Source organism: Balaenoptera borealis (genome assembly GCF_965194805.1).
Source record: "Balaenoptera borealis genome assembly, chromosome: 20".
Classification (NCBI taxonomy): Eukaryota; Metazoa; Chordata; class Mammalia; order Artiodactyla; family Balaenopteridae; genus Balaenoptera; species Balaenoptera borealis.
Window position 1 is genome coordinate 24,895,478 of NC_138879.1, and position 143,132 is coordinate 25,038,609.

General features: G+C 45.4%; 4 protein-coding genes and 1 long non-coding RNA gene across 11 annotated transcripts; 2 read left to right on the plus strand and 3 right to left on the minus strand.

The window, feature by feature from the left end:
• Positions 1–5,205: 5,205 nt before the first annotated feature.
• On the minus strand, positions 5,206–12,120 carry LOC309618852. The gene is made up of 2 exons (XR_014238645.1): positions 11,209–12,120; positions 5,206–5,513 (listed from the first exon to the last, which is right to left on the minus strand). It is a non-coding gene; the product is annotated as an uncharacterized lncRNA (long non-coding RNA).
• On the plus strand, positions 10,711–17,578 carry PHOSPHO1 (phosphoethanolamine/phosphocholine phosphatase 1). Of its 3 annotated transcripts, XM_082373217.1 has the most exons (4): positions 10,711–11,068; positions 12,146–12,244; positions 14,043–14,152; positions 15,934–17,578. In XM_082373217.1, exons 3-4 carry the CDS (start codon positions 14,108–14,110, stop codon positions 16,690–16,692), a joined length of 804 nt encoding a protein of 267 aa, XP_082229343.1. In that variant the 5' UTR covers positions 10,711–11,068; positions 12,146–12,244; positions 14,043–14,107; the 3' UTR covers positions 16,693–17,578. The 3 variants fall into 3 exon arrangements, with proteins under 3 accessions (XP_082229343.1, XP_082229342.1, XP_082229344.1); XM_082373216.1 differs by lacking the exons at positions 10,711–11,068; positions 12,146–12,244 and having other exon boundaries at positions 15,816–17,578; XM_082373218.1 differs by lacking the exons at positions 10,711–11,068; positions 12,146–12,244 and having other exon boundaries at positions 15,939–17,578.
• Positions 17,579–17,924: 346 nt separating this feature from the next.
• ABI3 (ABI family member 3) lies at positions 17,925–28,030 on the minus strand. 3 transcript variants are annotated; one of them, XM_082373177.1, is made up of 8 exons: positions 27,607–28,030; positions 22,683–22,850; positions 21,484–21,660; positions 19,936–20,021; positions 19,654–19,749; positions 19,348–19,481; positions 18,670–18,807; positions 17,925–18,360 (listed from the first exon to the last, which is right to left on the minus strand). In XM_082373177.1, exons 1-8 carry the CDS (start codon positions 27,721–27,723, stop codon positions 18,197–18,199), a joined length of 1,080 nt encoding a protein of 359 aa, XP_082229303.1. In that variant the 5' UTR covers positions 27,724–28,030; the 3' UTR covers positions 17,925–18,196. The 3 variants fall into 3 exon arrangements, with proteins under 3 accessions (XP_082229303.1, XP_082229302.1, XP_082229301.1); XM_082373176.1 differs by having other exon boundaries at positions 19,936–20,045; XM_082373175.1 differs by having other exon boundaries at positions 19,348–19,478; positions 27,607–27,764.
• Positions 28,031–28,170: 140 nt separating this feature from the next.
• GNGT2 (G protein subunit gamma transducin 2) lies at positions 28,171–34,431 on the plus strand. 3 transcript variants are annotated; one of them, XR_014238636.1, is made up of 4 exons: positions 28,171–29,563; positions 30,215–30,320; positions 30,770–31,816; positions 32,128–34,431. XR_014238636.1 is itself a non-coding variant. In XM_082373242.1 (3 exons), exons 2-3 carry the CDS (start codon positions 30,237–30,239, stop codon positions 30,893–30,895), a joined length of 210 nt encoding a protein of 69 aa, XP_082229368.1. In that variant the 5' UTR covers positions 28,171–29,563; positions 30,215–30,236; the 3' UTR covers positions 30,896–34,431. The 3 variants fall into 3 exon arrangements, 2 of the variants coding, with proteins under 2 accessions (XP_082229368.1, XP_082229369.1); XM_082373242.1 differs by having other exon boundaries at positions 30,770–34,431; XM_082373243.1 differs by having other exon boundaries at positions 28,171–30,320; positions 30,770–34,431.
• Positions 34,432–53,473: 19,042 nt separating this feature from the next.
• On the minus strand, positions 53,474–113,844 carry B4GALNT2 (beta-1,4-N-acetyl-galactosaminyltransferase 2 (SID blood group)). Its single transcript, XM_082373165.1, is given in 13 exon segments — positions 53,474–54,664; positions 55,283–55,502; positions 57,143–57,283; positions 58,017–58,120; positions 58,123–58,203; positions 70,330–70,416; positions 71,451–71,630; positions 74,005–74,043; positions 75,600–75,706; positions 84,162–84,299; positions 85,243–85,443; positions 112,507–112,589; positions 113,443–113,844. Coding segments are annotated over 12 exon segments (1,518 nt in total). The 5' UTR covers positions 112,521–112,589; positions 113,443–113,844; the 3' UTR covers positions 53,474–54,458.
• Between the last annotated feature and the right edge of the window lie 29,288 nt (positions 113,845–143,132).

Sequence of the window (143,132 nt, forward strand, 5' to 3'; positions counted from 1 at the left end):
CAGGCTACCAGTGCTTCCTTGGTAGGATGCCCCACCGCTCCCTCCGGGTCCCTCTATTCTGGAAGCTGTAATTTAGACGGCCTTCCCCGCCCCAATTGCTATCTGTGGCAGAAGTCACCCTTCCCTCAGGCCCTGCCCACCCCCACTAGGCTGCCTTTTCATAAACAGCTCCTAGGCTGCCCTGTTATCTTAGGCGCCGTGGCTCTGGGGAGGAGGCCCTGCCACCCTGGAGATACAAATGACCCCTCAGTCCCAGGGGAAGCCAGACCAAGGCAGGCAAAGGAAGGATGGAACCCTCACCCACCAGAGCCCAATATAGCAGCCCTCAGAACCTGACCCTGCAGTCTGCCAGGGCGGGTGGGGTGCAGAAAAGAGGAGAGCCTGTCATTATGCCCCCAACACCCTAGGGACTGGGTCAGCTTAGGCTGTGGTCTCCCCCGCGGCCCCTGCCTCAGCTCGGCATGCTCAGCCACAGGGCCATGGGGTGGGGTGGGGGGCATGGGGGGGCGTGTGGCAGTCAATAACAGCAGCAAAAGTGATGTTTCTAAAATGCAAATGTGACTGTGTCAATCCCTAGCTCCACACCTTCAGCGGCTCCCCATGGCCCTTAGGGATGAGCCTCATAACACCCTCTGCCCTCTGCCCTTTCTACCACCTCTCTCACTTTCGGACCTTGGCACAAGCTCTTCGCCTGCCTAGACACAGTTCTTCTCTTCATCTAGCTCCTACTCATACTGCAGGTCTTAGCTTAGGAGTCACTTCTCATGGACCCTTCCCCTGACATCACCACCCATCACACTCCTCCCAGGTCCTCCCTTAGACTGGAATGAGTGTCCATCCCACGTTCACCTGAAGCACCAGGCCCTTGCCTATACACTTGTCTGTCTCCCTTGCTGGCTGTAAGTGCTCCCAGGGCAGGAACTCTGTCTGGCTCAGATTGTTTCTAACACCTAGCCCAGTCCTGGTATACAGTAGGTGTTCAAGAAAAGTTTGTTGAAAGGGAATTTCCTGGCGGTCCTGTGCTTAGAACTCTGCGCTTCCATTGCAGGGGGCCCGGGTTCAATCCCTGCTCAGGGAACTAGGATCCCACAAGCTGCACAGCACGGCCAAAAAAAAAAAAAGTTTGTTGAAAGAACTCATTGATGAATAAAGGGATGGCTCCTCTGCCCTCCAGGATGAGTGGGTCTCTTGGGGGCAAGGGTATTTGCTGCTTTGGGCCCTTCATTTTCCCAGAAAGCCCCATCTTCAGTGTTCTGTCCCTTTGTCCTCTAAGTATAACTTCAGGCTTGCTGCACTGTCTGTCCGTTCTGATCTGGAATATACAGTTGCTATCGTCATGGGCCTGCCACTGGGGAGCCCTGAGGGGCTCTGAGGACGCGCTGTAGGACAAGGCAGACATCCCTGTGTTGAGAGGGAGGAAGGCACAGAAAGAGGGAGTCCCCAGGCCATGGGTCACTTACAAGCAACAATTCTGTTACTAGGAGGCAGATGCGGGTTCTTATTTCGGCACTTTTTGCTGTGATACTCCCGTATCACACACTTTGTATTCTGCTTGCTCCAAAGACAGACATTGCAAAGAAGAACCTACAACCACAGCAATGAAGCTGGAGTTAGATTGTTCTACCTGTTATCCCCCTAAATTATTGGAGGATCTCTGAAATTTGACCTCTGCATCCAAATTGCATTTCCTCCATCGTTTGTCTCATCCTGAAGTTTCACTTGAGCTTCTCCCAGACCGCCTGCCTGGGAGACCGGGAAAATATGGGCACTGCAGCTGCTTCTACCTCCCGAGAGCCTGAGACCCACTCCCAGGAATACAGCACACCACCTCCCTGCTCCTGGAGGCTGCCTGATGATGTGGCCAAAACCAGGCCCGGTGAGGACAATCAATCTAGCGGCAAAATATATTACAAAGTGAGAGCTCTGGTAGGTCCCATAATCCAGACATGCTCCCACCTCAGGGCCTTTGCACTTGCTGTTCCCTCTGCCTGATGCTCTTCCCCTCAGGTTTCTCTAGGGCTCACACACATGGGTCTTTGTTTAACTGACACTTTCGCAGTCAGACCTTCCCTGGTCGCCCTATTTAAATGGAACCTCCCTCACTCCCACCCCATTTCCCTGCTTTATTTTTCTCCATAGCACTTACTGCTTATCTAACATATAGGGTTCCTTTTCTCCCTCCCTCCCTCCATCCTTTCCTTCCTTCCACTGTCTCCTTTCTACAGAATGTAAGAAACATGTGTACAGATGTATCACTCGTTTAGTTCTCTATGGCTGTGTAACAGATGACCCTAAATTTTTAGCAGCTTAAAACTAGCATTTATTATCTCCCACAGTTTTTGAGAGCCAGGAATCCTGGAATCCACAGTTTTTGAGAGCCAGAGGTGAAGTTGCAGTCACCTCAAGGCCTGACCCAGGCTGAGGGTCTGCATCCACACTGACTTGTGTGGTTGCTGACAGGCCTCAGGTCTGCGCTGGCTGCTGGCCGGAGGCTTCAGTTCCTTTCCTTGTGGGCCTCCCTATAAGACTATTCATGACATGGCACCTTGCTGCCATGAGAGCAAGTAATCCAAAAAGAGGAAGAGCAAGAGAGTGAGAGAGCCCCCAGGAGGGAAGCCACAGTCTTATAACCTATATTGGAAGAGACGTCCCTTTGTTTTTGCCCAATGCCACAGGTCAGACTAACCCTGGGTGTGGCCACCAGGAGGCAGGCATCACTGAGGCCATCTTGGAAGCTGGCTACCAATCTCCAACACATCTTCCACACAGAGAAGATGCTCAAGAAACAGTTGTAGAATGAAAGAAGGAAGGTAGGAATGATTTCAGCAGTAATCAGTTCTCATGGGGAGCTAATAGCTGTGACCACTGCCCCATCCCTGAAGGATCTGGACCACATTCAGCTTCCCTCACCCTCCCCCCCACCTCTGTCCCTGCGATGCTGCCTTATAATTCAACTCCACCTCTTCCTAGCCATGTGACCTCGGACAAGCTGCTAAACTCACGGGCCTGTTGTGGGGATGAAAAGAGATGAGGGTGTAAACATCATAGTGTCTGACTCACACAGCCCTCAAGAAATGTAGCCATCATGGGCCGTACTGTGTGTTACTAATACCAGAGGGAAAAACCAAAGTATCTCCCTGGCGTCAGGAGCAGTTTTAGAGCTGCGTGTGGCGTGTGTGTGTTTCTACATGTTGACTCCTCCAGGAGAAGTGGCTGAGAGGAGCTGTCCAGGGTCTCAGTGCCGAGGGCGGGTCATGTGGGCCAGAGATGGTCACGTGCTGGGGCCTTAGTCACCCAAACAAGCAGGACAGACTGTTGAGCACGTGGGCCGCTGTCCATTTACAATAAGTAGCATGTGTTACCCCAGTGGTGCTTAACCTTTTTGCAGGAAGGGGAGAGGAGGGCAGGTGGTGTCACAAAACTTTTTGAAAGTTTCCATAAAAAATGCACATTGGTACATAAACACACAAAAATGTATGTAATAAACTCAGGCCATTCCCAGATGGACCACAGATTCAAAATGCTAGCACCGGACTGTGACCTTCTTGAAGGCAATGAGGAGCTTGTGTCTCTTGAACAAATGAATGCATGAATGAATAAAAAAAGAACAAAAGAGTCAACTGCCAAAAAGGCCAGAATCTTGGAATCTTTGCTGGTTAGCAGCACATCATCTCCCCTGGTATAATCACCTCTGGAAAACTGGCTGGCTTCATAAGACCTGGGTTCAAGTTTTGCCTTATCCACCCTACTGACTGTATGACCTTAGACTTGTCACCTAACCTCTCTCAGCCTCATTTTCCTCATCAGGAAAATAATGTGAATTACAGAGAGTGTTTTTTTTTTGTTTTAAGGTTTTTTTTTTTGGCCACGCAGCGCGGCTTGTGGGATCTTAGTTCCCCAACCAGGGATCGAACCCGTGCCCCCTTCAGTGGAAACGTGAGTCCTAACCACTGGAGCACCAGGGAAGTCCCCAGAGTGTTTTGTAAGCTCCAAAGTCTACTGAAAACATGAGGGACTCTTATTTTTGGTGCACCTGGACCTAGGCAAAAGGAACCCAAAAAAATGTTCCTATCAACCTGCCCTCAAGGCTTCCAGCTCCCATCAGCACAGGCCTGCCTTAGGATAGGGAGATTCCTGGGTGGGGCAGCTTGCTCAGAGGAAGGTGTAAAGACATGCTGAGCTGCCAACCCCATCTATTTTAGCATATCCACAGTCAGATGGCCAGGTTGCAACACAACTGAGGCTGGGACAGCTTGCTTTGGTCTCATTCCAGGCCTAAGGCCACACCCTACAGCAGTAGATGAGGTAGAGACTCCTGCAATCCTTCAGGCAACAAGTATTTATTGTGCGGCTGGCTGCTCTAGATCAAGGCCTGTGCAGGTGCTGCGGATATCCTGGGAGCAAACACACTATGGCCCTATCCTCCTGGAGGTGACAGTCTGATGGGAGGCAGACATTAATCAATCACCCAGGACAAGTACAGGGTGCTGTGGAGATGTGGAATGGGAAGTCCTGACATCAAGGTGGGAGGAGGGGTTGTGGGCATAACAAATTTCCTTTTAGAAGTGACATACGAGCTGAGCCCTGAACTCAGTGAGAGGCCATGGATGGTGTGGGAAGAGGCTACAGCATGTGCAAAGGGCCTGTGGTAGCACATGTGAAAGTCTGAAATAAGGCTGGTATGTTTAGGGCACACAATACGAGGAGGAGAGGGATGCAAGAAGTAACCATGGACACGAGGCAGGCAGAGACTAAATCGCCCTGTTCTCTCTAACGTGACATTTGCAAAAATGAAGAGACTAGAGTGGCAGATTTCAAGCCTCTGAAAGCTGTTTCACAGAAGGAGGGTGCTTAGAAGCCAAATGAGACGAACTACCCCAGCAAGTGGGATCTGAGTCAAACAGCACAGACTTCTTGGCCCAGAGGAGACCCTAGGGGATTACTTTGTCTACTTCATCTGTAGTGGGGGTCTGCCAGGTAGCAGAAAGGGTGTTTGCTCATTCATTTCTCTATCCTGTTCCCCCTGCCACATTACTCCCCAATCTTATTGTTTAGTGGCAGAGGACAGCAGACAGCTCAGTCAGGGTGAGCCCGTTGTATGGAGAAGGGGCCAGGGCTGGGGAAGGCAGGGAGGGAAATGTTACCCGAAAAGCTGGGTTTGCCTCTTGGTGGTGTCCAGCCAAAAGACACAACCAAACCAAAGAGTGGGAGAAGGAAGGATTAATTACCTGCAACAAGTAAGGAAAACACAAGGGATCTTCCCCAAAGCAGCAAAATTGAAGTTTTAAGCTAAGGGTACATGCATACTCTTGAAGGGAATTGGGCAGTGTACGCATATTCATGAAGTGGCTTGAGCAGAGGAGAGTCAGCATAGAATTGGGGCAAAGGTGGACAGAGTTTAAGCTTTAGTTGATTGAAGTCAGAAAAGGTCAGCATCATCACTCCTTTTGTTCCGATCAGTCTGGGGTCTCAGCTGTAGTTCCCATCCTCCACCTGGGTGGGGGCCTTAATTCCTGCAGAATTCAAAGATATGCATCGGATTGTTATGTATATCCCTTGAGGGTTAGTGTTAGGGTTAGGGTTAGGAACTAGGACTCTGTTTAATCGCTGAGCTATTGTTTCTTGATTGCCGTTCCTTTGTTCCTGCCCGTAAAATAATTAATAACTGAGACCTGTTTAAGGGCATACTTTGTAGCCAGGCTTAGATCACAAAATGGCTTAGGTCAAAAATGGCCTCACTTATGTCAAGAAAGCCAGGCCTGGTTCTCTCTCTCTGGGGACCCCCTACCCTATCTGCTTACAGAAAGATGCAGGGGTGGAGAGGTGTTTGGGGTGTTTCCAGGCTGCTCAGAGAAGGTGGAAAAGAGAGGGAAGGGGACAGCCAGCAGCAGCCAAGAAGGAGAATGGTCAGGGTGGGGCATCTCTAGGGGACCCTACCCCTGGATTATGAGTCTCTTCTTTTTCCTGGAGGCACCTCAGGTCCCAGCTGCCTTACCTGCTGAAGGACAAGACAGAAGGGCCCTGATGGTCACAGGTATAACAGAGCTGCCAGTTCTCTGAAACTCCCCCCCACCCCGCACCAACCAGGGATCGAACCCGTGCCCCCTTCAGTGGAAGTATGGAGTCGTAACCACTGGACTGCCAGGGAATTCCCTCTGACACTCTTTTGGGAAGAACTATTTGCTTGTCCCGGTCTTCTCTCTAAATTATAACTCCTGGATGGCAGGGTCTATGTCTTGCTCAATGTCATATCTCCCAGTGCCTGATGCAGATAATATCTGTTGAATGAATGAAAGGACAAACCCATAAATACTGTACAGTAGTGGTGATTTAGAGAGCAGGAGACTGGCGCTCACAGCTACTGATGCGACCCAGCTCTGAAGATCTGAGCCTTGATCTATGTTATTGCCAGATTCTTCCAAGGATGGGGGTGGGGGTGGGGCACCCTATTCCAATCTATAGGAAGGCAACTCAAAACTCAGAAACTTTTAAGGCAGGCCATGTGATGATTAAGAATAGAGCTCTGTGGCTGACTGCCTGGGTTCAAGTCCTGTTTCTGCCTCTTCCTAGCTCTGTGACCTTGGACAAATTACATACCACTCTCTTTGCCTCATTTTTCTCATCTGTAAAATGGGGGAACTAGTAGATCATAGGCTTGATGTGAGAATGAAGAAAGCTGAGGCTTTTGGAACACTGCTTGGCATACATTAAGTGCTCCATCAATGTCAGTAATTGTTGTCTAGGAAGGAGATGAGATACCTGGAAAGGGATTTATCCAGCCCTCATCCCTAAGCCCCAGCACAATGCCTTAGACCCAGAGCACCTAAAACAGATCTTGCAGAACTGCCTGAGCGGGATCACTCCCAGTGGCCTCTTCCACTAAGCCCACCTGCATCAGTTACCAGATCCCCAAGGGAACCTCTGCCTTCTGCAGACAGAGAAGTGCTGAACTGAACATTGGGACTGACCACCACTTGCTACACAGCGTCTTTGGGCAAGGTGCTTTCTTAATGTCCCCAAGCTTCTGCTTTCTTATTTGTAAAATGGAAATACTAAAACCCATCTGCCAGGGTTGATGTGGGGATTATGTTCTTGGCACCCAATCGGTGCCCGGTGCCCGGTGCCCGAATGCAATTGTCCTGGCAGCGATCTGCTCTTCCCTCTGGCCCGTGCCCCTCTCACCACCAGGCAGATTGGAGAGTCAGAGGCCACATTCCTGGCCTCCCGGCCTCCCAGGCCTTACAACCAAAACCTCGGGGGCACGAGTTACATCCTCTTTGTGAAGACCAGCTGGAGAGCTCTATTCCTGGCCACCTGAGTCAGGGTTCACCAGGGACTCCTGTCCCTGTCACCTCAGATGACTCCCATCCCCACAAGCTCTCTGCCAGATGGACTGAGCTGAGTTCTAAGGTGAACCCCATGGGAGGGGAGGAAGTTCTGCAGCCAGAGCACTGGGCAGAGGCCTCAACCTGCTGGGGGCGGGGATGGGGTGTGGGGGCGGGGATGGGGTGTGGTAGCAGGTGGGAATTCCCATTCCTTCTGTCCCCATCTTTAGACACATGGCTGATCATCCAACTTGCTTACTCATTGGCACAATGAGAGGGGAAAGTTTAAAGAGAGATAGGGTGTGTCCTGAAAATTTTAGTGCAGGGAGAATTAGGAGTTTCTACATTTATTCCATAAAGGCGCTTTGCATGAAGCCCCTGTTGAACTTTGGTATTCCTGTGGCTGGAAGGCGAAATCAGGCAGTGAGAACTCACTATAGAGGGCTACAGGAAGTTCTCTGCCCACCTCTCCTTCAGCCCGAGGGGTGAATCTGGAAACAAGGTTAAAAGGGCTAATTGCATCAAAGGGATTAGAATCTAGTGCCTCCTGAGAGCATGTGACCCTGGACAAGTCATTTGATCTCAATTTCCCTGTTGTAAACGGGAATAAATCCGAAGTGACTGTTGGTGTGAAGATTTAACAGGGAACGCAAGTGGAGCACTAATGTTGAGGAGACTAATGTTGAGGTGAACACAGCAGGGGACTTATTTCATCCAACAACAAATATCTAAGGCCTACTATGTGCCAGGGTCTATATACTAGGGACTAAGGGGACACTAATAAATAAGACAAGCGTGGTCTCCGCCCTCATGTTGCCTACAGGAGAAGCAGCGAGGCAGACACTGAATGAGAGGGTGTGGCGTGATGATTAAGGCAGCCAGGTTGGAAGCCCAGCTCTACCATTCACCAGCTGAGTGACCCTGGTCCAGCTCAACTCTTTGTGCCTTGATTTCCCAACAGTAAAACGAGCCATGCACCCACTTCATAGGGTGGTGAGGATTTCATGAACTGACATATGGAAAAATATTTATGTTACCTGAAAACTAGGTTCGCCTCTTGGTGGGTGTTGAGCCAAAAGACACAACCAAACCAAAGACCAGGAGAAGGAAGAATTTATTATTTAAAGCACACTTTCACTGCTGTGGCCCGGGTTCAACCCCTGGTCAGGGAACTAAGATCCTGCAAGCCAGGCAGCACAGCAAAAAAAAAAAAAAAAAAAAAAAAAAAAGTCAATAAGGAGAACACCAGGCATCTTTCCCAAAGGAGATTCAGCATAGGACTGGGGCAAAGGTCAACAAAGTTCAAGCTTTACTTGATTAAAGTCAGGAGGGTCAACATCTTCATTCCATCCTCCACCTGGGCAGGGGCCTTAGTTCCTACAGAACTCAAAGATATGTATCAGATTGTTATGCAGATCCCTTGAGGAGGAACTAGGACTCTGTTTTATCGCTGAGCTATTGTTTCTTGACTGCTTTTCCTTTTTTCCTGCATTCCCTCACTTTCCTTAGACTCATGAATTACTGAGACCTGTTAACGATAAGCACCGTGGCCAGGATCAGATCACAAAATGGCTTAGGTCAAAAATGGCCTCTCGGGCTTCCCTGGTGGTGCAGTGGTTAAGAATCTGCCTGCCAATGCAGGGGACACGGGTTCGAGCCCTGGTCTGGGAAGATCCCACATGCCGCGGAGCAACTAAGCCCGTGAGCCACAACTACTGAGCCTGCGCGTCTGGAGCCTGTGCTCCGCAACGGGAGAGGCAGCGACAGTGAGAGGCCCGCACACCACGATGAGGAGTGGCCCCCGCTCTCCACAGCTGGAGAAAGCCCTCGCACAGAAACGAAGACCCAACACAGCCAAAAATAAATATAAATAAATAAATAAATAAATAAAATTTTAAAAAAAGAACCTGGTGCTTAATCACTGTATAAGATTGCCTTTAAAAAAAAAAAAAAGGCCTCTCTCATGTCAAGAAAGCCATGCCTGATCTCTTTCTCCAGGGACCCCGTACCCTATCTGCTTACATTTACAGCACCTACTATGCGCTCTGTTAGCACACACGTGATCAGTATAATAAAAGGAGCTGCAGGATGTATAACAGGGCAAGAGCTGATGTCCAGGCTGAGCTTGCTCAGCAAATGGGGTGGGCGTGGTCCTGAGGAGGAAAGGGCCCCCTGCAGGGGAGCAGCAGGAAAGGGTGAGGCGTGAAGACAGGGGTGTGAGATGAAGTGGAGCAGCAAACCAGTTGAAGGAGCTGGGGCACTGGGAGTTACTGGCAAGGGTTTTAAGGGTCAGGTTTGCAGATTTAAAGCCTTGCTTCCCCTTTGTATATATGGAAACATGGCACACATTTGTCCTATTCATCAATGTACCCCTAGCCCCTGGCACAGAGATTAGGGTACTCCCTGGCTGACCCTCGCTCCCTCTCTGGTTTCCAGCCCCACTGGCCTCCAGATCACTCAGGGCCTTTGCATTTGCGCCCTCTCTTCTCCTGGGAGTGGAGCCAGGGAGACCAGGGAGGACTGAAGTTAGACCCAGGCCTGGGGCTGCCCACCTTCTCCCCACTCACACAGCCCCTTTGTGACCTCCATGAGTTAGGTGTGCCTGGGTTTGAACTCAATTTCTCCTGCTGTCAACATTCAACCATAAGTGCTGCGATCTAGTACGATACCCGGTTCATAGTATGTTCTCAGTAAATAAGTTTCTTTCCTCTCTAAACATAATCTTCTCTCCTCCTCACTACCAGGGTGGGAGGGCATAAGGGTGGGGCGGGTGTGGCTAGGAAAGGACTCACGGAGCGAGGAGAAAGTGGGTTTTTTATTTACCACACTACTTGCAAAGGGGCAGAGAGTTTGGTCCCCAACTTAGTGTTTACAGGGTAGGGGAGTGGGAAAGTCGGCAACCCCCTGTGACCTGTAACGGGGGCAAGGGTCCCAAGAAGCGGGGCGCAGTGACTCCGCCTGGAGGGCAGAGGGCACCTAGCTATGCGCACGTGGTAGAGGAACTGCTTTTCCTCGGCGGGGTCAACCGATCCCTACTCTCGGGCTTAGGAGAGCAGAACGGAATAAGGGTTGGAGATGGGGGTGCATTTCTGCAAATCTCCGGGATCAGAGCTCTGGAGGCGGCGGTGGAGAAAGTCCACAGCCCGGGCACCTCCAGGTGTGTGCTCGGGACTTACGTAGAGGCCCGCAGCCGCTCTGAGGGTGCCCCCCACCCACGCCCCTCTGAAGGGACGCGCTCCACCTCCACCCTCCTACCCTTCCCCGCAGCTCCCAATCCCACCTTCGCTCGCGCTCCGGGAGCCTCCGGAGCAGCCGGGAGGCGTGGCCTGCCGGCGGCCCGCCCCCTTAATGTTCTCCGGCACCACTGTGATTGGACAGCCGCTTGTGACGTGCGGGGACTGCGGTGGGCCCGGGTGCTGCGGCAGCCGCAGCGCCAACCGCGGCTCGGGCTCCGGCTCAGGCTCCCGGGTATTTAAAGGGGACGCGGCGGCGGCCCGGCGGGGGGATGGGGGACAAGTGGAGAGAGCGGCCCAGATGCACATCATCCACGGCCCCTCGGGAGTGGAGGGACTCGTGAGAGCCAGAACCCAGAAATCCGGGGGCGGATAAGACACCGCGTCCCCTCCAATTCCCGTAAGCACCCCTTGCTCCATCCTGCGCCCAAATACCTCAGCTAGCCCCTCTCCCCACTCTTTACACTCCAAACTCAGCCGGGACAGACCTCCGCAGCCACCGCTCCCCACGTGAGTCCTGGGTTTCCCGAAGTGGGGAGGGCTGGGGTCCCAGTGTGGGGTGGCGGCTGCGCTGAGTCTGAGAGCGCTCTTTCACGCGCGTGTCATTGGGGGAGTCTCCGGGGCGGAGGAATGAGTCCCCTTTTTCCTACCTCAGGAATGGGCTGTCCGCGTATCGGTCCGTCCCCGACTGGACAAGGCTTAGGAATCCGTGCTCCCTTGCTCCCTGCCACCCACGAGTCCCCTCGACTCCCGAGCTGCCCGCCCGCCGCCCCTCACTGGAGCGAAGCACCCGCCAGCTGGGGGTGTGCCAGAGTGCCTGCTTTCCAGCCACCTCTAAAAATATCTCTCCCCCCAGTTCCACCGGCAGCTGCCACCTCCTTGCCTATTGAGGATCCCCTACTAGCTTGTCCACCCAGGCAGGGCGAGACCAGAGGTGACTCCTGGTCTCAGCTTCCTCACTGGCACGAGAGCTCCAGGACTTGAACCCAGCTAGTCAGGACTGCAAGCTCACAACCCAGGGGGGCAATAGGGAAAGTTCTGGCTGCAGTTTTCCCAAGAAGCAGTAGAGACCCCTGAGTTCTAATCTTGATTCTGATGCTGTGTGACCCAGGATGTTATCTTGACCTCTCTGGGCCTTTCCCATTCACTGCTGGTGGTGGTGAGCAAGGAATAGACCATGACAAAGTTGGGAGTGCTGTCTGAGGGAGGGAGAGAATTCCAGCCTAGTGGTGGAATCTGATTTCTAGTGGTTGATACTAAGAGGACGCGTTACTATAGTATCTCTGGGGTCCTTGCCCCCACCACATCCTTATCCTGCACGTTTCTCGTAGAAAACCGTTAAAACTGCTAAAACTCCATCCATCCATTAAGAGGGGCATTTCAAACTTAGGGCCTATGCTTGTTTCCCTCCCCCATCCCCAGGTGTCCTCCCACCCTATTCCCATAGATGCAATGTAGCTGCACTTGTGTAAAAAGGTGCATGGGGTGGGGGGGGGGGGAGGGGAGGGGAGAGAAGCACTGCTTTTAGGTAGGACTAGAACGTGGACTCCCTGCCAGCCTGATGAAACCCTTCTCTCTCTACTCTAGCCCGCAGGAGAAGCTCAGAGGTCCTGTCCCCCTTTCCTCTGAGGGACTCTTTTTGGTGACCACAAAAGGATTTGATCACGCAGGACAAAGCTAGCAGAGGTGAGTACCTTTTTGAATGTCATAGGAGCCAGATCCGAGCAGGGCCTGGGGTCCCTCTGACTACTCTGGGGTAGGAATGGGTATCACAGCGTGGCCTTCTCAGTTTCGAGGGGAGAAACCCAGGATGCCTGGCTTTCTGCTCTGGGGACTAAAACAAGGGCAACTCACCAAATAAATGTTTAACTGATTTCCCTAAATACTAGTATTAGATGAAAAAAAATGTAACTATTTCTTTTGCTATGAGAAGTTTTGGACGTGATTAAAAACCAGTAGACTATTCCACCAAATTTAAAAAAGGAAAGAAAAGAAAAAGAACCAAGGGCAATGAAAGTTGGCTTCTGGGTGGCTCCTGGAGACCCTTTTTTATCTTTGTATCTGCCCGGCACATGTCTGTCCATGTTTGCTTTTACAAGGGGAGTGGCATCCCTTGACCTTTTCTCTTTGGATTTGCCTGGCCCCTGGGGGACATGTGATATCAGGCAGGATTCTGGAAGGCTGAAACTCCCTCTAGATGGGGCCTGGGGACAGCCCTCCCACCTCTAACCCCCCAAACGTGCCCTTCCTTCACCTCACATGCCTCCCTCCCCTTCTCTCCCATCTTCTTGAACTGTGTCTCTTCTCCCAACCCCCTCCCTTTTTTTGCCCACTGCCCCATTCAGCTTTGGCCACCACTCTCAATTCCTAGATTACAAGTTCTTAGGGAAAAGGCTGAAACCCACATCCCATCCCTAGCGAAAGTGTTTAATGCATGCGTGGTCAGGGAGTGGGGAGGGATGGGGTACCTCAAGATGGAGAGCGAGAGAGCCCCTCCCTCCTGGGATATCCCAGTCTCTGTCTTGAGGGCTACAGCTTCTCCTTGCTGTCCTGGGATGGTCTGGGGAGAGTCAACTTGACAAAGTCAGAGGGGTACCCAGTGTCACCCACTCTCACCACCAGAGGGCAGCAGCCAGCCAGACCTTTGCTCCTTTGCTCCTTAGCCTGTCTAGTCTCCTGGCTCACAGTAGCTTTCCAGACCTGTCCCAGCTGCATCTAGTCTCTCATTTAACCCCAGGATGGAGGGGAGGCACTGGGAGTTGTGGGTTTGTAGCTGCGCTGGTGAAGCCCCCACGAAGCCAAACCCTGTCCCCAAAGTTACATAGCAAAGTCCGGCAGAAATTTCAACCCGACTCCTGCTGACTGCCAGCCTCTAGAAGCACCAGGGAGGAAGACAGTCCCAGATCACCTGTGGTGCCCAGGGGTCCTGGCCCTCCAGCTGTGGTGCAGTGAGCCTGGTCATCTGCCCCTTCCCCTTTGAGGGCAGAGGGCAGGCAAGGCTGTGGCCAGGTGTTCATGAACCAGGCTCTGTGCCACGGAACCATCATAGCCTTGGGCAAGTTATTAAATCTCTGAGCCCTTCTCATCTGCTGAATTCATGGGATTGTGATGAGCAGGGAGAGAATATGAGTGAAGATGATTTGTAAACTATGATGTACCATACACAAGAATGGGGCAATGACCTTACAGAGAAAAAAGCACTGGTCTCAGACTCTGAGATCTGGTTTTGAGATCTCTCTCTGCCACATACAGTGGGTGATGTCTGCACAAGTCGATTAACCTTTCTAGGTCTCCAATTGTATCTGTAACCTTTCCAGCATCGTGGGGGATTGTTAAGAGGGTGCCTAGCAAGGGCTTTGTGGTCCTTAGCCTATCTGAGGGGCTGTTTTTACTGAGTGGTTCCTGGGGCTCAGGAGAGGGGTTAGGACAAGGAAACAAAGCCACCTGACTGGGCACCCTCAAACGGAACTTGTATGGTTGTCAGGAGCTCTGGACGACAGCTGGAGGCCAACAGTCCCTACAGGTGGTGCCCAGGGTGATGTACTGACAATGAGCGGGTGTTTTCCAGTTGCTGGCCTCCGATGCCTGTCTAGGGTAAGTGGGTCCCTCCAGGGGTCTCTTAGGATGAGGCCTCAGCTCCCATGTTCCCACCATGGGGAGGGAGGAGCCCTATCCAGCCCCTTTTAAGCCTGCCCTCACCTCTACTGCACCTCCACTAATCCCTGGAAGCTTCCATCCCAGGGGTGGGGCCCTGATGCTTTACATCCTCAACTCCAGGGATCGTGGGCCACTGAAACTCACAGACAGATGTTGGTGAGACCAGAGAGTGACTCTAGGGATGAAGTCAAAGGGACAATTTTCTTAGGGAGGCAGATAGCAGGTTCAAATCCCAGTTGGGAAATTAGGAGCTTGGCCTTCTGTTTACAGGATGTGCCAGGCCATAAACATCACAGGAATATTGGAAAGGGAGGTAGGAAGAAACCAGAAAGAGGAGTGGTTCTGTCTCAACTAACTGGGGTGGGGGGTTGAGAGGCAGAAGAAAGCCAGCATGGTGGATATTCTGAAGCTGTGCATAATCTGCTCGCTGCCCTTCTGTCACATAAAGCTGCTGGCAGGCAAAGAGGCAGGGACAGGCTGCAGAGGGCTTCTGCTCTCCATTTGCTTGCCTTCATGCCCTCACACTTGCCCTGTTGCCTCCCATCCTCTCCCTTGTGTTTCCCACCCGCCGCCCCCCCCCATCAACATGATTAACCCAAGGTCTTGACTTCCTGTCCCTTCTTCCCCGTGCCCCCTGGCATGACTTCCTCCTAGCCCTCTTCTTCCCCACTCCTGCCTCATCCCCCCCACCCATGTCCCCACTACCTGCTCCCTCCTCTGCCTTTTCAGCCACTGCTGCTCTCTTTCCTCTCCCTTACCTGTCTCCCAGGTATGTCGTGGCCTGGTGTGGGAGGCTCTGACTTCCCCAAGCCCCACTGCTTCTCCTGCTGCCCGCTTGCTTCGGACTCTGGCAGAAACCCCACCTGCTGACAAGTTCCTCCCAGGGAATTGGCAAGTGACTAGTGATGAGCTGTCAGCACAGGGCCCTAAAACTCCCCAGAGAAGTTGTGTCCCATCCTTGGACCCCTGCCCAGTGCCACTGGCTGGAAGCAGATCACAGAGAGCCTGCCTGGATTTGGGATAGTCAATCCACCTACCTGGTTCTTCCAAGAGCTAAAATCCAATTCTCTGGCCAGTGCAGAAGCCCAGGCATCTAACTCTCCAGGCCTGGCACTGATTGCCCACATGCCTTGGGTGGTGCCAACAAGTCTTCCCTGGCTCCTCCGGTCCACCACAGTCCCACAAGCCCTCGGCTGTGCATGGCCACAAAGGGGAACGAGGAGGCTGCTGGAGTTGGATGAATGGGTGGTTTCCCTTGACTATGTTAGGGGAGAGGGAGTAGAGAGTCCCTCCCACCCTCCCTGTATCCAACGGACAGCTGGGGTCACTGGAATTCTCCAGAATAGTCTAGTCCAGAAACCTCCCCAAAGGAGTGCCCCCTTGGAAGCTGCTCTTCCACTCTTTTAAGCTGACCCTGGTTAAGCCCCCATAGCCCCGCATGAGAGAAGAAGCAGGTGCCAAAGAAGCCCTTCTGGGTTCTCGAGGAGGATGGTCCCCTGAGGATAAACCCCAGCGCAGTTAACCGAGAGGTGCAAGGGGGTGGGCAGGGAAGGCTGGGGGTGGGGTCGGCGTTGCTTAACCAGTCTTGGGTCCTCCTCAGGTCTTGGATGTGCCAGCGCCTCTGGCCGTGGCCCGCTAACCAGCCTCTCCCCGGCCGGCTCCCGCCGCGCCCCCCCTCGCTTGCTCCCTCCTCCTGCTCCTCTCTCCCCTGCTCCCAGGACAGCGGGATGGCTGCGCAGGGCGCACCGCGCTTCCTCCTGACCTTCGACTTTGACGAGACTATCGTGGATGAAAACAGCGACGACTCCATCGTGCGCGCCGCGCCGGGCCAGCGGCTGCCTGAGAGCCTGCGTGCCACCTACCGCGAGGGCTTCTACAACGAGTACATGCAGCGCGTCTTCCAGTACCTGGGCGAGCAGGGCGTGCGGCCGCGGGACCTGCGCGCCATCTACGAGGCCATCCCCCTGTCGCCCGGCATGGGCGAGCTGCTGCAGTTTGTGGCCAAGCAGGGCGCCTGCTTTGAGGTTATTCTTATCTCAGACGCCAACACCTTTGGCGTGGAGAGTGCGCTGCGCGCCGCCGGCCACCACGGCCTGTTCCGCCGCATCTTCAGCAACCCGTCGGGGCCAGACGCTCGGGGGCTGCTGGCGCTGCGGCCCTTCCACGCGCACAGCTGCGCTCGCTGCCCCGCCAACATGTGCAAGCACAAGGTGCTCAGCGACTACCTGCGCGAGCGGGCCCACGACGGCGTGCACTTCGAGCGCCTTTTCTACGTGGGCGACGGCGCCAACGACTTCTGCCCCATGGGGGTGCTGGCAGAAGGCGACGTGGCCTTCCCGCGCCGCGGCTACCCCATGCACCGCCTTATCCAGGAGGCGCAGAAGGCCGAGCCCAGCTCCTTCCGCGCCAGGGTGGTGCCCTGGGAAACCGCCACCGAAGTGCGCCTCCATCTGCAACAGGTGCTGAAGACGTGCTGAGGACGTGGCCTGCAGGGGGCACCCGGGCGGGGAGGGGGTGAGGGGGTGGGGGTCGGGAAAGACAAACCTAGCTTTATTACCCCCTTTCCCTTTCGCTTTGGTATGACCCTCCGGGAATTTCCGGAATCCTAGGTTCGTCCATGTGGGGACTGGAGGAGGGAGTTCGGAGCTGTCCCCGTCTATGCAGTTAACCCAGCTCTGCTGCCTCCCCCAGTTCCACTGCAAGCAAATTCCGGAGTCTGCCCCACCCGGGTGGTGCGCATACCTGAGCAGGCAGCAGTGTTTCCGGAAACCTGGTCCTCCCAGCTGGGAGGAAGGCGTTCCCTGGCAGGGTAGAGAAGGAACATCTCCCGCTGCGTTGGGTTAACTGTTGCCTTGGGCTGCATGACCTCCCTCCCCCAGCCTTCTGTCAAGGGGACCCAGGTCCTGCACTCTCCACCACCCCTCCCCCGCACCGGACTCCCCGCGGAGAGAGGTGGCGCTCTCTGCCGACGGTCCCAGGCCTAGATCTTGCTTTACCTACTGTGACCCTACACTGCTCTCCTTGCCTCCCTCCCCCCCACCCACCCTGTCAGCATCCCAACAGGAAAAAAAGCCAGAGGGCACAGACACCTCCTGGTGGTGGAATGAGGTAGCACACTGTCCGGGTCTCGGGTCTGGCCAGCCAGGGACCTCACAGACCCCGAAGATATCTCCTCGCACCCCAGCCTCGTCTATGCAGCAAGAAACCAGGGACTTAACCAAAGTTGCCCCGCCGACTGGGCCCTCTGAGTCCCCCTTCTCCCGTATGGAACAGAAAGCCATGATGTTTTAAAGCAGAGCCAGTGGAAACCCAAGGCCCTCCTCCCTCTTTTGGTGTTTCAGAGCTATAAAGAAGGTGAAGGGGCAGAGGTGGCTGAGATCTCTTGCGCCGCAGTCTGAGGGATGAGGGTGAGGTGATCTCTGCTCTCAGAGAGCCCCACTTAAGTGAGGGAGCTGGTCCCCACTCTTGGGAGGAGTGCCCAGCTTGGGGAACCAAGACTAAATACATAACAAAGCAAGCAACAGGCAAAAGAGCAGGGTGCAGCCCATCTTTGCAGAGGGGCACAGGGGTCTAGTGCAGAGGGCTCAATGAGCACCGAGGAGATGGGGGATACTGCTGCTTAGGGCAGGCAGAGGGGGCTCAATTAGCGGGAGCCTTACAAATGGGTTGCCTTTCAGTCCCTCGGTTCCCCAGCCCTACAGGGCAATCATCAGGTCATCAGAGTTTTATTCAAAGTTGGCACTTGCAGCTGGAGACCCTGTCTTGCATGGTGTAAGGGTCCCCTGTGGATAAGGTCACCAAACTCCTTGGTTTCCAGTTCTTTCCTGTCTCCAGCAGGCCTCTGGAGAAGTAACAGACAGCTTACAGCCCAGGAGATGTGCAGGCCTGGTCCAGTCTCGACTGTGGAGCTGGCTTTGGTGTGGGACTCAAGAGGCTCACTCAAGGCGGTGCTTGGGTCAGCATCCCAGCGAGCCCAGACTGTCAGCAGCTGGGCTCCACATAGTTCCCAGGGAAGAATCCAGACCCCTCTGAGCAGACGCCCTCACACCAGCCATCGGAGTAGCGGCGGGTGATGCAGATAACGGTGCCCTCAGAGAAGGAGAGTTCGTTGTCCTTCTGGCGGATGTATGGGTACAGTGTCACCACTGCAGGGCGGGAGGAGAAGGTGCCATGAGATGTGCCTCTTGCCCTGCCACAGGGATGCTGGTGCCCGCATACTGGACTCTAGGGAGCAACGTGGGGAGTGGGGCAGGAGATGCCTTCTCCAAAGCCCCGGGACTCCTCCCCAGCTGAGATAATATTCAATATCAGGCCGGCTGCTTCTCTTCTCTATGGGGGTGTGGGGAAAAACTGCCTCACCCCTTTGCAGCTGGAGGGGAGAATGGCTCTGGGCTAGAAGAGGGGGGAATCCTGACCCCAGGATCTGGTGCCTTTCAGTCCCAGGAGTCAAGTACCTTTCTCCAAGTATGCATCAGGGACCCAGCTGGGTTCTTCAGGCCCAAAGCCTGGTGGTGGCGGAGGTGGCAGCCCCAAATCATCTACATCCAAGGGTGGAGGAGGGGGCAGGTCCAGGGGCATGGGCAGCTCTGGGGCTGAGAGGGAAAGCAGAAAGGCTGCAAGTGTCACACAGGCAACCCCCTCCATGCCAAGAAACTTCAGTGTTGGAGAGCAGGGCCCCAGGATCTACCCATTTTTTGCAATCTGCTTTCAGCCCCCGTTCATCCTAGTCCTCCCACAATGCCTCTAGCAGGTAGTAGGTGCTCAGTAAATACAGTAGCATTGAACAGTTGTAGGGCTGTCAGACTCTGCCACTTGGCTGAGTGAGCCGAGGGACTTAGTTTAACCTCTCAGGCTCAGCTTCATCTATTAACTGGGAGTGTGAAGATCCTAGGAGGTTAAGTAAAAGTGAGAAAATGGATGAGAAGCTTTGACCCTGGGGTCTGGTATAAAGCAGGGGCTAAATTATGTTAGTTCACTCCCTCCACCGCCTTTCTTCCCGTTACTCCTGCCTTGGACAAAGTGATCACTGACATAGACCCAGTTGGATCCAACAAGGGTGAGGGTGGGGAGAAGTATTGGGAGGTGAGAACGACCCCAAAGTTGAGCTAGGAGGAGAGGGCAGAGCTCCTTACCCGGCGGGGGCAGGCACAGTTCCCCCAGCGGAGGGGGCGGCAGGAAACCGTCGGAGGCAGCAGGTGGAGGGGGTGGAGGTGGGAGTACTGCCTGCTCCTGAGTCGTGGAGACCCCACCGACACCTTCGGCGCTGCTGAAGACCAGAGAAAGCGGGCGCTCGGCTAGATTGGGGGCGGGGGGACACCTTCCTAACTCAGCACCCAACTGGCCCCGCCCCTTCCGTCATAAGCCCCGCCCCGTGACCCTGAGTACTCTTAACCCCCCACCCTTCACGACCACCCCCAACCTGGACCTGTGCGGCTCACCCGGCCGAGGCCAGGGAGGAGGCAGAGGAGGCGGCGGAGAGTTTGCCGTCCGGCACCACGGGGAGCTGCACAGGCTCGGGGATCCGGGGCGCTCTCCTGGGGGTGGGCAGAGAGAAGGGGTGCCGTCAAGGCGAAGGCATCAGGCGAGCAGGCGGTCGGTGCGGGGGGGAGGTGGCAACTGGCGGAGGAGGAAGTTTGGCGCCCGGCTTGAAGGGGGCTGTGGGGGAGTAGGGTTTCTGGATGGGGCGGCGCCGGTGAGAATTGCGGGGAGGCCTCACTCACCCCAGGGTGGCGGAGCCGGTTGTGGCAGGCGCCTTGATGCTCTTTCGAGACAGGGTCCCGGTCCGCGACAGCTGTGTGCTCAGATCCTGCGGGAGGAGCAGGGGCCGGGGCTGACACCCGGGGGGACCTGCAATAGCCCCCTCATCCCGGAGAGGAAATGGGGGAGGGGCAGACGAGAACTGGGAGGGAGAGCGCGGACACAGCAAGTTCCCGGTTCCACTTCCCAGCCCATTCTCCCACCCCACCCCACCCACTCTTGCTCGTTGCCTGGATCCCAGGCCTCAAGTCTGCCTAGGCTCAGACAGGCACGGTCAGAAGGCCACTTCCTCTGCATGGCCTCAGCGGCTGGGCCCCACCCGCTCGCAAAGCATCCCAGCGCTCAGCTTGGTGGTCCCTAACTCTGAGAAACCCCAACTCCAGTGCGCGGCTGAGGAGGTAGAGGTTGACTTAGAAATGTCCCACCTGTCATTTTCGCAGGCCTGGGGAACTGGCTTTGGGGAGTTTGGGGCAGAGAGGAGCAGAACATTTAGAGTGTACCGGTGACAAGGTGCAAGCCCACATGCAAGAGAGCACCTCTGTTAGTGACAGGGTTTCCCCGAGAGTGGGTGCATGGGGAGTGATGTCCTCTGCTACGCTTCACAAGGGACTCGAGCTCAAGCATAAAGAATTTAAGTTGGACAGAGGAAGAACTTTCTGGTGAGGAGGCCTGGTGACTGAAGGAGGGAGTGTGCTTTCTCTTTCTGGGGGGAGATGGCGTGTTAAGGATATCAAGGGGCCATTTAGATACAGGGGAATGTCCCATCTAATCTGGAATGTTGGAGTGTGGGGACAAGTAATCAACAAAATGGGATGGGGGGTGTCCTCTCCCACCTCTCAGAAGGACATGGGCTGTGAAGAAAATGCCAGAGTCATTCACAGTGTCCTCCTTTGAGTGGCTGCGTCCCGGCCCCTTCCCACCCAACAGCAGCTCTGGGGTGACTGTTCAGTGCAGTGACCTCAAACCTCCAGACAGAGGAAGTTGCCGATCTCATGTGGCTGGGCCGCCATTCTCATGCACACCCTGACATTCTCCCTCCCCCCTCTTCCCTTTCACACACACCCGCCACCCACAAGGATGGGGGGGGTGCCCAGATGTCACTCGCAGCAGATTGTGTGATACAGGGTAAAGGTCAGTTATGAAGAAAGGGGTCATGAAGAATTTTTAAGGAGGAAGCGGGGGGAGGGGACTTCTCTAAGGAGGCCTTGTGGAGTAGGGGAGCCACTTAGGGTGATGGCTTCAGGGAGTGAGGACGGAAAGGGACTGCAGCTTGGGACAGGAACATGCTTGAGGAAGAAAACTGAAGGTCTAGAGAGAAGAGAGTCATGAGGCAGAAGAAGGTGGGGGGACTTCCCTGGTGGTCCAGTGGTTAAGACTCTGCACTTCCACTGCAAGGGGCACAGGTTCGATCCCTGGTCAGGGAACTAAGATCCCGCATGCTGTGTGGCACAGCCAAAAAAAAAAAAAAGAAGAGGGTGAGTTGTGGAGAAAGAGGAGGAGCCCCTCTCTACCTTGACCCCATGACCGATGTCATCCAGGCAACCGAAGTTGAGGGGTCTCCTGTAGTACGGCGTGAGGGGAGGCAGGCTCTCAGGGGCGATGATTTTCTGGCTGGGGGGCAGCCGCTGGACGGTGGCTAAGGTGCCGATCTCCCTTCGGGCCACCTTCTCCATATGCATGTTCACCATCTGCAAGACAGGGTTGGAGATGACAGTGGGGCAGCCTCTGCACAGCGCCCTTCCCCTTAAGACTTTGGGGTGGGAGGAGGGACCATCGGAGACAGTGAAGTCCAGAGAAAGAGTGAGCTTTGTCCCCAAGGGCACACAGCATTTGGGGAAAGGGTTGCCAGTTGAGGATGGAGCCACTTTGGAGCAACTTCCTGGTGGAAGAGAACAAGGGTTATTATTAGCTGAGCAGGAACCGAGGAAGAGAAAACACAACATCCCTGGGGATGCTGGGAAGAGACTGGGTTGGCTTGGGAGCAGAGGGGGATAAAGTGGAGGTGGCTGAGAATTGTGGCTGGATCAGCTCTTCCTTTGGGGGGACAATAATATAAGTGAATTAACTTCCTCTTGGAATGTACTGTGGAGAAACCTACAGCACTGAGAGGGTGGGAACGCCAATCTGCTGGGGTGAGAGGAAAAGACACACCCACACTGAACATGTGAGTGATGCACAGGCCAGACCAATGTGTAGCTGGATCTGTGCGTGTGGTTTATGGGGCAATTCCTCGGCCAAGGATCCAGGAAGGAAGGAGGAGGGTGCGTATGCTAGATGGGCGGGGGGTGCTGTGTGGTGGTGGCAGTGCTTCCAGGGCTGAGGATGACCTTGCCAAGCAAGCACTCTGAGTCTGGGATATTTATAAAATCACCGCCTGTGTTTATATGGAAACAGGGTCCATTTGCCTCTTTCCTGTCCTATGCAGCCACTGTGATAGGGAGAGCCTGCTTTCTACCATGTAGGATAGAATTCAGAGAAAGATAAAGTTCTGCCATCAGGGAGTTCCTGGTCCGATGGGGCAGCAAGGCCCACCCCTGAGACACAGCCACAAAGACAAGAAGGCTCGAAAAGTTTGGGGAGTGCCAGCCTTCTGTGACAGAGGTGGGCGTTTGGACATGGAAGGAGGCAAGAAAGAACTTTTGCTGCAGAAGATGTCCAGGTGGGGCTGAAGAGTTGGGTCTGAGGTGAGCAGCATTCCCACAGCCCTTACCTGGCCCAGCGTGCTCACACGGGCTTCCACCTGCCGCAGGGCAGACGCCTGAAGGTCCAACATACGCAGAGTGTGTCCAGCCAGGTTGCCCACCTGGTAGGCCACGCTGGCCAGGGCCTGGGTGGTGAAGGCCATGGTCTCCTCCAGCGCCTTCCGTTTGTCTGTGGCCTGAAATACACACAGCCCTGGCCTGAGGCCAGCATGTTCCACTGGGGCCGTGGCTGGGTGCGCTGGGATGGGATAGGGTGTAGGGAAGGTGGGGGCTGAGTTGGGAGAAAGTGGCAACCCTCAGATGTTTGAGGAGGTTTCTGTAAGAATGACGTAGTAAGGGCTTCCCTGGGGTGCAGTGGTTAAGAATCCTCCTGCCAATGCAGGGGACATGGGTTCGAGCCTTGATCTGGGAGGATACCACATGCCGCGGAGCAGCTAGACCTGTGAGCCACAGCTGCTGAGCCTGCACTCTGGAGCCCGCGTGCCACAACTGCTGAGCCCGTGCGCCACAACTGCTGAGGCCCGCACGCCTAGAGCCCATGCTCTGCAACAAGAGAAGCCACCTCAATGAGAAGCCCGCACGCCGCGACAAAGCCCGCACATAGCAACGAAGACCTGACACAGCCAATAAATAAGTAAAATAAATTTAATTAAAAAAAAAAAAAAAAAAGAATGACGTACTAAGAAGGACTCAGGGGACATCAGGAAAGTGAATCTGCAGCCTTGAGGACTGGGTGCAAGGGAAGGAAAAGGCACCCTTCTCAAATAGTCACACAGGATTGGCCCCACCATCCTCCTGAAGAGATTTTGGTGGGGGGGTAAAGGGTGAATGGTAGAAAGGAAAGAGGACATCAGTACTGGCTGGAAGAGATATTCTCAGACTTGAAAACCAAACAACCAACCTCAGGCCCCCATCCCAGACCTTCTAACCAGAATCCCCTGGGCGTGAGGCCAATGAATCTGTACCTCTAAAAGTTCCTCAGGTGACTCCTGTGCTCCTGGTTTATCTCCAGTCTTCAAGTTGGTGTTTGGGAAGCAATAATCTGATCCATTTTATAGATAAGGAACTGAGGCCCAGGAAGAGTGACTTCAATCATTCATTCCCTCCAACAGCTTCCCAACACACTGAGAATAAAGCAACTTCTAACCGTGGCCTATGTAGGGCCTCACGAGGCTGGCTCCTGCTTTCTTCCTCACCCTCATTGCCTTCCGCTCTCCCTCACTCACGCCCCTCCAGCCACATTGGCCACTGGGTCTTTCTTCCTGATCAAGCTAAGATTGTTTCTACCTCAGGACTTTTTTTTTTTTTGTCTGCGTTGGATCTTTGTTGCTGTGTGCAGGCTTTCTCTATTTGCAGCGAGCAGGGGCTACTCTTCATTGCGGTGCACGGGCTTCTCATTGCGGTGGCTTCTCTTGTTGCAGAGCACGGGCTCGAGGTGTGCAGGCTTCAGTAGTTGTGGCACGCGGCCTCAGTAGTCATGGCACGTGGGCTCTAGAGCACAGGTTCAGTAGTTGTGGCGCACGGGCTTAGCTGCTCCGTGGCATATGGGATCCTCCCGGATCAGGGATCGAACATATCTCCCCTGCATTGGCAGGCGGGCTCTTAACCACTGTGCCACCAAGGAAGTTCCTCTACCTCAGGACTTTGCACTTGCTGTATTTCTTTCTAGAATCCTTATTGAATCTCAGCGCTTCAGAGACACCTTCTCTCACCACCCTAAGATCTCCTCCAGCCCACTTCTGTATTGACTCACTATCAGATTTACTCTGTTCTCTTTTCTTCATAGCACTGAGCACTATCAGAAATTATTTATCTATGTACTTTATTATCTATACACACACACACACACACACACAAATGTAAGCATTGTGAGGGCAGGGAGCGCATCTGTTATATTCTGTATCCTATCCTGGAATAGTGCCCAACACACAGACGATACTTAATGAATATGTGTCTGTGAGTTACTCAGCGGATGGAATGCAAACCCAGACACTTGCTGGGCATCTTCCTGCTGCGTGCCAGGCACTGTGCCAGGTGCTGGCCAGGGCCACACTTCCAGTCAGTGGTGGTGGGGTGGGCAGGGAGTGGCTGAAGACAGAAGAGGGGTTTTTTTCCGTCCCAGATCGGACTGTGCGGGCTGGGACAAAGCTTCTCCAGTCATTTGGTTCCCCAGACAGCTTCCTCATCTCAGGTCAGGGACATGGAGGGCAGGGGGCCAATCCATGGCAAGTCTGGGGAGAGGCCAGCGGAGTGACCAGCAAGGCTGCACACTGGGGTCTCCTTGCTAAGGGCTCTCAGGTACTCCTCAGGGCCTGCAGTGGAGAACAGACCTAGAACCTGTCCGAGCAGGGTGCTGAGAGAGACCTGAGTGCCTCCAGTGTAGCCCAAGCCAGGCTCGAGCCAAAGGGCAGGCCCAGAACCTTCTGGACAGCACACACACACACACACACACACACACACACACACACACCCCGCCCCACCCCCACCCCCCACGCTTTTCCCCTCAGGTGCTCCTCCCTGCCTTTCTGTTCCAACTGAGGGAAAGAGCTGCTCGTTTGCATCCAATTTACATCTCATCAACATATGTAACCAAGTGCCTTGAAAAGGCAAAGAAATCAAACCAGAAAGCATAGCAGGTCTTATTCTAGTTCAAGACCTTCCTTTAGTAGGCAAGGAAATGAACAAAGGCCCAGAATGGAGCAGTGACTACTTCTCTGGTCTTAGCTGGCCTCTCCTGTACTGTCCCCTCCCTGGACTGGCATATGGAATTCATCACTGGATTTTTCCTGTCAGTCCAAACAGGAAAAATGTCTGCTTGGGCCCAGCTCTGGGAGGCTAGAGCCTGGATGCCTACTGACCCCTGGCTTTGCTCTTAATCGAAAGTGAGGTCTGGAGGGACAAAGGTCTGGGATCCATCTTCATGGCTGACTGCTTATTCATCATGCAAATCACCCTGTCTACAAATTCAATGGACCCTGACAGAGAACTCTGCAGTTCACCCCAGCCTGCCCTCCCCCATTCCCCATGGGTTTCCTGACACCTGGTTGGGGTGGAGGGAGGGGTGAGGGAGGGAGGGAGGTCGTGGGAACGAGGCTTTGTTTAAGACCAGTTCTGAGAAGTCATCCAAACACTTCCCAAGCATTTGCTCCCCCAGACAAAGATCGTCAGAGAAGTCTGGAAAGGTAACTGGTTGTGTGGTCTAGTAGTTAGTGTTCTGCATGAAGGAAGCATAAATCTACAGATTCTGACCTGGGTCAGGGCTTCCGATGCCCTGAGTGTTTTTGCAAGGGCTGCTTCACCTCACTAGAATTGACTTTTAATATCTATATGTGTCTTCCATCCTTCTGATGAAAGATGATGATGATGGTGATAATGATAACAGCTGCCATTTATCCTGCACTTCTTAAGGAGGAGGCGCTGGGCTAAATGCTTTAATACATTATTACATTTAACCCATATGACCACTGTGAAGGAAGATATAAGAATCAGAGGGGAAACTTGTCCCAGGTCCAGGAGTTGGAAATTGGACTCAGCTCTTTGCGACCTCAAATTCTGTGTGCACACTGTGTGCAAACGAGAACCCATCTGGAAGTGCTCTGAGATGCGCAGAAGTTACTGAAGGAATGGGAAGGCCAGCCTCCATCCTAGTCCATAGAAGGAGCATGCCTTCCAGTGCTTGGAGAATAGAGCTGGTTTACAAGCCACATTCCAGCTCATCTGCAGTAGCTACAATCAGTCACTCAATATCTACACGTGGGGTAGCATTTTCAACCAGAGGTTTGGGGGTGCTGCTCTGGAGTCAGAGTTGCCGGTTCGAATCCAGGTTCTACCACTAGCTTGGAGACCTTGGGAAAGTGAGTTAACTTCTCCGAAGCTCAGCCTCCTGGTTGTGAAGTGGGAGTGGTCCTCACCTCACAGACTGGGGTGAGGACTGAAGGAGGCGATGAGGGCAGTTTGGGTGCAGAGCAAAGTGCCTTAACTGTTGCTATCATTGACTCTCTTTAATCTGCCATTTTCCCATAAGCACTTGCTCCTTTTATTATTATTTTTTTCCACACTCCTACTGAGCCGGGAGGTCCCAGTGCAAATAACTATCTTAAAATCATACAGCATGTCAGGGAGGGGAAGGCAGGGAGGAAAGGGCTCATCTTCAGAAGTCAGGAGTCCTGGGCTGATGCCCGCTCTACCATTGCCAAGCTGTATGACTTGGACAAGTCACCTCACCTCCCTGAACTGTTGTTTCTTCATCTATGAAATTGGAATAATGATACTGTCTCACAAGGCGGTTATGAGGGTTAATGAAATAACAGAGGTGCTCGATCGTTGTTAAGTTTCCCGTGCTCCAGACTTGCGGTCCTGGGACAACCCCACAATTTAGAAAACTATTCTAAAATGCCACTATCCTTATCTTTTGCCAGTAGCCTGTTCCCGGCAGTCGTATTGTCCATCTCCCTGCCTCTGAGTCAGAACCCATCTCTTTAACCTAGCGTAACCATCTCTCGGCTCTCCCTCAGATATCAGGAACAGAACTTTCCCTCGTCCATCTCAAGTTCATGACAATGGGAAGAAGTTCTTCTGAAGTCTCACCTAGAGCCAGCTTGAACATGGAATGATGGCACCAACAGGTGTGTGAGGACAAGTCTTTTGGGCCTCTGGATCTGAGTGCAAGGCTAGGAGGGAGATGAGCCTAGGATGAGGCCTGTAGCAGGACAGGGTAGTGCTGCCTGCCGGGCATCTCTGAGGCTCTGGGAGAGAGAAGGGGCACAGTGGGGGCTTGGGGAGCATGAGTCAGCGTTAGAGTTTGCGGGACTGGGATGAAGCCGACCTGGAGTGGGAGGCTAGATCAGCCAAGGCCCAGGCCGAGCACCTGTCAGGATGGGGTCCGGGCCCCTGGAGGGGCTGGGCCGCCGGGGCCGCGCCTGCTCTGCTTACCTGCACGTAGTTGTCCTCGCAGTAGTCTGCGACTCGCAGCAGGGAGCTGTAGTTGCCCTGCAGGGCCTCCCGGCCCGTGGGGATCTCAAACTCCTGCAGCTGCTGCAGCTCCGCCATGGCCCCCCGCCTCTGCCTGGCTCCCCGGGGAGCCCGCTGGCTTTGCGCCTCACCCCGCCCTTGATTGGTCGCTCCGCCTTCCCTCCCTCTCACTGCTTTTGGTTTCCTCTGCTTGAGAGACCCAAACCCACTTGCAAAGGGCAGACATGCTCATTCCGGCACAAGAGGAAGTTAGTCCCCGCTCCCTGGGCCTGTGCTTCTCTGTCCCCTGCCCAGGCGAAGGGGGAAGCTGGGGGTCCCTTGCGGGGGCCCAGCCCCCCAATCCCTCCCAGCAGAGGAAGCCAAGGTCGGGGCGGCTGTGATTGCTCCCTGGGCCTGGAGAGGAAACTGCAACGGGGGCTGGGATGGGAGACAGGAGGAAGGGGGCTGGCCTGCTCTGGGGGTGGAGATGGATTTTCCACTCATGGAAGGGGAGGAAAGGGCAGAGGGTGGGGGCTTCCTTGGGAAGCTCGGGGATGAGTCACCAAGAGACAGGGGACTGGAGGGTGGAGAGGATATGGAGACCGGTTGTGCTCGGGGCCACATGTGGGGCGGTGGTGCCGCAACAATGGAAAACAGTCGAAGCAGCAGCCGGGGAAACCAGGCTGGACACTGGGAAGATACAGCCAGAGGTCCCCTGAGAATCATCATCAAGTCTCTGAAGGGTCACCTGCAATGAAGATCTGGTGTACATACATGCTCTGTGCCTGATAGCGGCAGGACAAGATGAAATTGACCAAGCGTAGAATCAGGGACTCGGATGGGACAACAGGAAGGACTTGGCTTTGAGAAGCACTAGGTTTAAATTCCAGATTAACAGGTCAGTCTTAGGAGGCAGCGGTGGCCGGAGCCCTGAGCCCGCCTCAGGAGGTCTGTGCTCCATCTCCTGCATTCACAGGAGACTCAGACTGGATGACGTCCGGGGTCCTGTCCTGATCTCAATTTCTTAGTGCTCAGAGCTGTGAGTGGGACTTGGATCCTGGAGCAGGGGAAGTTAGGACGGACTCCGGGGCTCCTCCCCGCCCCTCCCACTGGGGATTCTGTCATTCATTCTAGAGTCAGGAGAAAAAAGAGGATCCCTCACTGACCACATCGGTCCCTTAACATCTGCTCCTTGAGAGGGTTCCCTGTCATTGGACGGGCGTCAGCCTGAGCAGGAGCTCAGTGACTGTTAAATGGCATAGCCCTTGGGTGGTCCTGGGAGGAGACCAAGAGAGAGATCAGGACGTTGGCCCTGAGCTCAGGGACTGCTGAGGGAGACCCACACATGGGGCTCAAGAGAAGGCATGGAGGCAAAGAAGTGTGGACACAGGTATTAGAGGTAGCCATGGGCCCAAGTGCTGACAGGCACAGCGTCCTGAGTACATTTTTACTGAATGAGTGAATGAAGATTGAGCTGGGAGAATCTTGTAAGGTGAAATGGTGGGGCTCGAAATGGGGACACAAGGCTTCTCGGGTGAGGGAAGTTAGGAGCTGGTCTAGGAATTGCCTCACTGGGAAGAATAGCCTCAGAGCAGGCTCAGAGGTAGGGGAGGAGAGGGCTTGGGAGAGAAGGCTGGGGAAGGGGAGCAATCAGGGCTGGAGGGTGAGAACAGGGAAGTGGGCTCTAAGCCAGAGGGGTCATTACAGGAGGGGGACCGATGCAGGGGGCAGGGTGCCTGCAGTGGTGGCAGTCTTGGAGGCTCAGGCTGTTGGGTGGGCTTAGAACCTTGAGCCTATGATCAGCTTAGGCATCAGAGATTTGGGCTTCCAAACCATCTGCTTTATCCAAAGACTTTCAGCTGATGAGGAGCTAGGAGGCTCAAACTCCATCTTGTCTGGATCGGGGACAAGACTTGAAGTGCACGTTCTTTCTTGGCAGGTAAGAGGGGCTAAGGTTGCACTGGGCTGATGATAAATGTATTGTGTTCATTAAGTGCCAGGCAGTGTGTTAAAATATTTTACATGCATTATTTTCTTAGTACTCACAATAATCATATAAGGTAGGTACCATTATTATACCCATTTTGCAGATGGGGAAACTAAGGCTCCAGGAGGATGAGCAACTTGCCTAAGTCCACACAGCTTGGAAGCAGCAGAGTCACGATCAGAGTTGGAGTCTGGCAGATTCCAGAGTCTTTCTCTTAGTCACTAAACTACTCTCTCTTCTGACAGGACCTGGAGTTTCCTGAAAACTTCTACCTGTGTCATTAGGTGGAACAATGACTTTGCTTCCCAAATCTGCCTCACTGAAAAAAACCCTTCTCCACGCTCTGATTCCCTTTCCTTCCATAGACAGGTCTTATCTAAAGGGCAAAGATTGTGTGTGCCTCCCCCATGAGGCTGGGAGCATCCTCTCCTCCGGAGGCTAGACTCATAATGGGGTGGGGGCGGGGGTGCAGTGAATCTACGGTGAGTGATGAGAATATACGGTGAGCAGGGAAGAGGGTAGAAGTTGAGGTGTGGGGAGTACAGAGGAGGGAGCTGGGGGAGCCCAGGGGATTTGCAATCCCAGCTGTGGAATCCTTTCCAGGACCTGGTCTCTCCAGGGCAGGATGGCCCAGGAGCTCAGCGAGAAGGAGCTCTTAAAGATGGAGGTGGAGCAGCTGAAGAAGGAAGTGAAGAACCCAAGAGCTCCGGTGAGCCTCCTATTCCCTTCCCTGCTCCCTCTTCTCCATCCCTTTCTGGTCCTCATGGAGCCGGGACACAAAGGAGGAAGTGATGGACAGCCCGGTGGTGGTCCTTCTCCAGGGCAGTAGAAAGAGCAGGAGGTGCCTCTGGAATGGGCTGGGAAGTGGAAGGAGGCCAGGGTTTGATCCCACAAAGGTGTGTAAGAGATAACCTCAGAGCCTGGAGGGCTCAACGTGTCCGGCCCTGTCCCTGGGCCAGGCCTGGCCAAAAAGTCCCTCACAGTAAGAGTCAGGCTTTGCGGTTCTGGTCGAGGAACTCACACCTGCCTGTGCCTCTCATCTTTCTCCTCTCTGGCCTCTATCCCCACCCTGCCCAGAAGCCTGCTTTCTTGGGACTGAACAAATCATGAATCCTGAGCAACAGACAAGGGCTAGAACCACACTTTACTTTCTTGCAGATTTCGAAGACAGGAAAGGAAATCAAGGATTACGTGGAGGCCGAAGCAGGAAATGACCCTCTTCTCAAAGGCATCCCTGAGGACAAGAATCCCTTCAAGGAAAAAGGCAGTTGTATGATAAGCTGATGGCACTGGAGCCCCTCACCCTGAATGCCTGCCCCTCCTCAGCCCCCTCCGTATCCAGAACCAAGTATCCTGGGACGCCCAGGGAACCAGTGGATGTTCACCTTCTCTTAGTCACAGAATGAGTAAAGATGTCTGGCTGCATGCATCATGAATCCATTCCCCAGTCCTGCTTTGAACTCTTCTCTCCCATTACCACCTGCTAGGTCACTGCTGACCCCACTTGGAAACACTCCCAGGAAAGCTTCCCTGGCTCAGCAGTTGACACCTAAACTCGTGGGGTCTGAAAAGACTGCAGTTCCCTGAGACCCGGGACAGTCCTTGGGAAACAGTTACTCCTCCCATTTCCCCCCTCCACTGTCTGCCTAGGAACCAGAATTTCCATTCAGAGCTTTTGGGTTGAGGACTGGAGTTGGGGGGTCCTTTTCCCCCACGTCATGTCCGGTCCTGTGGAACTCCTCCTAGTCATTTGGATCACCCCAGATGGCCTGGTGACAAAAAGAGCTTGTAAAGTCATGATGTCATGATTTATTGAATATTATTGAGTGCCTGTTCCATGCTGGGCTAGGTTAGAAAAGTGAGCTAAATTCAAATGGCTCTTATTTTCATGGAATTTAGCATAGAAGGCATGAAACAGGGATACAGTTTAATCAGTAAGTGCTGCCGTGAAGAAAGGAAAGTCAAGGGTGGTGCAGGAACACACAGCAGGTGGGCAGTCAGGGCAATGTGAACTGTCAAAGTGAACTGTTGCAGGCAAGTGGGGGGTGCAGGGTGAGGACAAACCTGGGAGGGGTAAAACATGGGGCTGGAGAAGAAGATGAGGTCAAGTCTAAAGGACCTTGCTGTGAGCTCAGGTAAGAACTTTCTTTTTGACCCTCATTGCAATAGGAAGCTGCTGAGGGTATTTAAGCCGCAGAAGGCCAGGTTTTTTTTTTTTGTTTTTTTTTTTTTTATTTATTTATAGCTGTGTTGGGTCTTCGTTTCTGTGCGAGGGCTTTTCTCTAGTTGCGGCAAGTGGGGGCCACTCTTCATCGCGGTGCGCGAGCCTCTCACTATCGCGTCCTCTCTTGTTGCGGAGCACAGGCTCCAGACGCGCAGGCTCAGTAATTGTGGCTCACGGGCCTAGTCGCTCCGCGGCATGTGGGATCTTCCCAGATCAGGGCTCGAACCCGTGTCCCCTGCCTTGGCAGGCAGATTCTCAACCACTGCGCCACCAGGGAAGCCCAGAAGGCCAGGTTTTGATTAGCATAAGGGAGGCTGGATCCTGCTAAGGTCTGGAAGACTAATTCCTAGGCCTTGTTAGCAAGAAGATTACTGTCTAAAGGAGCCACAGACAGACATTCATGATACAACGCATTCAGTGCAATGTCAGAGAGGTCTGCGTGGAGTATGAGGGGGACACATAGAAGGGCTATCAAATCCAGCTGAGTGGCTGCGTTGCACCCTGGGAGGGAGGACAGGAAAGGCCTCGAAAAGTAGGTGATATTTGGAGCTGAGTCCTAAGGGGTTAAGTTGTAAAGGGTGGATGGGTGGCAAATCTGGTTGAAGGGGCAGTATGAACAGAGGAATCGATGAAAGAAGAAGAAAAAAAGAACATGGGTTTGAATGCAAACACTCATCAGATCAGTTGCTGGAATGTCAAGAGAAAGGCCTAGATTTTTAGGATCTGCTGCTAGAGAGGTGGGGTTGGAGACCATCAGAGGGTCTTGTTTGCAATACTAAACCACTGAATCTGCTGGGAGTGGGTTGGTAATGTTTGCGTTTAGAAGGGAATAGCTTTTGACAAGATGGAAAGGAGAAAGAGTGGAAGCAGAGAGGGAGTTAAGGAGATGATTGTGAGCTCAGGGAAGAGGTGGGTTAGGGCAGTGGCTATAAGTCTAGAGGGGGAGCTCTTTGCGAAATAAAGTTTTCAGATCTTGACATCTCATTGAGAGATAGGCGAGGGACAGGTAGTGGTCAAGGATGCTGAAGAGTTTCTGGCTTGGGGGGTGAGAGAGAGAATTGAAAGCAAGTATCTGAAAACAAACCTAACATAATACATTGAGCTGAAAACAAACCTAACATAATACATTGATCTGAAAACAAACCTAACATAATACATTGAGCTGAAAACAAACCTAACATAATACATTGAGCTGCAAACTCCCTCAACCCCTCCCCAGTGGGCCACAGCCCCACGGTGTGTCCTGCTCCTACAGGTGAGGTCATGGGCCACTGGTCAGAATCCAGGATCTCCCGGGAACCGTCCACTCCTTTCCCAATTCCATAGTAACCACACTACCCCATTCTGTGACCTCAATAATAAGTTCAGCCACCCCAATATACTCTGCTTAAGAGCAGGAAAAGAAGAGGAAACATTTAAATATAATACTTTTTTTTTTTTAATGGGGAAATGTTAATATTCCATATGGCTCCATCAGTGAGAAAGGAAAAACAGATGGGGGCTACAGTCATATGGGTGTAGGTCATGGGCTATGGCTTCCTTCTTGGTTGGAGTTCTTGGTCCAGGGGCTGACTCCCACCTTCATTCCTCAGGACTCTGAACCCTTATCAGGGCTCCAGGTAGAGCAGTGGTTTCTTCTGCTCACCTTTGTTACCTGAAAAACCCAGTCTGCCTCCTGGTGGGTGTCAAGCTAAAAGACACAACCAAGCCAAAGAGTGGGAGAAGGATTTATTACTTACAGCAAGTAAGGAGAACACCAGGGATCTTTCCCAAAGCAGTAAAATTGGGGAAGTTTTAAGCTAAGGATACATGCATATTCATGAAGGGTCCACAGGAGTCCAAGCTTGAGTTGATTGAAGTCATGAGGGTCAAAAAAGGTCCACATCATTATCCCTTAGGTTCCAGCTGATCTGGTGGTTGAGCGCTTTAGGCTAATCTTTACCAGTGAAGCAGAACTGGGAGTCTTTACAACTGGTATATTATCTTTGATATAGTACAATAACTTCTCTCACCTGATAACAGTTGTTTGTTTCTGCATTCTTTTGTTCCCTTAAGATCTTTAATTACTGAGACCTGTTCAAGGGCAAGCATTGTGGCCAGGCTTAGATCATCAAATGGCTTAGGCCAAAAATGGCCTCTCTTATGTCAAGAAAGCCATGCCTGGTTCTCTTTCTCCAGGGGCCCCTTACCTTATCTACTTACACCTTTACTCAGGGCACAGTGCCCCAGAGGTTCTCTTGGCTCCACCTGTACCCTCCTAGTCCCCCTAAGATGTGGTGACCATCATAGGACCTCAAGATCAGTGGTGGGCCCAACAGCCTGACTCCCTTTTCTGTCTGTTTTCCTAGTGCCAGGGGAGATTCCAGTGGCCAAAGGCAATCTCAGCTTCCACTTCAAAGGAATTAGTATTTTGTGCCCTGGTGACAGCATTCCTTCCTTCACATGAGCAAGTTCAGAGGGCAAGAATGATGTTCTGAGGGTGGGTCACTGAAGTAATCCGAGCCACCCTTCTCCACCTCCACCCCACAGATCCCTGAGCCTTTTGCCATGAAAGGAAAGCACCAGATGGATGTTGTTACTGGTTCAGGTCAGAGCACGTCCAGCAGGCTCTTCACAGCACCTCATCTTTGGAACATGGTATCTCCTCGCTGGCACCAAACTGGGGCTTCACCAGGCCAGCGCTCACTCTGTAAGGCCACCAACGTCCAGATGATGGACCAGATTGACAAACCCCTAGGGACTTTTGCTTTACTGGGATGGAGGAAGAGGGCTGTGAAAAGACCAAGCAGAGAGGGTCAGAGGTGTGGGGACACCAAGCAGAGACACGATCATTGAAATTCTGATGATCCTGAGCAGTAAAATGATGCCAAGCCAGGAAAAGGGAGGAAGGCGGGTGGGATGCTCTTGAACTTCTGATTTCCTGGTCAACTAACATCCAGCTGAATAATTCCCAAGTGTCAAATTCTCTAGCACCTTCCTTCCACACTGCACGTTCGCCGGAGACTCCCAGGATGAAATTCCCAGGCATCAGAAGGAGGAGAGGGGAAGAGGAGACAGCTGACTCGTTAATTCCAGGCTCAGCTCCTAGGGCTGGCTGCAGCTTGAAATCCTGCCTAGTGGATCAGGCAGCTCCCCCTCCACCCCTGCAGCCCTAGGGAGTGGAGTGGGGGCCGGGGTCTTATCTGCTCAGCATGTTGGTACCTCAGGCAGAGGGCAGTTACCCAACCCTGACCTCAGGGTCTCTGGGAAAGTTAGTCAGAGCCCCCAGCCACCTCCCACTAGTTCCCCAGCTGAGCTTGAGGCCTGGGGACTTTGTGGGTGTATTCCACCTGTGCTGTCACACGGGGCCCCCTGCTTAGAAGGGCCCTGTGCTTCATTTAACACTCTGTTGCTTCCATCTTGAAATTCTCAATTTTTGAACAAGGGTCCCACACTTTCATTTTGTCCTGGGCCAACATGTGTCTGGTCCTGTGTAGGGAGACAGAGGCCCTGGCCTGCTGGAGAAGGCAGGATGCTTATCCAGGGGCAGGGTTTAAAGTGGGGCTCAAAATAGCATCGAAATGCTCGTACTCCCTGCCCCCCTCCACCATTTCTGAGGGTTAGAAGCTGGGGTTGGTGGGGGGGTGACTCTGCAGTAGTGTCTCCATGTCCCCCTGGCCCCTCTGACTTTTCTCTACCAGACCACGGAAATGGGTGAAGGGGGTGACATCACCTGCAGCATCGGAGCTGAGGAAACAGACCAGTGGGGCCAGGAGAGGAGAAAAAGGCCAAGAAGAGACGAGGACTCTGCCCACTCCCCCATGCCGTCTGATCAGATGCAAATTCCTCAAGACTCTACCTTCTACCCTGGTCACACACTCATCTGTCTATCCCTTTGTTCCAACAGCCTCCCACTGAGCTCCCCTCATCTGGCCCCTCTACTCCCACCCCCAATGCCTTGGCTGCAGTGTCTTTCTGTGGCTCCCTTGCTTACTTCCTGTAAGACTTGTGGGTTTAGCACCAAGGCCCTTCCCACACCATGGGTAAGGGTCCTGCTTACGCCTGCTTACCCCTGAGGCCTCAGCTCTCCCCACTGCTCACCCCACCTGCCCCCAGGGCTCCATCAGTGGAGCTTTTCTTAATTCCTCCACCAGCTCATGCTGGGCTTGAGACGCCTTCTGTATCCAGCTAATTCATGTAGAGTCACAACTAGGTTTAAGCATCCCTTCTAGGAAAGCTTTTCCAGATTCTCTCCTTTATGACTGAATGAATAGGTCATTCAAAATTAGGTAGTTCAGAATTTAAGAAAGAAGTGTAAAATGGCATACCATGAACAGTCCCTCCCTCCTCTTCTCCTATATTCCTCCCTAGAGAAACCAATGTTACCTGTTTCTCACATGAGCTCTCAGAGATGTTTTATGCAGATACAAGTCAACACATATAAACATTCTCCCTCTTTTTACACAAATGGTGGCGCTTCATGCTGTTCTGAGCTTTGGTCTGTATTTCTTTTTTTTAACCTTACCTAGCTGGACTTCACTTACCTTTGGTGTCTACATGTACTCCTAAGCCTATAACCTTTCATTTTAAACTCTCCTTTAGTCTTCCATTTATTAGTCAAGTTTCAAGCTCCTTGAGGACGGGGGTCAAATCTTTGATTTTTGTATTTCCAGCACCTAGAACATAGTAGGTGCTCAACAAATGGGTGTGGAATGACTGAGTGATTCCACTTTATAGGCTTACTATGCGCCAGGCATTGTGTATTGAATATACACTATGTCATGTACAAATGAATAAATCAAAGACGATAATGAATGGACAGCCCTGGGAATCTAGCATAAGGGAGGGGCCAGGCTAGGCACAGACCCGGCTTCCCTGGAGGTCCTGGTGTTCTGCCCTCTGCTGGTCACTCCAGGCAAGGACAACATCCTGCAGGCGCTACCTTCCCGACAACGCTGTCCCTGGGGGGCCCTTCCGTGAAATAAACCTATGGTAGGGGCTCCTCAGACTGTTGGCAAGGAGGAGAGAGAGGTTCTCCCCTCAGCTACTGCGGATGGAAAAGGAAGGAAAGGTGGAGGGGGGTCTCAGAGAGAGAAGTCCCAGAGAAGCTGAGCTAGGAGGGGAAGGAAGAGGGGATGGTGGTGGGTTCAGAACCATTAGTGAGTAGTTGTGAAATCACTTTAGTAGTTGTGACCAGATTTATTTTTTTTTTTAGTATTTATTTCTTTATTTATTATTTATTTATATTTATTTTGGCTGCGCCAGGCCTTAGTTGCAGCACACGGGATCTTCGTCGCGGCTCACGGGATCTTTAGTTGCGGCAGGCAGGATCTTTAGTTGCAGCGCGCAAACTCTTAGTTGCGGCATGCATGCAGGATCTAGTTCCCGACCAGGGATCAAACCTGGGCCCCCTGCATTGGGAGCGTGGAGTCTTACCCACTGGACCACCAGGGAAGTCTCGAGACCAGCTTTAAAAGAATAAAAACAGAAAATATCAGAGTGCAATTTACATGGAATAAAGGTGAATATTGTTTCTCAAACTTTTATTTCAGTTTTGTGTATGTGTGAACTGGTTTGTGATGTAAAACAGATATATTATTGAGGATCTTTGTACAAACAAACAAACAAAAAATGGTGAAAGCCACTGGAGACATGATGAGAAAGATCCTGGGGAGTAAGTCCTGAGTGGGTGTGAGGATTCCCAGCAGAATCAAAGCTCAGAGAAAAGCATAATTCAAAAAGACACATGCACCCCAATGTTCATTGCAGCACTATTTACAATAGCCAGGACATGGAAGCAACCTAAATGCCCATTGACAGACGAATAGATAAAGAAGATGTGGTACATATATACAATGCAATATTACTCAGCCATAAAAAGGAACAAAATTGAGTAATTTGTAGAGACGTGGATGGATCTAGGGACTGTCATACAGAGTGAAGTAAGTCAGAAAGAGAAAAACAAATATCGTATATTAACACATATATGTGGAACCTAGAAAAATGGTACAGATGAACCGGTTTGCAGGGCAGAAATTGAGACACATGTAGAGAACAAACGTATGGACACCAAGGGGGGAAAGTGGCCGGGGGTGGGGGTGGGGGTGTGGTGGTGGGTGGTGGTGTGATGAATTGGGAGATTGGGATTGACATGTATACACTGATGTGTATAAAACTGATGACTAATAAGGACCTGCTGTATAAAAAAATAAATAAAATTAAATTTAAAAATTTAAAAATATAAAAGAAAAGAATCAAAGCTCAGGGCAGAAGGCAGGGCAACTTTTGTGGAGCTCAACCTCTATCTCAGTGCAAAAATCTTCCTACACCCCATGTGACAAAGACTTTTGAGCTCCCTGACTCCAGACTTCCAGGCACCAGAAGCTCAAAATTTCTCAAGCCTGTGCCATTGATGGACAGCTCAGACTGTTAGAAAGTTCTTCCCATTTGCCCCTCTAACTTCCACCCTCGAGTCCTCATTCTCTGCCTCTGTTGCAACCAAGACTAGGAACAACTAGGCAAATAAACTGACAACTAACAAGTGCTCTATAAGTTTTATTTTCCTTCCCATATAAGCATTTGTTTTTTTCGCAAGAATCTGACTTTCCATAGTCTTTATTATTCTGGTTATCTTTCTAGCAGTTAACATTATTGAGCCTCTCATGGATGGGACACAGAGAAAAGGACTTTTTGCTTACTATTTTACCAAGTCTTACAGCACTGCTATGCAAAAGTCACCGTTATTGTCATTTTACAGATGAGGCGCAGAATTTTTTTTTCCCAGCTTTACTGAGATGTAATTGACATATAACATTGTATAAGTTTTAGGTGTACAACATAATGATTTGATATACACGTATACATTGCCAAATGATTACCACAGTAAGCTTAGTTAACACATCCATCACCTCACAGAGTTACAATTTCAGAACATTTAAATTGCTTACCCAAATGCACCCACCCAGTTAGTGGCAGGATGAAATTTATCAGTCTTTGTGTGATCCCTAGAATTGAACCTGATCCTCTGAATGTGGTTCGGCTGGCTCAGAATAGAGAGAGGATCTGTATCCTGACTCCCTCTCTGTGGACAACTTTTGATCTCAGATTTCTCATATGTGATCATGGCAGAAACATGTCTCTAGGCAGGTACTTTTTGACTTTTGTTTGTTTGTTTGTTTTGTTTTTTAACTTATTGAAGTATAGTTGATTTACAATGTTGTGTTAATTTCTGCTGTATAGCAAAGCGATTCAGTTACACATATATATACATTCTTTTTCATATTCTTTTCCATTATGGTTTATCACAGGATATTAAATATAGTTCCCAGTGCTATACAGTAGGACCTTGTTGTTTATCACTTTTTTTTTTTTTTTTAATGGCTGTGTTGGGTCTTTGTTTCTGTGCGAGGGCTTTCTCTAGTTGCGGCAAGTGGGGGCCACTCCTCATCGCGGTGCGCAGGCCTCTCATTATCACGGCCTCTCCTGTTGCGGAGCACAGGAGCACAGGCTCCAGACGCACTGGCTCAGCAATTGTGGCTCACGGGCCCAGTTGCTCCGCGGCATGTGGGATCTTCCCAGACCAGGGTTCGAACCCGTGTCCCCTGCATTGGCAGGCAGACTCTCAACCACTGCGCCACCAGGGAAGCCCCTATCACTTTTTGAGTTTTTAAATTGACATTCAGAATAGTGCACACAACATAGTGCGCATTTTAACAAAATTTTGTAAAGTGAACAATCTATGTAACCTACACCTAAGGACAAGAAATACAATAGTACCAGTACCCCTGGAAGACTGTTGCTGGCCCCCTTCCAATCATGGCCCTCTCTCTTCCCCAAAGTATTCCATATCCTCACTTATATGTGAATTACTCCTTTGCTTTGCTGGATAATCTTACCATCTAAGTTTGCAGCTCTAGACAATATACAGTAGTTAGTTTTGCCTGTTTAGGAACTTTATTTTTTATTTTTTAAACTTTATTTATGTATTTATTTATTTTTGGCTGCATTGGGTCTTCATTGCTAAGTGCGGGCTTTCTCTAGTTGCAGCGAGGGGGGCCTACTCTTTGTTGCGGTGAGCAGGCTTCTCATTGTGGTGGTTTCTCTTGTTGCGGAGAATGGGCTCTAGGTGCGTGGGCTTCAGCAGTTGTGGCTCACGGGCTCTAGAGTGCAGGCTCAGTAGTTGTGGTGCTCTGCGGCATGTGGGATGTGGGATCTTCCTGGACCAGGGCTCAAAGCTGTGACCCCTGCATTGGCAGGCAGATTCTTAACCACTGCGCCACCAGGGAAGTCCCAAGAAACTTTATACAAATGGAATAATTTATCATTTATCCTTTTGTAGCTACCTTCTTCTGTTCAATACTTTAAAAAAATATATTCACCCATTTCCTTGCATGTAGCTTTCCATTTGTTGTGTTGCTGTGTAATATTCCATTGTGTGGCCTTACTGCAAATTATTTATCCATTCTACTGTAGGTGGACATTTGAGTTCCAATTTTTGGCTATTATGTTGCCCCAAACTCTTACACATGTCTCTAAGTGCACAAAAGCACACATTTCTGTGGGTATATGTACAAGAGTGAAATTGCTAGATCATAGGGTATGATATCTTCAACTTCAGTAGATATCAAACTGCTTTCCACCAATTTACGCTCCTTTGAGAATTCACATTATTCCATATTCTCGATAACATTCAGCATTGTCATTCTGGTGAGTGGCATCTCAATGGCATCTCATTGAGCTTTTAATTTGCATTTTCCTGATGACTGATGTGTTGCATCTTTTCATGTGTACCAGTTATTTTGCATTTCCTTTTTTTTTATGAAGTGCCAGTCCAAGTCTTTTGTTATTTTCCATTAGGTTGTTTGTCTTTTTTCTTACTGAATTTTAGGAGCTTTTAATATACTCTGGATACAAGTTGTCAGTTATGCATTACAAGTATCTTTTCCTATTCTATGGCTTACTTTTCACTTCCTTATTGGGGTCTTTTGATAAGAAAAACATAGAATATCATATTAATATGGTGACATATATCAAACTTTTAGAACCTTTTGTGTCTTGCTTAAGAAGACTTTCCCTACCGTGAGGTCATGAAGATATTCTCCTATGTTGTCTTCCAAAGCTTTATTGTTCTTTTTTTCACATAAAGGTCTATAATTCACATGCAATGTATTGCTGTGTTAGTGTAAACTGGGAGGAATTTGATTTCATATTTTTCCATATGGACTCTCAATTGTCCCAGAATAATTTATTGAAAAAAAGGTCCTTTTCCCCACTGCTCTGTTGTGCTATATGTGTCATAAATCACTGGTCCAAGTATGTGTGCAGCTGTACCTGGGCTCTCTATTCTGTTCCATTGGTATGTTTGTCTTTCTTTTCACCAGTACCACACTGTCTTAATTCCTATAGTTCATAGTTGATAATAAGCTTTAATATCTGTTAGTGCAAGTCCTCCCACATCTCATGTTTAGGTATTTTTGAAGCTGGGATCGCTCATACACACAAATTCATTCAAATGTTTAAGGAGTGTGTGGGGTGCGGTGGGGAGGAAGGGTGCTCAGGAGAGAGATGGGGAGAGCAGAGCGAGGATTCTGTTTCCATGGCATCCTCCCAAGGCGCGGGGCCGTATAACCACAGCGCCAGTCACCCTGTAGGGGGATCACAAATGCGTGAGCGGGCTCCCTCGTCACTTGTCCCCGAGAGACAGCTCTCAAAACCCGGATACCAATCCAAAGAAGACAACACTCCGTGTACGTCTCTTCCCCGCTACCCCAGAGGTACAGCCTTTCCTGCAAATCACGTGCGCTTGGTCAGCACTCAAATCACCGACCCTGGACAAATTCGCCAAAAGAGATTCGCTCAGACCTGCGGGTGAACCCCATAGAGATGCCTATCGTCTGCTCGGGAGAAACAGCCGATCGATACGGCGAGAAACCGCCGCCAGAGATACCCTGACCGGCTGAAACGGATTGAAGAGTGGATTCCTTGACTAAGGGATTTTTTTTTTCCCCGACTGAAAGACAACCTCGCAGCCTACTGCCCGAGTAGCGGACAACCCAGACAGACACACTTCAGTATCTGGCCGACTTCCGGGAGGACGGACCCCCAAACACACGCCCTCCTCCGCAGTCGGTTATTCCCTCCCGCTCCCCTCGGCTCCGTTGGGCCATTTCGTTCGCGGTTTCCAGAGCAGAAGTGTTTGGCACTTCTGCATGTTAGCCAATGGGGAGAAGCATTCCCGGCAGCTTGCGGGGCGGGGGTGGGGGTGGAGGTGGCGGTGGCGTGTCCTAGACCAGAAGGCTGCCACTGTTCCCCGCCCGAAGCGGGATCCTCGGGATCCCTCGGGCGCCTTCGGCCGTCCCCGGCAAGCTAAAGTCACGCTCCAGCTCCCACAGACACTTACTTTTCCGTCCCGAGTCTCGCGCATGCGCACCGCGACCTTCAGGCAAGTTCTGAAATGAAAGCATCTTGAGAAAGAGGGAGGGACCCTAAATCGCGGTCAGGTAGGTCACGGGGGGGCGCCGGCATAGCCTGAGATGGCCACTGCCTCCAGGGACCTCCAAAACAGGAATTGTACAACCAAAAGGTTCCGAGAGGTCCCACCGAGATTTGAACTCGGATCGCTGGATTCAAAGTCCAGAGTGCTAACCATTACACCATGGGACCCGCTGGCTGCTTTAGGCGGCCGGGAGCCTCCTCAAGCCACAGACCGGGCGCGCCGGGCTGCCTTTCGAAAACGGCAGCGGATGCCGGGTTTACCGGCTCTGGATCCTGGGCTCTGGTCCCCAAGCCGAACTGGCGGGCAGGAACGGAGCAACGAGCGCTTCAGCGTCCCCGGCGTCCTATACGATCCCGGTCCCAGGGTGTCATTTCTTGCTGCCTCTCTCCCTGCTCTCCTCCAGGGGTCCTCACCGCGTTTGGGGAAGCCCGGGGGGCGGCAGGCTGGCGGGGTCGGCCTTAGCGGGGCTAGGCCCGCGATGACCGGAGAAGGCCGGCTCCGACCCATAGACCCCGAACAGGAGTCTCGGCGCTCGCATCCTGGGCTTCGTATTGTTTATTTATTTATTTACACTGCGAGTACCCCGGATAGGTTATCTTGGCCGAGTGGGGAGGGAAGCTGACTGGCACGTCTAGGGACAGCCGTTCAAGGCCCAGGTGCCCCAAGCGCGAATCGCCGCCAGGAAGTGCGCCCCACCTGATTCCCTGGCGTTCCACACAGCTAGAGCCACCGAGAAATCTGCACAGAAAGTTCCGCTTCCATTTCCCTCTCCTACTTTAAACGCTACTTGGGGCATGGTTCCTTTTAACATGTGGATTAGAATCAGATCAGTGAAAGAGACAATCCCTTTTGGACTTTCTCATAAGTTTTAGTGAAGGTGTAAAAGGATAATGTTTCTTCAGGTCAATCTGGCGACAGATAAAATTTTATATGCCATTTGCTCAGCAATTGCACTTTTGGCAATTTATCCTGAGGGACTACTAGGACGAGTGCCAATTGGTCAAGGATGTTCCCAGCTGTGTGGTTTTTAATAGTAAAGAATAAAAATAAATGTCCATTGAGTGAAACTTGATTAAATTAATACTGACAATATCTATACAATAAATACTGTACAGGAATTTAGGGGGGAATTTATTGTATTGGCATGAAAAGATATACTGTCCTAAAGAAACCAAAACCAAAACAAAAATCTACTTGCCAATTAGTGTGTATAATAAAATCCAACTTATACACAAACAGAAAAGCTGAATGAATACACATGTAATGAATATTTGCCATTTATTTGCCCTCGGCCGTCTGATTCACTCCGTTTCTTGAGAGACTCAACATTGCATGGGACTGGGTGACAGCAGAGTTGTGCCCCAAGGTAGACACGCTCACTCTCCAGGCTTTTGGCAGCCAGAGTGAAAGTGTGTGTCCTTAACTTGGCCAATTGGATTTAGAATCCAGAAGCAGGAACGTTTTAGAACTTAGTTGGCTGCCGGTGGTGGCTGTGCTATCCAGAGTCTCAGGGGCAGTGATGGCAGCCGTCCCATGTCCTCTGGCAGCAGAAGTGGCATCCTAACTAGACTGTCCAGGATCCTGACCTTGACTGGGTTCCTGGTTGCCTAGTTCCCCTTCATTCTTGCCCATCTTTCTGAATTTGCTTTCCCTCTGGTGCTGTGAACTATATGACATCCTCCTAATAAGTTCCTTTTCTATGTAAGGTACCCAGAGTCCCTTTCTGTTGCATATAGTCAAGAACCTGCTTAGCCCAAATCCGAAAAGATCTGTTGATGACATTTATCTCCTGGGAGTAAACTTATGAAGTCCTGTTTTTTTGTATTGCTTGAAAAAACCGTTTATAATTCTTGTATATTGTCAGAAGAAACATTAATGATTTTCCATTTTGAAGAATGAACCAAATTCCCCTTCAGCTCCTATGGTGAGATAAGGGTGTCCCTCTCTTAAGGCTGGAGTGACTTAATATCAAATTGACTTAACATCAAATGACTTTAGCAGCTCTGGACCTCAGCTTTCCCATCTATTTCCTTCTTACAAGGGTTCTGTACTGGCTAGAGGGTATTGAAATTAATTTTTCAAAAGCTACTGTAGAAAGCTACTAAAGGCTGATGATTATATCCTTTGAAAGTGTATGACAGTTTCTCTGTCCGGTGTGAGGGAGAAGGAATGACTGCCCTCCTATTCCCACTCTCCCTACTCCACTCCCTAGTTCTTCTTTGCAGTTCCCTCCACTTTCTTTCTCAGCTTGAAAAAAATCTCACCAGCCCAAAGGAAATCCTCCACTTGCTCATTCCTCAAGGAACGTAAAAGGATCATCTCCCTTAGTGCTTTTGTCATGACTCACTGGAATTATAAGAAATTGTGTTCTGCGGCTCAGTCTCTCCCATCTTCCCTCTCTCTTCCCCCTGGTTGGGCTGTGAATTCCTTGGGACTTGCTTATCTTTATGTGTGGCTAGTGCCTTAACAGACATGTTCCCTGAACCCCCTTAGAGGGCACAGGAGAACTTAGGAGGAAGAAACAACATTCTAATTTTGTGTTCAGAGACCCTTTATAGCATCACATTCTATATATATATATTTAATGATAGCAGAGAAAACGGAGACAATATGTAATCTCCCTGCCCCAGTGTGACTAGTTTCTTTTAATATAAATCCACTGCACGTGACATCCCAAAGATGGCATCCCATGACGTCTTTGAGAACAGACTCTCAAGCTTCCACAAGGTGGCTCCTGAAGCTGGGGGAGTCCAGGGCTCTGCTGGAGGTGGGGTTAGTGTGGCTTCAGCTGTGGCATCCTAGCTGAGGGCTGAACTGGGGCAGAGTGTACCCCAGAAAGTACAATGAGGCCAAGGGTTAAGAAAAGAGGGCTGAAATCCAGGATTAAGGACTTTAAAGATATTCTCCCAAGTTTCTTATGAGCCTGTAAATATATAGACAATGGAGTAGGGACAATAATGCTTTGAGGAGTCAACATGGAAAGTATTCATATTCACTCTCAAGGCTGTGTTCAGACAGTTTCCTGTATCCATGCTAGGCTGCTCACAGCTGGGTTAGAATGGGCCTTGTTCTGTGTCCTCGCCACTCAGGATAAGTGAGATCTGCCACAAGTCCCTACTTTGCCTTGGGAGCCCTGATTTTGCCAGACAAGCCACCACTTTGTGCAGGGTGACAGCTTGCCCCCACCCAACCCCTCTGGTCCAGGCCCCCGCTCTGGGCCTGGCATTCCCCAGGCTCTGATGGGGAAATCTGATCACTTAGTTGTTTTTTTTTTTTAATTGAAGTATAGTTATTTACAATGTTGTGCTAGTTTCAGGTGTACAGGAAAGTGATCAGTTATATATAATATATACATATATATATTCTTTTTCAGATTCTTTTCCCTTATAGGTTATTACAAGATATTGAATATAGTTCCCTGTGCTATACAGTAGGTCCTTGTTGTTTATCTATTTTATACATAGTAGTGTATATCTGTTAATCCCAAACTCCTAATGTATCCCTCCCAGGCCACTTACTTTTTTTGAACAACAAAAAAAAGCAGCATTCACCTTTTATCCTTTTCTTGAGTGTTTTCACTTTCTCTTTATAAAATAATGACCTTGGGACTTCCCTGGTGGCACAGTGGTTAAGAATCTACCTGCCAATGAAGGGGACACAGGTTCGATCCCTGGTCTTGAAGATCCCACGTGCCGCGGAGCAACTAAGCCAGTGTGCCACAACGACAGAGCCCACGTGCCACAACTACTGGAGCCCGTGCTCCGCAACAAGAGAAGCCACTGCAATGAAGATGGAAGGCAGCCAAAAATAAATAAATAAATTTAAAAAAAAATAAAATAATTATCTTTTCAGATTACAAAGGTAAAATATTTATGGAAAATGTAGAAAATACAGTAAAGTAGAAGGAAGATTTTAAAATAACTGCAATTCCAACAAGCACTTTTACATTTGATATTTCATTTCCTTTTTTTAAATGCATTTTTACAGTCTCACTGTATATATAATTTTATGTTCTGCTTTTGCACTTAACATAATTAAAATGTTAAAAATATTTAAATGGATAATACAAAATTCAAAAGGTATAAAAGGAAAACACAGATAAATAAAACTTCCTGACTATAATTTTTTTCTGTTCTCAGAGGCAACTTCTGATATGGTCCTTCTAGAGAGATTTCATTTTTTTTTTTTTTTTTTTTAAAGGTTAGACTTTATCTTATTACCCAAATTCTATTTTATTTATTTATTTATTTTTGGCTGTGTTGTGTCTTCGTTGCTGTGTGCGGGGTCTCTCCAGTTGCTGAGAGCGGGAGCTACTCTTCGCTGTGGTGCGCAGGCTTCCCACTGCAGTGGCTTCTCTTGTTGCGGAGCATGGGCTCTAGAGCGCAGGCTCAGTAGCTGCGGCCCACGCACACAGTCGCTCCGCGGCATGTGGGATCCTCCTGGACCAGGGCTTGAACACGTGTCCCCTGCGTTGGCAGGCGGACCCCCACCCACTGCGCCACCAGGGAAGTCTGAGAGATTTCATTCTTACACAGGTATACATGCATATGCATAATCCTTTTCTAGAAAAAGAAATCAAAACATTGTTCTGCACCTGGTTTTATTTATTTAGCACCATATCTTGAGCATTGTTCCATAACAGTACATATGAAATGTACCTCACTTTTTAAAAGGCATTTTATTTTGAGATATTATTTACATTAAGGAAAATGCACAAATCTTAATGGAATCAATTATTTTTTACAAATGTATACACTTGTGTGATCATCACCTAGATCAAGATATAGGGCATTTCCATCACTCCAGAAAGTTCCCTGGTGCCTTTTTCCAGTTTTTACTGAAATCACTGCTCTGGTTTCTATCACCAGAAATTAGTTTTGCCTATTATTATAGTATATGTATACTGTTTTGCAGTATCTATTGCGTGTGGCTTCTTTGGCTAAACATGTTTTCGAGATTCATCCATGTCACTTTGTATATCAGCAGTATGTTTTTCATTGCTGAGAAGTACTCCACTGTATGAATATACCACAATTCATTGGTCCATTCTTCAGTTGATGGACATTTGGGTTGTTTCCAGTTTGGGTCTAATATAAGTAAAGCTACTATGACCATTCCTTTACAAACCTTTTTAGTATATAACTAGGAATGGAATTGCTGGGTCGTAGGGTAAGTGTACATTTAAGTTTATTAGGAACTGCCAAACAGCTTTCCAAAGTGCTTGTACTATTTTACACTCCCATCAGCAGTGTATGAGAGAGTTCCAGTTGCTTCACATCTTAGCTAACAAGTGGTATTATTAGTCATTTAAATTTAGCCATTCTAGGAAGTGTATAATAATCTTTCCTTTTGCTTTTAATTTGCACTTCCCTAATGGTTAATGATGTTGAACATATTTTTTTACATTCTCACTAGCCATTTGAATATCTTCTTTTCTAAGTGCTTCAAGTATTTTGCCCATTTAAAAAAAAAAGTCTTTATCTTATTGATTTATAAGAATTATGTATTTATACATACTTATATATATATATGGATCCATTATGGATATATATATGATAATTATATATATGGGTCCTGTATCAAATATTTGTACTGAAGATATTTTCTTCCAGTCTGTGGCTTGTCTTTTCACTTTCTTTTTTTAATTTTGCTAATTTAAAAAAGTATATTTATTTATCTGGTTGTACTGGGTCTTAGTTGTGGTAGGCGGGCTCCTTCGTTGCAGCATACATGCGGGATCTAGTTCCCCGACCAGGGATCGAACCCAGGACCCCTACTTTGGGAGCACAGAGTCTTAATCACTGTGCCACCAAGGAAGTTTCTTCACTTTCTTAATAGTGTCTTTTGATTAGCAGGTTTTAATTTCAATCAAGTCAAATTTATCTTTTTCTTTTCCTTTTATGATTAATGCATCTATGTTCTTGCATGCAGAGATCTGGGATATTTCCAAGCACACAGGATAGAAGGGGCTTGTGCAGTTAATACAGATTACTCAATTATACAATGAAAACTTTGATAATCTCTTGGTAAAATTTAAAGAGGGATGTAGGTTTTATTATTATTTTTTCTGTTTTATTTATTTTTTTAATTTTTGAATTTTATTTTATTTATTTTTTTATACAGCAGGCTCTCATGAGGGATGCAGGTTTTATATGGGAGAGTTGTCTGAAACTGGAGCAGGGAGGCTGAAGGGCAGAAAGGTAGCTGGAACATCCAGGCAAAGGATGAAGAAAAAGAGCTGTATATAGACATGAATACTGTGAAGGTCATTAGATGTAGGTTTGAGCAGAAGAAATGGGGTAGAGAGCAGTGACTTCCTGGGAAGCTGGTGATCCTGAAGTTGTTACTGGTGTCTGAAACACAAACTATGGGCCTATCAAGACTGTAGAATATCAAGAATGGGAAATGGTAGGAAAAAATCAGGATGTTGGCATGTGTTAGTCTTCATGTTGGTCCTATGAGAGAGATAAGTTTTAGGCTGAGGCAGCCTGTTTTAAAGCAGGTGTAGTATGGTTTTGCTGAGAGTGTCTTGCAATCCAAGTTTACTGGATGTCCTATAATTTGGAGCCTTGCAGGACTAGAAAAGCTAAAATCTCCAACCCAAGAGAAAGCACCGGCAGAGACAGAAGACTTCGCAGGAGACCAATTTGAGTAAAAGACCAGCCTACTACACTGCAATGCTTTAAACATTTTCTGCCCATTAAGAGGAAAAACCTGGGGGCAAAGAGCAAATTATAGATGGTCTTTCTGTACCTTAGATGACTGTTTTGAAGAGCATCAAGGCAGAGGCCAGGTGCAGAGACCTGTGGGCTTGGAATCCCTAATACATATTCCTGTCGGTCATAGGACACCTGTGGTCTGCCCCACCTCTGGGCTTCAACCAATATATGACAGTTTAAGACAGTTTGGGTCAAGTTTCTGGTACTTGCAGACAAATGCATTCTCATAGATACACTTGGTAGTGGCTTGTATATGTTGTTGGTCTATCAACAATCAAAAAACAGTTGGGGAGGTACCTTCCTGAGTCAGGGAGAGACAGTATCCAGAATGAGGCGGACCCCAGTCCCATTTCCACTTCAGCAACAAGAAATGGACACGCCCAATGCACGCAAAAAAAGGCCACTAGCCCAATAGCCAATAGGATCCCTCCTTTCTGAAAGTCTTAGGAATTTTCCTTTCCTGAGCAGGAGGGCGGGAGTAAGTAGAGGGGAAACAGAGAGAGTGGACTTGAGCTCCCCCTGGAGGCCCACACAATTATTTGCACCAAGTTGTCCAGGAATTAGGAGTTTAGCCGCAAGTATCAGAGGCCCTTCACTGTCCTGGAAGGATACCTTTGTCATTGGTTTGGTCCAGGCTGCTCAGTTGTGTCTGAAATTGAAGGTTGGAGGGAGGCCTGTGCGGCGGTTATTTTCTGTGATCTGATTTTTGCTTCCAAACCACCCAAAGAGAAAACCTTTTATTTATGCCTTTCTGTTTTGAAAACACACAGACACACAGAATGGTTGTATTATTTACGACACTTTGCTTATAAGTCACAGGAGCCAACTGAAATTCGATTAAGCAAAAAAAGAGAATTATAAGGGTATAGTGTTTCACAAAACCCCAGGGAAGGAGTATAGCCAGACCTCAGGAAAGAACCAGAAGGCCGCCAGGAGTCTCTCATTTCAGCTCCTTTTTGTGCTTATGTTGAATTCTTTTCTCACTGCAGACTGGCTTTCTCTGCTCCCCGATCTGCACAGTAAGGGGCTGCCCCGCTCCTCCCGAGTGTGATGCCTGCCATCTAGCCACCCATATAGAGCCCCACTGGATGTTCTCAGGCCCAATTCAAATTCCAAGAGAGACAATCTGCTTGGCTATTGGTACAGCTTCTCTTAATCCAATATATTTTGACTAGGGAATGGAGGCACACACTCTCTGGGTAGTTGATCTATTCCTGGAGAAGAATTCTTGGAGAACTGGCTCACAGTTTGGGCAAACACCCTCCATTTTAAGAACTCCTCCCTGCTGGAGTAGAAGGTTCCAGTTCTTGGGACAGGGAAGAGGATTTTCCTGGAACCTACCGATGGTAACCACAGCACATCACAACAGTCCCTGCTGGGGGATGTTTTAGGATGCTACAATTGCCATGAAAGCACACACCTTTATCTCCCTGTCTCAAGAATGCAAGAAATTCATCAGGAAGGCAGACATTTTTTTTTTGGAACCAGGCCTGGGACAAATTAAATATTTGTCTAAATATTTAATTTACATTTTAACTATGTTTATATATTTAAATATTTAAAAGCTATAAAAACTGAAGCTAGCAAATTGTTAAAATAAATGTTCTATCCTCTTACCTTGACAAATATATCTTTAAAAAGGCAAAATCCAAAATATTGTAAAGCTGTGATTTTTGCAGTTACTTTACTTTCCCCCCTTTTTAAAAAAAAATTTTTTTTTTTTGGCCATGCCCTGCGGCATGTGGTATCTTAGTGCCCTAACCAGGGATTGAACCTGGGCCCCCTTCACTGGGAGCGTGGAGTCTTAACCCCTGGACCACCAGGGAAGTCCCTTTTGTAGTTACTTTAATTTTTAAAAATTTAAGCCATTAAATATTTTTATAAAAATAATTACAATTTTTGCATTCAATAACCACTTAATTCCCAGTGTAAAGAATTGGTATTGGGACTTCCCTGGTGGCACAGTGGTTAAGAATCCACCTGCCAATGCAAGGGACATGGGTTCGTGTCCTGGTCCGGGAAGATCCCACGTGCTGCAGAGCAACTAAGGCCAAGCGCCACAACTACTGAGCCTGCGCTCTCAGCCCGCGCACCTAGAGCCTGTGCTCCACAAGAGAAACCACCGCAATGAGAAGCGCACACACCGCAATGAAGAGCAGCCCCCGGCACTCCCCACCCTACCGCAACTAGAGAAAGCCCACGCGCAGCAACTAAGACCCAATGCGGCCAAAAATAAATAAATAAATAAATGAAAAAGAATTGGTATCACACTTCAAACATGATACATCTAGAACTACATGTATAACAATTAGAGTAATAAAAATTGCTTACTATTTTTATTTATTTTTTAAAACTATCCAATTTGGAATGTTTATTTTTGGCACGAGGCATTGAGGACTCTTTTACATTAAAAATTAAGGTAAGATCTTACACCAATAAAGATCTATTTAAAAAAAAACCAAAACAAAATGTCTCATAGTAGCTTGTTCAAAGATCTTTGCTTACTATTTTTAAATGTTCTTAAGCCACACGTGCAATTGTTGTGAACAGCACACTAATTTTCTAGTACTTTTGGAACCATGAATTGAAAGGCAAGAAAATAGATACTAGGTAGTGGGCAAGACTCTATTGCTATTTATGTTATCTGAGAGGAAGAATCTGACAAATTTAAAAATGTGTCTTTTTCTTTTACGTAAGCACTTTGCTGCTCAAATCTTACCAGCATTCCAAAGCACTGTCCACAGACTTGCAGTGCGTTTACCTGCAGTCGCCTTTTGGTTTGAGAACATAGGGCAAAAGGAATGGAGAGGGCTTCCCTGGAGGCGCAGTGGTTAAGAATCAGCCTGCCAACGAGGGGTACATGAGTTCGAGCCCTGGCCCGGGAAGATCCCACATGCTGCGGAGCAACTAAGCCCGTGCGCCACAACTACTGAAACCCACACGCCTAGAGCCCATGCTCTGCAACAAGAGAAGCCACTGCAATTAGAAGCCCACGCACTGCAATGAGGAGTAGCCCTTGCTCGCCGCAACTAGAGAAAGCCCGCGTGCAGCAACGAACACCCAATGCAGCCAAAGATAAATAAAATAAATTTATTTTCTTAAAAAAAGGAACGGAGAAACCTTTCTCTGGAGCCTGAACAGTGTTTAGTCCCAAGAGGGGATATTTAGGGAAACAGGTTATGCTGTCCCAGTGCTAAGCACTAGATCCTGAGTGACAGAGATGCTCAAATGTTCATCAGTAAATACATGTGTTTGTTCTTTTCCTCCAGTTTTATTGAGATATAATTGACCGACAGCACTGTATAGTTTAAGTAGAGCATAATGATTTGACTTACATACATCATGAAATGATTATCAACATAAGTTTAGTGAAAATCTATCATCTCGCATAGGTACAAAATTAAAGAAATAGAAAAATAATATTTTTTCCTGAGATGAGAACTCTTAGGATTTACTCTCTTAACCACTTTCATATATTACACACGGCAGTGTTCGTTATATTTATCATGTTGTACTTTATGTCCCTAGTACTTATTTATCTTATAACTGGAAGTTTGTACCTTCTGACCACCTTCATCCAACTTTGCCTTCCCCCACCCCCTGCCTCTGGTAACCACAAATCTGATCTGTTCTGTGAGTTTGTTTGTTTTATTTATTTGGTTGCGCTGGGTCTTAGTTGCGGCGGGCGGGCTCCTTAGTTGTGGCAGGCGGGCTCCTTAGTTGTGTCATGTGAACTCTTAGTTGCGGCATGCATGTGGGATCTAGTTCCCTGACCAGGGATCGAACCTGGGCCCCCTGCACTGGGAGCGCGGAGTCTTAACCACTGCGCCACCAAGGAAGTCCCTGTTTGTTTTTAACATCTTTATTAGAGTATAATTGCTTTACAATGGTGTGTTAGTTTCTGTTTTATAACAAAGTGAATCAGTTATACATATACACGTGTCCCCATATCTCTTCCCTCTTGCTTCTCCCTCCCTCCCACCCTCCCTATCCCACCCCTGTTTGTTTGTTTTTGAAGTAAATACATGTGTGTGTGATATGCAGGGTTCTCTAAAGCACAGGATCCAGGTAGGAGCTCGTCTATGCCTGGGTCTAAGGACAGTACTGAATGGAGCAATCCAACATCGTCCCCCTATATAGCTATGGTGTTGTACATAAAATACATACTATTGCACTAAATGATTATGCGTGTTAAAGTTATAAAAACTTTAGCAATAGAATGTTTATGACATACACAATGGAATGAGGTATGTGCTTTATTCCTGTTTGGGAGAATAAAAAATGATTGCCAGTCTGTATTCGTATCTGAGAAATGCTAAATTGAAGTTAAGCCAATCTCTTTACAGCAGGACTTCTCAGAACCTTGAATATACTAATGTGAATTGCAACTGTCCAAGAGGGAGATAGGGCGTGCAGTATTTTTCAAAATTATTTGACCACCAAAACATTTTTCATGAAGTTTTATTAATATCTCACAGACACATTTTCAGAGATCCTGAACTACCCTAGGCCGTCTTCAGGAGGAAAGAGTAGAAACCAAAAGGCAGAGCCAGTGCAGCACTGGGAGAATCTGCTGACTCCCAAGATAACCTGCCTCATCATGATGGCTCCGCTCTGTAGATGACATGGGTCTTGAGTGGTCAGCAACTGAACTCAAGGCCCTGGTACTTAGTGGCTTGGCCGCTGCACTTACACTGTTTATCATGGCACCTCAGCACAGGGTCCAAGTTCAATCCCAAGCATTCTGGAACCTGTCTTTATGATAGGGATTCTGATGCCAGGGAAACCTTTATTCCGGCAGTGAGTGGACTACCCCAGTGATCTCATCCCTCCAGCCGCCTGCATCCCATCCATGCGCCGGGCTCCAGGTGAGCTGACTTCCCAGAGCTCTCCTCGCCTGCCTGGTCCGCCTCTCATCCTCTGATCCGATTCCACTAGTGGACCGAACTGAACCAGGCTGCCACCTCCTCCAGGCAAGGACCCTGGGTTATTCGCATTATTTGAGTCCACAAGGTAGGACCAAAAAACTCTGTGGATGGTAGTGATGCTGGAGATGACCTGTGATATAATTTCCACCAAATAACCCTCAAGGACCCAGCAGCCATCTTTTTGACTGAGGATACCAACCCATCATATACTCTTTCGTGTGAGATGAAATGAGATAATGTGAGATACTATACGTACAAATGTTTCATAAATGGTAAGACATCATACAAACAATAATGAATACGGTCTCCATTGCCCTGATCAGTGATTCGTCCATTTCTAATGACCCTTAGCTTTTGATTGATATTTCCAGTACCTGAGCCAGACCCATCTGCCCTGTCCATCTTATCTGGAGTTCAAATTTTGATAGCCCATCCACCAGTTCCTGTGTTTTAGATACCTGCAACAGGTCAGCCTAGCGCTTTTCCAGTGCCCGGACAACCTTTATGTGGCACATTGGAGATGGTTCTTGAAGTAGTGGAGAGCCAGCTTGAACTGGACCTGAGCTTTGGTGTTGGTCCGGTATACGTTGTAGCTCTTCTCCAGGGCTGCGAGCTCTGGGTCCGCCACTGGAGAACGGGGCTGGTGACCTACAATCACATTTGAGCAGGACCCCACAAGCAGGCTCCCGAGCCCATCAATAAAGAACTCTGCCAAGAGAGGGAAAGTGCAAGAAGGAAATGTGAGCTTCCGCCAGAGACCCAGGGCCATACTGCAGGTCTGGGAGGAGAGTCAGGGGGAGGGGACACAGTTTATACCCCTGGGGAGCTTCCACCCCCGTGAAGCCACCTGCCCAGGCTACTGAGTTGGAAGGACAGACAGTGATATGGGTAGAGAGACACAGATTGGCTTCCAACTGGACGGAACTGTGGACTCCAGGACTGAGGGGAATGAGAGGGGAAGTTCACCAGCTGCAGTTAAATAGGAGAGGATGTCTGGGAAAGGAGGAGCACCAGCAAGGTGGGTAAAGAGGGAGGGGCCAGAGCTGTAGGGAAAGGAAGGGGAAGGGTGTCTCGGAGAAGCAGAACAGCCTGGGGGAGACAAGAAGGCAGAGAGTGTGGAGGGAGGCAAGAGAGACCACGAACTCTCCATTTTAGGGAGAAAGGGTGAGCTCCCCATTTTGGGGAGAAAGGGTGAGCTCCCCATTTTGGGGAGAAAGGGCGAGCTCCCCTGAGCAGTGGCACACGGCCCTCCCTCCTTGGGAAAAACCAGGCTTCTGAGATCAGTCCACAGCGCAGCTCCCTTCCTCACTCTTCCAGCCTCCCCACCTGAGTGAGCCACTCGCTGCAGGCGGGCGTCGAAGCCAACTCTTTGGAGCCGCTCTGTGTGGGCCAGGAAGAAGTTGACAACACCACTGGTCACCACGCAGCTGGGGAAGCCGTGCAGGGGCCGGAAAGATCCTGACCGCCGGTGGAGACAGTCCCCATTCTCACTGTGCTCCAGGAACAGCTTAAACCGGAACATGTTTCCAAGCACGCTGCCGCCTACCTAGCCGGTGGGCAGAGAAATCCACATTAGAGAATAGACTCAATATCCATGTAGCCGCTGTCAGGAAGCCTTACTGGACTGAACCTCAGTTATGACAGAATCACACCCTTTATCTACCCTTCATACTACACTTACACCAAGTCCAAAGGGCAGACAACTCTGCTCCGTTTACCCTCCAGCAAGCTCACTCTTTCCAGAAGGTGACTCACTCCCTTCCAGTACACGGAGTGGTGTTTAGGTGCAAGTGAGAGGCAGCCTGCTCGTGCAGGGGTCCCTACGTGGACTTCCTGCAGCCAGTAGTTTGCCTCAAGCTGCCTTCCTCCCATTCTCTGCTCCTGGCTCACCTCTCTGTGCTGCCTGTCCCTGCACTCGTGGCAGATGCATGCATCTAGCTGTTGGAGCCCGAGCAAAACAGGACAAGCAATTATATCTATTCCTGAACCATCATAATCACCCAGGGTGGCACAGCAGTCTGATTGTCTGCCATCACCTGTCCTTTACCTCCCCCCTTAGTAAATGAACCCTCTTGAGTTTTAACTGGACCAAATTAAAGTCTAGCCAATTACCCACAAAAGATGAAATTTTCCCACTTCCCTTGCAAGGTCTGACCATGTGTCTTAAGTCCTGGCTGAAAGGATGTGATCTAGAACAGATGTCTGCAACTTTTATAAGAGAACTTCTTGTCCTTCACTTCCCCTCTCCCCATTTCTTCCAACCATGCAGCTGAGGGCCACAAAGATGGACAAACAACGGGGAAGGAAGCTGGTCCAGGATGACCCTGGAAGGAGAGTTGAGTGCCAGCTTGCATTCTTACACGGGCGGGAACTGCACCTTCTATGTCATTTACGCTATTGTGATTGGGTCTCTAGAGACATCTTAGTCAAGCCAGATGCTTTGGGGACTGTCCACCTGGAGTATGAAGTAACTGTGGTCACTGTGCTACTTCTTATACATTTTCTTTCTTTTTAACAGTTTTATTGAGCTATCTTTGACATATTAAAATTGTATATATTTAAGGTGTACAGCTTGATGTCTTGATATATGTATACATTGTGAAAAGATCACCACACTCAAGCTAATTAACAAATCCATCACCTCTACATAGTAATCTCTGCAAATTTCAAGAATACAACGCAGCATTATTAATTATTGTCACCTTTTTCTTCTCTTTTCTATGTGTGAGTTGACTTTTGATGTTTTTGTTATTTTTTTTAATGTCCTTAAGGCCACATAGTCTTTTACAGCCTTGTGCCATTTTCATTTTTGTAATGGTGTGTGCCAGGGCCAGAGCCCCGCTCGCTTTCTCCGGCCACTCCAGGGAGGAAGGTAGAAGTAATAAACACACCATTTTAAAAACAGAACAACGGTGAGTTTTGGGCGCGGGTGTTGGTGTAATTTACTCAAAGAAAAGTAAGAATAGAGGCAGAAGCAGAACTCGCATATCTGATTCCCGCGTGATGGCCTCAACCCCAGAGCTGTGCTGCATCACCTCCTGCACCGGGCCCTCCCCCGCCCCTTCCGCCCTCCCTTCTCTCTTTCCCTCTCCTCTTCTTTCGCATACTTTCCTCTCTTCCTTTCTCTTCTCCTTCCCCTCTCGCTTGTCAGATTGCAATGGGGTAGAACCAGCAACTCTCCCTTACCACGTCCAGTTCCGTCTTCTCTAGGACATCCACCAGCACCTCAATCTTGGTCTTGTCGTTGAAGAGAAAGTCATCGTCCACCCAGAGAACGTATTTGGTGGTGACCTGAGATATGGCCAGGTTCCTACCAGCAAACCAGCCCTGTGAGTGGAGTGAGGTTAGATGGTGGTTGCCTGCCCTGCTACATATCAGCGTCACCTGGGAGCTTTCTCAGTTCCCAGCAACCAGGCTGCACCCCAAACAGTGGCCGAGAACCTCTGGGTTAAAGGGAGTCCATGTCTCAGAGACACTGGGAGAAGGACGGACTCTGTGGATCAAAGACTGAGACAAAGGCAGAAAGTCCTTCCTTGGCCCCGTGGCTAATATGGACCGATGGAAGTCCCCTTTCACCCGAGAGAGTCTCTGTGGCTCTCCCACCCTTTCCCCTCATGCAGCCTGGAAGCTGTTGGAGGGGGGGACCCTCCGGTACGTGTAATATCCACTATCCACTTCCTCCTGTGTGTGCTTGCAAGATGGTGCATGGGGGAGAGAGCTGCTCCAGCGAGGGGGGAATTGTAGGGATGAGAGGTTTCTCTGCTGTTGGACCTGCATGTCAGGAAAACTTAGACTGTCAGACACCTCAAGTCACTTAGAAGGACCTCAATCAATTTCCACACCAAGTGTGAGGAGAGGCTGATTAACCACCCTGCTAATGCAGAAAAGGGAGACTGACCTGATTTCTCTGTGAATTTGGAATCAGCAAGGGGACTCCCCTCCCATGCCAGGATGCTGCTGCCTTGGGAAGGCCACTGAAGCAGCCCCATTCAGGGCAGAACCAGATTGTGGGCCCCCTTGTCCCGGGATCCAGGTGTCTCCCCATCTGGGAAGGACATACCTTCCCATAAGGCATGGTATAATACTCCACATGGCTGTCATTAACTTTCAGGGGCTCCTTGCTGTCATCAGCCACGATCATGGTCAAGTCTGGGTAATACTCAAAACGCTCTGGAGCATGGTCATGAGCTTGTGGGGACGGAGGAAAGTTTTGGTGGCAATGGTCACCAGGTCTCTGAGCTTCCTCTCTGAGCAAGAAAGGGTAGATGTCAGAGCTCTGTCTTCGGGAAACCTCACTGTCCTGACTTGCATCATTCTGGGGGCACGTGGGTCGTCTGGTGCGGTGGGGTCGGCTGAAGTTAACGCATGCTGAAAGCTACACCCTCACCTATTGTTTGTGGGTGAATGCAACAGAACCCGACTGCAGAGCGACTTCTCAGAATGACAGAAATCAGAAATCATTCCATAAACCCTTTTCAATACATGCTGCACCATTACCCAGCTTCTCCTGGGTCTGTGGGAGTGAGTGGAAATGAGACAGGGAGACAAGAGTACAGCCATTTTGGAAAAAGACCGGTCTTGGGTAAACAAGCCTTGCAAACTAAAGAACAAAGGCCCTGGGGGCCCGAGTCCCAGAGGAAAAAAACCAGACTCACAGGAATAAAAGATTAACTTTATCTCTGTGCCACTAACAGTATACCTAGTTGCCACAAGACAAGAAGCTCAACTGTAAATTTTAACCTAATCTGTTCCTGGGCTTTCTTACAGAAAATTCTCCTGCATTTCTTCCCCCTCACAGAAGCACTCCCTATTCCTGACAGCCACCATGGAGTCACCTGCTGCTGATCAAAGAAGTTGGATGATTTCTGGAAATTATCCGTGATCACGAGACAAACCGTCCCTTCTGTTATAAAAGCAACTCTCCCCTTCTACTCAGAGAGCTGGCACTTTTTCCCTGCCTTCTCTCTCTCTCTCTTTTTTTTTTTTTAATTTTTGAATTTTATTTTATTTTATTTTTTATACAGCAGGTTCTTATTAGTTATCCATTTTATACATATTAGTGTATGGTCAATCCCAATCTCCCAATTCATCCCACCACCACCACCCACCCCCCGCCACTTGGTATCCATACGTTCGTTCTCTACATCTGTGTCTCTATTACTGCCCTGCAAACCGGTTCATCTGTTTCATTTTTCTAGGTTCCACATATATGCATTAATATACGATATTTGTTTTTCTCTTTCTGACTTACTTCACTCTGTATGACAGTCTCTAGATCCATCCATGTCTCTACAAATGACCCAATTTCGTTCCTTTTTATGGCTGAGTAATATTCCATTGTATATATGTACCACTTCTTCTTTATCCATTCGTCTGTCAATGGGCATTTAGGTTGCTTCCATGACCTGGCTATTGTAAATAGTGCTGCAATGAACATTGGGGTGCATGTGTCTTTTTGAATTATGCTTTTCTCTGGGTATATGCCCAGTAGTGGGATTGCTGGGTCATATGGTAATTCTATTTTTAGTTGTTTTATTTTTTTTAAACATCTTTATCACGGTATAACTGCTTTACAATGGTGTGTTAGTTTCTGCTTTATAACAAAGTGAATCAGCTATACATATAGCTGATTATATATATATCCCCGTATCTCCTCCCTCTTGCATCTCCCTCCCACCCTCCCTATCCCACCCCTCTAGGTGGTCACAAAGCACCGAGCTGATATCCCTGTGCTATGTGGCTGCTTCCCACTAGCTATCTATTTTACATTTGGTAGCATATATAAGTCCATGCCACTCTCTCACTTCGTCCCAGCTTACCCTTCCCCCTCCCTGTGTCCTCAAGTCCATTCTCTACGTCTGTGTCTTTATTTCTGTCCTGCCCCTAGGTTCTTCATAACCTTTTTTTTTTTTTTTAAGATTCCATATATATGTGTTAGCATACGATATTTGTTTTTCTCTTTCTGACCCATTTCACTCTGTATGACAGACTCTAGGTCCATCCACCTTGCTACAAATAACTCAATTTCATTTCTTTTTATGGCTGAGTAATATTCCACTGTGTATATGTGCCACATCTTCTTTATCCATTCATCTGTCGATGGATACTTAGGTTGCTTCCATGTCCTGGCTATTGTAGATAGTGCTGCAATGAACATTGTGGTACATGACTCTTTGAATTATGGTTTACTCAGGGTATATGCCCAAGAGTGGGATTGCTGGGTCATATGGTAGTTCTATTTTTAGTTTTTTAAGGAACCTCCATACTGTTCTCCATAGTGGCTGTATCAATTTACGTTCCCACAAACAGTGCAAGAGGGTTCCCTTTTCTCCACACCCTCTCCAGCATTGTTTGTAGATTTTTTGATGATGGCCATTCTGACCAGTGTGAGGTGATACCTCATTGTAGTTCTGATTTACATTTCTCTAATAATTAGTGATGTTGAGCAGCTTTTCATGTGCTTCTTGGCCATCTGTATGTCTTCTTTGGAGAAATGTCTATTTAGGTCTTCTGCCCATTTTTGGATTGGGTTATTTGTTTTTTTAATATTGAGCCGCATGAGCTATTTATATGTTTTGGAGATTAATCCTTTGTCTGTTGATTCGTTTTGCAAATATTTTCTCCCATTCTGAGGGTTGTCTTTTCATCTTGTTTATGGTTTCCTTTGCTTTGCAAAAGCTTTGAAGTTTCATTAGGTCCCATTTGTTTATTTTTGTTTTTATTTCCATTACTCCAGGAGGTGAGTCAAAAAAGATCTTGTTGTGATTTATGTCAAAGAGTGTTCTTCCTATGCTGTCCTCTAAGAGTTTTATAGTGTCCGGTCTTACGTTTAGGTCTCTAATGCATTTTGAGTTTATTTTTGTGTGTGGTGTTAGGGAGTGTTCTAATTTCATTCTTTTACATGTAGCTGTCCAGTTTTCCCAGCACCACTTATTGAAGAGACTGTCTTTTCTCCATTGTATATCCTTGCCTCCTTTGTCATAGATTAGTTGACCACAGGTGTGTGGGTTTATCTCTGGGCTTTCTATCTTGTTCCATTGATCTATGTTTCTGTTTTTGTGCCAGTGCCATATTGTCTTGATTACTGTAGCTTTGTAGTATAGTCTGAAGTCAGGGAGTCTGATTCCTCCAGCTCCGTTTTTTTCCCTCAAGACTGCTTTGGCTATTCAGGGTCTTTTGTGTCTACATACAAATTTTAAGATTTTTTGTTCTAGTTCCATAAAAAATGCCACTGGTAATTTGATAGGGATTGCGTTGAATCTGCAGATTGCTTTGGGTAGTATAGTCATTTTCACAATACTGATTCTTCCAATCCAAGAACATGGTATATCTCTCCATCTGTTGGTATCATCTTTAATTTCTTTCATCAGTGTCTTATAGTTTTCTGCATACAGGTCTTTTGTCTCCCTAGGTAGGTTTATTCCTAGGTATTTTATTCTTTTTGTTGCAATGGTAAATGGGAGTGTTTCCTTAATTTCTCTTTCAGATTTTTCATCATTAGTGTATAGGAATGCAAGAGATTTCTGTGCATTAATTGTGTATCCTGCAACTTTACCAAATTCATTGATTAGCTCTAGTAGTTTTCTGGTGGCATCTTTAGGATTCTCTATGTATAGTATCATGTCATCTGCAAACAGTGACAGTTTTACTTCTTCTTTTCCAATTTGGATTCCTTTTATTTCTTTTTCTTCTCTGATTGCCATGGCTAGGACTTCAAAAACTATGCTGAATAACAGTGGTGAGAGTGGACATCTTTGTCTTGTTCCTGATCTTAGAGGAAATTCTTTCAGTTTTTCACCGTTGAGAATGATGTTTGCTGTGGATTTGTCATATATGGCCTTTATTATGTTGAGGTAGGTTCCCTCTATGCCCACTTTCTGGAGAGATTTTATCATAACTGGGTGTTGAATTTTGTCAAAAGCTTTTTCTGCATCTATTGAGATGATCATATGGTTTTTATTCTTCAATTTGTTAATATGGTGTATCACATTGATTGATTTGCATATATTGAAGAATCCTTGCATCCCTGGCATAAATGCCACTTGATCATGGTTTATGATCCTTTTAATGTGTTGTTGAATTCTGATTGCTAGTATTTTGTTGAGGATTTTTGCATCTATATTTATCAGTGATATTGGTCTGTAATTTTCTTTTTTTGTAGTATCTTTGTCTGGTTTTTGTATCTGGGTGATGGTGGCCTCATAGAATGAGTTTGGGAGTGTTCCTTCCTCTGCAATTTTTTGGAAGAGTTTGAGAAGGATGGGTGTTAGCTCTTCTCTAAATGTTTGATAGAATTCACCTGTGAAGCCATCTGCTCCTGGTCTTTTGTTTGTTGGAAGATTTTTAATCACAGTTTCAATTTCATTACTTGTGATTGGTCTGTTCATATTTTCCATTTCTTCCTGGTTCGTTCTTGGAAGGTTATACCTTTCTAAGAATTTGTCCATTTCTTCCAGGTTGTCCATTTTATTGGCATAGAGTTGCTTGTAGTAGTCTCTTAGGATGCTTTGTATTTCTGCGGTGTCTGTTGTAACTTCTCCTTTTTCATTTCTAATTTTATTGATTTGAATCCTCTCCCTCTTTTTCTTGATGAGTCTGGCTAATGGCTTGTCAATTTTGTTTATCTTCTGAGAAAACCAGCTTTTACTTTTATTGACCTTTGCTATTGTTTTCTTTGTTTGTATTTCATTTATTTCTGCTCTGATCTTTATGATTTCTTTCTGTCTCCTAACTTGGGTTTTGTTTGTTCTTCTTTCTCTAGTTCCTTTAGGTGTAAGGTTAGATTGTTTATTTGAGATTTTTCTTGTTTCTTGAGGTAGGCTTGTATAGCTATAAACTTCCCTCTTAGAACTGCTTTTGCTGCATCCCATAGGTTTTGAATTGTCATATTTTTGTTGTAATTTGTCTCTAGGTATTTTCTGATTTCCTCTTTGATTTCTTCAGTGATCTCTTGGTTATTTATTAACATATTGTTTAGCCTCCATGTGTTTGTGTTTTTTACCTTTTTTCCCTGTAATTGATTTCTAATCTCATAGCGTTGTGGTCAGAAAAGATGCTTGATATGATTTCAATTTTCTTAAATTTACTGAGGCTTGATTTGTGACCCAAGATGTGATCTATCCTGGAGAATGTTCCGTGCACACTTGAGAAGAAAGTGTAATCTGCTGTTTTGGGATGGAATGTCCTATAAATATCAGTTAAATCTATCTGGTCTATTGTGTCATTTAAAGCTTCTGTTTCCTTATTTTCATTTTGGATGATCTGTCCATTGATGTAAGTGAGGTGTTAATGTCCCCCACTATTACTGTGTTACTGTCAATTTCCTCTTTTATAGCTGTTAGCAGTTGCCTTATGTATTGAGGTGCTCCTATGTTGGGTGCATATATATTTATAATTCTTATATCTTCTCCTTGGATTGATCCCTTGATCATTATGTAGTGTCCTTCCTTGTCTCTTGTAACATTCTTTATTTTAAAGTCTATTTTATCTGATATGAGTATTGCTACTCCAGCTTTCTTTTGATTTCCATTTGCATGGAATATCTTTTTCCATCCCCTCACTTTCAGTCTGTATGTGTCCCTAGGTCTGAAGTGGGTCTCTTGTAGACAGCATATATATGGATCTTGTTTTTGTATCCATTCAGCCAGTCTGTGTCTTTTGGTTGGGGCATTTAATCCATTCACGTTTAAGGTAATTATCGATATGTATGTTCCTATGACCATTTTCTTAATTGTTTTGGGTTTGTTTTTGTAGGTCCTTTTCTTCTCTTGTGTTTCGCACTTAGAGAAGTTCCTTTAGCATTTGTTGTAGAGCTGGTTTGGTGGTGCTGAATTCTGTTAGCTTTTGCGTGTCTGTAAAGCTTTTGATTTCTCCATCGAATCTGAATGAGATCCTTGCCAGGTAGAGTAATCTTGGTTGTAGGTTCTTCCCTTTCATCACTTTAAGTATATCATGTCACTCCCTTCTGGCTGGTAGAGTTTCTGCTGAGAAATCAGCTGTTAACCTATGGGAGTTCCCTTGTATGTTATTTGTCGTTTTTCCCTTGCTGCTTTCAATAATTTTTCTTTGTCTTCAGTATTTGTCAGTTTGATTACTATGTGTCTCAGCATGTTTCTCCTTGGGTTTATCCTGCCTAGGACTCTCTGCACTTCCTGGACTTGGGTGGCTATTTCCTTTCCCATGTTAGGGAAGTTTTCGACTATAATCTCTTCAAATATTTTCACAGGTCCTTTCTCTCTCTCTTCTCCTTCTGGGACCCCTATAATGCAAATGTTGCTGCATTTAGTGTTGTCCCAGAAGTCTCTTAGGCCGTCTTCATTTCTTTTCATTCTTTTTTCTTTATTCTGTTCCACAGCAGTGAATTCCACCATTCTGTCTTCCAGGTCACTTATCCGTTCTTCTGCCTCAGTTATTCTGCTATTGATTCCTTCTCGTGTATTTTTCATTTCAGTTATTGTATTGTTCATGTCTGTTTGCTCTTTAATTCTTCTAGGTGTTCGTTCTTTAATTCTTCTAGGTCTTTGTTAAACATTTCTTGCATCTTCTCGATCTTTGCGTCCATTCTTTTTCCGAGGTCCTGGATCATCTTCACTATCATTATTCTGAATTGTTTTTCTGCAAGGTTGCCTATTTCCACTTCATTTAGTTTTTTTTCTGGGGTTTTATCTTGTTCCTTCATCTGGTATATAGCCCTTTGCCTTTTCATCTTGTCTATCTTTCTGTGAATGTGGTTTTCATTCCACAGGCTACAGGATTGTAGTTCTGCTTGCTTCTGCTGTCTGCCCTCTGGTGGATGAGGCTATCTAAGAGGCTTGTCTCCTGCCTTCTCTCTTGTGCACAAACTATCTCTTTTAATAAAAAGCTCTGCGTGCCTAAGAGTCTTGCGGAAGCGATATTCATTTCTATGGTACTGCTGCTGCCCAAGATTCTGGAAAGGGCTCAGTAACAGAAAGAGTCATGTAAATCATGTTCAAGAGCATGGCAAATGAATCCTCTCCTACCTTTTCTCTTCTCAGGCCACATGATAAGTTTGGTTCTTTTGTTATAGTAAAGAGAGAATCAGGGGCCTGAATTACCATAGGAGGTGGTCAAGGTAGGGCACTCCCGGCCAAGTTGGTGGTATAGCATTTTGCTTTGAAATTCCGTATTGTTCCAAACACATAGCAATGATAAAGAAAAATGTAGACATAGCCATGCTCAAAAATAGACAACATTTTTTTTTTTTTTTTTTTTTTTTTTTTTAAGATTGATTGATTGATTGATTGATTGATTGATTGATTGCTGTGTTGGGTCTTCGTTTCTGTGCGAGGGCTTTCTCCAGTTGCGGCAAGCGGGGGCCACTCTTCATCGCGGTGCGCGGGCCTCTCACTATCGTGGCCTCTCTTGTTGCGGAGCACGGGCTCCAGACGCGCAGGCTCAGTAGTTGTGGCTCACGGGCCCAGTTGCTCCGCGGCATGTGGGATCCTCCCAGACCAGGGCTCGAACCCGTGTCCCCTGCACCGGCAGGCAGACTCTCAACCACTGCGCCACCAGGGAAGCCCCCTAGACAACATTTTTTCCAAGAACAGAAATCAACAGCCGTGAGCAGAGCTGGAGCTGGGCTTGCTGCAATCTGAGGTCAGAACAGGAGAGGAGGCTGGGAGGCCGAGTCTAAGTGTTAATGGAATAAAAGTGTCTCATAAAGTATGTGGGTCCACAGCCAGGCGTTTTGTTAGAAGCTGTGGACTGAAGCCAGGCTGCACTCCCTCCATCTCTCACCACATACTACCTGCTGGGCAAGGAACCCCAAACAGCCATCATCCCTGTACACACCTCTGGGTGCAGAGATGACACCACATCACAGCCAAGCCCTGTGCCAAGCCACCCTCAGGCCCAGCAACTGGCTCTTCAGTGACGCCAATATCACTAGGGGACAGGGACCCCTAACACTCCAGTATAAAATGATGGACTAGGAATCTTGGCTACTGGGAGTAGAAGCAACTGTAAAGCTGTGAGATGGGAACACATCAGGAGAGAGAGAGAGAGAGGAAAGAGGGAGAAAGAGGGAGAGAGGAGAAAACGAAACAAACAAGCAAAAGCCTCCTACTCAAGATGAGCCACCAGCAAAAATTCCAAGACACTCAAAGAAAACTACAGCCAGCAAATCTACCCTGCGCAGTGTCTATCTACAAAATAATAGAGGAATTTGAAAAGGATTTAAAATGAGAATGTTTAAAATCTTTAAAGTGACAAATCACAGAATCACATATATGAAAAAGAAAATATGGAACAAAAACAGGCATAAATGAAATGAGAATATTTAGATATGAAACCAACTTAAAATTACTGAAGATAAATGTAAAGAACCAAAAGGGAGACGTGACTTCAGATATTTAAAATTTTTTTAACAAACATAAGAGAACACTATGAACAACTCTATGACAAAAAAAAAAAAAAAGGCAATTTACATCAAATTTAAGACAACTTTACAGAAACATTTAAAAAATTGACTCAATGTACATACAGATCAATAACCATTAAAGACACAGAACTGATAATTTTAAATTTCTTCCCTTTCTCTCACTCCCTCACTCCTTCTCATCCACATTCCCATCCTTAACCACCTTCCCCAAAACTTGGACAAAAAAAAAAAAAAAAAAGACATAAGGATCAGATAAGTTTTAATAAAACTCCAAGAGATGTATTATTCCTATTTTATTACAATTCACTTCAGCAAACAGTGAAAAAAGGAAAGCTATTCAACTCGTCTTACAAGACTTGTATAATAATATTGACAACAAAATTGGGCAAGGACATTACAGGAGAAAATAGTCTCAGTTTTGAATACAGATGCAAGAATCCTACATAAAATTGCAAAAACTTTAATTCAGCATTTAATCAACTAATACATTGCAATCAAGATGGGTTTATTCCAGAAATACAAGAACAATTTCAACAGCAGAAAATCAATCAATGTAAGTCACTACATAAACCCAATTAAAGGAGAAAAATTATTTCAATGGGTACAGACAATTTATCTGATAAAATTCAATACTCATTCATATAAAAACTCTCTGCAAGGAAATAGAAAGTAGAAATGGAAAAATTCTTAGTAGCAGTAATAGAAGGAAAGGGACATCCCTGGTGGTCCAGAGATTAAGACTTCGCCTTCCAATGCAAGAGGTGCGGGTTCAATCCCTAGTCGAGGAGCTAAGACCCCACATGCCTCGCAGCCAAAAAACCAAAACATAAAACAGAAGCAATATTTTAACAAATTCAATAAAGACTTTAAAAAAATGGTCCACATCAGAAATAGAAGGAAAGAAGGAAACTTTCTTACCCTGACACATCTACCACCCTCATACCCAGCAAACATGAATGGTAGAGCATTCGAATGTTCTTAAAGTCAGGAACAAGCAAAAGTGCCTGCTACCACTGCTATTATTCAACACTGTACCGGAGATTTTAGTAAAATGCAGTAAGACAAGAAAACTAAACAAATGATAAGAACTGGAAAAGAAGAGACAAAAATCATTATTTGTTCAAGAGACTCTTCGTTAAAAACAATCACTAATATGAGAGCAAGAACGATGCTGCTCGTAAGTTCAACATTCAAAAATCACTAATGTCCTATATACCAACAGCAACCAATTAAAATGTAGAAGAAAAAGATCCAATTTATAAAAGCAATTAGAAATATAAAGTACCTAAGACTAAATCCAATAAAGTGTGCAATTCCTTTACAAATAAAACTACAAAATAAATTATTGAAGAACCTATGAAGAGACTACGACATGGAGATTATAATATGGAGAGGTATACCAGATTCATGGTTGGGAATATTCAACTTCATAAAACTGTCAATTCATCTCTAATTAATCTACAAATTCTATGAAATTCTCATCAAAATCTCAAGGGATTTTGGAGGATCTTGATGAGCTGATGCCAAAACTCTAATGAAAAAGTAAAAGACCAAGAAGAGCTGAGAAAACTTTGCTAAATGAAGTACAGTCATCCTAAAGTATAGAATTTATCCCCACTAGATATAAAACCTGTTATAAAGTGTATGGAAACATTGTGGAATGAGCGCAAGGATAAATAGATCAATGTGACCTAAGAAAGGTTCAGACCCCTGCATGCATGAAAGTGGGTGTGTGAGGGGCCGGCTGTACAAGCAGGAGGAGGCTGGACCACTAGGTCTGTGGTGGTGGGACAATAGGCTCTCCATACACAAAAAATTAGGTCCTCTTCACATGCCACACGTAAGTATCTAAATGTAAGAACCAAACATGTGCAACTTTTGAAAAAAATACAGGAGAGTATCTTTATGGCTCCAACGTAGGGAAGAATTTCTTGAATAAGGCACAAAAAGCAAAAGCTAGAAAAAAACCAAGGAATCAATTTTATTAAAGGATAAAGCTTTATAATAACAAAAGACCCCGAAGCAAAATCAAAAGACAAGCCATGGACTGACAAAAGGTCAGAAACTAGAAGTTCATGCCATACAATGTAACTTTTATGAGAAGTTCAAAAATGCATTGTACCACACTGTATATGCTCTGTGTGTGTGTGTACACGTGTGTAAGAATAGAAATCTACATATTAAAATGTACAAAAACAGGGAAAAGAAAGATCATGACTGCTGGAAGAAGGGAGGGGAATAAGATTGTGGTGATTTCCATTTTATCGGTAACACTTTATCTTTAAAACAAATCTGAAGCCAAAAAAGCTTTTTTGTGAACTCCTTGTACTTATTTCTTTTATTTTTGAGAAAGTTATGATGTTAAGCCCATACTTTAAATCCCTCTCCATAGATACTTAATACTATTACTTTAAAATAACAATTTATATTTTGAAAAGAATCTATTTGAATAGATTACATTTTGAATATATAGGTAATACAGTAAAAAAATGTCAACTGTTCAAAATTCTAAATGTATTGAAAGTTACACCATGAAAATACTTCTTCCCATCCCTGTTCCCAACTACTTGGTTTCTTCCCAGGAGTTTACCAGTATTACTAATTTCTTGTTTATTTTTCTGTAATCAAGCAGTTATGTCTTCTTTCCCCCTTCCTTTTTACAGAAATGGTAGCTTACTCTTTACTCTTTTCTGTACATCTTCAAAAGCATTTTGTATCAGAATAAAAACCTTCCTGCTCCTGTTTTCCTCCTCCGTCCTTCTGAATGGCACTGCGTGGCATTTCATTATACCGATGGACCACACTTGATTTAACCAGTGCCTCCCACTTTTAAGGTTTTTGTCATTGCAAACAATGCTGCAATAAATACCTTCAAACAAATGTCATTTCACACAGATGTAAGCATCTGTAGGATAATTTCTAGAAGCCACATGATAAGTGGCTGGACCAAAGCACATATACATTTAAAATGCTGATAGACAGGACTTCCCTGGCGGTGCAGTGGTTAAGAATCTGCACTTCCACTGCAGGGGGGCACGGGTTCCATCCCTAGTCAGGGAACTAAGATACCACTCACAGTTTATGTTTCCCCACTCCTCCAATACAATATGAATGTAGTTTTCATTTGCAATTTTCTTAGCATGAAATTGAGCATATATTTTAATGGCTAAAAGTATTCTTGAATTTAACTTTTTGTGAATTGGCTTATTCTTTTCTTATTGTTCTTTTCTTATTGATATTCTTTTCTTATTGATTCACAAGTGCTCTTAAGTAAAATTAGACTTTCGACTTTAATGTGTGTTGAAGATATTTTTTTCCCAATTTGTCCTTTGTCATTTGACTTTGCATATGGTAAGTTTGTCATAAAAACATTAAAAATTGTTATGTATTTTATGTTTTTAGTCTTTTCCTTATGGCCTCTGGGTTTTGTGTCATATTTAGAAAAGTCTTATACTCCAAAGTTTTTATTTATTTATTTATTTGGCTGCGCCGCACGGCATGTGGGATCTTAGTTCCCGGACCAGGGATCAAACCCATGCCCCCTGCAGTGGAAACACAGAGTCCTAACCACTGGACCGCCAGAGAAGTCACTCCAAAGTTATTTTTTAACTCCACGTTTTTTTCTAGTACTTAAAAAAAAATAGATATTTGCCTATTTGGAATTTATCTTGGTATGAGCTGTGAGATAGATTCAACTTGTTCTTTTCCACATAGTTACACAGTTATCCTGCATGATTTCTTGAATAATCCATCTTTTCTCCCTTTAATTTGAAAAGCTTCCTTTATCACATGGTAAAATTCCAACATGTCTATTTCTTGATTTCTAATTTGATTCCATTGATGTATCTATTCCTGCTCCAGTACCACTCTATTTTTATAATTCTCCTCCTCCTCCATCTCAGACGGGATCCCTTCTGAATCTCACCAATATTCTATAGGACCCACCATGAAGCCCCAGGGACAAGGGCCTTACCTGGTCCAGGGTCATATAACTTGGGCATAACAGGAAGGCGGATGGTCACCGGAAACTTGGCCACTGAGGACTTGGACTGCAGACTCACTGGAGAGAGAAATAAGGTCAGGGCGGGTGCACTGTGTCTGGGTCACCCCCCACGCTGCCCGGGAAGCTGACGGGATGCGGGAGTGGACCGGTGGAACGAGACTGAAGACCGCATGGCCTATGGCATCCCGCCTCATAACCTGCTGTGCATCCCTGGGGCAACCAGCTGATCACCTCCGAAACTCACATTTCCTCCCCGTGAGAATCTGTCGGGTAAAGTGGGCTTGGAATCAGAGGGATGGATTAAGTTTGACTTTGCCTTGTTATCTGAAATTCCTTGGGTAAATCACTTCACCTCCTTCTCTATCTACAAAACCAGGATAATACTACCTGCCCCATTTTATACCTCACAGGGTCATTTTGTGATAAGAAATGTTTGAAAATCTGAAGGTGAAGAGAACTCTGCCTCTAGTTTGTGCTCATGGGAAATCTGTCCCACACTTCATTTTTTCTGTTGGTGTCCTGGGAATGCACCCTGTGTAGCCACTCAAAATGGGAACGGGTGCCTTTAATTCATCCAGAAAGAAACTGGGGCTGCCCTGACGGTGGCAGGAGTTGTTCTCCCAGGAATTCTGGGGACGGGAATGGGGACTGGGATGGGAGGAGGAAGACAAAGCCACTGACCTGGGGGCTGCTAGCTCCCCACATCCCTCTTTCCTGTTAGTGCCCAGGACAAGATACTGATGCATAGACTGCCCCCCATCTACTGCAGCCAAAATCTTCAGCTTTGCTTGCTACTGAGAATGAGGAACAGAACTGGATGGTTTCTAGGGGCACAGCATGAATGATCTGTCTTCATGGAGAGCGGAGCAGGCATTTTGCCTGTCCTTTCCTTCAAGTCACTCTATGTGGTCAATGGCAACGTGGGGGATAGCACTGGGTACAGTAATTGGGAAGTTAGGTGTTTAGAGTTAGAAACAGGAGCCAGAGAGGCAGGCTTCCTGGAGGAGGAAGACTTTGAGGGCCTGATGGTGTTTTTCTGGGTCCCTAAGCATTTTGGACAGGTCCCTAAGCATCAAAGGACAGCCTCTCACCTACATCCACCCTGTAGCGCTGATACTCTGTGCTTGTGTATGTCACGTGCTGGAGTATGAAATTCAAAAGCTTCCGGTTACTGGTCGAAATGTTCAGCTGCTTCTGGCCTCTGCCCTGCACCACACTGTCTGGGATGTCAGCGAGGGTGTTCAGTGTCCCCAGAGAAGCTGTCAGGCTGACTTAGGGTGGATGAGATAGAAAGACGAAATGCAAAGAACAGCACATACCCAGAATGGCCAGCAGGGAGCAGAGCGCATAAACACGAGAGGAGAAGGATCACGGGTGCCCCTGAAACCTAGGGTCTGGCTCTGCGGTTGCTGCCCCAGCCCCAGTAAAGAAGAATCAAGTCCTAGGACCTGGTGTGTTCAAGGGCCATTTCTGAAGCATTCTTATCTCTTGCCTTGCAGGATACCATTTTCTTCCTACCCCGGCTGCTTGCTTCCTTGCTTGCTTGCTTATTTATTTATTTGTTTGTTTGTTTGTTTATGGCTGCATTGGGTCTTCATTGCTGCGCGCGGGCTTTCTCTAGTTGTGGCGAGCGGGGGCTACTCTTCATTGCAGTGCGCAGGCTTCTCATTTCTCATTTCAGTGGCTTCTCTTGTTGCTGAGCACGGGCTCTAGGCACGCGGGCTTCAGTAGTTGTGGCACATGGACTCAGTAGTTGTGCTGCACGGGCTTAGTTGCTCCGCGGCATGTGGGATCTTCCCAGACCAGGGATTGAACCTGTGTCCCCTGCACTGACAGGCAGATTCTTAACCACTGCACCACCAGGGAAATCCCATGGCTGCTCCTTTTGAATTCTGTTTGCCGACTCCTCCTTATCTATCTGACCTCCAAAGAGAGTTTTTCAGGGTTTGGTTCTGCGTCCTCTTCCCTTCTTAATCTACACCTTCTCACTAGAGGAGGCGGCAGCTTAAATACTATTCATATGCTGATGGTTTAAAAATGTACATCTTCAGGGACTTCCCTGCTGGTGCAGTGGTTAAGAATCAGCCTGCCAATGCAGGGGACAAAGATTCGATCCCTGGTCTGGAAGATCCCACATGCTGTGGAGCAACTAAGCCTGTGCGCCACAACTGCTGAGCCTGTGCTCTAGAGCCTGTGAGCCACAACCACTGAGCCCACGTGCCACAACTACTGAAGCCCATGCGCCTAGAGCCTGTGCTCTGCAACAAGGGAAGCCACCGCAATGAGATGCCTGCGCACCGCAATGAAGAGTAGCCCCCGCTCGCAGCAACTAGAGAAAGCCCGCGTGCAGCAACGAAGACCCAACGCAGGCAAAAGTAAATAAATAAAATAAATAAATAAAGTAAATAATTTTTTTTTTTTTTAAAGTACATCTTCAGCTCTAATCTTTCTGAAATCCAGCTGCCTGGTTGGTTGCTCTGCTAGGAAGTTTCACAAGCAGCTCAAACTGATATCTTCAAAACTGAACTATGTTTTTTTCTCGATAAACCTGTTTTCCACCCCGTCCCTGGCTCTCCTGGCCTTGTGAATGGCACCTCCACCCACTCAGCTGTTCCAGTCCTCAAATGAAGTCATTCTTGTCCTGCTCTTTCCCCCACGCCTACAGCCAATCCATGAGTGAGTCCTGCCCGGTCCACCTTCAACATGTAGCTAGAATCTGTCTGCTTCTCTCCATCCCCACTGCTACTCTCTTCCCTTGCCTTCTTGTCTTCTGCAACAGCCAGTTATCTTTAGGAAAAGTAACCTAGATTATGTCATTCCTGCTGAAAACACTTTAGTCATTCGAGAGATACTTTCTGAAATCCAAACTACAGGCACTGGGAAAAGAGTAGTGAATAAGACAGACTCCCTGCCTTCAAGAAGCTTATAGTCTAGTGAGGAAGAGTGGCAATAAGCATATCATGACATATATAAAGTAATTCAGGTATGATAAGTGCCATGAAGAAGGTAACACACACACACACAAAAGAAGGTAACACAGAGTAGAGACAAAGTGACAAAGGTGTAGGGGGCAGCGGCGGTGAGGGTAGCTGCGGGGGAGGTGGCCAGAGGCGCCCTCTGGAGGACAGAGCAGCTTTGCTCAATCACCACCCATTACAGCCTTGTGTGGCATGCAGAAGGGGGAAAACTAAAACTATATTTCCCACACTCCTTTTCAGTTAGGGTTCTGGATGTGATTTACATCCCACCCCTTAGACATACTTGCATAGACCTTGATTTGGAGCTATCTTAAATGGGAAAGAAGGGCAGGCCACAGAGCATCCACCTTGCTGGCGCTGACCCGAACAGAGGCAACACAGCCCGGCTGTGGCGGCAGCTTCCTCTTGTAGCTGAAGGCAGCAGCACCTTTGGTGGCCCAGTGTTCTGGAAGTCCTCCCTGGAACTCCAGCTACCCCACGGCTGGAAAATTCATGACTTCTATAGGCACCCTTCCCCCTCTCCCCACCATGGACTCACGTCTAATATTTAATCAAGATAGAGACTCTGTCAAAATCTGAAACCAGCTACCATGGGGGGAAGAGGGCACAGGCAGTGAGCCAAGGACAGGATGCCAAGTGCAAAAGGGAGCTGGGAAGGGGACTCTTGCCTCATAGATGGGAGCATCTGGTCCTTCAAACTGGAGACCTGGAGAACACAGGAAAAAGGACAAAAAACACCATTTGAGAGGATGCCAAGGACTCCCTGATGCTCTCACCTTCCTGGCCGACTCCTACACATCCCTCCAGAGTCCCTTTAAGTGTCACCTATCCAGAGAGTTTGCTGACCACTCCCCTCTCCCCAGGGCTCTATTAGATGGTGTCCCATGGTCCTTCTCAAATTCCAGCAGTTCTAAAGCCTCCGATGCCCACCCTCAGTTTTGGATGGGTGCTGTGAATTAATCCAGTCCCTTCCAGGTATCTCTGTTACTGAAGGGAAGGAAGCAATAGATAAATAATGAATCATCCTTATGAGTTTCCTGGAATAGTCAAATTCATAGAGACAGAAAATAGAATGGTGGTTGCCAGGGACTGGGGGGAAAAGGGAGTTACTGTTAAATGGGTGCAGAGTTTCAGTTGGAAAGATGAAAAAGTTCTAGAGATGGTTGCTGGTGATGGTTGCAGAACAATGTGAATGTACTTAATGCCACAGAACTAGACACTTCAAAATGGTTAAAATGGTAAATTTTATGTTATGTATGTTTTACCACAATAAAAAAAGAACTACCCAAAGTGGCAAATCATTTTTTAAATGACTATTCAAAAACACTAGCAACTGGGGCTTCCCTGGTGGCGCAGTGGTCGAGAATCTGCCTGCCAATGCAGGGGACATGGGTTCGAGCCCTGGTCTGGGAAGATCCCACATGCCGCGGAGCAACTAGGCCCGTGAGCCACAATTACTGAGCCTGCGCGTCTGGAGCCTGTGCTCCGCAACAAGAGAGGCCGCGATAATGAGAGGCCTGCGCACCTCGATGAAGAGTGGACCCCACTTGCCACAACTAGAGAAAGCCCTTGCACAGAAACGAAGACCCAACACAGCCATAAATAAATAAATAAATAAAAATTAAACTTTAAAAAAAAAAGAAAAAACCTCAGTAACATTCAGCAATAAACATTTATTAAAAAAAAAAAAAAACTAGCAATTCATCCCAAATTATTTTATTTTAGAATCTATCTCTGTTCTTATAATATGATCAATTCAAGCTCTAATTCAGACATATTCTTCTTATGTGGCCTTAGATAACTCTGTGAAGTTGGCAAAATAATATTTACCTCACAAGGATGTGATGCTGAACTAAAAGAGTGTGTAAAATTCCCTTGTAGAGGGGAGTTTTAACTGGCATAAATATCCTTTGCCATATGCACTCCCTGGAGATGGGCTCATGCTTTGCCTGCTCCCATGATGCTGGAGGCCACCAAAAAGCCAATTATGTTCCAAGATTCCTCGATGCACATAGATTTCTGTCCTCTTCTATGTTATCTCGGATACCCAGGGAGGTTACAGCTACTGAGGGCGATTCCCAGTGGTGGAAAGAGTGAGGCTAATGAAATGGTTTCATTTCATTAAATGAAACCATGTCACGCTTCATTGTGCTGGGTACACAGCAGGTACCCAATGAATGACTGTTCCCTTATGCTTCCTCCTTTTGCTTAAGAAGGAATAAGAAGGTTGCTCGGGTCTTTTCTGAACAAAGATGTACCTACCTGGGATGGGAACCGTGTGCAGGGGCATCACTTCAACCCCGTGGACAGGGTACCCAAAGGGCAGGTTGGGCTGAGCCAGCAGGGGCGGTGGGCGAGGCAGCCCTTCTCTGCAGAGAAACAAAACCATTGGCAGCTGCTTTGATGCCTGTCCCTAGTTAGTTCTTAAAGTGATGTTTGTACCCAGAGCTTTGTGCTGCCAATGGTGAGAAATTGAAAGTAGGTTGGCCCGATCTGCCCTCCATTTTCTCTCCTCCTTTATTCCTGCCCCTCCCTCCAGCCTCTAATTCCACAAAGGAATTGAAGCAGATTACAACAAAGCACATTCAAAATCAAAATCACAGCCAGCAAAAAAGAAGAAACAAGATAATCAGACCATATCGGCCAACCCAGCAGCAGTTGCTAAACACCAAATACACATCTGAACTTCCTGGTAGCCAAGGTACAAAGTAATTGACAATACGCTGGACAAAGGACAAAGCAGACCAACTCCTGAACGGTGGTAAAACTTTTCTTGTCACTGAACAAATAAAATATATAAAACTTTATCTAGGAGTGGATGTTGTCTCAATATTTTTAGAGCAAACACAGTGGTCATTTCCAGATGGCTTTGTTGTTGTAACAACCTTCAGTCAAAGACATAACACAATCCAGTGATATTGACTGTTTGAGGGACTAAGGTAATACAGTTGATAGGTAGGCTTCAGGGATCCGCTTAACCATGGAAATCATTTAGATTACCTGGAAGAAAGATTAGACTACTGAAGTATTTACGGGAACATGAAAAAGACAAAATTTTAAAATGGAAAGGTACAGAAATAGGCAATTAACAGCAGAGGAAATACAAATGGCTAATAAATATATGAAACACGCTCAACTGCAATATTGATCAGGGAAACGCAACTTTAAAAGCAATGAAAAAAACAATGATACCTTTTCCTTGAAGTTTTAAAATTTTATGATAGCGAGTGTTGATTAGGTAGAGAATATGTAAATAAGGTACTACACTTACCGACTCTTCATGAAAGTGTGAATAAATGTTGGTCCTCTTGAAGGCAATCTGGCCATATTTATTAAAAGCAGAAATAAGCATATCCTATGACTGAGCAATTCAGATGCTAGGTAAGGGGAGAAACTTGTGGTTGTCAACAGTAGGACATGCATAAGGAGGTTTGTTTCAGCATTGCTTGAAGTGAACATCCTTATACACATCTTAATAAATGAAGGAAAGAATGTAAGTATAATGTAATATTATTATAAATTATGTAAATGTAATAATGAAAATTTTGCAAAAATCTGAATATCTTTCAATAGGGGAATGGCTTAATAAAATTCATTGCATTCATATTCATAGCTGTATAGCAATTAAAAGGAATGAGCTAGATGTATAGACCGCTCTTAAAAATATATCATTGAGGCTCCTGGTGTTGCTTGTGTGCTCATTTGGTGCAGACCTGGTACCTCTTTTGTGAAATGGCAGCTGAGGAGACTCTGGCGCTCAGATGACGGACAGAAAGCCCAAGGAAGGAGTCAAGACTGAGAATGGTTATCACGTGATTTGAAGGAGGCGGGGTAGGATGGTTCCGCCGCGCAGTTTAAGATGAAGAGGCACACACCACTTAGCAAGCGGACGGAAGCCTATGTGACCAGCAGGGTGTGTCCATGAGGCAGATCCCATTCCGATTTGATGGGCAGCCAATCAATGAGAAAGACACACCCACACAGTTGGAAATGGAGGCTGGAGATACCACTGATGTGTCCCAGCAGCAGACAGGAGGTGTCCACTAAAAAGGGAACCTGCTACTTTGTTCCTCCAGACCAAGGAGACATTCTCAGAAGACCACAGTTTGGTTCCACCACATCCTGACCACTACAGTATCGTTTTCTCTGTTCTTTCATTTTCCGCTTCCCCATTCCTGGTGTGTGTGACAAGTGTATGTGCACAAACATATTGCTTGCTTGCTTTCTGGCCGCACAATGCTCCTACCAGAGATGGAACCCGGGCCACGGCAGTGGAAACTTGGGGTCTTAACCACTGCACTGCCAGGGAATTCCCACTTGTTGCATTTTTTTTAAAACTAAATAGCCAGTGGTATGTTTTGAGTGGCATCAAATGGAGATGGGATGGGGGAATTCTGGTTACGAGAAAATACCGCCTTCTCCATTAGCAACAGGCTCACTCAGCTCTTGTCTTCATGTTCAGCAAGTTATTTTGCTCTCACTGTTTAACACAAGAATAACAAGATACAAAAATCCTTGCATACCTTGTTCTATTGGAGAATTTTAATGTCTTTCATTCATCTTTGTAAAACCAAGGATAATTTTATAACCCTCTTGCACGTAACTGTTACAGGTAAAGCAATCGGTATTTAAGGAGGTATAAATTCTTAGAAAAGAAATGCATCCTGGATAGTTTTTCTCTTCAAGTCAAACATCTTGTTGTTTAAATAAACTTCTTGTTTAAAATGGAAAAAGAAAAGGGACTACCCTGGTGGCGCCGTGGTTAAGACTCCGCGCTCCCAATGCGGGGGGCCTGGGTTTGATCCCTGGTCAGGGAACTAGATCCCACATGCATGCCACAACTAAGAGTTCACATGCTACAACTAAGGAGACCGCCTGCCGCAACTAAGACCCAGTGCAACCCAATAAATAAATAAATAAATATTAAAAAAATAAAATAAAACGAAAAAAACCATTGAATGAAAGCAAATTTCAGAGTCATTTGTTCTTATGGTACCAATTACATTAAAAATACACACACAAGGTAATTCCCTGGTGGCACAGGGGTTAAGAATCCGCCTGCCAATGCAGGGGACACGGGTTCGAGCCCTGGTCCGGGAAGATCCCTCATGCCGCAGAGCAACAAATCCCGCATGCCACAACTACTGAGCCTGCGTGCTGCAACTACTGAAGCTCGTGAGCCTAGAGCCCGTGCTCTGTTACAAGAAAAGCCACTGCAGTGAGACACCCGCGCACTGCAGCGAAGAGTAGCCCCCGCTCGCCGCAGAGAAAGCCCGCGCGCAGCAACAAAGACCCAACGCAGCCAAAAACTAACTAAATAAATTTATATATAAAAATATATATATACACACAAAACACCAGCAGTATATGTTTATATGGATATATATATAAACACATAAATATGTGTGTGATTATGTGTGTTCATCTGTGTGTGTAACAGTATAAAAATTAGTATGGAATAACATCCCTTTTACTACCCAGGCCCCCCATCACCCCCAGAAGAATCTCTACTTGCTGTTACCAAGAAGTTGTAGAGTGTCCTATTCCCCCAGGTGTGCTGGGACAGAAAAACTTTTGGGAGCCACTGATCTAGGCCAATCAAGTTTGTACTTGCTGAGCTGAGACAGGCAGGTTTCTAGCCTGAAGATGCCAAATGAAACTCAGAGGAAGAGAGTGTGTGAAACAGAGAATGTGGAAACAATCCTTGTTGACTGATGTGTTTTGCTAAGAACAGTGCTAGGAGGATCTGGGCAGGGACATCGTTAGGCTCCGAGAGTGTCGGTGTCCAGCCTCCTGGCCTGAGAGCTGTCCGGTCCCGCTCAGCTGATATCTACTGGGATGCGGTACCCAAGCTCTGATAGCTTGGCTTAAACCTGTATTGCCAGATAAAAACCCAGGTCTGAGTCCTACCCATCCCACAATTTCCAGACCTGCCCCATACCAGCAAGAAACCACTGGACTGTCAGCGGTGTGCAAAAGAACAGAGTGAGCCGGCAGATGGAGTTTGTGCATCTGAGTGTAGTTTATCCAGAGTGTAATTACACCTGGGGGCGGGGGGCACGTCCCTCAAACTGCAGGGGAAAATGTGAAGATCTTGAGCCCTTGAAGGACTGAGGTGAGGAGAAAGACACCATTAGCCCCAAGCAGGATCTTCCTTCCTGAGCATGGGGGACTGACTAGCAGAAAAATTTCCCAGAGCCGGGCCTTGTGGATACCCCTAAATTGGTAGCCAGCGTATTAGCCATTGAAAGCAGGTGCCTCAATGACTTGGCCCAGCCCGCTGTCCCCTGGAAAGCTTGGACACTTTGTGTGAAAGGGGCTTGTAAGGCAAAATCTTGCTTACTCACTTGCCTGCCGCCAAGGGACACATAGCCATTGATATTCATGTATAATAGTGGTGTGTGAGAGCTGGTTGTACTGACACAGGAGAGTCAATTGTTGAATTTTCAGGAACTTTGAAAGCCAGCTTTTAAACACAGCCAGTAATAAAAATTAAATTATATACATTTAAAATTAAATACAATGGGAACACAGGTAATAAATACTCAAAACTCTCCACTTCCAAATTATTTTACTACATTTTCCTATTATTCTGCTCTTGAGGTTATTTTCATCTATTGTATCTGTATGGTGGAGATATTTTATAACTGGAATTCAGTGATATCTTGTCTGTAGCTTGATATCAGCCACAGTGTGATTATTAAACCACAGAAATTGGCAAACACTACAAGCCACTATCAAAAGCCCATTGTTAAACATTTACCACCACTGTTCATACTTCTCCCCCCAACATACATAAACGCACCTCCACACACGCACGCAACCACACAAATGTCCACCCCTCTTCTAAAAACACAAACTAATACACTGTACAACCTTTCTGCACCTTGATGCAGAAAGGTGCAGATCTACTTCACCTTCTAAAGGTGCAGCGGGATCTACTTCATTCTTTTTTAATGCCTGAAGCTTCATCCTCCAAACTGCTTCTCTTCCCTCAGGAAGTGAATCACACCCAGAGCTCTGTCCAGAGTCACACATCACCCCATGCCTCTTATTCATTCATTTCTTGACTTGCCTGGCCCCGTGCTAAACTGAGGACAAAGAGATCAATAAAGTCCCTTTCCTGGAAAGGTGAGAACCCAGAGCCAGACTCCAAAAGCTAGAATACAAAGTCGTCTGTTCAGGGGGCTTCCCTGGTGGCGCAGTGGTTGAGAATCTGCCTGCCAATGCAGGGGACACAGTTCGAGCCCTGGTCTGGGAAGATCCCACATGCCGCGGAGCAACTAAGCCCGTGCGCCACAACTACTGAGCCTGCGCGTCTGGAGCCTGTGCTCCACAACAAGAGAGGCCGCGACAGCGAGAGGCCCGCGCACCACGATGAAGAGTGGCCCCCGCTTGCCGCAACTAGAGAAAGCCCTCGTGCAGAAACGAAGACCCAACACAGCCAAAAATTAATTAATTAATTAATTAATTAAGTTCCTCTTTAAAAAAAAAAACAAAACAAAGTCGTCTGTTCAGTAACAGAGGTCAGGCCAGCTCTGAATGTCACCTTTTTCTTGAATGTTCCTTTTTCAATTCTCGGAGCTAGATGCTGCTCTCCCTCTTAAAACCTACCACATCCCACCCTCTGACTGCTATTACAACATTGAGCTTGGGATTGAACTCTTGAGTTCCACACAATTTGCTGAAAACACTCCCTGGGCCACAGACTGCCCATGTGCTCTGTGATGATGGTGGCGCAGGGAGGCTGTGACGGGGAGAGTGGCCACTTGACCCCGGGGGGAGGGCACACGCTGTATCCCTCTATTATACTGTAAGCTCATTGAGAGATGTTCTCTCGATCAGATTGATCTTTGTACCTAACTCAGCGCCTTGCTCCGCGCTACGAGTCTGCCCGCCCAGCTACTTCCTTAATGGCCTGAGACCCAATTCATGTCAGTTATCATTACCGGACTCTGTTTTTGTTCGTACCCGGATTGCCAGGTATAATCCCAAGAGAGCTGGGCATTTCCAACAGGTGAAGGAGGGCCAAGTGAGAACATGGCCAGTCCTTGGCCTTCCCAGTTTGGAATCTGTTCCTTCTTGTAATTCCTTCTGCCCAGCTCCCTCCAGACTAGTCCCCACTCCCAGCTAGTACTTCTTCTTATCCCTCCCTGCCTCCCAGCCCACCTGCTCCAATCTCTTCAAAGCTCCCTCCCTGCTCTCCCTTCCCCCCACCACGCACCTCCTGCCAGGTGCACACCTGAGGCACTCCCTGCTGGGGACGGCCGTGACTTCTCTCCCTCTGCAGCCCTGTGCCACCCAGGACACAGACAGAGCCATCTTCCAACATAAACACGCCCCCGTGTTTCCCCTCCCACCATCCACTTATTCTACAGATGCCTGTTAGCCCTACTCTGTGCCAAGCACCTCAAGTCCCCGAGCACAGGGACCTCACAGACAGTGGCAAAGGGAGACCAGGAGGCAAACGGTGGGAACCATCCTGGCAGGAAGCAGGCAGACGGTGTTACAGGGGCACAGGGCCAGGGCACAGGTTCTGCTTGGTGTAAGAGCTTATCATATCATCTGTCTATGTATATATTTTTCTTACCTCCTCTACTATCCTATAACTTCACTGAGGCTATAAAGGCCTTCCATGGATCAGCTTACTAAACGCCAACCCGAGGGACTATTATCATCCCCACAGCACAGAGGAGGTTAAGGTGCTTGCCCAGGGTCGCCCAGCTGAGACGTGGAGGACGCAGCCAGTCTGTTCCTTGGCAGCGCTGTTAGCCGCTGAGCCCCACGCTCCTTGCACAGCCACGTGGGGCCAGGGCTCGCACAGCCACGTGGGGCCAGGGCTCGCACCCCCGCCAGGATCACCTGCGCACTGCACTGGCTTCCTGATCTCCAACACTCCCTCCTGCTGCTGTTCCCTCTTCTGGGGAGTCTTGCATTTGTGTGGAGTCTGGGGTAGTGACTGATTCCCACAATCAAACCTGGAGGGGCCTGCCTGCCCCTTTCCCTTCCTTAATTCAAGACTTAGGCTCAGTCAACTGAGCAGTAAGGCAGTGGCCTAGGGACGGTTCATCAAAGAGGCACAGACAACATCTGTCGCAGCAGCAGAAGGAACGTTAACCTTCCCCCCAGCTACTCAACAGGTCTCCCTGCCTTCCCTTTGCCTTCCCTCCGGGTTATCCTCCGTAGAAAAGCCAGAGTGATATTTTATATATGAAAGTATCTCATAGAATAACTTGCCACTTTTTAAAACTGTTCAATTCTTTGCGTCACCCAGAAAGCAAAATGCACATTCCTCCTGCTGGCTTACCAGGGCCGTCACCACTGGCCCCTCTGGACTCATACCGCCAGCCTCCAGCTGATGCACTAGGCGGCAACGGCTATGGCCTGCTTTCGTGTCATGCAGCCATCAGGAAAGGCCCACTCTGGCTTTGGGCCCTGTGTTAACTCTTCCTTCTGGGATGCTTTTCTGGGCTGGGGGATTGTGGGAGACTCCTGCTTGATATACAAATCAGAGTTCAAGGTCATCTTTTTTCATTGTTCCATTAAATTTTATGCCATCAACCGCAATATTTTAATTTACCTCTCCACATAGCACTTATAACGATCTACTATTTAGGTGATTTATGTATTTCTTTTTTTTTTTTTGGCCACATTGCACAGCATGCGGATCTTAGTTCCCCAATCAGGGATCGAACTTGCACCCCCTGCAGTGGAAGCGCGGAGTCTTAACCACTGGACCACCAGGGAAGTCCCTCTTAATGTATTATGTATTGCCTGTGAAGAGCTATAAGAATGATAATGTTAATAAACCACAACAATGACCGTAGGTAGTATTTTTGCAGTGCTTCTATATGTCAGGCCCTTTATGAGTTACTAGCCTTTTGTATGTTAACACAATGTTGCTTACAATAAACCTATGAAGGAGGTATCTCTGTTACAGTTTTTCATATGAAGATACTGAAGTACCATGAGGCTAAGTAACTTGCCATCCAGCCTGTTCCGAGTTCAAGAGTTCAAGTCCTTAATCACCGTGCTACTATTTATTACAGCACGCTTTCCACTGAAACTCATAAATGATTGCTGGGAGGGAAAAAAAAGGGAAAAGACCTGCTCAGCCATTCCGTGCTCCCCTGGTTCTTGATTTCCCAGCCTGGTCATCCTACCACCTATGGATTTGGGGGAAGTGCCAACATCTTTCCTACAAATTCCCTCTTGATATGAGCCAGACACAATCCATCTCTGCTCTTTTCAACGGACAATCCTGGCCGATACACCCTGAAGGTTTAACTCCGGGCTTTGCACATAGCAGAGGGACAGTATATTCTTAACACATAAACGAATAAGAAAGCGCAACATGGTGAGACTCTAAAGATACGTGCTCTCATGGCCTGGGTGTGTGGAGACTGTGCCACCAACACCGCACTGACGTTTCAAAGTCTCTTCATTCCTTTGCTCTTTCTTTATTATGCAATGCTTGAGACATGTCAAGTGTGGTGGGTTTTTTGTTTTGTTTTGTTTTGTTTTTGCCACACAGCATGGCTTGCAGGCTCTTAGTTCCCCAGCCAGGGATCAAACCCAGGCCCCTGGCAATGAGAGCGCCAAGTACTAACACTAGACCGCCAGGGAATTCCCAAGTTTTATAAATCTTTATTGAAGGACTATTTCCTCAGTTCTCTTTACTTGGTTTATTCCTAATAGTTCCTTCCAGGGACCCTGCAAGAGCGAGAGTGCCTTCCTTCTCTCCCTGGACCCACACCCTCAGGAGACAGTAGGGAGAGCTTCTGTTGCACCTCAGGGCCCAAGAGCCCTCAGAGTCTGCATTACCTCCTCTGAAAGTGTTCAAATTCAGCCTGTCTCCTCATTTTCACCGCAGGGAGGTCTCTCTGGCCATAGGCATCCTCAAAGTTATAGCTTCCCTGATGTTCCGAAGCTTCACATTTGCACTGGTTTTTCGGGAAGAGCCTAAAACAAGATGAGGACTAAGATCACGGATTGGGTGGGTGGGCTGGTGCGTAAGGCGGGGCCTGAAGCCTAACCCAGCGTGTGGTTCCCCTCAGGTTCTCCTTTCCCATAGCCACCGTCCGGGTTGAGTTGAGACTCTAGAATGCCAGCAGTGGCTGTTCCCAAAGACACAGGGAGGGGAAGGAAGGGGAAAGGGCAAGAAGGCCCCCCCTCTCAAAACCAGCTTATGGTTACCAAAGGGGAAACAAACGTGGGGGGAAGGGATAAATTAGGAGCTTGGGATTAACATAGACACACTACTATAGATAAAATAGATAACCAACAAAGACCTATTGTATAGCACAGGGAACTCTACACAATATTCTGTATATAACTGAATCACTTTGCTGTACACCTGAAACTAACACAACATTGTAAATCAACTAGACTCCAATAAAATAATAAAAAATAAATTTTATAATCCAAAAAAAAAAAAGGCCCCCTCTCTTGAGTCATCTCCTGCACCAAACTTCTGCCACACTGCGCGGCTTGTGTGATCTTAGTTCCCCGACCAGGGATCGAACCCAGGCCCGGCAGTGAAAGCTCAGAGTCCTAACCACTGGACCGCCAGGGAATTCCCCAAGCTTCTTTAAACTTGAGAGTCGCAGGAATGTCAGTGGCATCTCAGCACCCCCAACCAGAAGAGGAGGCCAGAGGGACAGAAAGGCAACATCTTTCCTGTAGTTTGGGTTAAACAGGCCCTCCAAAATCGTAAGGGACTTCGCTGGGAACAGAGTCCGTGCCCTGCAGACCAAGCCCTTTCCTGGTTCCGTGGTTTGGAATCACGTTCGCAATCAACACAGGTGCAGGAAGGTAGGCAACTGGCTGTAAAGTGGGCACAACAGGACACTCTGAGCCACAGGAAGGAGAGGTCAGACCAAGGTGGAGTAACTTGCTATCTCACCAGATTCCATCATAGGTAAAGAGGCTCCTGACATGTTCCTCAGGCAGAAGCTTCAGCATCCCGGCAGCCAGAGTAGGGTGAGGGAGCTGTGGTTTGTGGTTACTGGACGCTGTATAAAGGTACACACTTCTGAACATAAATAACACAATGCCCAGGGCCAAGAGTAAGACCGACATCTTGAGGATCCACAGACGTCTAGAGCTGTTGGGACACAAAAGAGCAAAGGCCGTTAAAGTCATTTTTCTTTATCATGTAAACAAAAAAGACTTGATTGTGTAATATAGACGGGAACAGTAACTGGAGGAAAAATGTCAGTTAAACCTGTAGCTTACACTACTTAGCAAGATCGATTTCTGTTAAATAGAAGAGTAAAGAATCAGTTTGAAACAGAGAGACTCAATAAAAACCACAAATAAAAGAATAGGCAAAAAGATCCCAAGGGGAAATAAAGAGTAAGGTTTGCAATATTAATGTCAGCACAGTTGAATTCGAGGCAAAAAGATTATTAAGTGGGACCAAAAGGATCACTTATCATGATCACGTGCATGATCCACAAAACAGATGTAGAGGTCATGAACTTTATCCATTAAATAATACCATTAAAGCACACAAAGCAAAGAATGGCAGGATATGGAAGGAGGATTACAAATACAAAGATAGTCATAGATTCTAACATTCTCACATCTAACACTCTAAAATCTCAGTCCTTAACGGATCAAGTCTCAAAAATATATAAAGCAATAGAGCAGCTAAATTATAGAACTCATATTCTGTTAAAGAGCTTTTAGAACATTTACAAAAATGGGCCACTTATTTGAACACAAAGAAAACCATAATAAAGTAGAAATCGTTCAGATTAAACACTCCACACTCTCACAAGTACAATCAAAATGAAACCTATAATAATAAGCCCCCTCTCCCACCAATGTGGAAAAAAAATTTTAAAGCTTTCCAAAGCAAGTGTTTGAATCAAGGACAACATCAGAACAGAAATATAAAGCTAATGAAAGTACTACATACAAAACTGTGGAACACACTAAAACTATACTGAGTGGAAAATTTGAAGCTTTAAATACAAATTTCTGATCACAAGACATAAAATTAATAAATTAAACAATCAAATAAGAAGTTTGAAAATGGATAACAAAATGAATCTAAGAAAAGCAGAAACAATAACTTAATAACAATGCAAATGGAAAGTGGCAAATTAGAAAAAAACCTGAAATGAAATAATTGCTAAATCTAAGCACTGAGGAGAAAATGTTTGAGATATCTGCCTACTTTATAACCTCCCTGCTCTAAGACTCTTCTCCTGACCCACAGAGGTGACACCTATGAGCCTAGTTGTACCACACGATGCTCCCCTGGCCATGGCTGATTGGACCAAGGGTGGACACCTCTGAGCTGGGCTGATCAGCCAGAACTTCTTCCCAGGAATCGGCAAGCAGAGATACTGATCAGCTAAACCTGGTCCCCTGAACTGAGAATAGAGGGGAGGAGAGAAGGGAGAGAAGATAGAAGATGAGCGACACAAGAAGCCTAGATCTTGAATAGCTAGATGAAAGAGATGACTTTCTAGAAAACCACAAATAACCTAAACAGATCTGTAAAAGTGAAAGAAATTGAGGAAGTTGTCAAAGGCCTATGTACTCAACAAAGTCCCAAATCCATGTTTCATAAGTAAACAACTCAATGCCGATTTATAAAAACCAGTTTTAGGGACTTCCCTGTTGGCGCAGTGGTTAGGACTCACGCTCCCAATGCAGGGGGCCCGGGTTCAATCCCTGGTCAGGGAACTAGATCCCACATGCATGCCGCAACCAAGAATTCGCATGCCACAACTAAGGAGCCGGCAAGCCGCAACTAAGGAGCTGGCAAGCCACAACTAAGACCCGGCACAACCAAATAAATAAATTAAATAAATATTAAAAAAAAACAACACAACAGTTTTACAGCGATGCAAATGTAAGTACGGATGAATAATGATGTAAATATGCTAAACAAATATTAGCAAATAGAGTACAGTAGTATCCTAAATGAAAGATTCACCACTAACAAATGGAGTTTTCTCTAGGAGAGCAAGGATGACTCAGTGCTATAGTGTGGCTGAACCACTCTGACTCCCTTTTGTTGGCTTATCTTAGGCCCACAGTCCTACTCGCTCCCCTTTCTTTTCTTTTCTTTTTTTAAAGAATGACAGGGTCATCAAATTCATTACACAATTCTCAACCTAACAAAAAGAAACAAATCACCGACAACAGAGGGACATGGTCTTGACTTTTTTTTTTTTTTTTTTGGTTCCTTGATTCTTTTTTTTTTTTTTAATGTCTGAAACATTTATATTAACATATTTCCATACAAATAACCCAATGAAAGTTTAGTATTAGTTGTTTTGTTTCTTTGTTTTTTTATACTGCAGGTTCTTATTAGTCATCAATTTTATACACATCAATGTATACATGTCAATCCCAATCGCCCAATTCAGCACACCACCATCCCCACCCCACCGCAGTTTTCCCCCCTTGGTGTCCATATGTCTGTTCTCTACATCTGTGTCTCAACTTCTGCCCTGCAAACCGGCTCATCTGTACCATTTTTCTAGGTTCCACATACATGCGTTAATATACGACATTTGTTTTTCTCTTTCTGACTTACTTCACTCTGTATGACAGTCTCTAGATCCATCCACGTCTCAACAAATGACTCAATTTCGTTCCTTTTTATGGCTGAGTAATATTCCATTGTATATATGTACCACCTCTTCTTTATCCATTTGTCTGTTGATGGGCATTTAGGTTGCTTCCATGACCTGGCTATTGTAAATAGTGTTGCAATAAACATTCGGGTGCATGTGTCTTTTTGAATTACGGTTTTCTCTAGGTATATGCCCAGTAGTGGGATTGCTGGGTCATATGGTAATTCTATTTTTAGTTTTTTAAGGAACCTCCATATTGTTCTCCATAGTGGCTGTATCAATTTACATTCCCACCAACAGTGCAAGAGGGTTCCCTTTTCTCCACACCCTCTCCAGCATTTGTTGTTTGTAGATTTTCTGATGATGCCCATTCTAACTGGTGTGAGGTGATACCTCATTGTAGTTTTGATTTGCATTTCTCTAAAAATTAGTGATGTTGAGCAGCTTTTCATGTGCTTCGTGGCTGTCTGTATGTCTTCTTTGGAGAAATGTCTATTTAGGTCTTCTGCCCATTTTTGGATGGGGGTGTTTGTTTCTTTAATATTGAGCTGAATGAGCTGTTTATATATTTTGGAGATTAATCCTTTGTCTGTTGATTCGTTTGCAAATATCTTCTCCCATTCTGAGGGTTGTCTTTTCGTCTTGTTTATGGTTTCCTTTGCTGTGCAAAAGCTTTGAAGTTTCATTAGGTCCCATTTGTTTATTTTTGTTTTTATTTCCATTACTCTAGGAGGTGGATCAAAAAAGATCTTGCTGTGATTTATGTCAAAGAGTGTTCTTCTTATGTTTTCCTCTAAGAGTTTTATAGTGTCCGGTCTTACATTTAGGTCTCTAATCCATTTTGAGTTTATTTTTGGGTATGGTGTTAGGGAGTATTCTAATTTCATTCTTTTACATATAGCTGTCCAGTTTTCCCAGCACCACTTATTGAAGAGACTTTCTTTTCTCCATTGTATATCTTTGCCTCCTTTGTCATAGATTAGTTGACCATAGGTGCATGGGTTTATCTCTGGGCTTTCTATCTTGTTCCATTGATCTATGTTTCTGTTTTTGTGCCAGTACCATATTGTCTTGATTACTGTAGCTTTGCAGTATAGTCTGAAGTCAGGGAGTCTGATTCCTCCAGCTCTGTTTTTTCCCCTCAAGACTGCTTTGGCTATTCAGGGTCTTTTGTGTCTACATACAAATTTTAAGATGATTTGTTCTAGCTCCGTAAAAAATGCCATTGGTAATTTGATAGGGATTGCATTGAATCTGTAGATTGCTTTGGGTAGTATAGTCATTTTCACAATGTTGCTTCTTCCAATCCAAGAACATGGTATATCTCTCCATCTGTTGGTATCATCTTTAATTTCTTTCATCAGTGTCTTATAGTTTTCTGCATACAGGTCTTTTGTCTCCCTAGGTAGGTTTATTCCTAGGTATTTTATTCTTTTTGTTGCAATGGTAAATGGGAGTGTTTCCATAATTTTTCTTTCAGATTTTTCATCATTAGTGTATAGGAATGCAAGAGATTTCTGTGCATTAATTTTGTATCCTGCAACTTTACCAAATTCATTAATAAGCTCTAGCAGTTTTCTGGTGGCAGTTTTAGGATTCTCTATGTATAGTATCATGTCATCTGCAAACAGTGACAGTTTTACTTCTTCTTTTCCAATTTGGATTCCTTTTATTTCTTTTTCTTCTCTGATTGCCATGGCTAGGACTTCCAGAACTATGTTGAATAATAGTGGTGAGAGTGGACATCCTTGTCTCGTTCCTGATCTTAGAGGAAATGCTTTCAGTTTTTCACCGTTGAGAATGATGTTTGCTGTGGGTTTGTCATATATGGCCTTTATTATGTTGAGGTAGTTTCCCTCTATGCCCACTTATTGGAGAGTTTTTATCATAAATGGGTGTTGAATTTTGTCAAAAGCTTTTTCTGCATCTATTGAGATGATCATATGGTTTTTATTCTTCAATTTGTTAATATGGTGTATCACATTGATTGATTTGCGTATATTGAAGAATCCTTGCATCCCCGGGATAAGTCCCACTTGATTGTGGTGTATGATCCTTTTAATGTGTTGTTGGATTCTGTTTGCTAGTATTTTGTTGAGGATTTTTGCATCTATATTCATCAGCGATATTGGTCTGTAATTTTCTTTTTTTGTACTGTCTTTGTCTGGTTTTGGTATCAGGGTGATGGTGGCCTCATAGAATGAGTTTGGGAGTGTTCCTTCCTCTGCAATTTTTTGGAAGAGTTTGAGAAGGATGGGTGTTAGCTCTTCTCTAAATGTTTGATAGAATTCACCTGTGAAGCCATCTGGTCCTGGACTTTTGTTTGTTGGAAGATTTTTAATCACAGTTTCAATTTCATTACTTGTGATTGGTCTGTTCATATTTTCTGTTTCTTCCTGGTTCAGTCTTGGAAGGTTATACCTTTCTAAGAATTTGTCCATTTCTTCCAGGTTGTCCATTTTATTGGCATAAAGTTGCTTGTAGTAGTCTCTTAGGATGCTTTGTATTTCTGCGGCGTCTGTTGTAACTTCTCCTTTTTCATTTCTGATTTTATTGATTTGAGTCCTCTCCCTCTTTTTCTTGATGAGTCTGGCTAATGGCTTATCAATTTTGTTTATCTTCTCAAAGAACCAGCTTTTAGTTTTATTGATCTTTGCTATTGTTTTCTTTGTTTCTATTTCATTTATTTCCGCTCTGATCTTTATGATTTCTTTCCTTCTGCTAACTTTGGATTTTGTTTGTTCTTCTTTCTCTAGTTTCTTTAGGTGTACGGTTAGATTGTTTACTTGAGATTTTTCTTGTTTCTTTAGGTAGGCTTGTATAGCTATAAACTTCCCTCTTAGAACTGCTTTTGCTGCATCCCATAGGTTTTGGGTCGTCGTGTTTTCATTGTCATTTGTCTCTAGGTATTTTTTGATTTCCTCTTTGATTTCTTTAGTGATCTCTTGGTTATTTAGTAACGTATTATTTAGCCTCCATGTGTTTGTGTTTTTCACGTTTTTTTCCCTGTAATTCATTTCTAATCTCATAGCGTTGTGGTCAGAAAAGATGTTTGATATGATTTTAATTTTCTTAAATTTACTGAGGCTTGATTTGTGACCCAAGATGTGATCTATCCTGGAGAATGTTCCGTGCGCACTTGAGAAGAACGTGTAATCTGCTGTTTTTGGATGGAATGTCCTATAAATATCAATTAAATCTATCTGGTCTATTGTGTCATTTAAAGCTTCTGTATCCTTACTTATCTTCATTTTGGATGATCTGTCCATTGGTGTAAGTGAGGTGTTAAAGTCCCCCACTATTATTGTCTTACTGTCAATTTCCTCTTTTATGGCTGTTAGCAGTTGCCTTATGTATTGAGGTGCTCCTATGTTGGGTGCATATATATTTATAATTCTTATATCTTCTTCTTGGATTGATCCCTTGATCATTATGTAGTGTCCTTCCTTGTCTCTTGTAACATTCTTTATTTTAAAGTCTATTTTATCTGATATGAGTATAGCTACTCCAGCTTTCTTTTGATTTCCATTTGCATGGAATACCTTTTTCCACCCCCTCACTTTCAGTCTGTATGTGTCCCTAGGTCTAAAGTGGGTCTCTTGTAGACAGCATATATATGGGTCTTGTTTTTGTATCCATTCAGCAAGCCTGTGTCTTTTGCTTGGAGCATTTAATCCATTCACGTCTAAGGTAATTATCAATATGTATGTTCCTATGACCATTTTCTTAATTGTTTTGGGTTTGTTTTTGTAGGTCCTTTTCTTCTCTTGTTTTCCCCATTCAGAGAAGTTCCTTTAGCATTTGTTGTAGAGCTGGTTTGGTGCTGAATTCTCTTAGCTTTTGCTTGTCTGTAAAGCTTTTGATTTCTCCATTGAATGTAAATGAGATCCTTGCCGGGTAGAGTAATCTTGGTTGTAGGTTCTTCCCTTTCATCACTTTAAGTATATCATGCCACTCCCTTCTGGCTTGTAGAGTTTCTGCTGAGAAATCAGCTCTTAACCTTATGGGAGTTCCCTTGTATGTTATTTGTCGTTTTTCCCTTGCTGCTTTCAATAATTTTTCTTTGTCTTTAATATTTGTCAATTTGATTACTATGTGTCTCGGTGTGTTTCTCCTTGGGTTTATCCTGTATGGGACTCTCTGCGCTTCCTGGACTTGGGTGGCTATTTCCTTTCCCATGTTAGGGAAGTTTTCGACTATAATCTCTTCAGATATTTTCACGGGTCCTTTCTCTCGCTCTTCTCCTTCTGGGACCCCTATAATACGAATGTTGTTGTGCTTAATGTTGTCCCAGAGGTCTCTTAGGCTGTCTTCATTTCTTTTCATTCTTTTTTCTTTATTCTGTTCCGCAGCAGTGAATTCCACCATTCTGTCTTCCAGGTCACTTATCCGTTCTTCTGCCTCAGTTATTCTGCTATTGATTCCTTCTAGTGTAGTTTTCATTTCAGTTATTGTATTGGTCATCTCTGTTTGTTTGTTCTTTAATTCTTCTAGGTCTTTGTTAATCATTTCTTGCATCTTCTCGATCTTTGCCTCCATTCTTATTCCGAGGTCCTGGATCATCTTCGCTATCATTATTCTGAATTCTTTTTCTGGAAGGTTGCCTATCTCCACCACTTCATTTAGTTGTTTTTCTGGGGTTTTTTTCTTGTTCCTTCATCTGGTATATAGCCCTCTGCCTTTTCATCTTGTCTATCTTTCTGTAAATGTGGTTTTTGTTCCACAGGCTGCAGGATTGTCGTTTTTCTTGCTTCTGCTGTCTGCCCTCTGGTGGTTGAGGCTATCTAAGAGGCTTGATGGGAGACTCTCGGTCTTGACCTTTTTGAGGATTGGATTTTTTTCCTTTCACCGTCAGGAAATAAAACTAAGAATTATGTCACTGAGTAAAAACGAAAGTGGGGAGAAACAAATTCTCCAGGTAAATGGCTTTTCTGGTATTCTATAGTTGTTTTCTTCTTAAACTGTTACCTGCTCCCTTTTCCATGTCACTGAGCTTTAGCCTACTCACAAGGATGTGCCCAAGCAAGGTAAGTTTCCTATCAACTTTTCCCCTGGCCTTTTCAGTCCTGGAAGGATGCCTTTTGCTGATGCAGATGGTTAATGGTCATGAAAGCCCCAAAGGGAGGGGAAAAAAACCCGGTTCCCATCAATATGGACATGATTCTCCCTAGTAGTCAGATTCTATTTTTAGCTTTGGCCCTTAAAATCCCCCTGTACCCTTTTCTGCAGCACAGAGTGCAGCTTTGAATGCCTATGGATCAAATGCCTCTGGATCCTCTGCCAGATCCAGCCCATATGTAAGTTACCCACAATAAACTTCATAACTGCACTTCATGGAGTTGCCTGCTTCGTTTTCCGGTATCAAAGTTCCTTCCCAGTTAGAAGGATATTATTCAATGTCTCTGCCTTGCAACACACAATGTATTAATAAATTTCACCAAGAGAAAATTCAGGTCAGGAGAAAACCCAATATGATTATATTGACAGATGATTTTTTTAAAAAATAAATTTATTTATTTATTTTTGGTTGCGTTGGGTCTTCGTTGCTGCACGCGGGCTTCTCACTGCGGTGGCTTCTCTTGTTGCAGAGCACGGGCTCTAGGCACGCAGGCTTCAGTAATTGTGGCTCGCGGGCTTTAGAGTGCAGGCTCAGTAGTTGTGGCGCACAGGCTTAGTTGCTCCGAGGCATGTGGAATCTTCCCGGACCAGAGATAGAACCTGTGTACCCTGCACCGGCAGGCAGATTCTTAACCACTGCGCCACCAGGGAAGCCCTTGACGGATGATTTAAAAAGCATTTAATAAAATCCAACATTCATTCTTAATTTGTTAAACATCCCTCATTTAAGAAAGGACCTAAAACAGTCTCCCAAGGCAATAGAAAAGCAAAAATAAACAAATGGAACCTAATCAAACTTACAAGCGTTTGCACAACAAAGGAAACCATAAACAAAACAAAAAGACAACCTACTGACTGGGAGAAAATATTTGCGAATGATGTGACTGACAACGGCTTAATTTCCAAAACATACAAACATACAATTCAATAACAAAAAAACAAACAACTCAATCAAAAATGGGCAGAAGACCTAAATAGACATTTCTCCAGAGAAGGCATACAGATGGCCAAGAGGCATATGAAAAGATGCTCATCATTGTTAATTATTAGAGAAATGCAAATCAAAACTACAATGAGGTACCACCTCACACCAGTCAGAATGGTCATCATTAAAAAGTCTACAAATAATAAATGTTGGAGAGGGTGTGGAGAAAGGGAACTCTCCTACACTGTTGCTGGGAATGTAAATTGGTGCAGCCACTATGGAGAAACTAAAAACAGCTACCATATGATCCAGCAATCCCACTCCTGGGCATATACCCAGACAAAACTATAATTCGAAAAGATACATGCACCCCTTATGTCCATAGCAGCACTATTTACAATAGCCAGACCCCCCAGAAACAGCCTAAATGTCCATTGTGAGATGAATGGACAAAGAGGATGTGGTGTGTGTGTGTGTATGTATATATATATATATATACACACACACACACACACATGCACACTCACAATGGAATATTACTCAGCCATAAAAAATAAAATAATAATACCATTTGCAGCAACATGGATGGACCTGGAGATTACTGAGCAAAGTAAGTCAGAAAGAGAAAGACGAATACCATATGATATCACTTATATGTGGAATCTAAAATATGACACAAATGAACATATCTACAAAACTGAAACAGACTCACAGACATAGAGAACAGACTTGTGGTTGCCAAGGGAGAAGTGGGAGTGGGGGAGTGAAGGACTGGGAGTTTGGGATTAGCAGATGCAAACTATTATATAGAGAATGGATAAACAACACGGTCCTACTGCATAGCACAGGGAACTATATTCAATATCCTGTGATAAACCATAATGAAAAAATATGAAAAAGAATATATATATGTACAACTGAGTCACTTTGCTGTACAGCAGAAATTAACACAACATTGTAAATCAACTATAATAAAAATTTTTTAAAAAGAAAGGACCTAGAAGAAATGACACCACAGTAATAATCATGAGCACACCTAACATCTGGATCTTGGTTTATATACAGTATTCCCTTCTAAAGGAAATCAGAGCCCCTTGGAGAAATGGCTGATTCTGGCTTTGGGGCAAGGAAAATTCAAAGCGAGTCTGGAATATCCTGTAGTGTCAGAAAGGAAGGAAGCTATCTAAGAAGACCACAGTTATGTCCAAAGAAAAAGGAGCCAGTTTAGGGTCTTCTACCAGCCATATTTGGGACGACTGATACATCAACAAGAACAATGGCTATAATTAATTATAACACATTGAATAAAATAAAAACCCATGAAGCTAATGATACCCAAGGGAAAAAAATGCAAGGGGTGAGTGGGGTACTTAAAAAAAAAAAACCTTTTTAGTTATAGAAAAAAATCCAAGTACATACAAAAAAATAAAGAGAAAAATAAAATGAATTTTACTGTATTCATTACCCAACTTCTACTCCTGTACAAAACGGATGTATCTATTTCTTTACCTATTTCCCTCACTTCTCAAATCATTTTGAAGAAAATCTTGACCTCATATCATCTCATCAGTAAATATTCTACCTCTGAAGGGTAATGTGGTAGTTTTGTACTCAAATGAACCGAGCTGGAACCACGTTTCCTTGAATTCCCTTCCCTGTGTAACGCAAGGTTAGTGATGGCCACAAGAGAAATTTGCATGAGATTTAGAGGCACTGCAGGTACTGGCAAGTTCCATCCACTTGATCCTCTTTCCCTCGACTCTGGGTCCAGCACTCCTTCCCAACTTCTGGCCCTGATGAACAGCTACCCCAGGTTCACTATCAGAACTTTCTCTGAGAATTCACAGTAGTGGTAACCATGAGGAACAAGCTTTCATATACTTCTCCAGCAACTCTCTTTGTGGCTGTACTCCAGAAAAACAGATGCTTCTGAATTCTTTTTTTTTTCTTTTTTTAGATTTATTTTTTAAATTTTTGGCTGCATTGGGTCTTTGTGGCTGCTCACGGGCTTTCTCTAGTTGCGGCAAACGGGGTCTACTCTTCGTTGTGGTGCGCAGGCTTCTCATTGTGGTGGCTTCTCTTGTTGCGGAGCACGGACTCTAGGTGTGCGGGCTTCAGTAGTTGTGGCTCGCGGGCTCTAGAGCACAGGCTCAGTAGTTGGGGCGCACGAGCTTAAGTTTCTCCACGGCATGTGGGATCTTCCCAGACCAGGGCTCAAACCCATGTCCCCTGCACTGGCAGGCAGATTCTAAACCACTGCACCACCAGGGAAGCCCTGCTTCTGAATTCTGGCAAGTTCCAGCTCATTCACCTGTGACAAGGTGGCTGGTGACTTTTCTCTAATTCTTTTTTTTTTTGGAACTTTTTTTCCCCAGCCTGTCCCACAGCTGTGTTAATTCCTATAAAAAATATTTCTTATTCTGCAATACTCATAGAAGTTCTCCTTCTTTGCTTAAGGCTTCAGATAAGGGTTCTTACACAGACACACAATACCATTATCAGCTAAAAATCTAACAATCATTCTCTAATACCATCAAATGTCCACAGAGTTTAAATTTCCCTTTTGTCTTTTCTTTTTTTTTTTTTAAGGATCAAAGCAGAATCCAAATAAGGTCCATACACTGGTTGATATGCCTCATCAGTTCCTTTTAATATACAGATTCCCCTATATCTCTCTTTATTTTTTTCCTGCAACTTATTTGTTGAAGGAACCATGTTGTTTATCCTACATGATTTGGATTTTCCACATCTGGACAGTGCTGATTTCAGCCCCCTGGGTCATGTTCCTTTGTCCCCTGTATTTTCTATAAATTTGTAGTTAGATCAAGAGGCTCAATCAAATTCAGGTTTGGTTTCTGAGAAGACTACTTCATAGGTGATGGTGTGTGCCCCTCCATCCGGGAGGCGAGGCACAGAATAGCTCATCGTCTCTCTTTCTGAGGGTATTAGCAGCCATTTGATGATTGCCCAAATCACTGGTTCTGAGTATTTTTGGTCTCAGGACCTCTTTATAATCTTAAAAATTATGGAGGACCTCCAAAGAGCTTTTGTTTTTTTGGGTTATATTTGTCAGTGTTTACCATTTTGGAAATTAAATTTGAGGAGTTTTTAGAAGTATTTATTAATTTGGAAGTAAAAAAATAAACCCATTACATGTTAACACAAATAACATATTTTATGGAAAAAAACTACATTTTTCCAAACAAAAAGCAGTGAGAAAAGTGGCATCGTTTACATTTTTGCCTATCTAATGTTTAGCTTAATAGATAAAATGAATCATATTGTTTCTGCATTCAATCTGTTATGATATGTTGTTTGGTTGAAGTATATGAAGAAAATACGGCCCCACACAGATGTATAACTGGAAAAGGGAGAAACATTTTAATTGCGTTTTCAGATAATTGTGGATATTCATCTTTGATACCACACCAAAAATCAAGAAGTGGTAGTTTCTTAAAAGGTTAGCAGCAGTGTGGAATCTGAAACCATATCAATGAATTTTTTGTACACTGTTAGATTAAAATCCACTGGTATGACTTGGACTTTGAATGGATCTTTTACCTACTCAGGATTTTATTACATTATGCATTAGTCATATGGAAAATATTGGTTAACTGAGTTATGCTGATCCCCCAAATGCTGATGCATTTATTTATTTGTTTATTTAATTATGTATTTATTCGCTGTGTTGGGTCTTCGTTGCTGCGCACTGGCTTTCTCTAGTTGCGACGAGCAGGGGCTACTTTTCCTTGTAGTGCTCGGGCTTCTCATTGTTGCGGCTTCTCTTGTTGCAGAGCACGGGCTCTAGGCGTGAGGGCTTCAGTAGTTGCAGCACGTGAGCTCAGTAGCTGTGGCGCACGGGCTTAGTTGCTCCGTGGCATGTGAGATCTTCCTGGACCAGGGCTCGAACCCGTGTCCCCTGCATTGGCAGGCAGATTCTTAACCACTGAGCCACCAGGGAAGCCTTGCTGATGCATTTTTAATGCAATATCGAGAATTCACATTCATTAACATCAACACCAATCTCATCAGAAAAGTCTCTAAATATTAAGACTGTCAAACTCATTGCAGTGGAAATAAGTTTTACAAAGTTCTAATTTTTTGGAAAGCTTGAACTTTATGATTGGCAACAAATACTGGCAACTGGCAGATCACTTGGTTCATTTTTTTGAGACGACATCTACCCAATACAGAAGTCTGAATAACCAGCTTATTCTTATTCATTCTTATTCTTTCAAGCAAAAAAGATTTCCTTTAAAAAGCAGCTACTTCAGGGGCTGCCCTGGTGGCGCAGTGGTTAGGAATCCGCCTGCCAGTGCGGGGCACGTGGGTTCGAGCCCTGGTCCAGGAATATCCCACATGTCGCGGAGCAGCTAAGCCCGTGCACCACATCTACTGAGCCTGCGCTCTAGAGCCCGTGCTCCGCAGCAAGAGAAGCCACGGCAATAAGAAGCCCGCGCACTGCAACAAAGAGTAGTCCCCGCTCGCTGCAACTAGAGAAAGACTGCGTGCAGCAACAAGACCCAACGCAGCCAAAAATAAATAAATAAATAAATTTATAAAAAGAAAAACAAAACAAAAAAAGAAAAAAAAAAAGATTTCCATTAAAAAGCAGCTACTTCAGGGTCTTCCCTGGTGGTGCAGTGGTTAAGAATCCACCTGCCAGTGCGGGGGACACGGGTTGGAGCCCTGATCCAGGAAGATCCCACATGCCATGGAGCAGCCAAGTCTGTGTGTCACAACTACTGAGCCTGCGGTCTAGAGCCCACGAGCCACAACTACTGAAGCCCACGTGCCACAACTACTGAAGCCCACGCACCTAGAGCCTGTGCTCCGCAACAAGAGAAGCCACCGCAATGAGAAGCTCACACACCACCATGAAGAGTAGCCCCCCGCTCGCCACAACTAAAGAAAGCCCGCCTGCAGCAATGAAGACCCAACACAGCCAAAAATAAATAAGTTTAAAAAAAAAAAAAAAAAAAAAAAAGAAAAGCAGCTACTTCAGCTCGCTACTCAAATTGCACAAGCACTTTTTCTTGAGACAACAATCACTGCATTTCAGTCTCTAGCAGGAATGTTTTACGTGTACCTCTCATCAAAAGATCTACTTAAAATTGACATTTAAAAAAAAAAAATCAATCAATTTTACTGTTTCATCAAGGATATTCTGAAGTAATCTGGCTTTTTTCCCTGAGTGTGGTGGGAAAGTACAACTCCCACCAGTTCAAGCTAAGGTACCAGCAGCAGTTTTGCCCATCATTGCCTTTGCATCATCAGTGCAAATGCCAGCACAGTGAAAAAAGCAAATAGCATCTTACTATTATCATGCAATAGTTTTCACCTTGCAGACTCCCTGAGGGGTCACTGGGACCCTCAGGAGTCTACGGACCACAATTGGAGAAGCCCTGCTCTAGCCCATTCTTCCACAGGCTTTTTCTTCCCTAATTTTAGAAGCTCTTGATGTATAGAAATATTCACCTTTTGTCTGTGGTGTAAATAGCTAAGGTTGTCTTTCCCAATTTGTCACTTGTCTTTTTTCTTTTTAAAAAAATGTTTAATTGTGGGAATAAACATAAAGTTTACCACCTTAACCATTTCTAAGTGTACAGCTCAGTAACGTTAAGTATATTGTTCACATTGTTATACAATGGATCTCCAGAACTTTTCCCTTTTTCTTTGCTTATATTTTTGCATGCAAATATATTTTATCAATTTTTCTGTAATTGAAATCTTAATCTTTTACCCATTGAAGAAAAAAAGCTCCTCTTTTCAAAAAAATGAAAATTAATGTATGTAGGAGAAATGATAGAATGAGAGAAATAAATCACCACTTTGCTACCACCAATGTAATAAATGATTCTGGCCAGGACCATCAATGAATGTTAAAACCATTGGGTGGAAGGCTGTTGGGGAGCAGGATATTGAATGGTGCCAACGTCCACATTGCTTACTATTTACAAAGAGAAAAAAAACTCACCTTTACAATGGAATGATCAGGTAGTCACTACCTTAACCACGTGATCCAAATGAGCATCACTAATAGTGAGACAGCCTAACAAAATGTCCCCCTGATATGATGTGATATGAAGCACACAAATCACTTATGGAGTATTAATGCCAAAAATGTTGAATCAATATATAGTCAAGACTCAGAGACCTCACTACCAGTTTATAGGAAATAACAGCAGATAAAGAAGCAAACTGAATAACACCATCAACAACTATCAGACACATCAGGATGTGGAACGTTCTGTAAGACAATTGGCCTGGACTCTTCAAAAAGACAATGGTATGAAAAGAGAAAAAAGAAAAAAGTGGAGGGATAGGATAGCTTTTGATAGTTTAAGGAGACTAAAAAGATCAAACAACAAAATGCAATGTGTGAACTTTGACTGGATCATTGTTCCAAAAAACAGTTATGAAAGACATTTAGCGCTAATTATTAGAGAAATGCAAATCAAAACTACAATGAGGTACCATCTCACATTAGTCAGAATGGCCATCATTAAAAAGTCTACAAATAACAAATGCTGCAGAGGGTGTGAAGAAAACGGAACCCTCCTACACTGTTGGTTGAGATGTAAATTGGTGCAGCCGCTACAGAAAACAGTATGGAGGTTCCTCAAACTAAAAATAGAGTTGCCATATGATCCTGCAATCCCACTCCTGGGCAAATATCCGGAGAAAACCATAATTCGAGAAGATACATGCACCCCAATGTTCACTGCAGCACTATTTACAATAGCGCTATTTACAATAGCCAAGACATGGATGCAACCTAAATGTCTATGGATAGATGAATGGATAAAAGAAGATGTGGTATATATGTATACAACACACACACACACACACACACAATGGAATACTACTTGGCCATAAAAAAGAATGAAATAATGCCATTTGCAGCATGTTGATTGGACCTAGAGGTTATCACACTAAGTGAAGTAAGTCAGACAGAGAAAAATATCATATGATAATCACTTATATGTAGAATCTAAAATATGACACAAATGAACTTATCTACAAAACAGAAACAGACTCACAGGGGAGTTCCCTGGTGGCCTAGTGGTTAGGATTCTGTGCTTTCACTGCCATGGCCTCAGTTCAATCCCTAGTCATGGAACTGAGATCCCACAAGGCTGCGCAGAGCAGCCAAAAGAAAAAAACACTCACAGACATAGAGAACAGACTTGTGGTTGCCAAGGGGGGAGGGAAGGATTGGGAGTTTGGGATTAGAAGATGCAAACTATTATACATAGAATGGATAAGCAACAAGGTCCTACTGTATAGCACAGGGAACTACATTCAATATCCTGTGATAAACCATAATGGGAAAGAATACGAAAAAGAATGTTCATATGTGCATAACTGAATCATTTTGCTATACAATAGAAATTAACACATCATTGTAAATCAACTATACTTCAATAAAATAAATTTAAAAAGCCATTTAGGGGACAATTGTGAATATTTCAGCATGGGCTGAATGTTAGATCATGTTAAGGAATTGTTCATTTTTTTTAGGTGAGATCATTATATTGTGATTATATAGGAGAATGCTGTTATTCTTAGAAGTATGCTCAAGTATTTAAGGGTGAAGTGTTAAGATGTCTGAAACTTCTTTTCAATGGTTCAGCCATTTAAAAGAAGGGGTGAGAGATAGATAAAGCAAATGTGGTAAAATATTAATCTAGGTGGATCTAGGTGCAGGGTGTATGAGTGTATTCAGTAACATTGTTTCAAGCTTTCTTTGACAATTTTAAAAATAAAACTTTGGGATTTATAAACAATTAAGTAAAAATTCCTCAGGTAAAATAAGAATAGGTGGATGCTTTCTTAACATGGCAAAAGATTTACCTTTCAAGCCAAAGCCAGCATTATGCAAAACTCCATTATATCCAGGAACAAGATAAGAATGCCCACTGCTATTATTTAATATTATCATGAAAGTATTAATAAATGCAATAAAATTAGCTTATGGACTAAAAAAGATATATAACTAAAAGGGTAATTAAAAATATAATTATTTACAAGACGTAATAATTGCATATTTGGAAAAACTAAAATGTTTTAAATGGGAAACTATTAGAAACTGAGATTTTAGTAGGGTAGCCAGTTACAAAATAAATATTTTTAAAATAATAATAATTATGGTTATAATCTAATGAACGCGCACTGTTTTACCCCTCTGCCAAGAGCTTTGTGTGTATCATCTCATTTAATTCTCACAACAACATAATAAAGACGTTCCATTACTCCACCCAATTAACAGATGAATTAGCTGAGGGCAAAAGCAACTTGCACAGTTGGTTGGTGTTAGATACAGGATTCAAAACCAGACCACACTTTTAAACACTACATTACCCAGTTTTCTATAAGCCAACAACCATGAGTCAAAACGTAATGAAAGAGGTTTTCCTGGTGGTGCAGTGGTTAAGAATCCGCCTGCCAATGCAGGGGACACGGGTTCGATCCCTGGTCCAGGAAGATCCCACACTCCAGGGAGCAACTAAGCCTATGAGCCACAACTACTGAGCCCACACGCTGCAACTACCGAGCCCACGTGCTGCAACTACTGAAGCCCACGCCTAGAGCCCATGCTCTGCAACAAGAGAAGTCACTGCAATGACAAGCCCAGGCACTGCAATGAAGAGTGGCTCCTACTCTGTGCAACTAGAGAAAGCCCGCGCACAGCAACGAAGACCCAACGCAGCCAAAAATAAATAAATAAATAAAAGAATTAAGAAAAACCAGTATATTAGGGAAGTACAAATAAATAGAGATAAATTTCTTATTCTTGACTAGAATAATTCCACATTGTGAAAATGGAACTTCACCCTATATTAATGTATAAATTCAATACAGTAACTACATAAATGAACCCACAACAAAATTTTTTTTTCATTTGTCAAAATGACTCTAACTGCAAGTAACACATGAGAATAGCAAGGAAAATATTATACATAAGGAGAGCCATACTACTAGAGAATAAAATTATTGTAAAGCTAGAGGTAACTAAAAGCATGTTATTGATTCAAGAATAAGCAAATAGGTAAATGGAATAAACCAAAGTCCAGAAATACATGGGACTTCCCTGGTGGTCCAGTGGTTAAGAATCCGCCTTCCAATGCAGGGGACGCAGGTTTGATTCCTGGTCGGGGAACTAAGATGCCAAGGGGCAACTAAGCCCACACACCGCGACTAAGCCTCTGCGCAGCAACTAGAGAGCTCGCCGTGCCGCATCTACTGAGCCCGAGCACTCTAGAGCCCAAGCACCACAACTAGAGAGAAGCCCATATGCCACAACAAAAGATATCGTGTGCTGCAGCTAAGACCCGACGCAGCCAAATAAATATTAAAAACAAACAAAGTCCAGAAATACTTGAGTGGAATTTTATGTGGAATTTTCATTATTTTGTTATATATTTCTGTAACATCTGAATTTTCTAAAACGGCATTCAGAACAAGATAGACATATTTAAACTATTCAAGTTATAGACATGCCTGCAGAAAAAAGGCCTTTACTTCCTCTCAGTTAAGTTCAACCATCTGATCAGACCCGTCTCAGCTTGGAGTTTTGATTTACCAAAGCTGGCTCCAGCTAGGGACAGCATTTTGTGATGCAGTCATTAATAGGAATTGTTCGGTAGGAGATTCCTAACAAAATGTTCAACAGCCTAATTTTTAACAGACGACTACAAATGTTCTACACTGTTAAAGTCACACTGTTTATGTGCTTACGTGGGGATATTAAAGTTATAATTGTATGGGTCTGCTATTCTGGTTGGACCATATTTGAGAAACATTCGAAAAAGGGCCAAAATCCAATTTATAAAGTCAGTGAGAAATAAGGAAATGAGCTTGTCATGTGTATCAGCTGATAGCAACTTGTCACTTCAAGCCAGGTGAAGCTGTTAACCCTGCCAAGTGGTTCTCCTAGTCCAAGTACAGAGAGCTTTGGGGCCAGGCAGAAACTAGAGAGGCAGCCTGAGTCCTGAGTCAAAGGTGGTGATCCTCATTGCCCCAAAGCACTCTTGTACCCTAGCAAGTAGGGTCTGATGTTAAGCTGTCTCTGCAGACAGTGGAAACGGATTAGTCAAGATTTTCCTTTTGCCTAAAAAAGTAGTCTCATGATTCTGTGTGCTTTATTACAAGAATCCCTTTGTGAACCATGACACTTTGACAGCATAGAAACATCTACAAAGAGAAAGATTTAAATATTTAAAGATGCATCAGAACTTTTAAAAATGTCTGCGCAGTGAAAAAACACCTGAAATCAATATGGTAGTATTGGACTACTGAAATGGTTCCTAACAAATATGAGAGCAAAGGTTTAATCTTAATTCACCTATGAGAAAACCACCAAGACACCAAGTAATAAATGGGCACAGAATATGAAGAAATGACTGGCCAAAGAATAAGTACATTTAGTAGGTGAACACACAGGAAAATATTTGTTCTCACCTGTAAGTTAAAAAGATTGATATTGAAAATAACACTGAAGTAGCATTTTATGCCTATTAAGTTAATAACCAAAAAGGGTGGAACTTCCCTGGTGGCACAGTGGTTAAGAATCCGCCTGCCAATGCAGGGGACACTGGTTCGAGCCCTGGTCAGGGAAGATCCCACATGCTGCAGAGCAACTAAGCCGGAGCGCCACAACTATTGAGCCTGCGCTCTAGAGCCCGTGAGCCACAACTACTGAGCCCACGTGCCACGACTACTGAAGCCCGTGCGTCTAGAGCCCGTGCTCCGCAACAAGAGAAGCCACCGCAATGAGAAGCCCACGCACCACAACGAAGAGTAGCCCCCGCTTGCTGTAACTAGAGAAAGCCCACGCGCAGCAACGAAGACCCAACGTAGCCAAATAAATAAATATATTAATTAATTAATTTAAAAAATAAATAAATAACCAAAAAGGTTTGGTGAAATTGTGGGCAAAGGTGATATATACACACTACTTTTAAATATTTTAGTCAGGAATTTTTGGTTGCAAGTAACAGAAACTTAGTCAAATTATTTACATAATAACTATGAGTTATTATGTAATTATATAATACCTATGAATTGCTTCACTATATTAAGAACACAAATAACATCATCTTTTTTTCCTTGGACTAAATTAGAATTGGCTATACCCCATCCTCTACTGTGATTGGTAGAAAGTCAGAAAAACATTCTGACGGAGCTCCTGCCTCCTCTACTGGCTAGACTAAGAGCCTTAGAGGCAAAAGAGACTTCTGCCTCCAATAACAATGGACTGGGCAATTCAGACCAACTTTCTCACTGATGACAACTAGAAAAGCTGAACAACAGCAACAACAAATCTGCCTGAAAGGATCAGATGGCTACCAAGACAGTGAAGAATTACTGGGACTGGATTCAAGAGATAATGGAGGCTAAGGATGGAGGCTACTTTTTCCTCTGGATGTGTTTGCTGATTCCTAAGTGAGCGTCTCACAGGTTGAGCGTGTTTATCTCAGCCCCTTGGGGTTAAGGGAATAAACGTTAGAGTCCAAGATCCACCGTGAATGGAGATGGGCAGGGGGGTTCCTGATGAATCTCCTTTGCTTTGCATTGGAACTCCAATGGCTTACACCTCGGAGGAGTGAACCAGAATCAGATAGGAATTCCCAGGCATGGCCACAAGGCTTCCCGTCATCTCTTGAAGTTGGATTGAGGCAATCCCACATTGCTAGTGAACCCAGTGCCTAGCAGAACTAAACATAAATCATCTCTGGCAGAAGTTATCCTAGGTCTCAGATTATTTTCACAAACTATTTTGTAAAGACATTGCTTGGCACATGTGGAGATAGCATTTTTAAAAAGAGGAAAATAAGGCAATAAAAACACAGGGCTTCAGATACTGGAGTTATCAGACATATATTGTAAAGTAAATAGACTTAGTATTAAAGAACTATAAATTAATTACTGAGAATTTTAACACAAAATTGGAGAATACAAAAAGAAACAGACAGAAATTTTAGAAATACAAAATAAAATAACACTATTGAAAAGTTAATTTAACAGACAATTAGACAAGACTGGAAGATAAGTCAGACTATAACTGCCAAGGCGGGTGGAGGGGCGGGAGGAATAAATTAGGAATTTGAGATTAACAGATACACACTGCTATATATAAAGCAGATAAATAACAAGGACCTACTGTATAGCACAAGGAAATATATTCAGTGTCTTGTAATAACCTATTATGGAAAAGAAACTGAAAAAGAATAGATATATATATGTATATGTATAACTGAATCACTTTGCTGTACACCTGAAACATTGTAAATCAACTATACTTCAATAAAAAAATAAAATAAAATAGAAGATAACTGCCAAAATGAATGACAGAGGAACAAAAGATCTCAAATTACTGAAAAGAATTAAGGACACAGAGGATACAGTGAGTATTGGAGTATTAGAGGAGAGAGAATGGGGCAGAGTAATACTTGAAGAAAAAAAATGATTGAAAACTTTCCAAATTAATGAAGGAGATTTCAAGAAATTCTATTTAAGCCACAAGGAAGAAAATTTTAAAATAAACACACACCAAAGAACATTACATCAGTAGTCAAAATTAAAATACAAGGAGAATCGAGGCTAGTCACACTTGGGTATCAGCTATTGCCTTAATGTGCTAGAGTCCTCCAAGAGTAACTGCTGACTTTACTCACTGGCTGTGGCCCTCATGGCATAGTCAGTCACCAGGTTACTGATACGTATCAGATTGACTTACACAACTGTTAGATCCACTTATGCCCACAAATTAGGGGAATGTTTAGGAGACCTCTGTTACAGGAGTGTGTAGAAGCTGTCAAGTGACCTAAATTCTAGTCTTGGCCTGACTTTCTCAGTGACTTATTCTGGTTCCATGAAAAGGCTAGTCTTTCCCACCTGATAGTCTTTGGTGGCTTTTTTTTTTTTTACATTTTATTTTTATTTTTTATTTATTTTATTTTGTTTATTTATTTTGGCTACACCGGGCCTTAGACGCGGCACATGGGATCTTTACTTGTGGCTTGCGGACTTCTTAGTTGTGGCATGCATGTGGGATCTAGTTCCCCGACCTGGGATCAAACCCAAGCCCCCTGCATTGGGAACGCGGAGTCTTACCCACTGGACCACCAGGGAAATCCCTGGTGGCTTTTGAAAGATTTGTTTTATTCAACAACTGGAGTACCTGCTATGTCACTCTTCTGCACGAGTGAACAACTTTTACACTGTAATGGGGGGAGACGGACTGTGAAGATGATAAACATAGCTTTTTTTTTTTTTTTAATTTATTTTTGGCTGTGTAGGGTCTTCGTTTCTGTGTGAGGGCTTTCTCTAGTTGCGGCGAGCAGGGACCACTCTTCATTGCGGTGCGCGGGCCTCTCACTATCGTGGCCTCTCTTGTTGTGGAGCACAGGCTCCAGACGCGCAGGCTCAGTAGTTGTGGCTCACGGGCCCAGTTGCTCTGCGGCATGTGGGATCTTCCTAGACCAGGTCTCGAACCCGTGTCCCCTGCATTGGCAGGCAGATTCTCAACCACTGTGCCACCAGGGAAGCCCCAAACATAGCTTTTTAATTGGAGTGAGAGTAATGAAAATGGTTGCCTTCTCTCCCCAGTCACCGAGGATACTTTGCGAAAGTTGATATGAGGCATTACCACTTAAAGAAGAACCAGAGCTTCTGCCCAGCTGTCAACCATGATAAATTGTGGAACCTCGGTCAGTGAGCAGACACGAGTAAATGCTGTCAAGAACAAGACTGGAGCGGCTCCTATAGCTGATGTGGTGCCATCAGGTTACTACAAAGTTCTGGGGAAGGGAAAGCTCCCAAAGCAGCCTGTCAAGTGAAGGCCAAATTCTTCAGCAGAAGAGCCGAAATTAAGGGTGTGGGTGGGGCATGTGCCCTGGTAGCTTGAACCCACATGGTGGGAGATTAATTAAATGTTAACAAGTGCTTTTCAATAAATAAATAAATAAAATACAATGAGAACAGCCAGAAGAGAAAAGATTACCTTTAAAAGAGATTACTGGGCTTCCCTGGTGGCACAGTGGTTGGGAGTCTGCCTGCCAATGCAGGGGACACGGGTTCGAGTCCTGGTCTGGGAAGATCCCACATGCCACGGAGCAACTGGGCCCATGAGCCACAATTACTGAGCCTGCTCATCTGGACCCTGTGCTCCACAAAAAGAGAGGCCGCGATAGTGAGAGGCCCACGCACCGCGATGAAGAGTGGCCCCTGCTTGCCACAACTAGAGAAAGCCCTTGCACAGAAACGAAGACCCAACACAGCCATAAATAAAATAAATAAATAAAATTTAAAAAAAGAAAAAAGAAAATGCTCCCTATTAAAAAAAAAAAGAGATTACTAGTTAACTTTCCAGCAGATTATACGGGAAGCCAGAGACACTGAAATATCTTCTATACCATCAGAATTATTCAAAAATGAAGGTGCCCATAAAGGCATTTTCAGACAATCAACATTTAAGGGAATCTGTCACCAGTACACTTGCACTAAAGTAACTACTAAAGGCAAATTACTCCAGAAGGAAGATCACAAGGAAAGAAGGAAGAGAAATAAAAATGACAAATAAGTGGGTAAGTCTAGATGACTACTGACTGTATAAAATAATACTGTTTTGTTCCTAAACAAAACAGTAAAAAAAATCATAAAGCACAATATAACCAAAAAAGGGTGAAGTAATGACATGTAAATCAGGAAAGGCAGCGAACAGACTAAAAGTGTTCCAAGGTCTTTGCATTGTCTAGGAAGAAGATTAAAAATACCAAGTAATTTTAGACTTTGATAGGTCAAGAATATGTTATAATCTATAGAGTAACTACTATAGAAATAGTACAAATAAGAAATAATATTCAATAGGAAAATGGGATAATAAAAAAAATAATACAAAATAGTGCAAGAAAAGAGAAGAACATATATCAGGTAAAACAAATAGAAAGCACTCACTGAGATGTTAGATTTAAACCAATTGTATCAATAATTACATAAACGTAAATTGATTAAATGCTCCAATTAAAACATAAGGTAATCAGGCTGGATGGAAAAAAGAAGCCCAATTATACACGGTTTGCAAGAGACACATCTAAAACAGTGATATAGAAACACTGAGAGTAAAAGGAAAGATAAATATACCAAGTGTAACGAAGATAAAGTTGATATCTCTATATTAATATCAAATGAAGTAGACTTTTAAGACAAAAAGCCAAAACCACAGATAAATACCTCAAGTTATAAAATATTCAGTTCACAGGAAGAGATAACAATTCTTTATTCTAATAACATAGCCTCAAAATACATAAAGCAAAATCCTGAAAGAATTAAAAGGAGAAATAGACATATCCACAATCATGGTGTGAGATTTTAACATACTACCTGGCTCAGCAACATAGGTTCCTTTCAAGAGTAAACTTGCAATCAGAGTAAATATATAACATTCAGAATTGTTCAAGCTGGCTTAGGGAGCAGTTTGTGTCTCTAACCTAGGGGGTACTACTCATTCCTCCATCTACGCAATAGATGTGAAATAAACACTAATCGCACAGTGATTTTAAAGATGAAACCAAGCATCAGTTACTTCAATTCGGCCATTAGTGTGACCACTTTGAGTTTTTCATTAGTGTTTAAAATTTAAAACAGTGCAAACTGCCAAGTATATTTTGTTTGGTAAGTGTGAATTTACCACTTATGGATTAATTCATACATAAGATATTTTACCCAGTTTACATATCTTTAAAAATTGTAGGGCTTCCCTGGTGGCGCAGTGGTTAAGAATCTGCCTGCCAATGCAGGGGACACGGGTTCGAGCCCTGGTCTGGGAAGATCCCACACGCCGCGGAGCAACTAAGCCCGTGAGCCACAGCTACTGAGCCTGCACGTCTGGAGCCTGTGCTCCGCAACGGGAGAGGCCGAGACAGTGAGAGGCCCGCGCACCGCGATGAGGAGTGGCCCCCGCTTGCCGCAACTGGAGTAAAGCCCTCGCACAGAAACGAAGACCCAACACAGCCAAAAATAAATAAATAAAAAAATTTTTTAATTGTAGTTTTTAAAAACTGTCTTCAAATGAAAAGAAAGCAAGACAACAGTAATTGTCATTGGTATTACATATTATTACTGAAAATAATTCTGTCCTATAGAGAAGGGGAGTATTAAAAAATGATCAGCTGATGATGTCAAATATGCTAGAGTCATAACTTCTCCAAGAGGTCATGTCAGTTGTATTCCCAGTACCTAGTATGATGCCTCACACGTGGTAGGATTATCAAACTTTTGTGGAATGAAATATTATGAATAAAATGTCCCAATCAAAAAAATATTGGCTTTATCCTCAAACGGAGTTGGATTCCAACCTGCTCCTTCCATTGTAGTCCTTGGGCAAACTTCATTTCATTCTCCATTTCCACAACTATAGCATGGACATAATCCTTCAAAGAGTGCTTCGGTGAGCACTAGTGGCACAATCTAGAACAGGACCTATACGTAACGTATACGTAACCTATACGTAATAAGTGCTCCACACTGAATGAAATGAAATGAATTTACCAACTAACAGCCCTCTTGTCTGTATTTCCCATCAGTCTGAAAACTGTTTTTGGAGACACCCTGCGCAACATAACGCTGCTTCATTTTCCCTGACTCATATGCCACATGCTGCATTTGCCGATGAAGGTCCTGCGGTATTACCAAAGAATAAAAAACATGAAAACCTAGATTATTCCTGCCAGATGAATAATATGAATAATATTATATGAATAATATATGAATGATATTCATAATATGAATGATTGAATAATAATATGAATAACATTATAATGGAATAATAATTCCATTTTTCCTAAGTCACTGGCATTTTAGTTTTAAATAAAACTTACTAATATGCAAAAAAAAAACCTAACATTTACTGAGTTTACTGCATGCTACTGTAGTGATCATTTCCTGGGTTGGTAGGGTGTGTTGGAGTCAACTAGCCTATCTCAGAGGTACAAAAATCAGAAATACCTATTTCAAAGCCAGATACTTTTTAATAAAAAAGAAAACTAAAAAGGCAAAGAAAAGTTTAGAATAAATAGTTTCTTCGGAGGAAGAAACGTGAGTTCCCCAAGGCCACACAGGCCAGCCGCCTTAAGATCATAGAGATGTAAATTAAACAGCAACAACCTCAGTTAAAAGCCAGACCTTTTGTTCACGATTCCAGCTGTCCATATGTGAAAGGAAAGTCAAGTTTGCCGAGGACTTGCCAGCTTTAAATTCATTGGCACCAGTTTGGAGCCTGGCACCAGGACTCCTCATCACTTATTAAGGAATGCGGGGTGAGGGAATGAGGAAGGTGCTGGAATGAAAGCCTTAGCCAGGGACTTTAGGCGACACAAGGGCTGCCTCCTTCCCCTTGCTCCGCCGCAGCCTCTGTACAACGTGTGCTTCATTTTAACGCTCATAAAACATCATCTGAGCAACACGTTTTTGCATTGTCGGGAGACACCTTTCTTGTTAGTGTTAAATGATCGTTCTAGTTTTTAAAAATAAAAAGAAAACTTTGGGGATAAAAAGGCACAAAATGGGGCTTCCCTGGTGGCACAGTGGTTGAGAATCTGCCTGCCAATGCAGGGGACACGGGTTCGAGCCCTGGTCTGGGAAGATCCCACATGCCGCGGAGCAACTGGGCCCGTGAGCCACAGTTGCTGAGCCTGCGAGTCTGGAGCCTGTGCTCCGCAACAAGAGAGGCCGCCATAGTGAGAGGCCCACGCACCGCGATGAAGAGTGGCCCCCACTTGCCGCAACTAGAGAAAGCCCTCGCACAGAAACGAAGACCCAACACAACCAAAAATAAATAAATAAATAAATAAAATTAAAAAAAAAAAAAGGCACAAAATGTATTTCTGATCCTTCTTCCTGGTTTATAAAAACTAAATGAGCCCTCCAAGTCTACTTTTCCCCCGGTAATTATTATGCTATTCCTTAGAGGCTTTAGCGCCCGGAGCCCCCAAAACAGACGCTCACTCTGCCTCGAGGCTGTCGCCTGAACCTGAAAACCTACTTTTCGAAATCCCTGACTCCAAAACCCCGGGCTGTTTTCTGAAGCTGCGTAAGAAGGAGCAGCCTCGGTTTCCCGACTGCCCAGAGCCCGCGGTCCCCTCGCCGGGGACCCACATCGCCAGGGACCCACATGTCCAGCCCTGGTCAGGGCGTCCGGGTTCCAGGCCGCCCCCCACGCTCGGCACCACCGCGCTACGCACTCCAAGCACGAGAGGCAACCTCCACGTCGAATTTTCCACCTCGAAAACCAGTGTTCCCTGGAGCGCAGCGGTAGATAACGAGCAGGGGCTCTCAATACCGTCCCCAGGTACTGTCTCCTCGCTGCCCCACCTACGTAGGGGACCGGTTGGACTTATTTAGAGACCGGCTGCCCCCTCCCTCGGCCCTGGCTTCCGCGGCCCCCGCACCTGGCCGCTCCCCGACGGCGCGTCCGGCTGGCCAAGTCTGACCTCCCACTTTTCTCTGCTTCGGGGACACTCACCCGCTCGAAGTCATCCCGAAACCCGCCGCCTAGCACGTTCCGAGGTGGTGGAGCCGGGCAGCCACCCCGCCGATTGTCCAGCCCTTGGAACCAACCCGGGGTAGAGGAAGCCGCTAGAGCTTGGGTCGGACCCGTCCACGTCACCACCAACCCCCGCCCACCTCCTGGGTCTTGCCTTCCGCCCAGCTTGGCGCCAGTCCGTCCCAGCATCTCTGTGGTCTTTTGGGGATGACCGCACCTTGCAGGATCTTAGTTCCCGGACCAGGGATCGAACCCAGTGCCCCCTGCAGCGGAAGCCCTGAGTCCTAACCACTGGACCGCCAGGGAATTGCCGAAAAGGTGACAGTAATGACCACAGCCCCTGCTTGTGATAGATACTAGGCAAGGGCTTGGGGGCTAAACGCTTTATTTACGTTGTACCATTTATTCGTCGCAACAGCCCCAAGAGACGAGTGCTGTTATTAGCCCCACTTTTAGGACGGGGAAGCTGAGAAGAAGTGGGGTGATCAGCTAGTAGGTGGAAGAGCTGGGATTCGAAGTGAGTCTGGGTGACTCGGAAGCCCCGGGCGAGTGGAGCAGTTTCTGTCCCTTGTACGCGGAACCCCCACGCCGGCCAGACGCCACCTTGTTGGTGGTCCGAGGTGAAAGAAGGGGCCTTTCTGCGGAGAACCGCGTGGACCCGGCGTTTTACCCCGCGGCACCCGCGCTTCCCTTCTCCCGGCCGGGTCACCCGCCCTGGGTTCTCGGAGCCCGTCCTCGCAGCGCTCTTCGAACGCGTAGCGCACCCTACCCAAGGGCTGCAGTCCCGCTCCCGCGCTTCTCTCCCAACTTCCCAGCCTCGGTCGGGGACCACTTCTCCCGCTCGGTGAGTAAACGGAGTTCCCGCTCCACCTTAAGGAGCAACAAAATCCCCGCGCCCACCTCTAGCCTCCCTACCATCACGGCCTCTCGCTTTCCTTCCCATTGAACCTGGGAAGGACAGGTATCCACCTGTCCGCGAGCCTCACTGCCTCCCGCGCAGCTCACACTTGAGTTCCGTCTTTGCCCCGCCTCCACCTCGCTCCCCACCCCACACCCCACCGGAACAGTTCCGGCAAAAGACGCGGGGAGGAAAACTGGAGTGGGTTGAATCCCTCTAACAGCCCCTTACAGCCACTTAATGCCTCTGTGTCTGGAAGAGGCTGGTGAATTCCACATGAAATTAGCATTTGCCGGACCCTTTTCATAAGCCAGGTGCGGTGCTGGGCGGCTTCCTGTGGTTCATCTCAAGTGCGATTGTACTGTATTTTACTATGACCCAGCTTAAGTCACAAACATAACCTTGTTTTAAACTAGACAAAACAATGGCATTGGGCTTCCCAGGTGGCACCGTGGTTAAGAATCTGCCTGCCAATGCAAGGGACACGGGTTCGAGCCCTTGTCCGGGAAGATCCCACATGCCACAGAGCAACTGAGCCCGTGAGCCACAGCTACTGAGCCTGCGCTCTAGAGTCTGCGAGCCATAACTACTGAGCCCACGCACCACAACTACCGAAGCCCTTACGCCACAACTACTGAAGCCCACATGCCTAGAGCCCATTTTCCGCAACAAGAGAAACCACCACAATGAGAAGCCCGAGCACCCCAACGAAGAGTAGCCCCAGATCGCCACAACTAGAGAAAGCCCCAGTGCAGCAACAAAGACCCAACACAGCCAAAAATAAATAAATTAAATAAATAAATTTATTTTAAAAAAATAAAACAAAGGCATTTAAAATGCTTGCAAAATGACCGGTGTTTCTATGTGTATATAGTACGCACTTACTTATACCCTGCCGTGTCCCAAAAAGGAATTTAAGACAGAGACATAAAATAGAATGCCGTGCAAATAAAAGAGAAAAATGACAGTCAATCAATCAAACCAAATAAGTCTGGAAAGAGATCTGCTACCAGAGGGATCTACAACCTTGCTGCAGGTGAGTCCCAAATTCGGCTCAGAGCTTCTCAGCAGCCAGCAGAAAAGAGAAACCCTGCTGGAGAGAGTTCTGAAGTAGCTATTATAGGTAACTATTTTCTAGGAATAGCTGTGAAAAGGATACTATGCTTTCCTGGGCAAGACTAATCAGCAAAGCATTGTACGTTGTACTATTTGCCACATACATGTAATAAAAACAACCCATCGTTTACCAAGGGCTTTCACATACATCGTCCTCCTTAATTCAACGCATAATAAAGCTGTGAACCGCTTCGCAGATGTGGAGACCCAGCCTGTGAGAGATTTCATGACTTGTTCAAACTTTTGTGGCCAGCCTCGAGCTAGGACTTGCACCCAGGAGTTGTGTCTCTAAGGCCAGTGCAGACTCCACTCTACCGCACCCCCCCCCAGCTCTATCTATATGGGGAGCTCTTCTTGTGACTTGGAAGTGGGACTGGATTAATTCAGCCAGATCAACTCTTGCCTCACAGAAGTATTGTTGAACCGAGAAGGACCCTGTGGGGTCCTCCTGGGCACAAAAGCCTTTTGGGTGTCCCCTATTTCTTTTCTTTTTTTTACTTTCTATTTTTGAAATTTTTTATTTTTTTAAATTTCATTGAAGTATAGTTGATCAGGTCCCTCATTTCTTATTTGCAGGATAAAGGCTTCAGCCTTCTAGACCTTCCCTGAGTACCAATGGGCAGATTCAAATAAGGAAATAGGTAATGCAGAAACAAAGGAGGAACTATCAAGAAACTATAGTACAGCAGTGGGGCAAGATCCTGGTTCCTCCTCAGGGAATATACATAACAATACCTTTGAGTTCTTCTACAGGAAGTAAGGCCCCCACCCAAGAGGAGGTGGTAACTTCAGGCTGAGCACAAGATTCTGTTGCCGACCAGGGTTCTTGGTCTTCCCCCATCAATAGAAATTGATTAAGAGGCCAAACAAGAAATTCAGGCAAGGCTTTATTGGGGCCCCTGCTGCAGCAGGGAGGGGGAGCGAAAACAAGTAACAGGTTCCCTTGCTGGCTCCAGAGAAGAGACGAGGGGGAATGAGCTGGTTCCTTACGGGGGGGGGCGGGGGGTGAGGGTAGGAGGTGTGTCCAGGGGTCAAGCCAAAGGGGCGGCTTAGGAGGTTTACCCACCCTTTTGGCTGTGTTGAGTGCAGGAGACATGTGCATTACCCTGCTTTTGCTCCTGACACCCTGGTATTTGCTCCCGCTCTTCAGAAATGGCAGCTGGGGTTTTTTTTCGTCTTTTTGTATTTTGTCCATAATTTGCCCCAACTGCGCATGGACTCAGTTGTTTTTAGTCTCTTATAGTTTCTTTGTATTTTGTTGCTTGAGGAGACTTTTGTCCAGGTGCAAGCACTGCAGCAAAGTGTCCCAGGTCCCAAATCCCAGCCTGTCTCAATTCCTGGAACACCAACCATTACCTCACTACCAGCCAATTGGAAGAAAGTCACACACACTGCAGCCCTCACCCCAAATTTTGCCTATAAAATCTTCTCCCCAAAAACCACTGGGGAGTTAGGGGTTTTTGAGCATGAGCCACCCGTTCTCCTTGCTTGGCTCTGAAATAAACCTTTCTCTGCTCCAAACTCCGAAGCCTCAGCTTGGCCTCATTGTGCACTGGACACAGAACTTTTCTTCAGCAACATTGTGACCTGTGATTTTGGTTCCAGGGTGCATTCTTTGTAATTGGCAGGAAGGGAAAGTTAGCTAAGTGAGGATGTTTGCTATTTTTCAGCTTGATTAGCCAGGGGTTTAAACACCAGTTCCAGGGGCTTCCCTGGTGGCGCAGTGGTTGAGAATCTGCCTGCCAATGCAGGGGACACGGGTTCGAGCCCTGGTCTGGGAAGATCCCACATGCCGCGGAGCAACTAGGCCCATGAGCCACAACTACTGAGCCTGCGTGTCTGGAGCCCATGCTCCGCAGCAAGAGAGGCCGCGATAGTGAGAGGCCCGTGCACCGCGATGAAGAGTGGCCCCCGCTTGCTGCAACTAGAGAAAGCCCTCGCACAGAAATGAAGACCCAACACAGCCAAAAATAAAAAATAAATAAATAAAAATTTTTAAAAAAACACCAGTTCCCCATGGCAAAGCCTGGCTGTGGTCCCTGGGTGTCTAGACCCAGAGTCAAGCAGTGTTCGCTGCTGCCCTGAGAGATAGGGAAGAAAGGGCCCCTCCAGTCTATCTGGAGCCCTAACATGTGGCCAGGTCTGTGCACATCTTACACCAGGTGCTGTCTGGGCCAGCCTGAGGGTAGCTTCTCCCAGGATGACTTCAGCCTTTTTCATGGTGGCTGGTTACTGTATATTTTACCACCATAACAAGACCTCCACTTCTCCCTATGTGTGGGCCCATTTCTGGCTGTCACTTGATAAATTGGCAAGTTCTTAAGTCATTTGAACCTCGTCTGTGCTTGGTTATTCCAGCCACTTCCAGTGTCGATTACACCCACCTCCATTACTGGTGTCACTAGGTCAAAGGCCAAACTCTTTTTTTTTTTTTTTTTTAATTGAAGTATAGTTGATTTACAGTGCTGTGTTTATTACTGCCATACAGCAAATTGCACAAAGTAGGCACTGTTCATTGACTTGGTGGATGATTACCTTGAGTGGTGGAATTGTTTTCTCATCCACATAGTCACTAGCCCTTCCTCCTCCCCAAATCTAGTCCTTGCTGATGCTCAATAAATGTACGCTGAAATTATTTTTATGTAAATTTATTTATTTATTTATTTTTGGTTGTGTTGGGTCTTCGTTGCTGTTCTCGGGCTTTCGCTAGTTGTGGCGAGCGGGGGCTACTCTTCGCTGCAGTGCGCGGGCTTCAGGCTCTAGGCGCACGGGCTTCAGTAGTTGTGGCTCTCAGGCTTAGTTGCTCCGTGGCATGCGGGATCTTCCCGGCCCAGGGCTCGAACCCGTGTCCCCTGCATTGGCAGATGGATTCTTAATCACTGAGCCACCAGGGAAGTCCTATGTTGACATTTAAAAAAAAAAAAAAAAAAAAAGAAGATGCAGGTCAGCTGTTCAAAGGACTGAAGGAGCAGGGACAAAATACCCTGGTGTTGGTTTGCAAAGTAGCCCACGTACACGGAGGGCAAGGAAAGACTGAAGAAAGAAGCAGACCACTCCAGATTGGTAGCTGGCAATTTTACTAAGCAAGGGAACTTACAAGGCTTGTCTTGAGCAGCAGCAAGACAAGTAGATCTCAGCATCCATCTGCCAGAATCTTAAGTTTATATAGAGGCCTTAACAGGGTTCAATCACGTATACCGTGGTTGATGGTCCCAACAACACCTTACTCTCTCAAGGCTGTGTCCTTGGAATGGCTCCCGCTGTGGGAACAATGTACAGAGTGTACCTTCCAAGGACAGGGGAGGGGGCAAGGAGCTGCCTACATCCACCTCGAGGCTCAACCAGCGGCCATGTCCTCTTGATTACCTCCTCCAACACCTGGCTTGCCATAATCTCAAAAGGCAAGTGGTGTCTTTTGCTCGAGAATAAGAATTAAGCTCTAGATGTACAGGGTTGGGCCCTCAAGGAGGGAAGGTTCTAAATAAATTATGCTATGATCTTGGTGAGGCTCAAAGGTTGTTCAAGGTCTCACATGCTATTCCTTCTCCCCGAAAGACTCCTCCAACCCTCCATGCTTCTTTTGTCTGGCTTCTATTTTCAGTCTCTGGTTACATATCACTTCCTCAAAGTGGCCTTTTCCAGAGCAGGTGTAACAAGGAAGGACTCCTTGTTCAATCTGTTTCTTTGACTTTAACCTTTGCTTTTCGTTGCTTTTGTTATTATAATCATACCTGCCTCAGGGAACCCTGCCCACCTGTGAATGGCTGCCAGAAAAAAGAAACTAACACATCCCCTCCCTGAGCCTGGCCATTCCAGCAGATGTTTTGCAAGACTGATGGCCCTTTTACTTTTACTTCCTTACTGCCTCTCCCTCTCTGATTCTATAAGAGAACCTGGCATCCAGACCCAGAAAAGATGGTTTTTCAGAGACTCTAGTCTGCCATCTTCTTGGTCTGCCGGCTTTCCGAATAAAGTCGTATTCCTTGCCTCAACACCTCCGATTCATTGGCCAGTTGTGCGGTGAGCAGATCAAGCTTGGACTCGGTAACACAGGAACCAGGTCAAATTCTTCTTTTGGTGTCCTTGTAGCACCCAGTACTTTCTGGTCACCGTCCCGGGCAGAGTTTGTAAGTTATATTAATGTGTTCATGTGCGTGTGTGTGTGTGTGTTTGCTGCCTGTTTCCAACATTCCCTGAAATAAGGAACATTACCACTTCTGTTTTGCTCTCCAGTTTATCCCTAGCATAGGAGCTGGCTCATAGTTAATGTTCAAAACTATCTCATGGAGAAAGGAATGAACGCGTTTTGTTTTACCATTTGATGCTCAGAACAATCTCGGGCCTTCAGTGTTGTGTTTGTCTCATTTTCACTTGAGGAAAGTGAGCTCAGAGACTTGTGAGGGGAGGCAGAGGGACTGGAGCCGGGTCTGCTGGATCTAGAGCCCTATACCTCCCCTGCTGCCTGTGTAGAAGGGAGGGTCCAGGTTAGTGATTATGGGAGAAACAGAAAGAGACAGAAGAGACAGGAAGACAGGAAGAGACAGAAAGAAAGTCAGGAAGGATCAGGGCCAAGTCTGGAACAGTGAAGCGAGGACTGAAGTGGAGGAAACTGCCTTGCTGTCTTTAGCCTTAACTTGACAGTCAAGAAGTGCGTCACTGAGAATTCCCTGGTGGTCCACGGGTTAGGACGCTGCGCTCTCACTGCTGAGGGCTCAGGTTCAACCCCTGGTTGGGGAACTAAAATCCCACAAGCTGCATGGTGCGGCCAAAAAAAAAAAAGAAGTGCCTCACTGATGAGGACCGAGGTGAAAAGTATGCAGACTTGAAAGGCTATGGATTTCTTCTCAATTGTCTTCTGAATTGTCTGGATGCCTTCAAGAGGCAGAGTGTACTGGTTCAAAGGTGAACTCCAGAGCCTGGCTCTGCTCCTGCCCCCTACCTGCTGTGTGGCCTTGGACAAGTTGCTTAACATCTCTGTGCTTCAGTACCCTCAGTTGTAAAAACGTAGATGATAATAGCACTTACCTCATGAGATTGTTTTAAGAATTAAGTGAGTTAATACATGTAAAGTGCTTCAGACAGTGCCTGCAAGTGATACTCTCACAGTAAGTGTTGGCAATTATTATTTGAAGGGCAGCTTTTTTTTTTTTTGAATTTTTGAATTTTATTTTATTTTTTTATACAGCAGGTCCTTATTAATCATCAATTTTATACATATCAGTGTATACATGTCAATCCCAATCGCCCAATTCATCACACCACCACCACCACCCCCGCCGCTTTCCCCCTTTGGTGTCCAAACGTTTGTTCGCTACATCTGTGTCTCAATTTCTGCCTGAAGGGCAGCTTTTGTGCTTTGAAGTCTCTGTAACTACTAGGGTTTAAGTTAATATTTTTAAAATTTTATTTTTTATTGAAGTATAGTTGATTTACAATGTTGTGTTAATTACTGCTGTACAGCAAAGTGACTCAGTTATACATATATATATATATATATATATATATATACATTCTTTTTCATATTCTTTTCCATTATGGTTTATCGCAGGATATTGAATATAGTTCCCTGTGCTATACAGTAGGACCTTGCTGTTTATCCATTCTATATATACCAGTCTTCATCTGCTAATCCCAAACTCCCAATCCTTCCCTCTCCCACCCCCTCCCCCTTGGCAACCACCATTCTATTCTCTATGTCCCTGATTCTCTTTCTGTTTCATAGATAGGTTCATTTGTGTCATATTTTAGATTACGCATATAAATGATATCATATGGTATTTGTCTTTCTCTTTCTGACTCACAAATTAATATTGAATTTAGTGAAATCACAACTACAAGCTCCATATTCAATGAACAAATCTTATTATTTGTGGTGGAATGAATTATGGGTTCCAATACTTCACTCCCCTGTAGTGAAGTACATCACTACTACATCACATGCTTGCCATGGCCTCAGGGTGGGCCAAGCCCAGCAACCTTGGGTTCAGTCGTAACATTTGCTTTAGCCAAGTGGATATTAACAGAGGCTGAAACATGTTTGTGTGGATCGGCTTTTTCTCCTGAGTTCCAGTGATCTGCCCTTAGAAGAACACGCCCCAGGTAGCTGTTGTCCCTTCAGCTTTGACTCTAGAAGAAGACCCAGGAAGGGGATTCAAACCGAACCCATGACCAGGAGCCAAGCCCAACTGATGAGCAGTCTATAGCAGAGTCACCTAGCTGAGCACAGCCTGGGTCTGCTGAAACGTAGTTGATCTTTGGACCCCACAAACTTGAGAATGAATACTTGTAAGCATTTCTGGGATGGTTTTTATACAGCACTATTGTGACAAAAGTCAACTAAGACATATTTCTATCAACAAATCCAGTACATTTTAATCCTAAGTTTTAAGGGAAACTTTGATTAATATTTAAAGTTCCTTTAATGTCAAGTTCACAGTTGGCTCACTCCAAAGGGTTTGACTGAAGGGAGTTAGAATAAGAATTATTTACAGAGATGTGGGTTGGGTTAAGGAAACCAAAATGAGATAGTGAAACCTTTGGGTTATTAGCAGCAGCAAGAAGCTGTTACCACCTTAGGCTGAGGGGCAAGAGGTGGAAAGAGGGATATTCGAATGACCTCCCACTCCAAAGGACACCTAATGGCATTGTCCACCTGTAATCTGACACCCCTGGGAAAACTGTCTATTTGCATCTGTCCTTTAGTTAATTCAGAGGTCCCATGGAGACCCAAATGGCCAGGTGAATGAGTGGGTACAGCTTGTTTGCAGTTTTTTATGAGCACTTTATAAAGGTGCCTCATTCAACTGGATGGCACTGCATAAGCCTCAGGTTACCTGTAATACCACAGGGTTTAGTTGGGTACCTGGTGGCAGACCCAGGCTCGGGAGAAGCAGAAGCACCAAAAAGAGGTGGTGAGCTGGGTCTGTCATCTGGTATAATAGCTATACCTCTTGTCTTTGAATCACCTGCAAAATGTCATAAATATGTAAATTTTAAAAAATCATTTATTTTATTTGGCTGCGTTGGGTCTTAGTTGTGGCACGCGGGCTCTCTAGCTGTGGCGCAACGGCTCTAGAGCTCACGGGCTCAGTAGTTGCAGCGCACCAGCTTAGTTGACCCATGGCATGTGAGATTTTAGTTCCCGAACCTGGGATCGAACCCACGTCCCCTGCCCTGGAAGGCGTATTCTTAACAACTGGACCACCAGGGAAGCCCCATAAATATGTAAATTAATATTTATTCTTCCTTATCCTGATTCTGGGTCTTGGTAGAAGATGGAGAATTAAGAGTCTCTACATATCACAGGGACAGGGTGGGGCAAAAGGAGAGAGTAGAAATTGAGACCCAGAGAGGTGACTTTCTCAAGGACACACAGAGAAGGGCACAGCTGGAACTTCGGCCAGAATCGGATCTCTTGCATCTTGGCTTAGGGTTCTGTCACCTCCACTCTGCTGATGCTGACAGCCCCAATTGACAACTGTGGAGTCTCATAAGTGCCTGTTTGTCCGTTATTCCACGTCTAGTATGTCACCTATAGATGTGAATCTAAGAGCTGGGCAAACTCCAGGGTCATATTGAGATTAAGATTGTGATTTCTTTCAGTCTCAATTAACACTTGGCTAAAATGGCTTAAGCAGCAAGTCCACCGGTCACCTCTTTGCCAGAAGCCAGGGAAGCCTGCTCCTCAGAAGTTCCAGTGACTCACCAGTGTCACCGAGGACCCAAGCTCATGCTCCTCCACTGTCCTTGCAAGTGCTGTCTTCATGGTGGAAAGACTGAGGCAGCAGCTCCTCTAATGGGGAGAGTGGGGCAAGTGCTCCCCGCCTTATGTGGTTCTCTTACCTGAGGCCCCAGCACACTCCCCCTAAGCTCCTTCCCAGCCCCAGCCCCAGGCCAAGCCACGTATTAAAGTCTGGTGCAGAGAGAGAAGCACTGTTGGAATCCTGACGTGTCAAATCTCTTGCCTATGAGTGCATGTTCCAAGCTAGGATTCCATATTAGTCAGAGTTCTCCAGAGAAACAGAACCAAAAGACCACTAGGATATCTACTATATCTATCTACAAATAGATAGATTTATTATAAGGGATTGGCTCATGTAATTATGGAGACTGAGAAGTCCCAAGATCTGTAGCCAGCAAGCTGGAGACCCAGGAGAACTGATGGGATAGCTTTGGTCAGAGTCCGAGTCTGAAAGACTGAGAAAAATGATGTCCCAGCATGGAGACAGTCAGAGAGAGAATTCTCTCTCACTCAGCCTTTTTATTCTATTCTGGACTTCAACAGGTCAGATGAGGCCCATCCACATTGGGAAGGGCAATCTGTTTTTCTCAACCCACTGATTCAAATGTTAATCTTATACAGAAATACCCCCACAGACACATGCAGAATAATGTTTAACCAAATATCTGGGAATCCCTTGGCCCAGTCATGTTGACACAAAAAAATCAACCAGCACAGACTCTGAACAGGTCCTGACATTCTGATCCAAGGTTAGAACTGGTGGTGCTTGCTTTCAAGGGAAAGATGTTGAGGGAATCTAGTAATGACTGAGCCTGTTCTGGTGAAATTTATGGGAATAAATGTCCAGAGGGGCACCCAGATCCAAAACACTGATGCTCCGTTGCAGGAAAAGGAACTCAGAGCATAACTACGCCAGCTGTGAAAAAGATGGCGGAGTCGGTATCTTCTCTAAGTTCATTATGAGTCAAGAGTGGGACCTGGTGGCGTCCCTCCTCCTACCTGTGATGCAAGTCTCCCCTGTTCCCTGGGTCCCTCCATGTCCCCTTCTCAGGGTTTCACCCTATCAGTCACCTCCCCTACCTCCTATATGTCCAACTTCTCCCTCTCTACTGGACCCTTACAGGCAATATTTAAACATGTTCGTGCCTCTTTCATTAAAAAAGAAAAATCCTCCTCAGTTTTTTTTCAGCTACTAGTCTCCTTCCCCCCTTCACAGCCAGATTCTCTGAAGTGTTGTTTGTGATACAAGGCATGGAACAATAATGCAACCTACTATATATGGTATGTTCATCAGCAGTTGAACAAAAGGAGGTGTATATAACCCAACTCTCTAGACTTAGGATTTTGAGGACACTGTTGAGAGATTGAGAAAGATGAAGGCTGAAAAGCACACATTAGACTTAGCAACATGAAGGCCATTGGTGATCTTAGCAAAAGCCAATTTTGTGATACTGTGGAGTGGAATCCACAATGGGGATTCACCCTTCCTTGTATCTATGCCCTTTGTAATATGACTTTGCATTTCCTCTGTGCTGCTGCCATTGTTATGGAGAAAAAATGCCCTGGTTCCAGAAGAATGAGTGATATATGAGTAGAGCTGCTCCAGCTGACCCACTGACCTGTGAGCATGAGTGTGATGATTAATATGTACTGCTATATGCCACTGAGTTTGGGGGGCTGTTTGTTACACAGCACTGTTGTAGCTGTTGCAGCCTGATAACACTGTGCCTTCCCCACAAATCAGTCATGGGCTTCGAAATTGGTCAGTCTAGAAACCAAAGCTGTTCACCAATGGCTGTCTTAAGACCCTTCTTCCATTTCTCCTCTTCCTATAACTTAGCAGTGGAAGAAGAATGGAAGGTTGTAGGAAGAAGATGTCAGCTCTTGGAATTTTTGTGAGGATCCCACATTTCCATATCAGAATTTGGGATCTGGGATCTGTGGGTTTGGACCTGGTGGGAGGTATCTTCAAATATGTCAAAGCCTTTTGTTCCAGGAACTGCCATCTGGAACTTTAAAGTAACAAAATTTTGTTTCAGTTTTGTAAGAATGGGTATCCACTTTTTTCTTGGTTGATATTTATGATCGTAGATTCCTAATGTTCAGGACTTATGGCCATAAATATTAACAGAGTTTCTTATACTTCTGAAAATAGTAAAATGCTCATTATTAAATTCTGAAACCCCTTCCATCAATTTCTATTATTTTCTGAGTTATGTCTCCCTGGCACTGGCCCCAAAGTTCCATCAGCAGCAGTAGTTTTAGCCATATTTCATAGCTAAGTCATCTATAAAATTTTTATTTCTAAATTATTCCATCTTTGTAATGCCAACCTAGTGTAGTTTCTTAGAGATCTTTCTCTAATCTGTGTGGCACATGCACAAAGAAATGTGAGGGATAATTGAGCTAGCTCCATAAATAAGTGCCCTTTCTAGGTAGGAACTTGAATTGTCCGGCTATAAAGGGGACTGCTGTGGCTGGATGAGGAGATTAAAAACCACCTTGGGCTACAAACCCTGTGTCAAAGACCATGAGTGCTCATCAACATCAGTGTTTCCCTCTTCTTCCTGACACAAAGCTCAATAATATACCCCAGCCTCAGCTGTAGTGAGAAGCTGCCCAAATTTTATGATGGGGTTACCCTCGTGTCCTCTTCCGTTTGGCTCTAACTATTACCCACTGTAACTGATTCATAACACTTCAACCAGTGCCCACAGCTCCCTCCCCCCTCTATGGGACCACAGGGTCTTTATGCCATCGTGTCTGTGAATTTCAGGCCATTGCCTAGATTTTGAAAGTTTATTAAATACCCACATCATTTGTAAATCCTCAACTCTCCACATACCAGTGACTCCAGGTTCTGCTCGTATCTCCCAGACATGTTAAGGAAATGTCTTGGTTTCTCAGAGCTGAGACTCACTTAAGTGCTCTGTTCTGCCCTGTGCACAAGCCCAGACAGAAAGGAAGGGCAAAGATGGGGTTTTTTATAAATTTATTTACTTATTTTTGGCTGCATTGGGTCTTCGTCGCTGCGCGCAGGCTTTCTCTAGTTGTGGCGAGCGGGGGCTACTCTTCGTTGCGGTGCGTGGGCTTCTCGTTGTGGTGGCTTCTCTTGTTGCAGAGCACGGGCTCTAGGCGTGCGGGCTTCAGTAGTTGTGGCACGCGGCTCAGTAGTTGTGGCTCACAGGCTCTAGAGCGCAGGCTCAGTAGTTGCATGGGCTTAGTTGCTCCACGGCATGTGGGATCTTCCCAGACCAGGGCTCGAACCCGTGTCCCCTGCATTGGCAGCCGGATTTTTAACCACTGCGCCACCAGGGAAATCCGGCAAAGATGTTCTAGGTATACCGTTGTTGTTTTTTTAATCACCTGGAGCCGTCATTCTCTTTCTAATGCAAATACAGGGAATATGGCACTAGGTGAACCAGTCACAATTACCACCAAAGCTTCATAGGAGGCTTCTGTCCATGCTTGGAACCAGACACCCATTTCTCAGCATACCCCCACAGGCTCCCAACTTCTCCAGAGTTGCTGTGCCGAGGAGCAGAACGACCTCCCAATCCAAAGGACACCTAATGGCATTGTCTACCTGGAACCTGACTCCCCTGGGAAAACTACCTATTTGCATCCATCCTGTAGTTAATTCAGAGGCCCCAAGGAGACCCAAGTGGCCAAGTGATGAGTGGGTAGAGCTTGTTTGCAGTTTATTGTGAGCACTGTACAAAGGTGCCTCATTCAACCAGATGGCACTGTGTAAGCCTTGGGGTACCTGTAATACCACAGGGCTTAGTTGGGTACCTGGTGGCAGTCCCAGCCCTGGGAGCAGCGGAAACACCAAACAGAGGTGGTGAGCTGGAGTGGAGCTTTGCCTTGGACTTCCAATCTAAGCACAGAAAAGCTCTGGGTGCTTCTGACCACACCTCTTTATCTATAAGAGATTACCAAACCAAGGTCCAGCTGTCCCATTATTCACTGTTTTATGTACTTTGTCTTAGCTTACACACACATCCTCAAGATCTTAAGCTCCTTCTGGCATTCAGGCACTTACAAGAAAGCTGCTGGAGCCCCAGCCAAGCTGTCCACATACCGGGGAGCAGGAAGGAAATACACTGAATATCTGTTAGGAATTGAGATCTTCTACAAGAAACAGAGACTCTCAAAAGTGTGGTTTCAACAAACTAAAAGTTTTACTTACCTTGTATAACAAGAAATCCAGAGGAAGGTAATCTAGGACTGGGATGGCAGCTTTATATCACCAGGAACCCAGGTTCCTCCAGTACCTCACTCTGCTATTCCTAGGGTGAGGCTTCAGCCTCCTGCTCATACAAGGGCTGCTAAGGTTGGAGCCATCCACTCCACGTTCCTGGGAGTGGGGGAGGAAGGACCAAGTACACAAAGCTGAGACTGCCAGTGGAGTTTACCCCTCCTTAATAAGCCAGTGACTTCCACTGACATCTCCTTGACCAGAATTGTGTCACATGACCATCCCTAGCTCTAAGATAGGCTGGAAAATGTGTTTTTTTCAGCTGAACTTACTGACATCCTGAATACAATTGAGATTCTGCTATGAAGAAAGAAAGGGAGAATGGATATTGGAAAGCACCCCGCAGTTCCTATCACACCCAGGGAAGACTGCCACTTGGATTTGGATATGCATGCAACACCCAAGGAGAGGAGCCTACCCTAATTCCCCTAATGGAAGATGTCTATTTTTAGCTCAAGGCAGGGCTTGAATTTGAGCCATTTATTGAACCTCACCCTTTTCCTGTAAAGCCAACTATGTAAATTTCTTTGATTAACAACTGTCACAGACTGACTTTGTACTGCTTACCTGTGGAAACTCCCAGCTAACAAAGTAATATAAAACCTGATTCAGAACAAGTGGGTTCTTTTTTTTTTTTTAATTTTTTATTGGAGTATAGTTGATTTACAATGTTGTGTTAGTTTCTGCTGTACGGCAAAGTGAATCAGTTATACATATACATATATCCAATCTTTTTTAGATTCTTTTCCCATATAGGTCATTACAGAGTATTGAGTAGAGTTCCCTGTGCTATACAGTAGGTTATTATTAGTTATCTATTCTTTATATAGTAGCGTGTACATGTCAATACCAATCTCCCAATTTATCCCTCCCCTCCTTTCCCCCCTGGTAACCATAAGTTTGTTTTCTACATCTGTGACTCTGTCAGAACAAGTGGGTTCTGTATGATTCCAAAAAAGGCAGCTATAGAAAAGTACCATAATATGACATATTCATAACCCGGGATAATATTGGGGTTCCCACAAGAAGGAAAGCCCACAGAGATACTCCCCCCAAAGATAACCTTAAAAGTAAAAATTATAAAGCGTATAAGGAAACCCAACACATTAAGAAATAGTTAGAAAATGCAACAAATTGTGAACTAGAAATAACCAGACAATTTGGAATAGACTTTGAAATGAGTGTATTTACATTTTTCAGAGAGAATAAAGAAGAAATTGAACCGTTAAAACAAAGCCAGAATATTATGGGGGGAAAAAAACCCATGCAGATTTGAAAAAAATTCAAATAGAAAGTCTATAAATGGGGGGAAAGCATTAAAATGAAAATCAGTGGACAGATAAAAACTATTTGGACTTAACTGAAAAGAGATTCCATGAACTGGAAGACAGATCTGAAGAAATTCCCCAGAATTCTACAGAGAGAGTTAAAGAACTTGAAAAAAAAAATGAAAAATAGGTTCAGAAACATGAAGGTTAAATTAGAATGTTCAGAAGACATCTAATGGGAGTTCTATTGGAATAGAATAGCAAAAATGGAAAGTCACAATATTCAAAGAGTTAATGCCTAAGAATTTTCTAGAACTGAAGAAAGGAGTATGCATCCTCAGTTTGAAAAGCACACACCAAGTTCTGAATAGGATAAATGAAAACAAATCAACATATTGTGGTGAAACTGCAGTAGATCAAGGATTAAAATGGAAAACTTTAAACTACCAGAAAAAGAGGCAAATACTAATAGATTTCTAACAAGGAAGTGATATCCAAACTGGCAGCACCCTGTTTACTAGCAACAATAGATGTCAGAAGCCATTGCAGTTATACCTTGGAGACCCATGGAGACCAAGTAGTGCTGAGGGAAAATAACTGTCAATTTAGAATCTTATACTTAACTTCAAAGGTGAGGTGAAATAGACATCTTCTGACTTACAAAGTATAAATGGGGGTTTTTAACCCCCAGACCCTCTCTAAAATATCTACTAAAGGATGTAATTGAGTGAAGGAAAGCATACCCAGAAGGAAATTAGTGGGATGCAATGAGAAATAGTAAGATTAGAAATCAATAAAACAAACTGTGTCTAAATAATTATTGATAATAAATAATGACAATTTGTGTGTGCCTAAAAACCTAAACCTAAAATATGCAAATATTTGTAAATTTAAATATCAGAAAACAAGAGCGTAAAATGTGGAGAGGAAAAGTTTGGAATTTGGTTTAAAAAAGAAAGATGCTAAGATTCTTGTCTTGCTCAGAAGAAGAAATTTTGATCAATATGAGATATTGATGGAAAAATATCAAGGTAAGTACATACATTAGGAATGTAAGAGTAATAATTAAAAGTATAGAAATAGATGCATATCTTCCAAACAAATAGAGAAGGAAGGAGATGGAAAAGAAAAATTTTCTTACGCCAACAAAAGCAGAAGAGCAGTAGGAAGTGGGGGAGGTAAAAAGCATGGGTATCAGAAAACTCCAAATAAGATGTTAGAAATATGTCCAGCTATATTAGAAACCATGACAGATATGAGGACTAAACTCATATATAAAAGACAACCTATTGGGAATTCCCTGGCAGTCCAGTGATTAGAACTCCGCGCTTTCACCGTCCAGGGGCCGGGGGTTCGATCCCTGGTCGGGGAACTAAAATCCTGCAAGCTGCAAGGTGTGGCCAAAAAAAAAAAAAAAAAAAAAGACAGCCTATCAACTTGGATATTAAAATGAGCTATACGATCCTCGATCCTCGTAAGGCACACCCCAAACCAAAATAAAGCAAAACAAAAGGGGCACAGGAAGGTTAAACGTAAAAGGATGGAAAATATTTACTCAGCAAGTAGCTAACTAAAAGAAAGCTGGTAGAGCAATATTAAAATCAGACAGTAAAATCTTAGGCAATGAATATTAACAGAGACAAGGAGTAATATTTTGTAAAGATAAAAGGAACGCTCTTAAAAGAATAGATAGTCATCAGGAAATCTGTCTCCTTATAATAGAACTTCAAAAATTAATTATAAGGAGAAATTAACAAGCGTCCAATTATAGTTGGAGATTTTAACATAAACAGTTCAAGCAGACAAAATTCTAGTAAGGATTTAGTAGAATCGAATAATCCAGTTAACAACCTTGATCAAGTGTGTGTGTGTGTGTGTGCACGCGCGCATGCATGCTTATGTACACTGACATATATACACATACACACATACATGTACTCAGAGAATATACATTCTTTTTAGCACACACACAAACATTTACGAAATGGACTGTTTACTGTGCCCCCCAAAATCTCCAAAAAGTCAGCATCTTATAGGCCACATTCTCTAACCACAATGCAGAGCAGTTAGAATCACACACACACACAAACGCGCGCGTGCGCGCACACCAGGAACCCTTATTCATTTGTAAACTGAGACACATACTTTAAAATGATGCATGCCTTAAAGAGGAAATCTCAATGGAAATTGCTAAATATTCAGAAATGAACTATGCTGTGGTTCTGGTTTTTACCAATAAGCTGAACTAACTATGGAGGGAAAACACCATGAAATGGGAAGATTGTGAAAAAACCTAGGGGTGGAGGGGTGGGTGGAAGGTATAGGACAGCAGCTTTGGCTCAAGGCTAGCCGAAGGTCGTTATATAAACTCAAGGAGAAGCTACTGGAGTTATGCCATTACCTTGGAACTAGTGCCTGGCCACACCTGTGGTGACTCAGAGCTGTTCCAGGTGTCCTCAGAGTAAAATCAGGGCAGCGCAAACAAGTGAGGGGCTAAGGAAAACAAGGAGGCCAACCAACCTGTATATTCACTTCTCTCCCCAAACCTCCAGGAGACAGTTTCAGCTCCTAATTCAGTGAAACCATGACTGTGCATTTCAGTGAGAACATTCCTCCTTGTTCACTAGGACCTTCACATCCCCAAACACAAGGTCATGGGGGATGGGAAGAAAAATTATTCAAGCAAATTTTTATGTGTAATAGTAAGAGGACTGCTTCATCCTTCACTCCATGGTTCCCCAATCCGTGCTTCCAGGCTAAGGGGAAGAAGACGGCATATACTGGCCACAGGTTTAAGGCATATGCCCTTTAGACCCAAGCGAAAGGGAACCCTGACTTGGGCCATGAACTTCAGAGGCCCTGTTGTGTTTCTCCTGTCGGGGCACTCTCATGGGAGGAAGAGTCTGGGCCAAGGGGATGTACCAACCCAGAGCCCACACACACTCAGGCCACTCTCCAGGTGCCCAGGACCCTGGAATTCCCTGCCCACTTCGGGAATCTGCACAGATCTCTTCCCTAGGCCTGTGTCACCACCATCGACATATACATCCCTAGACTCATGGAGTGGCCAAGCGTTAGCTGTTTGCAGGGCGTGTGGATGGCGCTTGAGATGTGAATGTTTGGTCTATACAAATTTATGGAAAGACAAAGGAAGTGGTTGGAAAAGGGGCTAGACCATGGGCTGAAGCTGGAGGTTGGTTTGCCTTGCACTACAGAGATCCGAAGACTCTAAGTTCAAATTTGAGTTTCCCTTGCTAATCTGTACCTCTTAATCCCCTACACCTATTTTGCCCCTCCCCCTATCCCTCTCCCCTGTGGTAACCTCTAGTTTGTTCTCTGTATCTGTGAGGCTGTTTCTGTTATACTTGTTTGTTTGTTTCATTTTTTACATTCCACATATAAGTGAAAACACAGTATTTCACTTTCTCGGTCTGACTTAGTTCATAATACCCTCCAGGTCCATTCATGTTGTTGCAAATGCCAACATTCATTTTTATGGTCAATATTCCATTGTATATATATATACCACATCCTCTTTATCCATTCATCTGTTGATGGGCACTTATTTTTTATTAATATTTATTTATTTGGCTGCGCCAGGTCTTAGTTGCTGCGGCATGTGAGATCTTTTAGTTGGGGACACGCGGGATCTTTAGTTGCGGCACGTGGGATCTAGTTCCTTGACCAGGGATCGAACTCCGGCCCCCTGCACTGGGAGCGCAGAGTCTTAGCCACTGGTCCACCAGAGAAGTCCCTGTTGATGGACATTTAGGTTGCTTTCATATCTTGGCTATTGTAAATAGTGCTGCAATTAACACAGGAATGCACATATCTTTTCATTTTCTTCGGATAAATACCCAGAAGTGGAACTGCTGGATCTATGGTAGTCCCATTTTTAATTTTTTGAGGAACTTCCATACTGTTTTCCATGGAAGCTGTACCAATTTACATTTCCACCAACAGTGTATTAGGGTTGTAAAGTACAGCACAGGCAATATAGTCAATATTTTGTAATAACTTTGTATCGAATTGCCATTTGTACACCTGAAACTAATATAATATTGTAAGTGAACTATATTTCAATAAAAATAGTAATACAGAAATAGAGAATAGATGCACTGGGGCTTCCCTGGTGGCGCAGTGGTTAAGAATCCGCCTGCCAATGCAGGAGACATGGGTTCGAGCCCTGGTCTGGGAAGATCCCACAAGCCACGTTGCAACTAAGTCCGGGCGGGGCACCACAACTACTGAGCCTGCGCTCTAGAGCCCGCGAGCCACAACTACCAAGCCCACGTGCCACAACTACTGAAGTCCTCACGCCTAGAGCCCGTGCTCCCAACAAGAGGAGCCACCACAATGAGAAGACTGTGCACCACAATGAAGAGTAGCCCCTGCTCGCCGCAACCAGAGAAAAGCCCACGTGCAGCAACAAAGACCCAGCGTAGCCAAAAATAAAATAAATAAATTTATTTTAAAAAAAAAGAATAGATGCACTAAAAAATTGAGTTTCCAATTCATTATGAAAGTGTATTTGTTAAGGTAGGAGGGCAGAACATTTTATATTTGACTGTTAGCCTCATTTGTAACTTAAAGTATTTAGACACATGGTATGTCTGCCTCTTATATTCTTGCCTTAGCCTCGCCAGTGGGCCTGTGTACTGTGCGCTGTAGGACAGAACTCCAAAGGCACAGTGCTGTCTCCCAGCTAGTGTGTGACTGAGTCTTCAGCAGACCTTTCTGCTGTTCTGTCAAGCCGCTGCTTCTGTGATGGGGCCACTTGTTAAGACCAGGAATTCTGTGAGCATGAGCCCACTATCATACTTGCTTCACCACAAAATGTGTTCCCTGGTTGGCATTCCACATTTTATGGGGGACGTCATGGTGATGGACGAAGCATTCTGTACAGGGGGTTCGGGCAGAAGTGCTGAGGGTAGGCAGGCAAATCTGTACCCGAATGTGTCTTACCCCCGTGTGGACAAAGCACTGCCCTCCATGACGGGGAAGGGCCCAATGTAGCCTACCCACTTTGCCTCCAGGTAGCCAGCTGGTTCCCAGGGAATTTGGGGAGCTTAGTATTAGTCTCTGCTGTTGGCAGGTTCGGCACTCAGCAGTGGCAGAAGCCAAATCAACCTTGGGAAGGGAAGAACGTGTCTCCACTATGGCCACTTTGTACCTGGGCCCATTGAGCAAGCACTAGGGTGACTGGGCAGGGAAAACAACCCCATGCCTGGTATTTACATCAATCCTAGTTAGGACCCTCCAGAGCAGAAAGGATCTGATAATAATCAACCTGCCTCTGACTGGCAAGTTGGTTTCCTAAAGATGGTACCATGTTGAGGGTTTAGCCATTGTTTCTGCTGCTGACAGGTCAGACATTCAGAGGTAGCGGCAGAACGTAGATCAGCCTTGATGATGGGAGCCCATGCACAGGGCCATGCCTAGCTGCATGCCTGCCATTATGGCTACTCTGCTCATGGGCCCATTGGCAAGCATGGGGTGGGGCTCGGGGAGGGGGGGAAGGACAGAGGCTGGCTGGCATCCACTGAACGAGTTAGTGTATCCACCTGGTTGTTGAGTGCCTCTGAGGTGGATGCCCTCTTACGGTTATTGATGGAAAACATAAACATATGCACACTGATGCCCACTCCACAGGTCCATCCACACACATCTTCTCTAGACCTCCTTTCTCTAGTCTTTCAATCTTGCTTCTTCCAGACCCCAGAGCATCCAGCCAAGCTATTCTTTATTATCCAGACATTCGTGTATCTCTTAACTTCTGACCACTTTACCATATATACTATGATGCTGTCATTAAGATACAGCCTGTATCAGTTAGCTTTTGCTACGTAAAAAACTTCTCCAGTCTGAATGGCTTAAAAACAACAAGCACTTATTTTTTCTCATGATACTGTGGGTAGACTGGGCAGCTCCTCTGCTCTGGACTGGACTCAGCTGGAGCTGGGGCTGAATAATCTGAGAGCCTCATGGCATGTCTGATTGTTGGCAGGCTGAGTGGTCTAAGGAGGCCTCAGCTGGAATTGAGGATTCTTCACATTTAGGAACCCTTCTGAGGGAGAAAGGTTCCTAAATTCAGTGAGGGCAAACCCTTCCCAAGTCTCTGCTTTCATCACTTTTGCTAATGTAACATCCTACAGAGCAAGCCACCTGGCCCAACCCAGAATGAAAGGGTGAAAAACAGGATCTACCTCTTGATGGAAGGATTGGCAGTCACAATGAAAGGGGTGTGCATACAGCCACTGGAGGAATTTGTGGCCATTATTGCAATCTACTTCATGGCTTTAAGACAAAGAAAAAGTCAAGGGTGTGGCTATCACACCCTTTTAAAAAGACCTCTGAAAAGATTAAGGCAGGGCCTAATAAATCCATTCAGCTAGACAGAAGGGTTCCTGGAATGATTAACTGTAAGCCCACAGAAGAGTGGTATGCCAGTTCTTTTTTTGTTTGTTTTGTGCTTTTTGTTTGTTTCGCCTTTTTTTTAAACTTTTTATTTTATATGGGAGTATAGTTGATTAACAATGTTGTGTTAGTTTCAGGTGTACAGCAAAGTAGTCAGTTATACATATACACGTATGTATTCTTTTTCAAATTCTTTTCCCATTTAGGTTGTTACATAATATTGAGCTGGGTTCCCTGTGCTATACAATAGGTCTTTGTTGGTTATCCTTTTTTTTTTAAACCTTAATTTTCTTTACTTTTTTAAATTGGTTAATTAATTTATTTTTGGCTGCATTGGGTCCTCGTCGCTACACACGCGGGCCCTCTCTAGTTGCAGCGAGCAGGATCCTCTCACCGCGGTGAGCTCTCTTGTTGTAGAGCATGGGCTCCAGGCGTGCTGGCTCAGTAGTTGTGGCACATGGGCCTAGTCGCTCAGTGGCATGTGGGACCCTCCTGGACCAGGGATCGAACCCGCATCCCCTGCATTGGCAGGCAGACTCCCAACCACTGCACCACCAGAGAAATCCCCATCCATTTTAAATATAGCAGTGTGTACATGTCAATCCCAAACTCCCTATCTACCCCTTCCCCCCACCCTTCCCCCCGGTAACCATAAGTTCGTTCTCTAAGTCTGTGAGTCTGTTTCTGTTTTGTAAATAAGTTCATTTTTATCTTTTTTTTTTTTTTAAGATTCCACATGTAGGCAATATCATACGATATTTCTCTTTCTCTGTCTGACTTACTTCACTCGATATGACAATCTCTAGGTCCATCCATGTTGCTGCAAATGGCATTATTATTATTCTTTTAATGTTATACAGTATGAAACTCTTTATTTATTTGGTTGCTCCGGGTCTTAGTTGTGGCAGGCGGGCTCCTTAGTTGCAGCTTGTCTGCTCCTTAGTTGCGGCAGGTAGGCTCCTTAGTTGCGGCACACCAACCGTTAGTTGCGGCATGCATGTGGGATCTAGTTCCCCGGCCAGGGATCGAACCTGAGCCCCCTGCACTGGGAGTGCGGAGTCTTAACTGCACCCCAAGGGAAGTCCTGCAAATGGCATTATTTTGTTCTTTTTCATGGCTGAGTGATATTCCATTGTATATATGTACCACATCTTCTTTATCTATTCCTCTATCAATGGACATTTAGGTTGCTTCCATGTCTTGGCTATTGTAAGCAGTTGATATGCCTGTTCATAAATATCCAATATTAAGTCTAGAGAGCATAAAAGAATTGTGAGCATGGCTTCTGGCCCATGAAGTTGTCTGAAATCAAATACATAAGAAATATTCATTTCTGGCAGTTACGTTGACAAAGTGGCCCCAACTTGGACTGAAAGAGACAGGAGATGTAAAAGAACTTCGATGCCCCCAAGTTTCTACTGTAAAAGGAAAATCAAAATAGAGTCTGCATTGCTAAGAGCACGCTCCACAATGGAGCCAGCAGGTCACTAGGGAAGTGTGATGTATGCACTTCTCAGCCTGGATGGAATCCGACCCTTTGACCTGATGAAGTCACACAGAACACCTGCCAGAAACTCAAGATATGTATTGGACCCTTACACTAGAATAACTTGTGATAATCTATCTACTTATCAGACACCTACCCTAAAACAACTTGGGATTCCTTGAGGACAAATATTTTCTGATTTTCGTCAAAGTCAATCACAATTCTCACCAGGCAACGTTTAACAACTTAGTGGCTTTTTGTATTTATAAACCCCTGACTCTCTCTTCCTTGGAACACTCTTTCAGTATTACCCAAATCTGTGCCTCTCAAATTGCAATTCTTTTTTTTTTTTTTTAATTTATTTACTTTATTTTTGGCTGCATTGGGTCTTTGTTGCTACGCACGGGCTTTCTCTAATAGCGGCGAGCGGGGGCTACTCTTCGTTGCGGTGCGTGGGCTTCTCATTGCGGTGGCCTCTCTTGTTGCGGAGCACAGTCTCTAGGTGCGCGGGCTTCAGTAGTTGTGGCTCGCAGGCTCTAGAGCGCAGGCTCAGCAGTTGTGGCACACGGGCTTAGTTGCTCTGCGGCATGTGGGATCTTCTCGGACCAGGGCTTGAACCCGTGTCCCCTGCATTGGCAGGCGGATTCTTAACCACTGTGCCACCAGGGAAGCCCTCAAATCGCAATTCTCAAGACCCCAATTAAATAAATAAGTAAATTATTTTCTTATTTGCAGCTCCTGCATTATTATTATTATTATTTTCATTGACACCGAAGACAAGAAGGCTAACAAAGCTTCTCCGCCAACACAAAGGGCATATTTTCAATGCCTTCTTCCAAAGTGACCAAGGAGAATGAGAAAGGAAGGATCTTGTGAATACTGAGCTAGGTCTGACAGGAAGGACGCCCAGGTGGTAAACACTCCACTGAGAAGGTCACGATGCCAAATGCAATAGTCCCTTCTCTACACTCATGCTATTTGTCTTCTTAGAAGCTTTTAGCACAGTTGACTGCTCCCTCTTTCTAGGAACCCATTCTTCTTTTGGTTTCTACTCCACCACATCTTTCAGGTTTCCCTCCTACACCCTGGCAGCTGCTTTCCAGTCTTCTTTACTGGCTCTGTTCTCTGCTCAAACTCAAAACGTAATCCAAGGTCATTCCTGAGAGTCCTTTCTCCAACTATACAGTACCCCTAGGAAATTTCATCCAGACCATGGCATTAAATACCATCTCCATGCCAATGACTATCAAATCTGTATCTCTAGTTCTGACACTAACCACCCAGAGTTAGCACAGACACCACAGGTTTAAGGGCACAATTTCCCAAACTGCTCTTACTTCATATGCCAAGTGCAGGGGTGTCCAGACCACCCGCACTTCTGACCAACTGGCTACAAATTCAGGGGTCGCCACACCCCCTCAGATCAATAATTTGCTGGAATGACTCACAGAACTCAGGAAACTCTGTACTTACTATTACAGTTTTCTTATAAAGGATACAAATCAGGACCTGCTAAATGAAGAGACACATAGCAAAAGGTCTGGGAATAAAATTAGATGAGCTATTCTCACTCAGCTTAAGGCTGAGCTAGTTTGTCCTGCATTCCCTCATTCTGGAAAAACATGGTTGTATATGTTAGTCAGCTGGGGCTGCCATCACAAAATACCATAAACTGGGTGACTTAACCAAAAGAAAGTTCTTTTCTCACAGTTCTGGAGGCTGGAAGTCTGGGAGCAGGGTACCAGCATGGCCAGGTTCTAGTGAGAGCGCTCTTCCTGGCCTGCAGACAGCCACCTTCTCACTGTGTGCTCAAATGGTGGAGAGAGAGACTAGAAGTTCTCTTGTATATCTTTTTTTTTTTTTTTTTGGGGGGGTGGGGGCACACCATGCGGAATCTTAGTTCCCCTACCAGGGATCAAACCTGAGCCCCCTGCAGTGAAGTGCGGATTCTTAACCACTGGACCGCCAGGGAAGTCTTGTGTATCTTCTTTTAAAGGCACTAATTCATTCTTTAGGGTCCCATCCTCATGAACTCATCTAAAACTAATTACCTCCCAAAGGCCCCATCTTCAAATACCATTACTCTGGGGGTTAGGGCTTCAGTGCATGAATTTGGAGAGGACACAATTCTTCCACAGCACTGCAGTTTTTTGTTATCTTATTTTTCTGCGAGACCTAGATCTCTTACACATTATCTTGGTGGTTTGTGATGTCCCCCAAAAGCATGTCCTAGGTGACTGAGATAGGACCTGAATGTCTTGGACCTCTTTGATGTTTGCTTGGGCTCTCTTTCTTCTACTGTATTGTACCCTTTGTCGTAACAAGTACACTTTGCTAAGTCTCATGAGTCCTTTCAATCATCTGGTCGTGTGTAACTGCTGCATCCTCTTCCTACTGAGCCACCTGTTTGGCTTCCACCGCTTCTGTGAACTCCTTCCCAAAGGTCAGATGTGTCTAAGGGGAGAGAGTGAGCACGAGATGAGGCAGAGTAATGGCTTAGACAGAGCTGCTGCAGGGCCCCCACGGCTGCTGGAGGAAGAGGCCACGAATGGCTCTAGCAGCTGGAGACAATGTGAGGCCAGAACGCCCTTCCACCTCCACATCTGTGCCCAAACTGAGTTCACACCCCAGAATCCTCGGCTGCCCAAAGTGCTCCTGTACCTCATTCTGGCACCCTCAGGTAGAAAACAGCCCACGGGCACCAGAAGGTATCTACTCGATTGACCACCTCCCTAGGGGAGGAGACCTGTGGGTTCCAGGACCCCCACCACTGACTAGTGCTCTTCCAAGGTCCTTTGATGGCCTGCTTGAAGCCCCCAGAGAAGCCAGATGGAAAACTGAGCCCCTGAGAGTGAGGGATGCAGCTGGTTCTCAGGGATTCAAGAGTGTGATGCTCTCTGCTTATGACTTAACCAGTCCACTGCTTTCTCACAGCATCTCCACCACAAAACAGGAAGAGGACGAGAGAGACGATTTCCAAATCATGATCTTGCAAATCATGGTTTTCCCTATGTGAGTGCTTCTGATAAAGGGTTTAAAAGAAAGAGAAGGCACGTAAAGATATTGCTTAGGGTGAACGTTTAAAATTCTTATTATGCATAGGTCTTCCCTAATAACATAAATAACTAAGAGACTTGGCTGAAATAAATGTCCCTAATGATAGTGCAAACAGTGAGAATAGATCTCAGGACTCCTAATGCCTAGCCTAAAGCAATTTACTAACTAACCCAATTTTTTATTAAAAAAGAAGAAGTAAAGGGGAAAACAGCTTTCGTTCTTCTATCAAATTCTACTTGTTTAAAGGAGCTGTTACAGTGGAGGATTACTGGACTGAATGTCAATATTATGACATAGTATGAGTGTGTTTCATGTTTGGTAATTGCAATCATTGTTGCTTTTGTTGTGGTCATCCATGTACAATGCTTGGTGTCAGTCTATTTATCTCCTGTAAAAATAAAATACAGTGTGTGAGTGTGTAAAAAAAATAAAGATTAAAAAAAAAAATTCTACTTGTTTTATCTCTTCCTCTACTCTCATAACTTCTGCTTTTTCTAATATAAACAGTTCAAAACTTCTACTGAAGACTACATTCTGTTCCCTGTTTCTTCCAGAATTTTTAACACCCTCAACTCCCAAACTATGCCTGTTCTGTTCTGTCTGCTGTTTCTACTCTTGTTCAAAGTTTGAGGAAGAAAACCCAATCCTGAGAAATGAAAAGTGAAATATATAATTGGAAAATAAAATTTCTCTCTAGAAGGGCCAGCTGAAGGCAGCAAATTTCCCATAAAATCTAATTTTATTCTCATGCTTCTTAGATATGGTTTCTTGTGGTCAGCCCAAATTTCCCCATCCAGAATGAAAAGAGCTTGGCAAACAATCTGAGCTGTTCTGAGAACAATCTGAGATCTCAGACAGACCATGTCCTAGAAATAAGGCTACACACACTCTAGGAATAAAGTAAAAAATTAAATAGACTCACTCTAACAAAACCTAAGACAGGGTTACCTATTAGCAATTTAACTGCCTGCCAAAACCAAATGTAATATTCTTTATGGGAAGATAAAATAATCCAGAACCTCTACAACATATTATCACAATGTCCAATACACAATAAAAATTACTGGACATGGGGGCTTCCCTGGTGGCGCAGTGGTTAAGAATCCACCTGCCAATGCAGTGGACACAGGTTTCAGCCCTGGTCCGGGAAGATCCCACATGTCGCGGAGCAACTAAGCCCGTGTGCCACAAATACTGAGCCTGCGCTCCAGAGCCCGTGAGCCACAACTACTGAGCCCATGCACCACAACTACTAAAGCCGTGCGCCTAGAGCCTGTGCTCTGCAACAGGAGAAGCCTCCACGATGAGACGCCCGCACACTGCAATGAAGAGTAGCCCCTGCTCCGCGCAACTAGAGAAAGCCTGCGCAGCAACGAAGACCCAACACAGCCAAAAAATAAATAAATGAAATAAATTTTTTAAAAAATTTTGTAAAAAGAAAAAAAAGAATTACTGGACATGAGAAGGAAAAAATAACTCATAACCTGTAGCTAAAAGTCAATAGAAGCAGCTTCTTCATTTTATTTGTAGCTACTTCAGACAATTCCTCACTCCATGATACCCTAGAGTTCTCTTTTTACACTTTGAGTTACCTCTTTTACCACTTTATACCTAGCTTCACCTAGTTAACAATTCTTTTTCCCATTGTTGAGGTATAATTGACATATAACATGATGAGGTATAATTGACATATTAGTTTCAGATGTGCAACACAATGATTCAGTATTTATATATATATTGCAAAATGATCACCACAGTAAGTCTAGTTAACAGCTGTCACCATCCACGGTCACAACATTTTTTTTCTTGTGATGAGAACCTTTAAGATTTATCCTCTTAGCAACTTTCAAGTATGCAATATGATATTATTAGCTATAGTCACCATGCTATACATTGCTTATAATTGGAAGTTTGTACCTTTTGACTCCCTTCACCTATTTTGACCACCATCCATCCCCCACCTCTGGCAATTACCAATCTGTTCTCTGAATCTATGAATATGTTTTTTTGGTTCTTTGTTTTTCAGGTTTTTAAAGATTCTACATATAAGTGAGATTATATGGTATTTGTCTTTCTCTGTCTGACTTATTTCACTTAGCATAATGCCCTCAAGGTCCATCCTTGTCACAAATGGCAAGATTTCTTTCTTTCTTTTTTAATTAATTTATTTATTTATTTTTGGCTGCGTTGGGTCTTCATTGTTGCACACAGGCTTTCTCTAGTTGCAGTGAGTGGGGGCTACTCTTCGTTGCAGTGTGCGGGCTTCTCATTGCAGTGGCTTCTCTTGTTGCAGAGCACGGGCTCTAGGCATGCGAGCTTCAGTAGTTGTGGCACGTGGGCTCAGTAGTTGTGGCTCGCGGGCTCTAGAGTGCAGGCTCAGTAGTTATGGTGCACGGGCTTAGTTGCTCCGTGGCATGTGGAAGCCTCCTGGACCAGGGCTCGAACCCGTGTCCCCTGCATTGGCAGGCGGATTCTTAACCACTGCGCCACCAGGGAAGTCCCCAAGATTTCTTTCTTTTTTACGGCTGAATAATATTACGTTGTGTGCGTGTGTGTGTGTGTGTGTGTGTGTGTGTATCTCACATTTTCTTTATCCGTTCATCCATTGATGAGCACTTAGGTTGTTTCCATATCTTGGCTATTGTATATAATGCTGTAATGAACATAGGGGTGCATGATAACAATTCTTAATAACAATTATATTAAGTTCTGTCTTTTCAAGTAACTGATAAGATTTCTGTCTCCTCACTGGACCAGCAGCAAAAAGAATAACAACAGCAGTGAGTTGAAACACATCAATTATGTCAAAATTCATGAACTCATAATAATACTTTAAAAAAAAATCTTTGGGGCTTCCCTGGTGGCGCAGTGGTTGAGAATCTGCCTGCCAATGCAGGGGACACGGGTTCAAGCCCTGGTCTGGGAAGATCCCACATGCCGCGGAGCAACTAGGCCCATGAGCCACAACTACTGAGCCCGCGTGTCTGGAGCCTGTGCTCCACAACAAGAGAGGCCGCGACAGTGAGAGGCCCGCGCACCGCGACGAAGAGTGGCCCCCGCTCGCCGCAACTAGAGAAAGCCCTCCCACAGAAACGAAGACCCAACACAGCCAAAAATAAATAAATTAATTAATTAAAAAAAAAAAATCTTTGGCTTTGGAGAATGCTTAGAAACCAAATTGTTATTCAGAAAACAGGTAAATAAAGGTGAAATTTTAAGCATTTATCCTGTCTTTTCTGTATGAACTGTTCCTCAGGGCAACCAAATAGTTGATGAGGGAAAAGTTTTTATGATAGAAACATTCCAGTTAATAAATAAAGAAGGAATGATAGAATTAGAAAATGGCTAATGAAATAATGAAACTAGGCAGTGATTGTAAGCAGCTGCTAAAAACATTAGGTGAAAAGCTGCATATTTTCACTCTTACGTGTGCATAATAGTAATATGATTTTTTAAATGTCTAAATAAGTCTTAAAAGACTCTTTTAATAAATAAAATTTCTAAGTGAAAGGAAGCAATGACAAGATGCTCAACATCATCAGCCATCTCAGAAATGTAAACCAAAACCACACTGAGATACCACTTCACATCCACTAGGGTGGCTATAAGCAAAAAGACAGACAAAAATAACAAGTACTGGTGAGGATGTGAAAAAATTGGAACCCTCATATGTTGCTAGTAGGAAAATAAAATGATGCAGCTACTTTAGAAAACAGTTTGGCACTTCCTCAAAAAGTTAAACATAGAATTACCATATAACCCAGCAAGTCCATTCATAGGTATATGCCCAGAGAAAAAAGTATATATGTCCACACAAAAACTTGCACAGGAATGTTTACAGCAGCATTATTCATAATAGCCAAAAAGTAGAAACAACCCAAACATCCATCAACTTATGAATAAACAAAATGTGGTATATCCATACAGTGCAATATTACTTGGTAATAAAAAGAAATGAAAAACTAACTTATCTACAACATGAATGAACCTTGAAAACATTATTATGTTAAGTGAAAGAAGCCAGTCATAAAGACCACATATTGCATGACTCCATTTATATGAAATATCCAGAACAGGCAAATCTATAGAGACAGGAAGTAAGTCAATGGTTGCCAGGGGCTAGAGGATGTGACCTCTAATGGGGTTTCTTTGGAGGGAGGGACAAAAATGTTCTAAAGTTAGATTGTGGTAATAGATGAATATGAATCTCTATGAATATACAAACACCACGGAATTGTATACTTAAATGGGTGAATTTTATGTTACGGAATTATATGGGTATATGGAACTATATGGTTACCAAAAAACAAAAAAAAAGAAGCAATGAGCGGACTTTCCTTTCATGGTGATTAATGCTGCAT

Excerpts from the sequence above, each read along its gene's own strand:
- GNGT2 (XM_082373243.1), top strand. The coding sequence starts at position 30,237 with ATGGCCCAGGAGCTCAGCGAGAAGGAGCTCTTAAAGATGGAGGTGGAG. Across the intron at positions 30,321-30,769 it reads TGAAGAACCCAAGAGCTCCG|ATTTCGAAGACAGGAAAGGA; the intron begins GTGAGCCTCCTA and ends ACTTTCTTGCAG.
- PHOSPHO1 (XM_082373216.1), top strand. The coding sequence starts at position 15,823 with ATGTGCCAGCGCCTCTGGCCGTGGCCCGCTAACCAGCCTCTCCCCGGC.
- ABI3 (XM_082373176.1), bottom strand. The coding sequence starts at position 27,723 with ATGGCGGAGCTGCAGCAGCTGCAGGAGTTTGAGATCCCCACGGGCCGG. Across the intron at positions 20,046-21,483 it reads ACATCGGTCATGGGGTCAAG|CCCCGGCCCCTGCTCCTCCC; the intron begins GTAGAGAGGGGC and ends CCCGGGTGTCAG. Across the intron at positions 18,808-19,347 it reads ACTGTGCCTGCCCCCGCCGG|CCCCAGAGCTGCCCATGCCC; the intron begins GTAAGGAGCTCT and ends TTTCCCTCTCAG.